Below are 119,519 nucleotides of genomic sequence, written 5' to 3' on the forward strand. Positions count from 1 at the left end.
AAAAGGAGTTGAGATGGCTGCTGAAGGAGGACAAATAACACTTGTCTGTCATTATGAAACAGACGATCCAAGTCCATATCTATTCTGGTACAAACAGGGAGCAAACGACTTCCCCAAGTATATGCTTTTGCGGCAAAAATTTGGAACTGGGGACAATTCTACTGAGTTCAAGGAGAGATTTCATGCTGATCTAGATGCCAACTCCAAATCAGTCCCCTTGACGATCCAGAGCGTGCAGCTGTTTGACTCTGCTGTGTACTACTGTGCTCTGAGGCCCACTGTGACAACAGGATACACAACCCCTTACAAAAAGATACTGAGCTACATAATGACAATACACCTGTCTGTACAGTATACAACATCACTTTTGACACAGTAACCTTCTAACTACCTCCCTGATACTACCAAGACTAGTTGTAGCAGATTATGAAAATCATAGAGATGATGATGATGATTGTAGAGTAAGTCTTTTTTTATAACAATAAAGCTACCTCATAGACTAGACTTAACATAGTAAATGTAAATCCGGGACACTCAAATTATCTTGAAATGTTATGTTTGGTATGGTTACATAAGACAGAAAGTTACTTAAGGCAAATCCTTAACCCTTTTAGCTAACCCTTCCCCTAATCCTAACCTTTAACCTAGCTCCTAACCCTAACCCCTAATCAAGCCAAACGTTAGCCGGCTAGCTAACGTTGGTGTTAGCTACCTAGTCACCTACTGTAGCTAACAACAGCCACAGCAAATTGGAATTCATAACACATCATACATTTAGCAAATTCATAACACATTGTACATTTTGCAAATTAGTAACATATTGTATTTTTTCTTATTCGTAGCATATTATACGAATTGTAAGTATTCTTCAAAATGGATGATTGACATCCACAAATTAGTAAATAGAATACAAACTGTAACATATACTAAATGGAGTGGTTCAGATTTACTTACAGGACATTATGAAATGCTCTGAGACCAGGTTGTAAATGTAGATGTAAGAGACATTAAAATGCCATTACAATATGTCATGGATTAGAAAATAGACCATTGTTTTATTTTTAGAGTTAGCCTTGTAGTGTTACTTAGATTAATTTAGAAAATGCAATATTCAGCACCGTGTACAGAGTAATGGAAAAGCCAGCATCAACCACAAGGAGGCCACATTACCATGTAAGTGTTGCTTTCTAGTCTAAAATTACTTCCCTCTGTGCTGTGCTGCACGGTCTAGGCCTGTGCTGCTACAAAGACAGGAACCAAGAGAACACATCAGTTTCTATATTGTGACATCAGTTTGTCTTGCTCTTTTTATCCTATGATAATTATGGGACATTGGCTGTGGAACTCTGTTGTTCTTGCTGCACTTATCTTTGGTAGGATACGGCTATCATTATATTTTTCTCAATACCCTGATGTTACTGGAATCCTGACATTTTGTGACCATGGGACTTTAAGATTCTTTCTGCACAAAGCAAAGTAATTCTGCACCAACGTTTTCACATTCGAGATCTCGAGAATTCTTCTTTCAAAACAAAATAATATTATCACCTTAAAGGTACCTAAAGTGCCGAGTATAAAAGTCCTGAGACATTTGTAAGTCAGTTTCTTTAGGGTGTTGCAATTACAGATAGAGCCTAACACCTCTGAAATGTCAATCTTGGTTGACACTTCTGAATTACACATGTTCAGTTTTTAAGAAAACTGTAGCATTTGAATACATAAATAATAGAAAAACAAAAAAAGTAAAACCTCGTCAAATACATTAGAAAATATATTATTTAATATATTAACGATGTGTCACGGCCATCTTCCTGGAAAGATGTGGACCAAAGTGCAGCGTTGTGAGCGTACATTTTCGTTTATTATTGTAAATGTCGCCAACAAAACAAGAAACAACCGTGAAGCATACTAGGGCTATAGTGCCACTAACAAAGTCAACTTCCCACAATGACACAAGGGAAAAAGGCTGCCTACGTATGATTCCCAATCAGAGACAACGATAGACAGCTGTCCCTGATTGAGAACCATACCCGGCTAAAACATAGAAATACACAAACCAAGAAAACAGAACATAGAATATCCACCCAAATCACACCCTGACCAAACCAAATAGAGACATAAAAAGGCTCTCTAAGGTCAGGACATGACAGTACCCCTCACCGCCCCACCCAAATGTGCGACTCCGGCCGCAAAACCTGAACCTGTAGGGGAGGGTTCGGGTGTGCATCTATCCACGGTGGCGGCTCTGGTGCGGGACGTAGACCCCACTCCACCTCTGGCTCACCCCACTTTGGTGGCGCCTCTGGTGCGGGGACCCTAGTCGCCGACCCCGGACTGGGACCTTCTCTGCGGGGCCCGGACTGGGGACCCTCGTTGCAGGCCCCGGACTAGAGGCTTCTTGCCATGGATCATCACTGAAGGCTTCGTGCCATGGATCATCACTGGAGGCTTCTTGCCATGGATCATCACTGGAGGCTTTGTGCCATGGATCATCACTGGAGGCTTCTTGCCATGGATCATCACTGGAGGCTTTGTGCCATGGATCATCACTGGAGGCTTCTTGCCATGGATCACAACTGGAGGCTTCATTCTGGGCACAGGCACAGGACTAACCAGGCTGGGGAAACATACAGGAGGCATGGTGCGTGGGCCCAGTACAGGTGGCACCGGGCTGGTGACACGCACCTCAGGGCGAGTACAGGGAGGAGGCACAGGACGTACTGGACTGGGGACACGTACTCCAGGGCGAGTATGATGAGGAGACAAAGGACGTAAGCTGCATTTCTGTCTTGCTAGTACAGATTGGAATATGTTCTGGGATTCCTCTGATGGCATTGAGGAGTACACCACATCAGTCATTGGCTTCATGAAAAAGTGCATCGATGAAGTCGTCACCACAGTGACCGTACGTACATACCCCAACCAGAAGTCATGGATTACAGGCAACATCCCTACTGAGCTCAAGGCCTGAGTTGCCACTTTCAGGGATCAGGAGCTTATATGAAATCCTGCTACGCCCTCCGACAAACCATCAAACAGGCAAAGCATCAATACAGGACTTAGATCGAATCGTACTACAAAGGCTCTGATGCTCGTCGGATGTGGCAGGGCTTGAAAACCGCTACAGACTACGAAAGGGAATCACAGCCGAGAGCTGCCTCCCAGACTTGCTTCGAGGCAAATAACACTGAAACATGCATGAGAGCACCAGCTATTCTGGAAGACTGTGTGATCACGCTCTACACAGCCGATGTTAGTAAGACCTTTAAACAGGTCAACATTCACAAGGCCGCAGGGCCAGACGGAATACCAGGACGTGTACTGCGAGCATGCGCTGACCAACTGGCAAGTGTTTTCACTGTCATTTTCAACCTCTCCCTGTCTGAGTCTGTAATACCAACATATTTTAAGCAGACCACAATAGTCCCTGTGCAGGTAACCTGCCTAAATGACGACTGAACCGTAGCACTGACGTCTGTAGCCATGAAGTGCTTTGAAAGGCTGGTCATGGCTCACATCAACACCATTATTCCAGAAACCCTAGACCCACTCCAGTTTGCATACCGCCCTTACAGATTCATAGATGATGCAATCTGTATTTTACTCCACACCGCCCTTTTCCACCTGGACAAAAGGAACACCTATGTGAGAATGATATTCATTGACTACAGCTCAGTGTTCAACACCATAGTGGTCTCAAAACTCATCACTAAGCTAAGGACCCTGGGACTAAACACCTCCTGCAACTGGATCCTGGACCTTCAAACGGGCCACCCCTAGGTAAGGGTAGGTAACAACACATCCACAACGCTGATTCTCAACATAGGGGCCCCCTCAGGGATGTGTGCTGAGTACCCTCCTGTACTCCCTGTTCACTCATGACTGCACGGCCAGGCATGACTCCAACACCATCATTAAGTTTGCAGATGACACAACAGTGGTAGGCCTGATCACAGACAACAACGAGACAGCCTATAGGGAGGAGGTCAGAGACCTGGCTGTGTGGTGCCAGGACAACAACCTCTCCCTCAATGTGACCAAGACAAAGGAGATGATTGTGGACTACAGGAAAAAGAGGACCGAGCACGCCCCCATTCTCATCGACAGGGCTGTACTGGAGCAGGTTGAGAGCTTCAAGTTCCTTGGTGTCCACATCACCAAAACACTAACATGGTCCAAGCACACCAAGACAGTCATGAAGAGGGCACGACAAAACCTATTCCCCCTCAGGAGACTGAAAAGATTTGGCATGGGTCCTCAGATCCTCAAAAGGTTCTACAGCTGCAACATCGAGAGCACTGGTTGCATCACTGCCTGGTATGGCAACTGCTCAGCCTCCGACCGCAAGGCGCTACAGATAGTAGTGCGAACGACCCAGTACATCACATAAAGAGTGAATGCACGCAAACATCAGTCTGAAGATGGAGAAATCAATCAGTGTTTTGATCGTTCTGATTATGACTACAGGTAAACAACACCTCAACATTTTTACTCCTTGCATGCTCATATTCAGATTATTACATTATGGTATTGGTATTAAAACAACTTTTGATGAAGTAAAGTCATTTAAATGTGTTTTTAAATCAGCTTTATTATGTATTTTTCCTCTGCAGTAATGGTATGTGGAGATGGTGTGACTTCTGACAAGGAGGAGTACACCCCCCTGAGGGATCATCAGTGTCTCTGAGATGTATATATAAAACAAGCAGCAGTAACATCTACCTTTACTGGTACCAAAAATACCCTAACCAGGCACCTTAGTGCCTACTGTATAAAGGTGCCAGAGCAAATAGAGTTGACCATATCTCTAGTCATCTGTATGAATCTACAACGTCCCAAACGTAAACTACACTCAAGATAAAACAAGTGACTCTGGCAGACACGGCTCTCTGCTACTGTTCCCTGAAGGACGCCCAGTGATACAGAGTTTCTGAGAGGATGTACAAAAAGTAATAGAGTGATAAATGACTTGTCAACAGAGGGTCTGTAGATGTGATTATTGTGGTAACACGTGCTGTTAGAGTAAGTAAAAACACATTTAGCATAGAGAAACGTATATTACTAAAAATAGAGAATGTTATAAAGATGGATAACAAAGCATTTGAAAATGCATTTTTAGTCCTATTATTCATTCACTTCAGAAGATCCTCTGAAAAAATGAGTTGTGTTTAGAGGAGGAGCTAATATGAGAATGAAAAGGAGACACTCAAAATGGCATGAAGGTCTTTCCTCAACTGTCAGTTAACATTGACAAAGTAGCCAAAACGTGTGGATCTGGAGATCTTCTCTGCTGATGTGACAGACTCTGCTCTGTACTACTGTGCTCTGCAGCCCAGAGTGACAGGAAACCCATAAACACTGTACAAAAACATAAGACACTGCATATAGACATTTAATTATTTATGTCATATACAACAACATTTCCTGTCTGGGTAAGGTACATCCCCTTTCTCTCTGCAGAAAACTATCCGCATCAAGCAATGCAGCAACAGAATCCAGAAACCAAGGCTGAGATCTGATCTGGTATTTCTATGTTCCACATGGAGAACTCTCTGATACTGGTTCTCATTCTAGCCTCAGGTAAACAATATGTAATATCATGTTTTATATCATGTGGGAATGTGTAATATGTTCTGTCCCTTTTACTTTGTTAATAATATATATTTACTGTTAATACATTTCCACCCCAATTTCTACAGCACATATCTTTTACACTTTGTTACAATTTCACTATTCTTTCTTTACAGGACAGATTGCTGGGGATCACATTAATCCTGTAAATAATGAAGTGATCAGTACAGAGGGAGAACTTGTGACTCTGAGCTGTTCATATGACACAAGCAGTGAATATCCTCTGCTTTACTGGTACCGACATTATTCTAACCAGGCTCCTCAGTTTCTGCTGTATAAAGGTGCCAGATCATGGAGCTCTGAAGAACATATCCCTGATAAGAGATATACATCCACAACATCCCGGACATCAACTGAACTGGTGATAACAAGCCTAACCCTGGCAGACACAGCTCTCTACTACTGTGCTGTTGACACAGTGATACAAAATGTATAATACATCATACAAAAACCTGCAGACCAAAATGCTTTGATGAAGTGGAAATCATAATTAACCATCAACCACATTTGATGTCATAATGGCAGAAGTTGAGATCAGAGAAATGTGGTCACACCTGTGCTGTGTTCAATCACCAGGCGGTCTAGTTTGTCTCTGTCTTCATATTCAATGCACTGTGAGAAATATGTATTCTTCACTCTTCAATCAGTAGTCTTCAATTTCACTTACCGTAGGCAGTTTTTTTTATATATTGGTTGGATAATCACTTTGGAATATTGTTATTTATTGATGGCCTTATTCACAATTCACACAGCTTGGTGGTGTAGTAGGAAAGTCAACCTGCAGGGTGCAACCTAACAAAGCACACACACTCCTGAATCAGAGGATGTCATACAGACAGACACCTCCCCATGGTCTACTACTTCATGTAATACAGAACATGAAGCATCAACAGTAGGACAGAGTGTGTCAAAGCTCTGTGATAGAGAGATCAGCATTGTTCTGCTCCTTACCTTTTCCACTTCATACTGACTGACTAGTCATGAGAAATTGGCTGATCCTGCATATTCTGGCTGCATGCTGTTTTGGAATAACATCACTCTGTTCATCTGTCTCTTTCTGCACATTTGTTAATTTAATTTGAAGTGATGTAATTTGTAATGATGTAATGGTCGTAGAAGGACAACCAACAACACTCACTTATCTGTTTGATACAACTTCTCAATCACCATATCTCTTCTGGTACAAACAACTAGCAAATATCAACTGCATGTTTATGCTGAGAAGAAATGTTCACATGCAGACAGTACTACTGAGTTCAAGGAGAGATTTGATGCCCATCTGAATGTCACAGCAAAATCATTCCCCTTGAAGATCCAGAGGTTACAGCTGTCTGACTCTGCTGTGTATGACTGTGCTCTGAGGCCCACTGTGACAACAGGATATACTGCCCCTTTACAAAAACGTGTGTTTGTGTGTGTGTAAAGTATTTTGTGTTGTGTGATGTTTTTTAAGGGGAGGTGTTACATAATTGAGGCGGAGGAAGAGAAATGCATGTTAGACTGTAGCTGGCAGTGAGAAACCAGGGGAGTCATTTTGTCATAATTATACTTGTGTTCACTCTTTTCACTGTGTCAAGTAACACTTACCAGCATGTTACTAGGATACATTTTAATATATGCACTAGTGGGTGAGTATGATACTATTCTTCGTATCTAATTACATATCCAATGTAATTACTGGAGCCTGGAGTAATATTACTGTGAAGGATCTTTTATACATTTTTAAGACACTTCATTGAATTAAGAGTTGAATTTTATGATCATTTCCAAATAAAAAATATTGTTTTCATAAATGTTTTACAGGTGGCTGTCAAGGGAAGGACATTACTCCAACAACAGATAAGGTGTTTGGGTTGGAGGGTGATGTCATAAATCTGTCCTGTAACTACTCCTCTGCTAGTACTCTCCAGTGGTATCAACAGTACCCTGGATCATCTCCCAAATTCCTTCTCCTCACTACAGTCTCCTCAAACCCCTCTGTAGTGAACGCTACTCCTCCATACCCACATCTGTCTATTAAACTGAATAAGGAGAGAACCCGTGTGGATCTGGAGATCTCCTCTGCTGATGAAACAGACTCTGCTCTGTACTACTGCGCCCTGGAGCCCACAGTGACAGGAAATCCTGAAACACTGTACAAAAATCTGACAGCTCATGATAAACACGTCTTGTGCATATTTTAGTGCAGAGGTGGGGCATCCTACTGTATGTTCAAGAAAATGTATTATCTTTTATTAAAAAACTGTGTTGGGACTTCACTCCAGCATATAACCTCAGCAACAATGGCTCTCTACGGAGTTATTTTACTTTCTGCTCTGACAGGTTAGTAAATTAATGTATTACTGTCATTATTTTTACAACATATATTATTTCCTCATTTCAAATACATTTCTCTTGTAATTGATCTGTCACCTATTCATATTTGTCGATGGCAGTTTTCAGCAGACCTTCCAGACAAACCAACATGAAGTGTATGAAGAGGAGGGCAGTAATGTTCAGCTTTCCTGCTACTACACTCAGCATACAGTGTTTTGTGGTATAAACAGTATCCAGGAGCCCACAGTGACAGGAAACTGAGAAACACTGTACAACAACCATACAACACTCTGCACTATACTGCTGTGCTGTGACGTCCACAGTGACGCAAAATTTACTGACTCAGCAGTGAGCTGAATTTTATGGATTTACAAGCATCTGCTGTAGTCTGTTAGACAACAGTGCCATCAATCGGAGTCTCTAGTGAAAAAAATCAAATGTATATGAAACATCTTTGATTCTACATTGTCAGTAGGAGGAGCTAGAGTAAAAAAACTCAGGATTAGATTATGAATCCTCAAGATAAAACATGATACTACCATGTAGATTATAGCCAGTTGATGCTGTGCTTTTCATCATCAGTTGGTGCTTCTTCTACACATCCTGCCATCTACAATGTTGTTCTGTTCACTATTACTCTTCTTTGACTTGAAAGGTAAGTAATTACATTTTCATTCAAACTGAGTGTGATTATGTTGAGGTATTTATTTTTCAAATCGAAGATCATGAAGCACTACATGAAGATACATGTTTTTACTTTGAATACTTCTTATTGTTACACTGCGTTTGGAATTAATTCAATCTTCCATGTGGGTTTAAGTTATGTGACAGATCTTCTTTGTGTGTCCTCCTCCTATAGACTGCCCTCCACAGTTATGAAGTCCAGTGACAAGGTTTTTCTATGTATAATAATGATACAATAGTTCCATACAGTGTTCAACATTCTGCCCAACAAGGTGAAACCTTGACATTGCTTGTATTTTCAAGGGCAAGTTACTAGTGAGAGTCAATAGGTGTCAGTAGAGTCTCATAGGTTGCTTCTATTCCTTTCAGCTAGCGATATAAGGTTTTTCATGGGCTGTGTCTCAATGCACCGCATCAGCCTATGGCGGTCTTCTGCATCGGCAGGGGAAGATGGCCAAGCTGCAGCGGTGTTTGTCAGACCATGAGACATCGTGAAAATCGATCTTCTCACAAATATGTCTGTAGCATCCGAACGGTTTGGCCTAAAAAATGTATGTGACCACTCTACCGAAAGACGAGACTCTCACTGTCCATGTGCCAACTTCTGTTTGTGGCGTACCACTAATGTGACCCCGCTGGGGAAAGGGTAAATTCTCACGAACACGATGGCGAATTTAAGGGGTTAAATATGTGTAAAAAAAACAATATATACATATATATATATATTTCCTGAGCTTTCTTATATCTCAGAGTTAAAGGACAGACACTTCATTTTTTGCCATTTATGAACGTGTTAAATCCTTTTCTATGGGATTTTGGTAGTATAGGGCAAATTCTATATTTTATCAAATCATCTTGTTATATATTTTATACCTAAAGGTGTCCTAAAATTTCAAATCAAGTAGCTTAATGATCCATTCAGTATGTCCTGAGAAGAGATAGTTATGCAGAAGGGAGCAATGTTGATGAGTTTAAGAAGAGGTTTGATTTCAAGGCTAAATTTCACTTCTAGCTCTGTCCCCTTGACAATCCAGAGGTCGCAGTTGTTTGACTCTGCTGTGTACAACTCTGCTCTGAGGCCCACTGTGACAACAAGATGTACAGCCCCCCACAAAAACGAGTATATCCTTGGCACCGGTGTAGAAAAAATGCAAGACTTACATCTGTGGTGGGTGTGACATTAGCAGGGCTGTACACCTCACACAGTGACACACAGAAGGATATTTCAGAGGAGAGTGAATGAATGCAAACATTCGTCTGAAGATGGAGAAATCAATCAGTGTATTGATCATTCTGATTATGACTACAGGTAAACAACACCTCAACATTTGAACTCCTTGCATCCTTATAATCAGATTATTACATTATGGTATTGGTAGTAAAACATTGTTTGATGAAGTAAAGTCATTTAATTGAGAATAACTAAGTTGATTTCTAAAAAGTCTTTAAAAAAGCATGTTATCAATCAGCTTAATTATGCATTTTTCCTCTGCAGGAATGGTATGTGGAGATAGTGTGACTCCTGACAAGGAGGAGTATACCCCCACTGAGGGATCATCAGTGACTCTGAGATGTACATATGAAACAATCAGCGATTATACTTCCCTTTACTGGTACAGGCATTATCCTAACCAGGCTCCTCAGTTTCTACTGTATAAAGGTGCCAGATCAAGGAGCAGGGAACACATCCCTGATAAGAGATATAAATCCACAACATCCCAGACATCAACTGAACTGGTGATAACAAGCCTAACCCTGGCAGACACAGCTCTCTACTACTGTGCTCTTGACACAGTGATACAAAGTGTATAATACACTGTACAAAAACCTGCAGACCAAAAAGCTTTGATGAAGTGGAAATCATAATTAACCATCAACCACATTTGATGTCATAATGGCAGAAGTTGAGATCAGAGAAATGTGGTCACACCTGTGCTGTGTTCAATCACCAGGTGGTCTGGTGTTTCTCTGTCGTCATATTCAATGCACTGTGAGAAATATGTATTCTTCACTCTTCAATCAGTAGTCTTCAATTTCACTTACCGTAGGCAGTTTTTTTGAAACATTTTGGCTGGATAATCACTTGGGAATACGATTAAATGCAACAATATGGCTTGGTGGTGTAGTATGAAAGTCAACCTGAAGGAGGAAATCTAACAAAGCACACACCACTGAATTAGAGGATGCCATACAGACAGACACCTCCCCATGGTCTACTACTGCATGTAATACAGAACAACATGAAGCATCAACAGTAGGAGCTCTGTCAAAGCTCTGTGATAGATAGATCAGCATTGTTCTGCTCCTATTCCACTTAAAACTGACTGACTAGTCATGAGAAATTGGCTGATCCTGTATGTTCTGGATGCATGCTGCTTTGCTATAACATCACTCTGTTCATCTGTCTCTTTCTGTGCATTTGTTCATTTGAATTATATACATTATCATTACATGTTGTGAATATATATTTATCTTTCTTTTCAGGGTGCAGAGCAGAAGAGAATGTAGCACAGTCAACAGAAGAGGTAATGGCCGTAGAAGGACACCCAACAACACTCACTTGTCTATTTGATACTTCTCAATTACCATATCTCTTCTGGTACAAACAAATAGCAAATGGCAAGCCCATCTTTATGCTGAGAAGGGATACGTTTTCACCTGGGGAAACTGCTACTGAGTTCAAGGACAGATTTGATGACTGAATTTCACAGCAAATGTCACGCTGTAGATTGCTTTGTATGTTTCTATTTTTAGTTTGGTCAGGGTATGATGTGGGTGGGTAACCTATGTTGTAGGCACCTGTCTATCGTTGTCTCTGATTGAGAGCCATACTTAGGTAGCCTGTTTTCCCATTTTGAGTTGTGGGTGATTATTTTCTGGTTAGTGTTTGTTGCACCTGTCAGTACTGTTCGTTGGTCGTTTTATTGTTTTTCTTTAAGTATTATGGATACGTACCACGCTGCACTTTGGTCCTCCTCTCCTTCTACCGTCGAAAATCGTTACAGAATCACCCACCACAAAAGGACCAAGCAGCGTGGTAACGAGAGGCAGCGAGATCTGGACTATGTGACAAATTGGGAAGAGGTAGAAAGGTTGTCGGTCGACCCAGGGAGAGTGCCGGAGCCCGCCTGGGATTCTCTGTAACAGTGCGAGGAGGGTTACAGGAGAATGGAGTTGGCGACATGAACACGGCAGCGCAACAGGCACGAGAGACAGCCCCGAAAAACATTTAGGTGGGGGCAAACGGGGAGATTGGCGGAGTTAGGTAGGAGACCTGAGCCAACTCCTTGTGCTTACCGGAAGAAGCGCAGTACTGGTCAGGCACCGTGTTATGCGGTCAAGCGCACGGTGTCGCCAGTACCCGCTCATAGCTCGGAGCTCTATAGGCCAGCCCCCCGCAAGTGTCATGCAAGAGTGGGCATCCAGCCAGGGCGTATTGTGCCGGCTCAGCGTGTCTGGTCTCCGATGCGCCGTTTCGACCGAGGGTATCCTGCGCCGGCTCTGCATGCTGTGTCTCCGGGGCGCAGGGAGGGTGCAGTGCGGCAAGGGTCGCCGCTCCAAAGGCACCACTGAAGTGGGCCAAGACTATGGTGGAGTGGGGTCCACGTCCCGCGCCAGAGCCACCACCGCGGACAGATGCCCACCCAGACCCTCCCTTATGGGTTTAGGTTTTGCGGCCGGAGTCCGTACCTTGGGGGGGGGGGGGTACTGTCACGTCCTGACCGTAGATTGCTTTGAATGTTTCTATTTTTAGTTAGGTCAGGGTGTGATGTGGGTGGGTATTCTCTGTTGTAGGTCTAGGTTTTCTTTTTCTATGTGTTTGGCCTGGTATGGTTCTCAATCGGAGGCAGCTGTCTTTCGTTGTCTCTGATTGAGAGCCATACTTAGGTAGCCTGTTTTCCCATTTTGAGTTGTGGGTGATTATTTTCTGGTTAGTGTTTGTTGCACCTGTCAGTACTGTTCGTTGGTCGTTTTGTTGTTTTTGTTCGTGTATTCATCTTGATTTAAAGTATTATGGATACGTACGACGCTGCACTTTGGTCCTCCTCTCCTTCTCCCGACGACAATCGTTACAGCAAAGTCAGTCCCCTTGACGATCCAGAGGTAGCAGCTGTCTGACTATGCTGAGTACTACTGTGCTCTGAAGTCCACTGTGACAACAGGATATACAGGCTCCTTACAAAAACTATAGGTTTCACATGTGTCCATAAAATGTACAGAACCACTGAAAAATTGGGACCAAAGCACAATATTTATTTCAGATTACTTTAAGTACATTAGCAGTGTAACGGCTGTTTGAAGAAGAGGAACCAGGTGCTGCGTGGTACGTGTTCATGATTTTTAATAACACTGAACACTAGAACAAAAAATAACAAAGCGGAACACACAAAACAGTTCTGTATGGTGCAGACACACAAAACAGAAAATAACTACCCACAAAACACAGGTGTGAAAAGGCTACCTAAGTATGGTTCTCAATCAGAGACAACGATTGACAGCTGCCTCTGATTGAGAACCACAGCCGGCCAAACACACAGAAATAGAAAACATAGCACACAAAACATAGAATGCCCACCCCAACTCACGCCCTGACCAAACCAAAACAGAGACATAAAGAGGATCTCTAAGGTCATGGCGTGACAAGTAGACCTGAATTATAATACAATATGAGTACTTTTTCACCTAAAAAAAATATACGTTTATCATACTCACTTCATGGAACATTTATGTAATTTTCAATTGCTTTAAGCTACTTTCATTTCATGTGAGCTTTTCACTTTGACTAATGAACTGCAAAGAGTGCTTATATCTAATATTGACGAGGTAATATTGACTCATACATTTCTTTACAATCTTTCCTCTCTCTGAACATGCTCCTCCTTCATGTCTGTCAGTTGATGGTGATATATAGGCTGAGATGGACATGGAAGAGAGAGAGAGGATCTCTACCTCTTACTGTAACCCACAGTCACTCTCAGTGTGTTCTGTATAACCATGGTACTCTGTCTGATCATCTGGCTGGTTCTTCATGTATTCTGCTTCGGTATGATGGAACCTTTTCTCTCATTGGTTATAAAATCATAATCTATGTAATTTCAACTTTCATCATCACTCACTTTATCTTTGTTTGTCTTCCAGAGTGCACAGGAGACCATGTTCAACAGCAACCAGGAGGTGTGATTGCTACCGAAGGAGGACTGGTAACACTGAGTTGTCAATATAACACCAATGCTAATAATGCATATCTAAATTGAAACGAACAAGAAGCAAATGACTTCCCTAAACATATGCTGAGACTATTCTTTTGGATCTGGAGACAATACTGCAGGGTTCAACACAAGTCTTTATGCCAAAACACAATCAGTCCCCTTGACGACTCAGAGGTTGCAACTGTCTGAGTCTGCTGTGTACTACTGTGCTCTGAGGCCCACTGTGACAACAGGGTCTACAGGACCCTTGCAAAACAGTGTGTGTGTGCACATGGGTGCGTGTGTAGAGTACTTGTTGCGTGCCGTTTTTTAAGCCAAGGGGAGGTGTTATTTAACTGAGGTAAAGGAAAGGTTTTGCCTTTTATAGCTGACAGTTGGAGATCTCTCTGTACTACTGTGCCCTGGAGCCCACAATGAAACAAAACCCAGATACACTGTGCAAAAATGTGAACTGAAAATACTGACATCCCCTAAGAGAAACATGTTCATTATTAGGTTACTTTCAATAAACAAGACATATATATATATATACATGTAGGTTGGAAATGAACAGTGAATTATTTGTTGAAACAAATGAACAAATGAAAAAGTGACAGAAACTCATTCGGGTATCTGAATATGTTGCAGATTTAGACTGTAGATTATACCTATAAAGATGAAAACAAAAATATCTGTATTTTTTGTATATTCCAGTTTCAGCCATAATGTCAACCTACATGTCAACCTACATTTGCTTTTAGTAGTTGCATCTAAGTACTCTATAATCTGTCAATTTGTATTGGTGTTATGTTGAATCTAAACTAAGTGTTGATGCGTTCAAATATAAAATAAGAGGTTTTCATGTTAAGTCTCATGCTTGTTTTCTTCTCCTTCACATGTGATACTTTAGAGGATGATAATACTCCAACCAGTCCTGAGGAGTATTATTTAGAGGGTACCAGAGTTAAGATCTCCTGTAACTAACTGTGGTACAGACAGTACTCTGGATCAGGACTCCAATTCCTTTACTTCGTAACAACTAACAATAATCCATATGAAGTGAGAGGTGATCCGCAAGACTTTCTACTGTCTGTTACACTGAACAAGGAGAGAACCTGCATGGATCTCCTCTGGTAAAGTGACGTACTCTGCTCTGTACTACTGTGTCCGAGGCCCACAGTGACAGGAAACCCAGAAACACTACAATAACCTGACTGTAATAAAGTCCTACTAGTAAACACCATGTAATAGGCAAGCATATGTATACAAATAATCAGAGATCATGTTCATGATTATCCATCAATTAAGTCATATTTGTTCATCACAGATTATAATGTTGATGTAATGTGGGTCCATTTACTGACTAGGAGGAGCTAAGATGAGAGGTGGAGAGATGATTCTCCTCTATCTGACTGGAACAGTAGGATGTCTTCAGTTCTCCCTCCTGATAACACACTGTTACACCCATCACCATGTTTCTCTACCCAGTGTTTCTCCTCTCTGCACTTGTTGCTGAGTATTAGTCTGACATTACATATTTTTAGTTGATTTAATGTAACTGTCAAGTGTCATTTGAAAATAGCACTTCCTAGAAGAAATGTAAATGACTGATTATAATTTCACTTGTTTTGAAGATGACACAGAGTATGTAATAATGTCCCGTGAACTGACATTTTTTATCTAAACTTAACTTTATTACAGGTGGCAGTTATGAAAATGACATAAACCCAACTTCAGAGACAGAACATGGCGTGGAGGGAAGCAATGTTAAACTGTCTTGTAGCTACTCTGACTCAGTAGACTATCTTCAATGGTATCGTCAATATCCCAGATCAGCACCGCAATTCCTGCTCTAAACTACAGTCTCCTCAAAGCCCTCTGTATTTAGAGCTGAACCTGATGACCCTCGACTGGCTGTTAATCTGAATAAAGAGAGAACCAGCGTGGATCTGGAGATCTCCTCTGCTGAAGTGACAGACTCTGCTCTGTGCAGGGGGGTGCGTCCTACCGTAGTTTCAAGAAAATCAGTTATCCTGTAAAAAACTGTGTTGGACTTCACTCCAGCATATAACTTCAGCTACAATATAATGGTTCTCTACTGAGTTATTTTACTTTCTGTTCTGTAAATTACTGTATTCCTGTCCTTCTTTTATCTTAATGTTTTGGCTATTGTATAGTTTATCAGTATTTTGGTATTTTAACTACTTTCTTCATAATGACATATAACATGAATGGAGTACCACTGTATCAAATATCCTAGTTTCATACTCCTAATTATCCTTACACCTCTGAAGAATCTAGTCACTTCCATGACAGTCAGAAGATCTACAATATTTTATCTCTGAACACTCAAAAGCAGCTTTATAAAACGAAGTGTACAAGATATCAGTTAAAAGCGTTCACAAACCTTTATAAAAAGAAGTGTAGAAGATATCATAAGACATAAGTTAAAAGTTTTCCCAAACTTCATTTAAAAAAATAATAAGTAACAAAATGTATAAGTAATAAATGTAACAAAATAACACATTTAAATTAAATAAAATACAAAACACAGCAACAATTGCATTGTATTGATTTTCAACGTTTTTTCTTCATAATGTAGTATAACATGAATGAAGTAGCATTGTTAAAAATGAATGAATGCATCAATCCTACGATTAAGGTAAGGATTGCATGGCACACACATAAAGAAATGTGGTTGTTCACCAACCCGTTTTTGGCAGTAGGTGGCGCTACAACATTGTATCCAATCATTAATAGTGAAAGATAGCTAAAGAGAGAGATATTCAACTCTGCCTGTTTTGTGTTAGAAACTTTTGTATACTGTATCTATCTCCATGTTGCTGCTTTAATAATTTATCCTCTTCTCAGTCCTTGTTGGTGAGTGATGTATTTTTGGGTCCGTGATGTATTCACAAGCATTTCGCTACACTCGCATTATCATCTGCTAACCATGTGTATGTGACCAATAACATTTTATTTGATTCAATTTCATCATTTTAATTTAACTCCAGCATATATTTGATTGTTGTCAAAAAAGCAAGCAAAACAGCAGCATGTTTTTCCTTTCTTGACAAGTAGCAGATCTGAAGATGACAAACCCACTAGGCCTATGGTGGGTGGTGTGGAGGGTGATACCATCACACTATCCTGCAGATACACTGGCTCTGTAGACAATCTACAGTGGTATAGTTAGTATCCCAGGTCTAAACCAGAGCTCCTGATTCTCATCACAAAATCATGATATGTCCAGAAACTTGTCCCTCCTCACATGTCAGCTCAGGTTCAAACTGACTGCGTGGATCTCGAGATCTCCTCTGCTGAGGTAACAGGCTCTGCTCTGTACTACTGTGCAATAGAGCCATAGACCCCACAGTGACAGAAAACACTTCCTCCTACAAAAATCTGACAGCCTGACACAAATTTACAGATGGTATATATAGTATAGCATGGTATAGTATTGTGGATCTATTGAAAAAACAAACAAAGATAACAGCAAAAATATGACATTTTCAGATAGAATTTAAGTCTAAAATAATCTAAGGAGGAGGCCAATAGGAACTGAAAACCCTTAACCACCAACCACAGAAGAAGAGTTACATATCTAGTTATCAGAGGAGGGGCCTCATAGTCAAACACTGGTATAGGCTGGGTATACCTGCAACCATGAGGATGTCTCTGTAGAGGATCTACTCAGCTCTCTCCCTTTCTTGTCTCTCAGTTAGTTTATCTAGTCTGTGTCAGGATGTCACTCATATTACTGTTGCTCCTGTCAGCATTTATAGGTGAGTGCTGAATACTCAGTTTAAACCAAATAACATTTTGAATACAGTGACATTGCTTTTTTTCAGTGAATGATTGCATTAAAAACTAAGTGGTATTTTATTGGAAAGTTTAAATTCTTTCTCTTGTCATACTTTATGGGCACCTAATCCACATATTTTTTCTATTTAGAAAATAACATTAACACAATGACAATACTTATGTTGTTGCAGGTGATAGTATGGAGCAGGAAACAATAACTCCAGTGAAGCCTGAAGTCAATGCTCTCCAAGGAACAGACATCACTCTCTCCTGCAACTACAAGGGCAACATTTTCAATTTGCAATGGTACCGTCAATACCCCGGATCCAGACCAGAATGTCTTCTATGGATCCTACCAACCAACAAGTATGCACAGAATACATCCATTACGACTCCACGGCACACTGGTAGACTGAATGAAGAGAAGACCCGTGTTGACTTGATGATCTCCTCTGTTGAATTGGAAGACTCTGCTTTGTACCACTGCGCCTTGCAGCCCACAGTGACAGGAAACCCAGACACACTGTACAAAAACCTGTCAAGACACTTGGTGGTGAACAGTGCATTGTATTCTGATCAATCAGTTACTATTTAGAGTACATTATTACATAATTTTTTTCTCCTGAATATCCACATTAATTGAAAAAGAAGTAAGAAAACACATTTAACTTAAATATTACTGAGGAAATAATACTTTACATTTTCTTCCTGTTAGATAGATACTAGTCTGAATAATTACAGAATGAAGAACATTTGTGGTGTTGTTTTGCTTCCTTTTAGCAGGGGATCCCAAACATTTTAAATCGGCGACCACATTCCAGCATTGTGGAACATCACGTGATGTTTATTCATGTGATATTTGAATGGGCTAAAAAAACATGATAAAAAAAACTTTAGCTGACATGGGCTTGTTGATCTGTTCATTGCTGACAAGTTATAAATAGCTCTCTAAGGTATGCAATGAATAACATGACAAGAGGAACTGATAGTGTCCGAACGGTTTTGCCTAAAATATGTATGTGACCACTCTATGGAAAGATGAGACTCTCACTGTCGATGTGCCAACTTCTGTTTGTAGCGTACCATTTGGGCTATCAAAACATCTTGTTATTTTTGTATACCTAAAGTGGTTAAAAAATTCCAAATCAGATAGCTTAATGATCCATGGTATGACCCAAAGTTAAATGATGCACTCGGCATGCCTTTGCACATTTCGGTGTGGTATCATTTCCCCCAACATTTCCACTAAACAATTGAATATACAATAAGCTCCTCCCACACTGCAGAGCCCCAGAATTATGAGACTTCTCAGCTACAGTGGATGGAACATAAAGTCTATAACAGTCTATTCTTCCTCTATCTTTATATCACAATGCACATTGGCTTAGGAATACTTTACTTATCCTGGCTGCATGCTATTTTGGTACAGTATACTGCTTCTCCTTCCTATTCTCTTTGTCAGAATTTTAGCTAATAAGTTATTACATATGATTGATTATTAAACAAAATTATTATAACTTTTTCAGAGTGCAGATGTGATGAGGCTGTTGACCAGCAGAGTGGATATGTTACTGCCCTTATCGGAGGACTAGTAACACCCAGCTGTAACTACACTACCAGTAGTCCATCTCCTGATCTCTTCTGGTACATCCAGTTAATGTCTGCAAAACACCAGAGTTTACTCTGGAACATGATAAAAAGGCCAAACTTGTGTATCTGGAGATCTCCTCTGCTGAAGTGACAGACTCTGCTTTGTACTACTTTGCACTTAGGACCGACCCACAGTGACAGGAAACTTAGACACACCGTACAAAGATATTTAACATCTGATTAAGGTGAGAAAGTTATCAACAGGCACATTAATGAATATGTCCAAAACACAAAACCCCTCTAGTCATAACCCTAACCTTAACCCTAGCTTCCTGTACACACCCCGGATCAACCCTAACCCTGGCCATAACCCTAAACCTGGCTTCATTTCCAGATCAACTGTCATTGTCTTCATAATGCATTCATAACATGAATGGAGTGTATTTGTAGCATCACTTCTACAATGTAAGGATTGAAAGGGACACACTCCAACACATTTGGTTGTCTACCACCCCCAGGGTTGTGGAGTAACTGATTACAAAAAACTGTAACTGGAAAAAGTTACATTACCAGCAAAAATATTGTAACCAGATTAGATTAAGAAAGAAAATACATTATGACACATTTCTGTTTTCTTAATGACATTCAATTCAGCATTGAAAAATGGCACAAGTTTAAGTTTGTTCTGCCTGAGTGAGTCCGAAAACAAGTCAGAATCAGAGACCACTATGATGACACACCAAATGCACTTGATGGGGCCCATTGTTGTCTTATTCACGTAGAAATGTGAGTTATAGATCTGTCATTCTCATTCAAAGCAGGTCTAAGAAGTTGTAAATTTTTTCTATGTACGCTATTTCTATTCTCCCCGTTCGTTTTTTGCGTATTTTACTTTCGGTTTTGTACACCAGCCTCAAACTCCTGAAAATACAATATTTTTGGTTATATAAAATATATTTCACAGTGATTTAGATGGTACTCTACACAATGATTGCTTGTTTTGTCACATAAACTGAAATTCGGCAAACTATTCTAATTTTAACAACCAGGAAATGGCAGAAAGATTTCTACATATTGCATATTTAACCTTTCTGATCTCCCCATCCCGGATCCGGGATCGTGAATACAGACTCAAGCTCATTACCATAACGCAACGTTAACTATTCATGAAAATCGCAAATGAAATGAAATAAATATGCTAGCTCTCAAGCTTAGCCTTTTGTTAACAACACTGTCATCTCAGATTTTCAAAATATGCTTCTCAACCATTGCAAAACAAGCATTTGTGTAACAGTATTGATGGCTAACGTAGCATTTAGCATTAGCATTCAGCTGGCAACATTTACACAAAAAACAGAAAAGCATTCAAATAAAATAATTTACCTTTGAAGAACTTCAGATGTTTTCAATGAGGAGACTCTCAGATAGCAAATGTTCAGTTTTTCCTGAAAGATTATTTGTTTAGGACAAATCGCTCCGTTTTCTGCGTCACGTTTAGCTATGAAAAAACCCCTGTATCCAGGATTGTGTAAATCTATCAGCAAGCTCATTAGCATAACACAACGTTAACTATTTATGAAAATCGCAAATGAAATGAAATAAATATGCCATCTCTCAAGCTTAGCCTTTTGTAAACAACACTGTCATCTCAGATTTTCAAAATATGCTTCTCAACCATAGGAAAACAATCATTTGTGTAAAAGTAGCTAGCTAGCGTTAGCATTTCGCGTTAGCATTTCGCGTTAGCATTTCGCGTTAGCATTAGCGTTAGCATCCAGCACGCAACATTAACAAAAAAATAAAAGCCTTCAAATAAAATAATTTACCTTTGAAGAACTTCTGATGTTTTCAATGAGGATACTCTCAGTTAGATAGCAGATGCTCAGTTTTTCCAAAAAGATTCCTTGTGTATTAGAAATAGCTCCGTTTTATACATCACATTTGGCTACCAAAAAAAATCCGAAAATTCAGTCCTCAAAACGCGAACTTTTTTCCAAATTAACTCCATAATATCGACTGAAAACATGGCAAACGTTGTTTAGAATCAATCATCAAGGTGTTTTTCACATATCTCTTCATTGATACATCTTTGCAGATTCTGAAACTTCAGAGTGTTTTCTTTCCAAAACTGTCAAGAATATGCATAGTCGAGCATCTTTTCGTGACAAAATATCGCGCTTAAAACGGGAAAGTTTTTTATCCAAAAATGAAATAGCGCCCCTAGAGCTCTAACAGGTTAAGGGGAAATAGAGTGCCGTGAAAAAGTATTTGCCGCTGCTAAAATGTTCTCTACTTTTGCAAAAAAAAAAACATTTATAGTGAATGTTATCTTCTTATGGCTGCAGGGGCAGTATTGAGTAGCTTGGATGAAAGGTGCACAGAGGTGCCCATATTCAATGGCCTGCTCCTCAGTCATACTTGCTAATATTTGCATATTATTAATAGTATTGGATAGAAAACACTCTGAAGTTTCTAAAACTGTTTGAATTATGTCTGTGAGTATAACAGAACTCATATAGCAGGCAAAAACCTGAGAAATTCCACTTTCTGTTTTTTTCCTGGAGGTGGCAGATTTTCAACCAAGCTCTCATTGAAATTATAGCGAGATATGGAGGAGTTTTCACTTCCCACGCCTTCCACTACATGTCAACAGTAAATAGAACTTTGTCTGATGACTCTAATGTGAAGGGGAGTTGAATGAGACAGGAAATAGTCACCACTGCCATGAGTGGACCATGCTTTCACCAGGCGCATTTACAAGGGAAGGACTTGCGTTCCACCGGTCATCTGAAGTAATTCTAATTCTCCGGTTGGAACGTTATTCAAGATACATGTAAACAACATTCCAAAGATTGATTCAGTACATCGTTTGACATGTTTCTACTGACTGTTACGGAACTTTTGGACATTTCGTCATGTTATAGAGGACGCGCTTTGTGACTTTGGAATTGTTCACTAAACGCGCTAACCAAAGTAGCTAATTGTACATAGATAACGGACATTTTCGAACAAATCAATCATTTATTGTGGAACTGGGATTTCTAGGACTGCATTCTGATGAAGTTCATCAAAGGTAAGAAACATTGATCATGTATTTTCTGGTTTCTGTTGACTCTAACATAGAGGCTAATTTGGCTACTGTTCTGAGCGCCATCTCAGATTATTGCATGGGTTGCTTTTTCCATAAACTTTTTTTGAAATCTGACACAGCGGTTGCATTATGGAGAGGTATATCTATAATTCCATGTGTATAACTTGTATTATCATCTACATTTATGATGAGTATTTCTGTTGAAACGTTGTGCCTATGCAAAATCACTTGATGTTTTTGCATTTAGTGAATTTAATATGCCAATGTAAACTCAGATTGTTTTATATAAATATGAACTTTATCAAACAAAACATGCATGTATTGTGTAACATGAAGTCCCAAGAGTGTCATCTGATGAAGATAATTCAAGGTTAGTGATTAATTTGATCTCTATTTCCGCTTTTTGTGAATGCTATATTTTGCTGGAAAATGGCTGTGCTTATTGTGGTTTGGTGGAGACCTAACATAATCGTTGGTAGTGCTTTTGCTGAAAAGCATATTTGAAATCGGACACTTTGGTGGGATTAACAACGAGAATAGCTTTAAAATGGTATGAGACACATGTATGTTTTAGGAATTGTAATTATGAGATTTCTGTGGTTTGAAGTTGGCGCCCTCTATTTTCACTGGTAGTTGTCATATCGATCCCGGTAGTGGGATTGCAGCCATATGAAGTTATGAGATCTTCAACCAAAACCTGAAATTAGATTAAGAGAACTTCAGTGAACAAATAACACAACAACAAAATACTTGTTTCATTTATTTTCATAAACAAATTCATGAAATACCCAATGCGCCAGTGTGAAAAAGTAATTTCCCCCTTACACTCAATAACTAGTTATTAATAATAATTAATTATTAATAATTATAATTATTAATTATTAATTATTAATAATTATTAATAATTACTAATAATTATTAATAACTAGTTGTGCCACCTTTAGCTGAAATGACCCCAACTTCCTGTAGTTGTTGATCAGTCTCTCACGTCGCTGTGGAGGAATTTAGGGTCACTCTTCCATGCATAACTGCTTTAACCCAGCAACATTTGTGGGTTTTCAAGCATGAACTGCTCGTTTCAATTCCTGCCACAAAATCTCAATTGGCATTAGGTCTGGACTTTGACATTCCAAAACTTCAAAAGTGTTGCATTTTTTTGCTATTTTCTTGTAGACTTGATTATATGTTCTGAAACATTGTCTTGCTGCATGACCCAGCTGTGCATCAGCTACAGCTCACAGACAGATGGTCTGACATTCTCCTGTAGAATTATCTGATACAGAGCAGAATTCATGGTTCCTTCTATTGAGGCAAGTCGTCCAGATCCTGAGGCAGCAAAGCATCCCCAAACCATCCACTACCCCCACCATGCTTGACCATTGGGTATAATTTTCTTCCTCTGGAATGTTTGCTTTCCACCAGGTATTTGTTGACAATTTCACCAGACATTTGTTTTGTTGTTTTGATTCTTTAGAGGATTAATGTCTCTAATTAGTAGAAGTGGATAGAAAACACTCCAAAGTTTCCAAAACTGTTAAAATAGTGTCTGTGAGTATAACAGAACTGATTTGGCAGGTGAAAAGCTGAGAAAAATCCATTCAGGAAGTAGGATTTTTTGTTGTTGCAGTTTTCAATTCAATGCCATTACAGTATCCATTGATTTAGGACTCAAATTGCAGTTCCTATGCCTTCCACTAGATGTCACCAGTCTTTAGAAATTGTTTCAGGCTTGTATTCTGAAAAATGAGGGAGTAAGAGCAGTCTGAATGAGTGGATCCTGCCGTGTCACAGAGCTTTTCATGCGCACGACTGAGAGAGTGCCTTTCTTGTTTGCCTTTTATATTGACTACGTTATTATCCGGTTGAAATATGATTAATTATTTAGGCTAAAAACAACCTGACGATTGAATATAAAGATCTTTTGACATGTTTCTATGAACTTCATGGATACAATTAGGATTTTTTTGTCTGGCTGTTGTGACTGCGTTTGAGCCTGTGGATTACTGAAGAAAACGCGTGAACAAAACAGAGGTTTTTGGATATAAAGAGAGACTTTAACAAACAAAAGGAACATTTATTGAATAAATGAATGTCTTCTGAGTGCAACCATATGAAGATCATCAAAGGTAAATGATTAATTTAATCTCTATTTCTGACATGTTTAACTCTTCTACTTGGCTGGTTACTGTTTGTAATGATTTGTCTGCTGGGCTATGTTCTCAAATAATCGTAAAGTATGCTTTCACCGTAAAGCATTTTTGAAATCTGACACCGTGGTTGGATTCACAAGAAGTTAATCTTTAAACCTATGTAAAATAGTAGTATATTTTCTGAATTTTTATAATGAGTATTTCTGTATTTGAATTTGGCTCTGCAATCTCACTGGATGTTGGCCAGGTGGGACGCTAGCATCCCACATACCCTAGAGAGGTTAAGGACAGTACTTGTCTTATTCTTCTCCATTGGTTTTTGTGAAGATGTTGGAGGAAATTATAGTTGAAATGATTAACAATGTATACATTTCAATTAGAACCATTAATCTAATACTATTATGTTATGGTGTGAAATGTATGTGTTATTGGTTAAGCTGTTACTGAAAATGTAAGGAAAACAAATTAATTGTCTGTACTTTGAGGGAAGTTTAAGGGAGAGGGATGACGTATCTTTTCCGACAGATAAGAATGGTCCTTGATGTACCATTTGTGGAGGAGAAGATATCTTTTAGACAGATTGGAATGTCTGGTTTATGAGGGGAGTAGAAGACATCTCCGGACCTGAAAACACTGGGCTATTGTGGGAATCGGAGAGAGTGTGGGAAACTGATGATGTCATTTTCAGTTTATAACCTGTGGAAATATGTGTATGTGGTTAGTACTCTCTTGAATTAAACGCTGTTACCTGACTTTTAAGACCGGGACTCTGTCCATTTCTTATAAAAATATTGGGTCTTACAATCCCTTTAGAATGCATTGACAGAGTAATAATTCTGATTGGGAAATAATACAGAGGAATTTAGAATTCCACTAACAGAATAGCATACATTTTGAGGCAATACCAATAGAGGGCAGTCATTCATTATGTTTTCACCAATTCTTGTCACAATTGCATATTCTGTTTGTGCTACTTTTATTAACAATTTACATTCATTTTATAAATGTATGCGGTTTTCCAAATGCATGCAGTTTGCTGTTTCAGTGTCTTAAGATACTTTTGTCAAATGTTATTATGGAATACTGACATGTAATTTCAACCATTTCATAAGTGTCAAATGCATTTATTGACAATTACATGAAGTTGATGCAATGAGTCAATATTTGCAGTGTTGACCCTTCTTTTTCAAGACCTCTGCAATCTGGCCTGGCATGCTGTCAATTCACTTCTGGGCCACATCCTGACTGATGGCAGCCCATTCTTGCATAATTAATGCTTGGAGTTTGTCAGAATCTGTGGGGTTTTGTTTGTCCACCCGCCTCCTGAGGATTGACCACAAGTTCTCAATGGGATTAAGGTCTGGGGAGTTTCCTGGCCATGGATCCAAAATATCGATGTTTTGTTCCCTGAGCCACTTAGTTATCACTTTTGCCTTATGGCAAGGTGCTCTATCATGCTGGAAAAGGCATTGTTTGTCACCAAACTGTTCCTGGATTGTTGGGAGAAGTTGCTCTCAGAGGATGTGTTGGTACCATTCTTTATTCATGGCTGTGTTCTTAGGCAAAATTGGGAGTGAGCCCACTCCCTTGGCTTTACTGTTGGTATGACACAGGACTGATGGTAGCGCTAACCTTGTCTTCTCCGGACAAGCTTATTTCCAGATGCCCCAAAATATCAGAAAGGGTATTCATCAGAGAAAATGACTTTTCCCCAGTCCTCAGCAGTCCAATCCCTGTACCTTTTGCAGAATATCAGTCTGTCCCTGATGTTTTTTACTGGAGAGAATGGCTTCTTTGCTGCCCTTCTTCACACCAGGTCATACTCCATCAGTCCTCGACTCACTGTGCATGCAGATGCACTCACACCTACTCCTCCATACCCACGACTGTCCTCTTGCGACGAGCAAACCCATATCCGGGAGCGTAGCCATAGCCTCAAATGCATTAGCATAACGCAGCGGACATAAATACCCCTAGAAACTTTTCCTATTCATGAAAATCGCAAATTAAATGAAATAAATATATTCAAACACAAGCTTAGCCTTTTGTTAACAACACTGTCATCTCAGATTTTCGAAATAGGCGTTACAGCCAACGCTAGACAAGCATTTGTGTAAATTTATCATGGCATAATGCTATGCTAGCTCTGCTGGCAGCAGGCAACATTTTTGCGAAAATAAGAAAAGAAACCAAATGAAATCATTTACCTTTGAAGAACTTTGGATGCTTTCACTCAGGAGACTCCAAGTTAGATAGCAAATGTTCCTTTCTTCCAAAAATATTATTTTTGTAGGCGAAATAGCTCCCGTTTCTTCATCATGATTGGCTGAGAAATTGACCGGAAAATGCTGCAACTATAACGCCAAACTTTTTTCTAAATTTACTCCATAATACCGACAGAAACACGGTAAACGTTGTTTAAGATCCATCCTCAAGGTGTTTTTAACATATATATTCGATAATATATCCGTCGAGGCAATTGGTTTCTCACAAGAAGCGATTGGAAAAATGGCTACCTCAGTATTTTACGCGTGATTTTCTGCGGGAGACACCGTGTGACCACATGCTATATATGGTCCCTTACAGCCATTCTTCAATGGAAATGCCTAAAAAGACATCACACTGCTGTTAGACACCTTGGGGAATACGTGGAAAATGTAAGCTCATTCGTAGCTCGTTCACAGCCATATAAGGAGTCATTGGCATGAGGCGGTTTCAAAAAATGCGGCACTTCCTGGTTGGATTTTTATCTGGGTTTCGCCTGTAACATCAGTTCTGTGTCACTCACAGACAATATCTTTGCAGTTTTGGAAACGTCAGTGTTTTATTTCCAAATCTGTTAATTATATTCATAGACAAAATATCTTGTTTAAAACGGGAATGTTTTTCATCCAAAAATGTTAATAGCGCCCCCTAATGCATAACTGGTTAAACTGAAGAAGGATAGACCCTGTGTGGATCTGGAGATCTCCTCTGCTGATGTAAAATACTCTGCTCTGTACTCTTGCGCCTTGCAGTCCACAGTGACAGGACACCCAGAATCATTGTACAAAAACCTGACAGTTCATGATATACTCCTGTTGTGCATGTTTTAGGGCAATGGTGTGTCTTACTACTGTAAGTAATAAAAAAAGCTACACAATCATTTTACTTTGTGTACCGACAGCTTAGTAAATTACTGTATTCCTGTCATCCACTTAAGGATCCGCCCCTTTTTTTTCCAAATATTTGCCTAACCCAAATCTAACTGCCTGTAGCTCTGGAACTGAAGCAAGGATATGCATATTATTGGTACCATTTGAAAGGAAACACTTTGAAGTTTGTGGAAATGTGAAAGGAATGTAGGAGAATATAACACAATAGATCTGGTAAAAAATAATACTAAGAAAAAACCAAACGTTCTTTTGTATTTTTTTGTATCATCATCTTTGAAACTCTTGAGAAAGGTCATAATGTATTATTCCAGTGCAATTTCAATTTTGGCCACTAGATGGTAGCAGTGTAAGTGCAACGTTTTAGACTGGTCCAATAAACTATTGCATTTTTGTTCATAATTTGGTATCAAGTCTGCCCAAATGTGCCTAATTTGTTTATTAATAACTTTCCATGTACAAAGTTGTGCAGTCTCCTCAAACAACAGCATGGTATTCTTTCACTGTAATAGTTACTGTAAATTGGACAGTGCCGTTAGATTAATAAGAATGTAAACTTTCTGCCAATATCAGATATATCTATGTCCTGGGAAATGTTCTTGTTACTTACAACCTCATGCTAATCGCATTAGCCTACGTTAGCTCAACCGTCCCGGGGGAAGGGACACCGATTCCAAAGGTTTAAATTTTTTAGGCTAATGTATTTTTTTTTAATCAGTATTATTGAATTTTAGAGTAAATACTAAGATCTTTCCTGATTTCAAAAACATCATTTCAAATAGACCATCCAGACAAACCCTTCATGAAGTGTATGGAGAGGTGGGTAATTATGTTAAACTTTCCTGCAACTACTCCTCAGCATATAAAGAGTAAGCAGGATCAGTTCCCCAATTCCTCATCTTCGCCCTCCATGCCTCTAGGACTGTAGTGAGAGCTAAATCTCCAAACTCTCACAAAGAGAAGACCCGTGTGAATCTGGAGATCTCCTCTGTTGAAATGAGAGACTGCTCTGTACGACTGTGCTGTAGAACCACAATGACAGGAAACTGAGAAACACTGTACAAATAACATACAACTCTCTGCACTATACTGCTGTGCTGTGACATCCACAGTGACTTATTGACTTAGCAGTGAGCTGAATTTCATGGATTTACAAGCATCTGCTCTCTTCTGTTAGACCACAGTGCCATCAAGTGGATTCTCTAGTGAATAAATAAAATGAATATGAAACCTCTTTAATTCTACATTGTCAGTAGGAGGAGCTAGAATATGAAACTCTGGATTAGATCATAGAATCCTAAAGATAAAACATGATACTACCATGAAGAACATAGCCAGTTGATGCTGTGCTTTTCATCAGCAGTTGGTGCTTATTCTACATATCCTGCCATCTACAATGTTGTTCTGTTCACTATTACTCTTCTTTGACTTGATAGGTAAGTAATTACATTTTGTTCATTTAAAATTAGTGTGATTATGTTTAGGTGTATTTATTTTTCAAATCAAGGAATATAAAGATAATGCACAGCATTTTTTATCTTTACACTGCATTTGGAATTAATTCATTCTGCCATGTGGTTTTAAAGTATTAAATGTAATATGTGTTTTATGTTTTACAGGTCTCAGTTCTGAACAGGTATTATCACCCTACACTGATGTAGAAGTGGCTTCAGAAAGGGACAGAATTACTCTCTCTTGTAATTACTCTTCTGGTGTCACTCATCAATGGTATCGACAATATCCACAATCAGCACCACTGTTACTGGTCATGGAACATATGCTTGCAAAAACACCAGGGTTCTTACTAAATCATGACAAAAAAGCCAAACGTGTGGATCTGGAGATCTCCTCTGCTCAAGTGACAGATTCTGCTCTGTACTACTGCGCCTTGCAGCCCACAGTGACAGGAAACCCAGAAACACTGTACAAAAACCTGACAGCTCACGATAAACTCTTCTCATTCATATTTTAGGGCAGGGGTAGGGCTTAGTCAAGATAATCCATTCTTCGTTAAAAACCTATGTTGGAATTCACCCTAACATCTAACCTCAGATACAGTTTGGCATTTATCCACACAATTATTTTACTTTCTGCACCCTCGCCTCACTGTAAAATTAATAAAGGGAAAACTTGGGCAGATCTGGAGAGCTCCTTTGCTGAAGGGAAAGACTCTGCTCTGTATTGCTGTGTTGTAATGTCCACAGAGACACATAAGTCACTGACTCAGCAATCAGCAGAATACAGACCTGTCAGTTTGTGGATTTACAAACATCTGCTTTCTTTTGTTTGACCACAGTGCCATCAAATGGAGTTTCTTGCATAAATACTTTGTCAACTGCTTTCAAATCTATATAACACCTTATTGTTTGATTCTACATAGTCAGTAGGAGGAGCTAGAGTAGGATTAGATTATGAATCCTCAAGATAAAACATGATACTACCATGATGATTATAGCCAGTTGATGCTGTGCTTTTCATCAACAGCTGGTGCGTATTCTACACATCCTGCCATCTACAATGTTGTTCTGTTCACTATCACTCTTCTTTCACCTGATAGGTAAGTAATAACATTTTTATTGAAACGGAGTGTTATTATGTTAAGGTGTATTTATTTTTCAATTCAAATAATATAGAGATGATGCAAGACATGAGGATACATGTTTTGTTCCTTGAAAATATGTTCTCTTTAATCTGCTTTTGAAATTAATTCAATCATTCATGTGTGTGTAGAGTATTACATCATATATAGTATTATGTTTTACAGGTCTCAGTTCTCCACAGGTAATAACACCCTACACTGATGCAGTGCTGGCTTTGGACGGGGACAGAGTTACTCTCTCTTGTAACTACTCCTCTGGAAACTATATTCAATGGTATCGTCATTATCTGAAATCTGCACCACAGTTTCTGGTTATGGGGTATGTGGATATTACACCAGGGTTCACTCTAAATCATGACAAAGAAGCCAAACGTGTGGATCTGGAGATCTCCTCTGCTGAAGTGATAGACTGCTCTGTACTACTGTGCTCTGAGGCCCACAGTGACAGGAAACCCAGAAACACTGTTAATTAATATGTCCAGAACACTATTGTAGCCAAACCCTGACACTATCGTAATATCCACATCCCAGACCAATCCTAACCCGAGCCATAGCTCAATCCCTAAATCCAGCTTAATTTCTACATTTGTTTTTGTATTTGTATTTATTATGGATCCCCAATAGATGCTGCCATTAGTTCACGTTTTCTTGATAATGCAGTATAAAATGAATGGTCTGGATTCATTCAAAATAAATACATTAGTTTAATGTATATTTAGTACATTAAACAATGATTGCATTGCACACACAGAAAAAAGTTGGTTGCTCACCACCCCCTGTATTTGGGAATATATGGAGCTACAACATTTTCTCCAATCAGCACGACTGAAAGATTGCTATAGAGAGAGGTATTCAACTCTGCCTGTAAGTCCTTGTTTGTGAGTGCTGTATTCAATTTGACCATTTTAATTCCAAATCCAGAGTTGTCAAAAAAAGCTACCAAAAATAGCCACGTTTTTCCTTTTCTGGCAGATGGTAGTTTTGAAGATGACATTAAAACTTCTTAGGGCTGAAATCCCGTTAACGGGATTGATATGACAACAGCCAGTGAAAGTGCAGGTCTCCAAATTCAAAACAACAGAAATCTCATAACTAAAATTCCTCAAACATACAAGTATTTTATAGCATTTTAAAGGTAATCTTGTTGTTAATCCCATCACAGTGTCCGATTTCAAATAAGCTTTACAGCGAAAGCACCACAAATGATTATGTTAGGTCACCGCCAAGTCACAGAAAAACAGCCATTTTTCCAGACAAAGAGTGGAGTCACAAAAAGCAGAAATAGAGATCAAATGAATCACTAACCTTTGATGATCTTCATCAGATGACACTCATAGGACTTCATGTTACACAATACATGTATACATGTATGTTTTGTTCGGTAAAGTTCATATGTATATAAAAAATTCTCAGTATACATTGGCGCATTATTTTCAGTAGTTCCAAAAACATCTGGTGATATTGCAGAGAGCCACATCAATTTAAGAAATACTCATTATAAATAATGACATGAAAATACATGTGTTATACATGAAAATGTAGATAAACTTCTCCTTAATGAAACCACTGTGTCAGATTTAAAAAAAACTTTACGGAAAAAGCAAACCATGCAATAATCTGAGAACAGTGCTTAGACGACAAATTCATATTTCCGCCATGTTGGAGTCAACAGAAGTCAGAAATAACATTATATATATTAACTTACCTTTGATGATCTTAATCAGAATGCACTCCCAGGAATCCCAGGTCCACAATAAATGTTTGATTTGTTCGATAATGTCCATCATTTATGTCCAAATAGCTACTTTTGTTGGCGCGTTTGGTAAACAAAAGAAAACTCACAAAGCGCGTTCACTAGTTGCAGACAAAATGTCAAAAAGTTCCATTACTGTCTGTAGAAACATTTAAAATGATGTATGGAATCAATCTTTAGGATAATTTTCACATAAAACTTCAATAATATTCCAACCGGAGAATTCCTTTGTCTTTAGAAAAGCAATGGAACGGGAGCTCCCTCTCATGTGAATGCGCTTGACTGTGCGCTTGGCTGCTGGCAGACCTATGACTCATTCCCCTCTCATTCAGCCCGCCTTCTTAGTAGAAGCCTCAAACAAGTTTCTAAAGACGGTTGACATCTAGTGGAAGCCTTAGGAAGTGCAAAATGACCAATATCCCACCGTATCTTCAAAAGGGGCTGAGTTAAAAATCGACCAACCTCAGATTTGCCACTTCCTGGTTGGATTTTTTCTCAGGTTTTTGCCTGCCATATTACTTATGTTATACTCACAGACATCATTCAAACAGTTTTAGAAATTTCAGAGTGTTTTCTATCCAATACTACTAATAATATGCCTATGTTAGCATCTGGGACTGAGGAGCAGGCAGTTTACTCTGGGCACCTCTGGGCACCTTATTCATCCAAGCTACTCAATACTGCCCCCAGCCATAAGAAGTTAATTCTATGGTAGGTGGTTTGAGGGGTGGTACCATCACACTATCCTGCAGCTACACTGGCTCTGAAAACGATCTACAGTGGTATAGTCAGTATCCTAGGTCTAAACCAGAGTTTCATCACCAAATCAGGGTATGTCCAGAAAACTGTCCCTAAGGTCCATACCGACCGTGTGGATCTGGGGATCTCCTCTGCTGAAGTGACAGACTCTGCTCGTCCTCACTCTACTACTTTCATTTAACTTTTTCACCCCGGAAGGATAATCTGGACATAATGTTACTACTTAGCTTTTTGTCTTTTGGAGGTCCTGTAGAACTAACTTTATGCCCTCTACTTGAAGTCGCTGTACTCATAAAATGCAGCAGAACAATCATCTTAAGTATTGCCGAGTTGCAATCTCAGCTTCAGAAGAAATCATTAGGCAAGGGCAGTTTCAGTGTACGAAAGGATGAAACAGCATATGTGCCACAAGTAAGTGCATATAGTTGTGTTAAAATGTCTTATGGCTGGGGGGCAGTATTGAGTAGCTTGGATGAATAAGGTGCCCAGAGTAAACTGCCTGCTACTCAGGCCCAGAAGCTAAGATATGCATATTATTAGTAGATTTAGATAGAAAACACTCTAAAACTGTTTCAATGATGTCTGTGAGTATAACATAACTCATATGGAAGGTAAAAACCTGAGAAAACATCCAACCAGGAAGTGGGAAATCTGAGGTTTGTAGTTTTTCAAGTCATTGCCTTTCGAATATACAGTGTCTATGGGTCATATTGCACTTCCTAAGGCTTCCACTAGATGTTAACAGTCTTTAGAAGCTTGTTTGAGTCTTCTACTCTGAAGTGGGGGCGAATGAGAGCTGTTTCAACCAGAGTAGCATGAGCTGATCACGCACGCTCCCGTGAGACCGACCTGCGATCCATTGCATTTCTAAAGACAAAGGAATTCTCCGGTTGGAACATTATTGAAGATTTATGTTAACTTCTTGCAGATCAGTGGGACGGTAGCATCCCACCTGGCCATCATCCGGTGAAGTTGCAGAGCGCCAAATTCAAATTGAAATACTATAAATATTAAACTTTCAGGAAATCACAAGTGCAATACGTCAAAATAAAGCTTAACTTGTTAATCCAGCCAAGGTGTCAAATTCCAACAAGGCTTTATGGCGAAAGCAAAGCCTGCGATTTTCTAAGGACAGTGTCCAGCACGCAAATGCATAATAAATCATTTTCAAACAGGGAATAACGACACGAAAGTCAGAAATAGCCATATAATAAATGCCTTACCTTTGAAGATCTTTTTCTGTTGGCACTCCAAAATGTCCCAGAAGCATCACAAATGGTCCTTTTGTTCAATAATGTTCTTCTTTATGTCCCAAAAATGTCAATTTATTTGGCATGTTTGATTTAGAAATACACCGGTTTCAACTCGCCCAACATGCCTACAAAGTATCTAATAAGTTACCTATAAACTTGGTCCAAACATTTCAAACAACGTTCCTAATCCTTTGTCAGGTATCCTAAAATGTAAATAATCTATCAAATTTAAGACAGGATAATCTGTTTCCATTACCGAAGAAAAATACCACGAAGCACGCTCCTGTGTACGTGCAATTAAAGAATTCAGCCCTTCACAGTGAAACGAACAATTTACAATTTACAACAAAACCACACCAAACGATTGTTAGGTCATCACCTAGTCACAGACAAACACAGCCATTTGTCCAGCCAAAGAGAGGAGTCACAAAAAGCAGAAATCGAGATGAAATTATTCACTATCCTTTGATGATCTTCATCAGATGACACTCATAGGACTTCATGTTACACAATACATGTATGTTTTGTTTGATAAAGTTCATATTTACATCCCAAAATTTGAGTTTCCACTGGCAAGTTATGTTCAGTAGTTCCAAAACATCCGGTGATTTTGCAGAGAGCCACATCAATTTACAGAAATACTCATCATAAACATTGCTGAAAGATACAAGTGTTATGCATGGAATTTTAGATCCACTTCTCCTTTAATTTCTTGATGCTACCTATCCCGTTAGCGGGATAATTGTCATCAACAACCGCTGAATTGCAGAGCGCCACATTCAAAAATATTACTAAAAATATTTATATTCATGAAATCACAAGTGCAATATAGCAAAACACAGTTTAGCATTTTGTTAATCCACCTGTCGTGTCAGATTTTGAAAATATGCTTTACAGCGAAAGCAATCCAAGTGTTTGTGTAAGTTTATCGATCACTAGACAAAGCATTATGAACACCTAGCATCAAAGTAGCTTGGTCACGAAAATCAGAAAAGCACTAAAATGAATCGCTTACCTTTGATGATCTTCATATGTTTTCACTCACGAGACTTTCAGTTATACAATAAATGTTCCCTTTGTTCCATAAAGACAATTTTTATATCCAAAATTCCTCCGTTTGTTTGGCGCGTTATGTTCAGAAATCCACAGCTCGAGCGGTCACGACAATGCAGACGAAGATTCCAAATAGTATCCGTAATGTCCACAGAAACATGTCAAAAGTTTTTTATAGTCAATCCTCAGGTTGTTTTTAAAATATATAATCGATAATATATCACCGGCAATGTCGCTTTTTCAGTAGGAGAGGGAGAGTCAATGGCTGCCCCACTGTGTTGCGCAAGCAAAACTCATAGGAACACCCAGCTATCCACCGACGCGATGTTTTCGTTCTCGCTAATTTTTCAAATTAAAGCCTGAAACTATGTATTAAGACTGTTGACAACTTGAGGAAGCGATAGGAAAAGGAATCTGGTTGATATCCCTTTAAATGGAGCAAAGGCAGGCTATGGAACATGGAGCTTTCAAAATAGAAGCCACTTCCTGGTTTGATTTTCCTCAGGTTTCGCCTGCAATATCAGTTCTGTTATACTCACAGACAATATTTTGACAGTTTAGGAAACTTTAGAGTGTTTTCTATCCTAATCTGTCAATTATATGCATATTCTGGCATATGGGCCTGAGAAATATGCTGTTTACATTGGGAACGTTATTTTTCTAAACATAAAAATAGTGGCACCTAGCTGAAAGAGGTTAACCAATAAAGCAGTTAACCCGCCTCTGGTGTTTAAAGTAGCTCCCAGACCCAACCCATCTGTATGTCTACAGTGGAATCTAGTCTTTCTCTCTCTCATTAGCTCCGCTTCATCTGTCAGTCATGGCGTCTTCAAGTTCACCCATTATGCAGCTGGACCTCACGCGGGAGAACTGTGAACCCACCAAGAAGAGACATGACAATCTTTATCGCTACAGGTGCTGTAAGGAGTACTGTGTGTGGACCAGACCAACGCTGGCTTCAACACCCCCGTTTGGTGTATCTTGATGTACACTCAATTTCCAGAATTGAGCCCATTCCCTCCGTTATCTCCTGCTGCTCATGTGCTGCTTTCACCTGAGGATATACATACTGCAATGCATGGGTCATTTCCTGAAAACATAGACTCTCCCATTATGGCAAGATCACAAATTTTACACCTGAATAACAGCCCCTGGTATTTTCATCGGAGTCCCAGTTACCAGCTACCAAGCCATTTGACCTTAATTTATGAGCCCCCACAGATCTCCATCCCACTTAGCAGCCCTATGTAAACATTCTGTCTCAAACACAGGCCTCATGTGTACCTCGCCTCCTGCTACAGATACATTTGCGCATATATCATTCCATCTAACCCATGACACAATAGTCACTACTCCTAATGCACTTCTAAAGTTATAAACATACTAAATCATTCCCACATCCATTAGTCAATATAGATCAGTCCCTCCTTTGTAACAATGATCACTCTTATGTTCCACGAAACCTAAAAACATTTTTACTTAAACAGGAAATAGAAAATGTACATATTTAATAATTTCACACCACCCTTGATGCGACTAAAACTGGGGAAAGAATCATCCATCCGTTACATTCTATGCCCATGTGATACTGGTTTCCATACCCGTCTCCTTTATTTTCATGTGAGTTAACGCAAAACACAGACTCTGCCTTGTATGCAATTAATTGTGCCGTATCATCCAGCAATCTCTGTGTTGATGCGTTTTGAAATTAAAATTCTGATGACATGGTAAAAAAAATACAACAAAATACAAAAACTTAATGTTTCTACCAAGCTGTCATCCAGTGAGTTCTCAAATAACCTCCCTGTCAGAGGACACCTACATATAATGTTTCTAGAGCCTCCCTAGGCCTAATAAACCTGAGCAGTAACCCCACCCCTCACCGTTAAATAGCAACTCTCATTCGCTGTATCCAAAACATTTTATACATTATCCAACTCAAATTTAGAATGACAGTCCTTTGTGCTTTTCTTTGAGTATGACTTTAATTCAAGCTTCTCAACCTAGCACACATCATCCTGGTTAGAATGTAAATGTATAAACAGGACCTTTTATTCTCGTGACAACACCCCTTTGTCCCTGTTTTCCTGTTGTGAGTGGCATGGTAATGAAAGATTGGTATTTCAATGCATTCTCAGTCTAAATTGTTTGCAGTGTGTAGTTCTTCCTCGATACCACCACCCCTCCTCCTGGCACTTCCTCCTTCCCAACGGCACATTTCTATGTAAGACTTGCCTGTCACATTTGATGGCCCTTGGTAATGTCTTGATTTTAATATCAAGTAATCAGTTTTTCCCACATACACGAGTCTCACCTGAGCCACTACCACCATTCTGTCTGGTTCATTTCTCCCACAATGTTATCTCTTTCCATGCTCACTCCACATGTGAGGTCTCAGGACTCAGATTGGATTGTTAACTTCTTTGGGACTGGGGGGCAGTATTAAGTAGCTTGGATGAATAAGGTGCCCAGAGTAAACTGCTTGCTACTCAGGCCCAGTTGCTAATATATGCATATTATTAGTATATCTGTATAGAAAACACTCTGAAGTTTCTAAAACTGTTTGAATGATGTCTGCGAGTATAACAGAACTCATATGGCAGCTAAAAACCTGAGAAAAAAATTCAACCAGGAAGTGGGAAATCTGAGGTGTGTAGTTTTTCAAGTCATTGCCTATCGAATATACAGTGTAGACATATGGGGTCATATTGCACTTCCTAAGGCTTCCACTAGATGTCACCCTTCTTTAGAACCTTGTTTGATGCTTCTACTGTGAAGGAGGGGGGAATAAGAGCTGAATGAGTCAGGGCTCTGCCAGAGTGCCATGAGCTATTCATGCGCGCTCACGTGAGAGCGACCTGCGTTCCATCGCATTTCTACAGACAAAGGAATTCTCAGATGGGAACATTATTGAAGAGTTATGTTAAAAACATCCTAAAGATTGATTCTGTTCATCGTTTGACATGTTTATACGAACTGTAATATGACTTTTCGTCTGAACTTTCGCCTGGACTTTCCTGCGCCTCGTGAGTTTGGATTGTGTACTAAACGCGTGAACAAAGAGGAGGTATATGGACATAAATTGTGGACTTTATCGAACAAATCAAACATTTATTGTGGAACTGGGATTCCTGGGAGTGCATTCTGATGAAGATCATCAGAGGTAAGTGAATATTTATAATGCTATTTCTGACTTCTGTTGACTCCACAACATGGCGGATATCTGTATGGCTTGTTTTGTTGTCTGAGCGCTTTACTCAGATTATTGCATGGTGTGATTTTTCAGTAAAGTTTTGTTGAAATCTGACACAGCGGTTGCATTAATGCATCATATGAAAGGATAGATGTTGGGGTAATTGTACTCTGCCAATCAGGTGATGTGCCTATCAGGTGGCAATGGAGGAGATGGGGAACAAAGTGAAAATGACATGGCTTGGGAACACCTCTCGGATCTTGGGGCCGGAAAGGGGAAGACTGGGCGAAACCTTAAGGAGGCTTTTTAGGGCTTTCATTTTTGTGGAATGCAGCAGAAAAGTATCCTGGAGGCATTGAGTCAGGTGAAGAGAGAGTGGGAATTGTCATGGTCTCAGACTTTGGGTTTTCATGCATAAATCATTATGCATAGCTTACCACATTGTTAATACTGTTATGTTTTGTGTTTATTTTTGCTTTTCAAGTCTTGTGCTATCATTCTCTTAGGAACCAGAAGAGAAACACTGAACTGGAAGAAGTCAACAGATCCATTGGACACGTTATTAGTTATTAGTCTGGTACCAGTCCCCATGACAGCCTTGAGTTGGGGAGGAGTGGGCACTTTGGGGCAGAAGTCAGGTCAGATGAAGTAAGGAAGAACAGATATCACTAAGGTTATTTATAGCAACAGAGATGCATTGGTTGTTTAGAGGTGTAGGAGGAGACTCAGCAAAGGAGATATAATTAAATATCAATGCTTGTGTGAAATGTCGTCATCTACTGCAGCTGTATTAACCCTCTGGGAAGAATAAACTTGGTTTGAGCTTTCATAGTGTCCGTTGAGTTTTTATTCTGAGAATTAAAACAACAGTAACAACTGCAACAACATTAAATGTTAATTATCTCCAGTGATACAGAAAGTACACTGGATGAGCATCCCAATTCCTCCTCCTCAGAGACACTGTAAATCTGCTTGTAGTGGGAGCTACTCATCCATACCCAAGAATGGCTGCTAAACTGAACGATGTGAGAACCTGTGTGGACCTAGAGCTCCACACAGGTTGCTGTAGTGATAGACACCACTGTGCCCTGGAGCCCACAGCAACAGGAAACCTGCCAACATTGTTCAGAAACTGCTATCTATTCAAGAGGAGAAGCTAAGCAGACCACATGGGGATATCATTTAGTTTGTTACAGGGGAGAGGTACCTCAGTGTTACTGAGAGAGCTGCTGAACTTCCACCATCATGTTCCTCTATCCACTTTTATTCATGTCTGCACTTGTTGGTGAGTTTTCTCAATGTTCATTATAGCCACTGTTTAATCAAGGTTCCAAATTAAAAGAGTAACGCTGATAGTGTGCTGCAGTTTGAAACGTTAGTAAATAATGATGGTGGAGATGTATTTTTTCAAATGCCTTAAGCATGAACAGAGTCCAGCACTCAGATTCAATCTCTTTTTCAGGTGTCAGTTACCAGGATGAAATTCAACCAACAGCAAAGATAATGCATGGTGACAAAGGAGGTTTTGTTACACTGTCTTGCAACTACTCTGGTTCACCATACAACCTCCAATGGTATCGTCAGTATCCCAGATCAGCTCCCAAATTCCTTCTCCTCACTACAGTCTCCTCAATCCCCTCTATAGTGAACGCTACTCCTCCATACCCACATCTGTCTATTAAACTGAATAAGGAGAGAACCCACCTGGATCTGGAGATCTCCTCTGCTAATGTAACAGACTCTTCTCTGTACTATTGCGCCTTGCAGCCCACATTGATAGGAAATTGAGAAACACTGTACAAAAACCTGACAGCTCATGATAAGCTTACTACTGCAGGTTAAAAAAAATCTCCAGCAAAAAAATGATTTTCCTTTGTGTACCGACATATTAGTAAATTACTGTATTCTTGTAATTCTTTTAACTACATTTTTTTAGGCTAATGTATAGTTTATTTGTATTATTGGATTTTAGAGTAAATACCAAGATCATTCCTTATTTCAAATACATCTACCTTGTGATTTATCCAACACCTCCTCACATTTGTAGGTGACAGTTTTCTCCAGACCATCCAGCCAAACCAACATGAAGTGTATGGAGAGGAGGGTACTAATGTTCAACTTTCCTGCAACTGCTCCTCTGCATACAGTGTACTGTGGTATAAACAGTATCCAGGATCAGTTCCCCAATACCTTCTGCTCATCCACCATGCCACTAGGACTGTAGTGAGAGCTAAACCTCCATACCCTCGCATCCCTGTTAAACTGAACAAAGAGAAGAACTGTACAGATCTGGAGATCTCCTCTGTTGAAGTGAAATACTCTGCTCTGTGCTACTGTGTTGTGACGTCCACAGTGACAAATAACTTATTGACTCAGCAGTGAGCGGAAATGGATGGATTTACAAGCATTTGCTGTCTTCTGTTACACCACAGTGTTATCAAGTGGAGTCTCTAGTGAATAAATCAAATGTACATATCTTTGTTTCTACATAGTCAGTAGGAGGAGCTAGAGTATACAACTCAGGATTAGATTATGAATCCTCAAGATAAAACATGATACTACCATGATGATTATAGCCAGTTGATGCTGTGCTTTTTGTCAGCAGCTGGTGCTTATTCCACACATCCTGCCATCTACAATGTTGTTCTGTTCACTATTACTCTTTTTTGACTTGATAGGTAAGTAATTACGTTTCCATTGAAACTGAGTGTGATTATGTTATCCTTTTGCGTGTAGGGGGCAGTATTTATGTTTTGGGCTAAAACACATACCCATTTGAAACTGCCTATGTCTCAGTCCCAGAAACTAGAATATGCATATAATTGTCAGATTAGGATAGAAAACACTCTAACGTTTCAAAAACTGTAAAAATATTATCTGTGAGTATAACAGAACTGATATTGCAGGCGAAAACCTGAGGAAAATCCAATCAGGAAGTTCCTCTTATTTTGAAACCTCTCTGTTCCTATGCATGCCTATCCTCCATTTAAAGGAATATCAACCAGATTCATTTTTCTATGGCTTCCCTAAGGTGTCAACAGTCTTTAGACATAGTTTCAGGCTTTTATTTTGAAAAATTAGTGTGAAAGACCACATTGCGTAAGTGGATAGGTGGGGGCTCTCAGAGTGAGTTTTGCGCTACAGATTAAAGTGGCCATTGTTTCTCCCGGTGTTTTTTAAAAAACCTACACACCAGGCTGATATATAATCAAATATATATTTTAAAAACAACCTGAGGATTGATTATAAAACACATTTGACATGTTTCTGTGGACATTATGGATATTATTTGAAATATATGTCTGCGTTGTCATGACCGCTCTTTCCTGTGGATTTCTGAACATAACGCGACAAACAAACTGAGCTTTTTTGGGTATAAAAATCATCTTTATGGAACAAAAGGAACATTTGTTGTATAACTGGGAGTCTCGTGAGTAAACACATCCGAAGATCATCAAAGGTAAACGATTAATTTGTTTGCTTTTCTGATTTTCGTGACCTAGCTACCTAATGCTTAGTGAACATAATGATATGTTATGCTATCGATAAATTTACACAAACGCTTGAATTGCTTTCGCTGTAAAGCATAATTTCAAAATCTGAGACAACAGGTGGATTAACAAAAGGCTAAGCTGTGTTTTGCAATATTTCACTTGTGATTTCATGAATATGAATATTTTTTTGTAATATTATTTGACTGTGGCGCTATGCTATTCAGCGGTTGCTGCCGAAAATGATCCTACTAATGGGATGGGTAGCGTCAAGAAGTTAAGGTGTATTTATTTTTCAAATCAATTATTACAAAGCCAATACATGATATATGTACGAATGTCTTTAACTTTGAAAAGGTTTTCTCTTAAACTGCATTTGATTTTCATTTAATCTATCATTTGCTTTAAAAAAAAGTGTTAGATTATATATAGTATTATGTTTTACAGGTGTCAGTTCTGAACAGGTATTAACACCCTACACTGATGTAGAAGTGTCTTCAGAAAGGGACAGTTTCTCTCTCTTGTAACTACACCTCTTCTGATAACTTTCTTCTATGATATCGACAATATCCCAAATCAGCACCACAGTTACTGGTTAAGGAGTATGAAGATATTACACCAGGGTTCACTCTAAATCATGACAAAAAAGCCAAACGTGTGGATCTGGAGATCTCCTCTGCTGAAGTGACAGACTCTGCTCTCTACTACTGTGCCCTGATGGCCAATGTGACAGGAAACCCAGAAACACTGCACAAATACCTTCATATGTGATTCTCCCCAGTGGAGGGAACGAGAGATGCAGTATCACTGAAGAGAGGACAAATGAGAGGAGAGGAGAGATTGAGTATTTTTAGAGCAACTGTACTTTGGGGTGGAGCTTGTAGCGAAACTAAGCAGGAACGATCAACAGAAAACATTTGCAGATTCATTTGGTTTGGAGTTTTCAGGTTCTGTTGTGCTATTAGTCAGTTTGACATCCAACCATAGCCATGTTGTTCATCTGGTCAATTATTACGTTCTCAGTAATAGGTAAGTTATGGCTTTCAAAGTAGTGTCATGTTTTCTGTTAAGAAAATTACAACAATACAATTTAATTTTAATAAAATAATTTCTCATTTTTCATCTCTTCCCATTTACAGGTGGCAGTTATGAGCAGACTATAGAGCCAAACCAACATGAAGTGTATGCAGAAGTGGGTAGTAATGTTCTTCTTTCCTGCAACTACTCCTCAGCAGAAAGTCTACTATGGTATAAACAGTCTCCAGGATCAGCTCCCCAATACCTTCTGCTCATCCCACACTACAGTGGGGCTGGACAGAGAGCTGATTCTCTTGACTCTCGCTTCTCTGGTAAACTGAACAAAGAGAAGACCCGTGTGGATCTGGAGATCTCCTCTGCTGAAGAGACAGACTCTGCTATGTACTACTGTGCTCTGAAGCCCACAGTGACAGGAAACCCAGAAACACTGTACAAAAACTTAACATCGCCTGAGAGAGTTTCTACACTGTAGTTACAGGTTTCATTTGACAATAGCGCCATCAAGTGGAGTCAATATGCAGCCATTATATTGTGTCAAGAGGAGGAACTTAGTTTTACAAATCATGTGTCATGAGAGGAACTGAGTGAATGTTCCAAGAGAAGATCATTTAACAGAGAAGTCTCTGTCTCACACCCAGTCGCTATGATGCTGCTCTTTTCAGTCTTGTTTTTGTGCACTTATATGTAAGAATTCCCTGTCATTAACTGAATGTGTACAAACAGAATGTACAATGTTCAGCATTCATTACAATATGGTATTATGAATATCAAGAGGTAAAACACTTTGAAACACCAAGTGTGTATATATTGTACGCTGTCTAAATTTACTCAGTGATCCAAATTTTATTTTTTACAGGACATAATTTCTCCAGATTTAGTGGATGTTATGGAGGGTAGTAGTGTTAAACTCTCCTGTAGATACAACAGCTCATTAACCAACAGTCTGTTATGGTACCTCCAGCAACCTGGATCCTCTCTACAGTTCCTCATTCTGGACTTCTCTGGGATCATAACCAACACTGATAGTACAAAATGGACCCTCACACATGAAGAAGAGGAAAACCGTGTGGATCTGGAGATCTCCTCTGCTGAAGTGACAGACTCTGCTCTGTAATACTGTACACTGAAGCCCACAGTGACAGGAAACCCAGATACACAGTAAAAAAACTGATCTTGACCAGTGGTGTAAAGGAATTAAGTTAAAATACTGTAAAGTACTACTTAATGAGTTTTTGGGGTTTACTTTCTTTTTTATATTTTTGACAATACTTGTACTTCACTACATTCAGAATTTTGTATTCTGAATGTAAATCCAAGATACCAAATGTGTGTAGAGGGTAGTTTTGCTGTCCTGCAACTACTCCTCAACATACAGTGTTTTGTGGAGCAAACAGGGTCAGCTCCCCAATTCCTCCTCTTCATCCGCCATGACTCTATATTCTCACCTCACTTTTAAACTGAACAAAGATCTTGAGATCTCCTCTGCTGAAGTGAGACTTTGCTCTGTACGACTGTACTGTAGAGCCCACATTGACATGAAACAGAGAAACACTGTATAAAAACTATACGACAGTCTGCACTGTACTGCTGTGATATGACATCCACAGTGCCTCAAAACTTATTGACTCAGCAGTGAGATCGATTTTATGGATGTACAACATCTGCTGTATTCTGTTAGACCACAGTGTCATCAAGTGGAGTTTCTAGTGAATAAATGAAATGTTTATGAAACATCTATGATTCTACATTGCCAGGAGGAGGAGCTAGAGTATACAACTCAGGATTAGATTATGAATCCTCAAGATAAAACATGATACTACCACGAAGAACATTGCCAGTTGATGCTGTGCTTTTCATCAACAGCTGGTGCTTATTCTACACATCCTGCCATCTACAATGTTGTTCTGTTCACTATTACTCTTCTTTAACTTGAAAGGTAAGTAATTACATTTTCATTCAAACTGAGGGTGATTATGTTTAGGTGTGTTTACTTTTCAAATCAAAGATTACAAAGACAAGGCACAACATGAGGATGCATTTTTTAATATATATATATATATTATTATTATTTTTTTACTGCATTTGAAATTAATTACATTTTCAATATGGGTTTTACAGGTCTCAGTTCTGAACAGGTTTTAACACCATACAGTGATGTAGAAGTAGCTTCAGAAAGGGACAGAGTTACTCTCTCTTGTAACTACTCCTCTGGTGACACTCTTCAATGGTATCGACAATATCCCAATTCAGCACCAAAGTTACTGGTTAACGAGTACGTGGATATTACACCAGGGTTCACTCTAAATCATGACAAAAAAGCCAAACGTGTGGATCTGGAGATCTCCTCTGCTGAAGTGACAGACTCTGCTCTGTACTACTGTGCCCTGGTGCCCACAGTGACAGGAGACCTGCCAACACCGTTCAAAAACTGCTATCTATTCAAGAGGAGGAGCTAAACTAAGCAGACCACATGGGGATATCATTTAGTCTGTCACAGAGGAGTGGTACCTCAGTGTTACTGAGAGAGCTGCTGAACTTCAACCATCATGTTCCTCTATCCACTTTTATTCATTTCTGCACTTGTTGGTGAGTTTTCTCAATGTTCATTATAGCCACTGTTCAAACAAGGTTCAAAATTAAAGAGTAACACCGATATTGAGCTGCAGTTCGAAACGTCAAAATCCATTGACAATGGTTGTAATGGCATGGTCTCAGAGAATTTTGTATTCTGAATGTAAATCCGAGATACCAAATTTGTATGATATGTTATGAATAACAATTTGTATTTTAACCATCTGTCTTCTGTAACCATACCAAACATAACATCTTACTTGTTTCACTGTCCCGGACTAACATTTACTATGTTACGTCTAGTCTATGAGACCAGGCTGTGTATAAAGCTGTCATATCACAGAGCAGTAGTGAACCTATTCCCGATAAGAAATAATCATCCACAACGTCCCGGCCATCAACTGAACTGATCATAACAAGCCTAACCCTGACAGGTTCACCTCTCTACTACTGTGCTCTCAGGGATTGTTATAACCAGTGTTGTTATACCAAGTAATATAAATAAGAACGTGTACAAAAACCTGCAGAACAAAATGCTTTGTTGCTGTGTGGATCATCATTAAACATCAAACCACAACTTGATATAATAATGGCAGATGCTGAGATCAGATAATTGTTATCACACCTGTGCTGTGGTCACACCTGTGCTGTGCTGTGTGCAATCACCAGGTGGTGATATGGAATATGACAAAGTGCAACAATATTAATGTTTGTAGTTACTCCTCACAATTTATACCACTTTGTGGTGTAGTATGAAAGTCAACCTGAAGGGGGAAACCTATCAAAGCACACAAACCCCTGAATTAGAGGATGCCATACAGACAGACACCTCCCCATGGTCTACTACTGCATGTAATACAGAACAACATGAAGCATCAACAGTAGGACAGAGGGTGTCAAAGCTCTGTGATAGAAAGATCAACATTGTTCTGCTCCTTACCTTTTCCACTTCAAACTGACTGACTAGTCATGAGAAATTGGCTGATCCTGTATGTTCTGGCTGCATGCTGCTTTGGTATAACATCACTTAGTGTATCTTTCTCTTTCTGTGCATTTGTTCATTTTATTTATATACATTATTATTACATGTTGTGAAGATATATTTATCTTTCTTTTCAGGGTCCAGAGCAGAAGAGAATGTAAGACAGCCAACAGAAGATGTAATGGTCGTAGAAGGACACCCAACAACACTCACTTGTCTATTTGATACAACTTCTCCATCACCATATCTCTTCTGGTACAAACTAGCAAATGCCAAGCCCATTTTTATGCTGAGAAGGGATACATTTTCACCTGGGGAAACTACTACTGAGTTCAAGGACAGATTTGATGCACATCTGAATGTCACAGGAAAATCAGTCCCCTTGACGATCCAGAGGTTGCAGCTGTCTGACTCTGCTGTGTACTACTGTGCTCTGAGGCCCACTGTGACAAAAGTATATTCAGGCCCCTTACAAAAACTATAGGTTTCACGTGTCCACACAAACATACAGTACCACTGAAAAGTTGGGATCAACGCATTAAATGTATTTCAATATACTTTGTGTTTAGTAGTAGACCTGAATTAGATACTCTGTAGATTACATTAGTGTTTATACATGAATAATAACAGAATATCTGTAGGTATATTAACATAACAATTCATCATAGTAACTTCATGGAACATTTAAGTCATTGTCAGTTCCTTTAGGCTACTTTCTATATTAAGATAGACGTGTAAGCTTTACACTTTGTCTATTGTACTGGAAAGAGTGCTAATGTAATATTGTCTTATACATTTCTTTACAATCTTACCACTCTCTGAACAGGCTCATCCTTCATGTCTGTCAGTTGATGGTGATATACAGGCTGAGATGGACATGGAAGAGAGAGAGAGGATCTCTACCTCTTACTGTAACTCACAGTCACTCTCAGTGTGTTCTGTATAACCATGGTACTCTGTCTGATCATCTGGCTGGTACTTGATGTATTCTGCTTCGGTATGATAGAACCTTTACTCTCATTGGTTAATAATCGTCATGTATCTTTTATTATCACTCAATGTACCTTTTTTTTATCTTCCAGAGTGCACAGCAGACCAAGTTCAACAGCAACCAGGAGGTGTGATTGCTACAGAAGGAGGATTGGTAACACTGAGTTGATAATATACCAGTGCTAATAATAATGCATATCTATTTTGGAACAAACAAGAAGCTAATGACTTCCCTAAACACATGCTGAGCCGTTATTCATTTGGATCTGGAGACAATGCTGCAGGGTTCAAGGAGAGATTCATTGCAAGTTGCACGTGGGTGCGTGTGTACAGTACTTTGTGTTGTGTGCCGTTTTTTAAGTCAATGGGAGGTGTTATATATCTGAGGCAGAGGAAAGGAAATTACTTTTATAGCTGACAGTGAGAAACCAGGGGAGTCATTCTGTCATAACTATACGTGTGTTCACTCTTTTCACTGTGTTAAATAACAGTTATTAGCATGTTTCTAGGATACATTTTAATATATGCACTAGTGGGTGAATGTGATGCTATTCATCATATCCAATCACTGTGAATATAGTGTTAGGTTTTAATTATCAGAGTAAATAACTCACGGACACTAGAGAAGCTTAATCAAGTTTAATTCTTCCCAAAGGGTCGATACAAATGCATTCAGACAAACAACATTTCATACATGAACTGATATTTACCCCTTTCTCCAAGGCTGAGTCTCCTTCTCCACAACTGAACAGCCAATGCATTGCTGTTGCTTGACAAACCGTTAGTGATATCTGTTCTTCCTCACTTCATCTAACCTAACCTATACCCCAAAGTGCTCACTCCTCCCCAACTCAATGCAGTCATGGTTATTGATACCAGACTGTGTCTCTTCTCCTCCCAGAGGATCCCTGATGGCTAACAATAATAACATATCTTGACATGATGTAAACATTATACATTACCCTTTCTCCCTCAGTGACATTGTTAGTTTCTAAGATCTCCACCCGTCTCCCCTACACATTCCAATGCCATCTGACTTCTACAGATAACCATTAACTGATGTAAAAATGTGTCTCATTCACGGTTGGACACTACCCTTATGAATATAGCAGTGTTCCAAGTTTCACCCAGAATCTAACAGTAGTTACTGGTGACTGGAGTCACATTCCTGTGAAGGATCGTCTGTCCATTTTTAATGCACTTGACTGAATAATGATTAGAATTTTATAATAATTTCCTGGTAACAATTCCTGTTTTCATACATGTTTTCCTGGTGACTGTCAAGGTAATGACTCCAACATCAGATAAGATGTTTGGGTTGGAGGGTGATGTCATAAATCTGTCCTGTAACTACTCCTCTGCTAGTACTCTCCTGTGGTATCAACAGTACCCTGGATCATCTCCCATCTTCCTCCTCCTCACTACAGTCTCCTCAAACCCCTCTGTAGTGAACGCTACTCCTCCATACCCACGACTGTCTGTTGAACTGAATAAGGAGAGAACCCCTGTGGATCTGGAGATCTCCTCTGCTGATGAAACAGACTCTTCTCTGTACCACTGTGCCCTGGACCCCACAGTGACAGGAAATGCTGTACTACTGTAGGTTCAAGAAAATGTTTTATCTTTTAAAAAACTGTTGGACTTCACTCCATCATATATCCTCAGCTACAATATGATATTTCTCTGCACAGTAATTTTACTTTCTGTTCTGACAGGTTAGTAAATGACTGTATTCCTGTCATTATTTTTACTACATTGTATAGGCTAATTTATAGTTTATCTGCGCTATTTGATTTTACAGTAAATGCGAAGATATTTCCTAATTTTAAATAAATCAATCTTGTAATTGATCTGTCACCTATTCATATTTGTCGGTGGCAGTTTTCAGCAGATCATCCAGACAAACCAACATGAAGTGTGTGTAGAGGGTAGTTTTGCTGTCCTGCAACTACTCCTCAACATACAGTGTTTTGTGGTATAAACAGGGTCAGCTCCCCAATTCCTCCTCTTCATCCGCCATGACTCCATATTCTCACCTCACTTTTAAACTGAACAAAGATCTTGAGATCTCCTCTGCTGAAGTGAGACTTTGCTCTGTACGACTGTACTGTAGCGCCCACATTGACATGAAACAGAGAAACACTGTATAAAAACTATACGACAGTTTGCACTGTACTGCTGTGATATGACATCCACAGTGCTTCAAAACTTATTGACTCACAGAGCAGTAGTGAACCTATTCCTGATAAGAAATAATCATCCACAACGTCCCGGCCCTCAACTGAACTGATCATAACAAGCCTAACCCTGACAGGTTCATCTCTCTACTACTTTGCTCTCAGGGATTGTTATAACCAGAGTATTTCTACTCTGTAGGTTTTATTTGACAATATTGCCATCAAGTGGAGTCAACACGCATCCATTCTATTGTGTAAAGAGGAGGAGCTTAGTTTTACACATGACATGTAATGTTCACCCAGAGAGGGAATGTTCCAAGACAAGATAATTCTACAGATAAGTCTCTGTCTAACACACAGTGGCTATGATGCTGCTCTATTCAGTCTTGTTTTAGTGCACTTGTAGGTAGGAATTCACTCTCCATTAACTGAATGTGTACTAACAGAACGTTGACTGTTCAGTATGCAGTACAATATGGTATTATCAACATCAAGTGGTAATATACTTTGAAACACCAAGTGTGGATATACTGTACACTGTCTATATTGACTCAGTAATACATGTTGTTATTTTTTACAGGTACAAGTGTTGAAGACATAATTACTCCAGACAGAGATGTAGTGGACGTTACGGAGGGTAGTAGCATTAAACTCTCCTGTAGATACAACAGCTCATTAACCAACAGTCTGTTATGGTACCTCCAGCAACCTGGATCCTCTCCACAGTTCCTCATACTGGACTACTCTGGGAACATAACCAACACTGATAGTACAAAATGGTCCCTCATACATGAAATAGAGAACAACCGTGTGGATCTGGATATCTCCTCTGCTGAAGTGACAGTCTCTGCTCTGTACTACTAAGTAGCAATTCTGAAGATGACAATTCCACTAGGCCTATGGTGGGTGGTGTGGAGGGTGATTCCATCACATCATCCTGCAGCTACACTGGCTCTGTAAACAATCTACATTGGAATCATTAGTATCCAAGGTCTAAACCAGAGTTACTGATCCTCGCCTTCCAGCTCAGGTTCATACAGACCGCATGGATCTGAAGATCTCCTCTACTGAAGTGACAGATTCTGTTCTGTAAACCTGTGCCATGGAGCCCACAGTGACAGGAAAAACTTCCTCATACAAAAAGCTGACAGCCTGACACAAATATGCAGATGGTACATATTGTATAGCATAGTATAGTATTGTGGATCTATTGAAAAAACAAACCAAGACTACATCAAAAACGAGACCAATAGGAACTGAAAACCCTTAAACACAAACCACAGAAGAAGAGTTACATATCCAGTTATCAGAGGAGGGGCCTCATAGTCAAACACTGGTATAGGCTGGGTGTCCCTACAACCATGAGGATGTCTCTTTAGAGGATCTACTCAGCTCTCTCACTGTCTTGTCTCTCAGTTGGTTTATCTAGTCTGTGTCAGGATGTCACTCATATTACTATTGCTCCTCTCAGCGTTTGTAGGTGAGTGCTGAATACTCAGTTTAAACCAAATAACATTTTGAATACAGTGACATTGCTTTTTTTCAGTGAATGATTGCATTAAAAACTAAGTGGTATTTTACTGGGAAGATTCAATTATTTCTCTTGTCTTATTGTTCTTATTTTGGTGAACAGCATACATTTTAAGACAATACCAATAGAGGGTAGTCATGAGCTGACATTCTTCCATTCAGAACTAGAGCAAAATCATGAAGATGACATTTAGCAGCAATCCAACCCAGAAAGACAATTGAACTAAAATACCTGACTCTCTTTAGTGTAGAGAGGTAGAGCTACATAGTCAATGAGTGCTTTGACATTACAGTATGTAGTCTACAATATGTAGTCTACAATTGAAGAGAGGATAGTGATACACTCTTACTTGACAGCGCATGAAGCCAGCCATTCAGACCCCCTGAAGATGATTTTCGCAATTCTGCTTTTTTCAATGTTCATTGGTAAGTGCATAGGTTTTGCATTGCATTTTTGTATTGCAGACATATGTCTATATGTGAATCTGGAGATCTCCTCTTCTGAAGTGACAGACTCTGCTCTGTACTACTAAGTAGCAGTTCTGAAGATGACAAACCCACTAGGCCTATGGTGGGTGGTGTGGAGGGTGATACCATCACACTATCCTGCATCTACACTGGCTCTGTAGACAATCTACAGTGGTATAGTTAGTATCCCAGGTCTAAACCAGAGCTCCTGATTCTCATCACAAAATCATGATATGTCCAGAAAAATGTCCCTCCTCACATGTCAGCTCAGGTTCAAACTGACTGCGTGGATCTCGAGAACTCCTCTCCTGAGGTAACAGACTCTGCTCTGTACTACTGTGCAATAGAGCCATAGAGCCCACAGTGACAGGAAACACTTCCTCCTACAAAACTCTGACAGCCTGACACAAATTTGCAGATATATATAGTATAGGTATATATATATATAGGTATATATAGTATAGCATTGTATAGTTTTGTGGATCTATTGAAAAAACAAACAAAGATAACAGCAAAAATATGACATTTTCAGATAGGATTTAAGTCTAAAATAATCTAAGGAGGAGGCCAATAGGAACTGAAAACCCTTAACCACCAACCACAGAAGAAGAGTTACATATCTAGTTATCAGAGGAGGGGCCTCATAGTCAAACACTGGTATAGCCTGGGTATACCTGCAACCATGAGGATGTCTCTGTAGAGGATCTACTCAGCTTTCTCACTGTCTTATCTCTCAGTTAGTTTATCTAGTCTGTGTCAGGATGCCACTCATATTACTGTTGCTCCTGTCAGCATTTATAGGTGAGTGCTGAATACTCAGGTTAAACCAAATAACATTTTGAATACAGTGACATTGCTTTTTTTCAGTGAATGATTGCATTAAAAACTAAGTGGTATTTTACTGGGAAGATTCAATTCTTTCTCTTGTCATACTTTATGGGCACCTAATCCATGTATTTTTTATCTTTAGAAATAAACATTAACACAATGACAATACTTATGTTGTTACAGATGATAGTATGGAGCAGGAAACAATAACTCCAGTGAAGCCTGAAGTCAATGCTCTCCAAGGAACAGACATCACTCTCTCCTGCAACTACAAGGGCAACATTATCAATCTACAATGGTACCGTCAGTACCCCGGATCCAGACCAGAATGTCTTCTATGGATCCTACCAACCAACAAGTATGCACAGAATACATCCATTACGACTCCACGACACACTGGTAGACTGAATGAAGAGAAGACCCGTGTTGACTTGATGATCTCCTCTGTTGAATTGGAAGACTCTGCTCTGTACCACTGCGCCTTGCAGCCCACAGTGACAGGAAACCCAGACACACTGTACAAAAACCTGTCAAGACCCTTGGTGGTGAACAGTGCATTGTATTCTGATCAATCAGTTATTATTTAGAGTACATTACATTACACATTATATATATAATACATATATTTTTTTCCTGCATCTCCACAATAAAACACATTTAATATAAATATTATTCAGGAACTACTAAATAATATTGTCTGCATTTTCCTGTTCTGATATAACATGATCCAAGGTACCAGTCTGAATAAATACAGAGTGAAAAGCATTTGTGGTGTTGTTTCTCTTCCTTTTAGCAAAGGTTCCCAAACCTTTTCACCCCATTCCAGCATTGTGGAACATCCTGCCATGTTAATTCATGTGATATTTGAGTGATACATTTTTTTACAATATTTATGGGATAAAAAACATAAAAAAACTTTAGCTGACATGGGCTTGTTGATCTGTACATTGCTGACAAGTTATAAATAGCTCTCTAAGGTATGCAATGAATAAAATGACAAGAGGAACTGATGATGCACTACCCAATTTCAAAATTGCAGCTTGTGCATTCTACTTTTACAACTTTCTAGAATGAGTTTAAAGCCGGACTGGCTGACCCCTCGCCTCACGGTTTGGGAACCACTGTTCAGAGGATGAAGAGCAGTAATTGTCTTATTGTTCTTATTTTGGTGAACAGCATACATTTTAAGACAATACCAATAGAGGGCAGTCATGAGCTGACATTCTTCCATTCAGAACTAGAGCAAAATCATGAAGATGACATTTAGCAGCAATCCAACCCAGAAAGACAATTTAACTAAAATACCTGACTCTCTTTAGTGTAGAGAGGTAGAGCTACATAGTCAATGAGTGCTTTGACATTACAGTATGTAGTCTACAATATGTAGTCTACAATTGAAGAGAGGATAGTGATACACTCTTACTTGACAGCGCATGAAGCCAGCCATTCAGACCCCCTGAAGATGATTTTCGCAATTCTGCTTTTTTCAATGTTCATTGGTAAGTGCATAGGTTTTGCATTGCATTTTTGTATTGCAGACACATGTCTATATGTGAATCTGGAGATCTCCTCTGCTGAAGTGACAGACTCTGCTCTGTACTACTAAGTAGCAGTTCTGAAGATGACAAACCCACTAGGCCTATGGTGGGTGGTGTGGAGGGTGATACCATCACACTATCCTGCATCTACACTGGCTCTGTAGACAATCTACAGTGGTATAGTTAGTATCCCAGGTCTAAACCAGAGCTCCTGATTCTCATCACAAAATCATGATATGTCCAGAAAAATGTCCCTCCTCACATGTCAGCTCAGGTTCAAACTGACTGCGTGGATCTCGAGAACTCCTCTGCTGAGGTAACAGACTCTGCTCTGTACTACTGTGCAATAGAGCCATAGAGCCCACAGTGACAGGAAACACTTCCTCCTACAAAACTCTGACAGCCTGACACAAATTTGCAGATATATATAGTATAGGTATATATATATATATAGGTATATATAGTATAGCATTGTATAGTTTTGTGGATCTATTGAAAAAACAAACAAAGATAACAGCAAAAATATGACATTTTCAGATAGGATTTAAGTCTAAAATAATCTAAGGAGGAGGCCAATAGGAACTGAAAACCCTTAACCACCAACCACAGAAGAAGAGTTACATATCTAGTTATCAGAGGAGGGGCCTCATAGTCAAACACTGGTATAGCCTGGGTATACCTGCAACCATGAGGATGTCTCTGTAGAGGATCTACTCAGCTTTCTCACTGTCTTATCTCTCAGTTAGTTTATCTAGTCTGTGTCAGGATGCCACTCATATTACTGTTGCTCCTGTCAGCATTTATAGGTGAGTGCTGAATACTCAGGTTAAACCAAATAACATTTTGAATACAGTGACATTGCTTTTTCAATGAATGATTGCATTGCAAACTAAGTGGTATTTTATTGGAAAGTTTAAATTCTTTCTCTTGTTATACTTTATGGGCACCTAATCCACATTTTTTTCTCTTTAGAAATTAACATTAACACAATGACAATACTTATGTTGTTGCAGATGATAGTATGGAGCAGGAAACAATAACTCCATTGAAGCCTGAAGTCAATGCTCTCCAAGGAACAGACATCACTCTCGCCTGCAACTACAAGGGCAACATTTTCAATTTGCAATGGTACCGTCAATACCCCGGATCCAGACCAGAATGTCTACTTTTGATCCAACAAAGCAGCATGTATGTACAGAATACATCCATTACGACTCCACGACACACTGGTAGACTGAATGAAGAGAAGACCCGTGTTGACTTGATGATCTCCTCTGTTGAATTGGAAGACTCTGCTTTGTACCACTGCGCCTTGCAGCCCACAGTGACAGGAAACCCAGACACACTGTACAAAAACCTGTCAAGACCCTTGGAGGTGAACAGTGCATTGTATTCTGATCAATCAGTTACTATTTAGAGTACATTAATACATACATTTTTTTCCTGAATATACACATTAATTGAAAAAGAAGCAAGAAAACACATTTAACTTAAATATTACTGAGGAAATAATACTTTACATTTTCTTCCTGTTAGATAGATACTAGTCTGAATAATTACAGAATGAAGAACATTTGTGGTGTTGTTTTGCTTCCTTTTAGCAGGGGATCCCAAACATTTTCAATCGGCGACCACATTCCAGCATTGTGGAACATCACGTGATGTTTATTCATGTGATATTTGAGTGACAAAAAAATGAATGGGCTAAAAAAACATTTAAAAAAAACTTTAGCTGACATGGGCTTGTTGATCTGTTCATTGCTGACAAGTTATAAATAGCTCTCTAAGGTATGCAATGAATAACATGACAAGAGGAACTGATAGTGTCCGAACGGTTTTGCCTAAAATATGTATGTGACCACTCTATGGAAAGATGATACTGTCACTGTCGATGTGCCAACTTCTATTTGTAGCGTACCATTTGGGCTTTCAAAACATCTTGTTATTTTTGTGTACCTAAAGGGGTTCAAAAATTCCAAATCAGATAGCTTAATGATCCATGGTATGACCCAAAGTTAAATGATGCACTCGGCATGCCTTTGCACATTTCGGTGTGGTATCATTTCCCCCAACAATCCAACTAAACAATTTAATATACAATAAGCTCCTCCCATAATGTAGAGCCCCAGAATTATGAGACTTCTCAGCTACAGTGGATGGAACATAAAGTCTATTAACAGTCCATTCTTCCTCTATCCTTATATCACAATGCACATTGTCTTAGGAATACTTTACTTTCCTGGCTGCATGCTATTTTGGTACAGTATACTGCTTCTCCTTCCTATTCTCTTTGCCAGAATTTTAGCTAATAAGTTATTACATATGATTGATTATTAAACAAAATTATTATAACTTTTTCAGAGTGCAGATGTGATGAGGCTGTTGACCAGCAGAGTGGATATGTTACTGCCCTTATCGGAGGACTAGTAACACCCAGCTGTAACTACACTACCAGTAGTCCATCTCCTGTTCTCTTCTGGTACATCCAGTTAATGTCTGCAAAACACCAGAGTTTACTCTGGAACATGATAAAAAGGCCAAACTTGTGTATCTGGAGATCTCCTCTGCTGAAGTGACAGACTCTGCTTTGTACTACTTTGCACTTAGGACCGACCCACAGTGACAGGAAACTTAGACACACCGTACAAAGATATTTAACATCTGATTAAGGTGAGAAAGTTATCAACAGGCACATTAATGAATATGTCCAAAACACAAAACCCCTCTAGTCATAACACTAACCTTAACCCTAGCTTCCTGTACACACCCCGGATCAACCCTAACCCTGGCCATAACCCTAACCCTGGCTTCATTTCCAGATCAACTGTCCTTGTCTTCATAATGCATTTATAACATGAATGGAGTGTATTTGTAGCATCTACAATGTAAGGATTGAAAGGGACACACTCCAACATATTTGGTTGTCTACCATCCCCAGGGTTGTGGAGTAACTGATTACAAAAAGCAGTAACTGTAATAAGTTACATTACCAGCAAAAATATTGTAACCAGATTAGATTAAGAAAGAAAATACATGACACCTTTCTGTTTTCTTAATGACATTCAATTCAGCATTGAAAAATGGCGCAAGTTTAAGTTTGTTCTGCCTGAGTGAGTCCGAACACAAGTCAGAATCAGAGACCACTATGATGACACACCAAATGCACTTGATGGGGCCGATTGTTGTCTTATTCACATAGAAATGTGAGTTATAGATCTGTCATTCTCATTCAAAGCAGGTCTAAGAAGTGGTAAATATTTTCTATGTACGCTATTTCTATTCTCCCCGTTCATTTTTGCATCTTTTACTTTCGGTTTTGTACACCAGCCTCAAACTCCTGAAAATACAATATTTTTGGTTATATAAAATATATTTCACAGTGATTTAGATGGTACTCTACTCAATGATTGCTTGTTTTGTCACATAAACTGAAATTTGGCAAACTATTCTAATTTTAGCAACCAGGAAATGGCAGAAAGATTTACATATGGCATATTTAAGGGGAAATACAGTGCCGTGAAAAAGTATTTGCCGCTGCTAAAATGTTCTCTACTTTTGCAAAAAAAAAACATTTATAGTGAATGTTATCTTCTTATGGCTGCAGGGGCAGTATTGAGTAGCTTGGATGAAAGGTGCACAGAGGTGCCCATATTCAATGGCCTGCTCCTCAGTCATACTTGCTAATATTTGCATATTATTATTAGTATTGGATAGAAAACACTGTGAAGTTTCTAAAACTGTTTGAACTATGTCTGTGAGTATAACAGAACACATATAGCAGGCAAAAACCTGAGAAATTCCACTTTCTGCTTTTTTCCTGGAGGTGGGAGATTTTCAACCAAGCTCTCATTGAAATTACAGCGAGATATGGAGGAGTTTTCACTTCCCACGCCTTCCACTAGATGTCAACAGTCAATAGAACTTTGTCTGATGTCTCTAATGTGAAGGGGGGTCGAATGAGACAGGAAATAGTCACCACTGCCATGAGTGGACTATGCTTTCACCAGGCGCGTTCACAGGGGAAGGACTTGCGTTCCACCGGTCATCTGAAGTAATTCTAATTCTCCGGTTGGAACGTTGTTCAAGATATATGTAAACAACATTCTAAAGATTGATTCAGTACTTCGTTTGACATGTTTCTACTGACTGTTACGGAACTTTTACACATTTCGTCATGATATAGAGGACGCGCTTTGTGACTTTGGAATTGTTTACCAAACGCGCTAACCAAAGTAGCTAATTGTACATAGATAACGGAGCATTTATTGTGGACCTGGGATTTCTAGGACTGCATTCTGATGAAGTTCATCAAAGGTAAGTAAACACTTATCATGTATTTTCTGGTTTCTGTTGACTCTAACATAGAGGCTAATTTGGCTACTGTTCTGAGTGCCATCTCAGATTATTGCATGGGTTATTTTTTCCGTATACTTTTTTTGAAATCTGAAACAGCGGTTGCATTAAGGAGAGGTATATCCATAATTCCATGTATATAACTTGTATTATCATCTACATTTATGATGAGTATTTCTGTTGAAACCTTATGGCTATGCAAAATCACTTGATGTTTTTGCATTTAGTGAATCTAATATGCCAATGTAAACTCAGATTGTTTTATATAAATATGAACTTTATCAAACAAAACATGCATGTATTGTGTAACATGAAGTCCTATGAGTGTCATCTGATGAAGATAATTCAAGGTTAGTGATTAATTTGATCTCTATTTCCGCTTTTTGTGAATACTATATTTTGCTGGAAAATGGCTGTGCTTATTGTGGTTTGGTGGAGACCTAACATAATCGTTGGTAGTGCTTTTGCTGAAAAGCATATTTGAAATCGGACACTTTGGTGGGATTAACAACGAGCATAGCTTTAAAATGGTATGAGACACATGTATGTTTTAGGAATTGTAATTATGAGATTTCTGTGGTTTGAAGTTGGCGTCCTCTATTTTCTCTGGTAATTGTCATATCGATCCCGGTAGTGGGATTGCAGCCATAGGAAGTTATGAGATCTTCAACCAAAACCTGAAATTAGATTAAGAGAACTTCAGTGAACAAATAACACAACAACAAAATACTTGTTTCATTTATTTTCATAAACAAAGTCATGCAATAACCAATGCGCCAGTGTGAAAAATTAATTTCCCCCTTACACTCAATAACTAGTTGTGCCACCTTTAGCTGAAATGACCCCAGCTTCCTGTAGTTGTTGATCCATCTCTCCATGCATAACTGCTTTAACCCAGCAACATTTGTGGGTTTTCAAGCATGAACTGCTCGTTTCAATTCCCACCACAAAATCTCAATTGGCATTAGGTCTGGACTTTGACATTCCAAAACTTTAAAAGTGTTGCATTTTTTTGCCATTTTCTTGTAGACTTGATTATACGTTCTGAAACATTGTCTTGCTGCATGACCCAGCTGTGCATCAGCTTCAGCTCACAGAAAGATGGTCTGACATTCTCCTGTAGAATTATCTGATACAGAGCAGAATTCATGGTTCCTTCTATTGAGGCAAGTCGTCCAGGTCCTGAGGCAGCAAAGCATCCCCAAACCATCACACTACCCCCACCATGCTTGACCATTGGGTATAATTTTCTTCCTCTGGAATGTTTGCTTTTCACCAGGTATTTGTTGACAATTTCACCAGACATTTGTTTTGTTGTTTTGATTCCTTAGAGGATTAATGTCTCTAGGGTAGGGGGCAGCATTTGGAATTTTGGATGAAAAGCGTGCCAAAATTAACTGCCTTCTACTCAGGCCCAGAAGATAGGATATGTATATAATTAGTAGATGTGGATAGAAAGCACTTCAAAGTTTCCAAAACTGTTAAAATAGTGTCTGTGAGTATAACAGAACTGATTTGGCAGGTGAAAAGCTGAGAAAAATCCATTCAAGAAGTAGGATTTTTTGTTGTTGTTGTAGTTTTCTATTCAATGCCATTACAGTATCCATTGACTTAGGACTCAAATTGCAGTTCCCAAGCCTTCGACTAGATGTCACCAGTCTTTAGAAATTGTTTCAGGCTTGTATTCTGAAAAATTAGGGAGTAAGAGCAGTCTGAATGAGTGGATCCTGCCGTGTCACAAAGCTTTTTCATGAGCACGACCGAGAGAGTGCCTTTCTTGTTTGCCTTTTATATTGACTACGTTTTTGTCTGGTTGAAATATTATTGATTATTTAGGCTAAAAACAACCTGAGGATTGAATATAAAGATCGTTTGACATGTTTCTATGAACTTTATGGATACAATTAGGATTTTTTTGTCTGGCTGTTGTGACTGCGTTTGAGCCTGTGGATTACTGAAGAAAACGCGCAAACAAAACAGAGGTTTTTGGATATAAAGAGAGACTTTATCAAACAAAAGGAACATTTATTGAATAAATGAATGTCTTCTGAGTGCCACCATATGAAGATAATCAAAGGTAAGTGATTAATTGTATCTCTATTTCTGTTTACCTCTTCTACTTGGCTGGTTACTGTTTGTAATGATTTGTCTGCTGGGCTATGTTCTCAAATAATCGTAAGGTATGCTTTCACCGTAAAGCATTTTTTAAATCTGACACCGTGGTTGTATTCACAAGAAGTTAATCTTTAAACCTGTAAAATATGTAAAATAGTAGTATCTTTTCTGAATTTTTATAATGAGTATTTCTGAATTTGAATTTGGCTCTGCAATCTCACTGGATGTTCGCCAGGTGGGACGCTAGCATCCCACATACCCTAAAGAGGTTAAGGGCAGTACTTGTCTTATTCTTCTCCATTGGTTTTTGTGAAGAGCATACATTTTGAGGCAATACCAATAGAGGGCAGTCATTCATTATGTTTTCACCAATTCTTGTCACAATTGCATATTCTGTTTGTGCTACTTTTATTAACAATTTACATTTATTTTATAAATGTCTGCGGTTTTCCAAATGCATGCAGTTTGCTGTTTCAGTGTCTTAAGATATTTTTGTCAGATGTTATTATGGAATACTGACATGTAATTACAAGCATTTCATAAGTGTCAAATGCATTTATTGACAATTACATGAAATTGATGCAATGAGTCAATATTTGCAGTGTTGACCCTTCTTTTTCAAGACCTCTGCAATCTGCCCTGGCATGCTGTCAATTAACTTCTGGGCCTGACTAAAGGCAGCCCATTTGTTATGGTGAGTGAATGAGGACCCAAAAGCGAACTAACTTAAACAGAGCTTCTTTAATAACCAAACATAGGTAGGCTCAGATAGACCGGCAGATTCCGACAGGACAGGACAAGGTTACAGCAAACATGACGATAGTCTGGCTCAGGCATGAAACACAACAAACAAGAATCCGACAAGGACAGGAACAGAAACAGAGAGAGATATAGGGACCTAATCAGAGGGAAAAAGGGAACAGGTGGGAAACGGGGTGAATGGGTAGTCAGAGGAGACAAGGAACAGCTGGGGGAAAGCGGGGGAGAAAAGGTAACCTAACAACGACCAGCAGAGGGAGACAGGGTGAAGGGAAAGGACAGAGACAAGACACAACATGACAGTACATGACAGTACCCCCCCACTCACCGAGCGCCTCCTGGCGCACTCGAGGAGGAAACCTGGCGGCAACGGAGGAAATCCTCGATCAGCGCACGGTCCAGCACGTCCCGAGAGGGAACCCAACTCCTCTCCTCAGGACCGTACCCCTCCCAATCTACGAGGTACTGGTGACCACGGCCCCGAGGACGCATGTCCAAAATTCTACGGACCCTGTAGATGGGTGCGCCCTCGACAAGGATGGGGGGGGGGGGGGGAAGACGAGCGGGGGCGCGAAGGACGGGCTTGATGCAGGAGACATGGAAGACCGGGTGGACGCGACGAAGGTATCGCGGAAGAAGAAGTCGAACTGCGACAGGATTAATGACCCGAGAAATACGGAACGGACCAATGAACCGCGGGGTCAACTTGCGAGAAGCCGTCTTAAGGGGAAGGTTCTGAGTGGAGAGCCAAACTCTCTGACCGCGACAATATCTAGGACTCTTAGTTCTACGCTTATTAGCAGCCCTCACAGTCTGCGTCCTATAACGGCAAAGTGCAGACCTGACCCTCTTCCAGGTGCGCTCGCAACGTTGGACAAAAGCCTGAGCGGAGGGGACGCTGGACTCGGCGAACTGAGATGAGAACAGCGGAGGCTGGTACCCGAGGCTACTCTGAAAAGGAGATAGCCCGGTCGCAGACGAAGGAAGCGAGTTGTGGGCGTATTCTGCCCAGGGGAGCTGTTCTGACCAAGACGCAGGGTTACGAAAAGAAAGACTGCGTAAGATGCGACCAATAGTCTGATTGGCCCGTTCTGCTTGACCGTTAGACTGGGGGTGAAAGCCGGAAGAGAGACTGACGGAAGCCCCAATCAAACGGCAAAACTCCCTCCAAAATTGAGACGTGAATTGCGGACCTCTGTCCGAAACGACGTCTGACGGAAGGCCATGAATTCTGAAAACATTCTCGATGATGATTTGTGCCGTCTCTTTAGCAGAAGGAAGCTTAGCAAGGGGAATGAAATGAGCCGCCTTAGAGAACCTATCGACAACCGTAAGAATAAAAGTCTTCCCCGCTGACGAAGGCAGTCCGGTGACAAAATCTAAGGCGATGTGAGACCACGGTCGAGAGGGAATAGGAAGCGGCCTGAGACGGCCGGCAGGAGGAGAGTTACCGGACTTAGTCTGCGCGCAGACCGAACAAGCAGCCACGAAACGACGCGTGTCATGCTCCCGGGTGGGCCACCAAAAACGCTGGCGAATGGAAGCAAGCGTACCCCGAACGCCAGGGTGGCCGGCTAACTTGGCAGAGTGAGCCCACTGAAGAACGGCCAGACGAGTAGGAACGGGAACGAAAAGAAGGTTCCTAGGACAAGCGCGCGGCGACGGAGTGTGAGTGAGCGCTTGTTTTACCTGCCTCTCAATTCCCCAGACAGTCAACCCGACAACACGCCCCTCAGGGAGAATCCCCTCGGGGTCAGTGGAGGCTACTGAAGAACTGAAGAGACGAGACAAAGCATCAGGCTTGGTGTTCTTAGAGCCCGGACGATAAGAAATCACGAACTCGAAACGAGCGAAAAACAGCGCCCAACGCGCCTGACGCGCATTAAGTCGTTTGGCAGAACGGATGTACTCAAGGTTCCTATGGTCAGTCCAAACGACAAAAGGAACGGTCGCCCCCTCCAACCACTGTCGCCATTCGCCTAGGGCTAACCGGATGGCGAGCAGTTCGCGGTTACCCACATCATAGTTACGTTCCGACGGCGACAGGCGATGAGAAAAATACGCGCATGGGTGGACCTTGTCGTCAGAGAGGGAGCGCTGAGAAAGGATGGCTCCCACGCCCACCTCTGACGCGTCAACCTCGACAACGAACTGTCTAGAGACGTCAGGTGTAACAAGGATAGGAGCGGATGTAAAACGATTCTTGAGGAGATCAAAAGCTCCCTGGGCGGAAACGGACCACTTAAAGCACGTCTTGACAGAAGTAAGGGCTGTGAGAGGAGCTGCCACCTGACCGAAATTACGGATGAAACGACGATAGAAGTTCGCGAAGCCGAGAAAGCGCTGCAGCTCGACGCGTGACTTAGGGACGGGCCAATCAATGACAGCTTGGACCTTAGCGGGATCCATCTTAATGCCTTCAGCGGAAATAACAGAACCGAGAAATGTGACGGAGGAGGCATGAAAAGTGCACTTCTCAGCCTTCACAAAAAGACAATTCTCTAAAAGGCGCTGGAGGACACGTCGAACGTGCTGAACATGAATCTGGAGTGACGGTGAAAAAATCAGGATATCGTCAAGGTAAACGAAAACAAAGATGTTCAGCATGTCTCTCAGGACATCATTGACTAATGCCTGAAAGACAGCTGGAGCGTTAGCGAGGCCGAAAGGAAGAACCCGGTATTCAAAGTGCCCTAACGGAGTGTTAAACGCCGTCTTCCACTCGTCCCCCTCCCTGATGCGCACGAGATGGTAAGCGTTACGAAGGTCCAACTTAGTGAAAAACCTGGCTCCCTGCAGGATCTCGAAGGCTGAAGACATAAGAGGAAGCGGATAACGATTCTTCACTGTTATGTCATTCAGCCCTCGATAATCTATGCAGGGGCGCAGAGACCCGTCCTTCTTCTTGACAAAAAAAAACCCCGCTCCGGCGGGAGAGGAGGAGGGGACTATGGTACCGGCGTCAAGAGCTACAGACAAATAATCTTCGAGAGCCTTACGTTCGGGAGCCGACAGAGAGTATAGTCTACCCCGGGGGGGGGGTGGTTCCCGGAAGGAGATCAATACTACAATCATACGACCGGTGTGGAGGAAGAGAGGTGGCCCTGGACCGACTGAACACCGTGCGCAGATCGTGATATTCCTCCGGCACCCCTGTCAAATCACCAGGCTCCTCCTGTGAAGAAGAGACAGAGGAAACAGGAGGGATAGCAGACATTAAACATTTCACATGACAAGAGACGTTCCAGGAGAGGATAGAATTACTAGACCAATTAATGGAAGGATTATGACAAACTAGCCAGGGATGGCCCAAAACAACAGGTGTAAAAGGTGAACGAAAAATTAAAAAAGAAATGGTTTCACTATGATTACCAGAAACAGTGAGGGTTAAAGGTAGCGTCTCACGCTGAATCCTGGGGAAAGGACTACCATCCAGGGCGAACAAGGCCGTGGGCTCCTTTAACTGTCTGAGAGGAATGTCATGTTCCCGAGCCCAGGTCTCGTCCATAAAACAGCCCTCCGCCCCAGAGTCTATTAAGGCACTGCAGGAAGCTGACGAACCGGTCCAGCGTAGATGGACCGACAAGGTAGTGCAGGATCTTGGAGAGACAGGAGTAGTAGCGCTCACCAGTAGCCCTCCGCTTACTGACGAGCTCTGGCCTTTTACTGGACATGAAGTGACAAAATGACCAGCGGAACCGCAATAGAGACAGAGGCGGTTGGTGATTCTCCGTTCCCTCTCCTTAGTCGAGATGCGGATACCTCCCAGCTGCATGGGCTCAGCACCCGAGCCGGCAGAGGAAGATGGTAGTGATGCGGAGAGGGAGGCGACGGAGAGCGCGAGCTCCTTTCCACGAGCTCGGTGACGAAGATCAACCCGTCGCTCAATGCGAATAGCGAGTTCAATCAAGGAATCCACGCTGGAAGGAACCTCCCGGGAGAGAATCTCATCCTTTACCTCTGCGCGGAAACCCTCCAGAAGACGAGCGAGCAAGGCCGGCTCGTTCCAGCCACTGGAGACAGCAAGAGTGCGAAACTCAATAGAGTAGTCTGTTATGGATCGATTGCCTTGACATAGGGAAGACAGGGCCCTGGAAGCCTCCTCCCCAAAAACAGATCGATCAAAAACCCGTATCATCTCCTCCTTAAAGTCCTGATACTGGTTAGTACACTGAGCCCTTGCCTCCCAGATTGCCGTGCCCCACTCACGAGCCCGTCCAATAAGGAGAGATATGACGTAGGCGACACGAGCAGTGCTCCTGGAGTAAGTGTTGGGCTGGAGAGAAAACACAATATCACACTGGGTGAGGAACGAGCGGCATTCAGTGGGCTCCCCAGAGTAACACGGCGGGTTATTGATTCTGGGCTCCGGAGATTCGAAAGCCCTGGAAGTGGCCGGTGGATCGAGGCGGAGATGGTGAACCTGTTCTGTGAGGTTGGAGACTTGGGTGGCCAGGGTCTCAACGGCATGTCGAGCAGCAGACACTTCCTGCTCGTGTCTGCCTAGCATCGCTCCCTGGATCCCGACGGCTGAGTGGAGAGGATCCGAAGTCGCTGGGTCCATTCTTGTCTGATAGTCTGGCTCAGGCATGAAACACAACAAACAAGAATCCGACAAGGACAGGAACAGAAACAGAGAGAGATATAGGGACCTAATCAGAGGGAAAAAGGGAACAGGTGGGAAACGGGGTGAATGGGTAGTCAGAGGAGACAAGGAACAGCTGGGGGAAAGCGGGGGAGAAAAGGTAACCTAACAACGACCAGCAGAGGGAGACAGGGTGAAGGGAAAGGACAGAGACAAGACACAACATGACAGTACATGACACCATTCTTGCATAATTAATGCTTGGAGTTTGTCAAAATTTGTGGGGTTTTGTTTGTCCACCCGCCTCTTGAGGATTGACCACAAGTTCTCAATGGGATTAAGGTCTGGGGAGTTTCCTGGCCATGGATCCAAAATATCGATGTTTTGTTCCCTGAGCCACTTAGTTATCACTTTTGCCTTATGGCAAGGTGCTCCATCATGCTGGAAAAGGCATTGTTTGTCATCAAACTGTTCCCGGATTGTTGGGAGAAGTTGCTCTCAGAGGATGTGTTGGTACCATTCTTTATTCATGGCTGTGTTCTTAGGCAAAATTGGGAGTGAGCCCACTCCCTTGGCTGAGAAGCAACCCAAACATGAATGGTCCCAGAATGCTTTACTGTTGGTATGAGACAGGACTGATGGTAGCGCTAACCTTGTCTTCTCCGGACAAGCTTATTTCCAGATGCCCCAAACAATCGGAAAGGGGATTCATCAGAGAAAATGACTTTTCCCCAGTCCTCAGCAGTCCAATCCCTGTACCTTTTGCAGAATATCAGTCTGTCCCTGATGTTTTTTTACTGGAGAGAATGGCTTCTTTGCTGCCCTTCTTTACACCAGGTCATACTCCATCAGTCTTCGCCTCACTGTGCATGCAGATGCACTCACACCTACTCCTCCAAACCCACGACTGTCTATTAAACTGAAGAAGGATAGAACCTGTGTGGATCTGAAGATCTCCTCTGCTGATGTAAAGTACTCTTCTCTGCACTCTTGTGCCTTGCAGTCCACAGTGACAGGACACCTGGAAACATTGTACAAAAACCTGACAGTTCATGATATACTCCTGTTGTGCATGTTTTAGGGCAATGGTGTGTCTTACTACTGTAAGTAATAAAAAAAGCTACACAATCATTTTACTTTGTGTACCGACAGCTTAGTAAATTACTGTATTCCTGTCATCCTCTTAAGGATCGGACCCTTTTTTTCAAATTTTTGCCTAACATGACACACCCAAATCTAACTGCCTGTAGCTCTGGAACTGAAGCAAGGATATGCATATTCTTGGTACCATTTGAAAGGAAACACTTTGAAGTTTGTGGACATGTGAAATGAATGTAGGAGAATATAACACAATAGATCTGGTAAAAAATAATACTTAGAAAAAACCAAACGTTGTTTTGTATTTTTTTGTATCATCATCTTTGAAACTTATGAGAAAGGTCATAATGTATTATTCCATCCCAGGTACAATTTCAATTTTGGCCACTAGATGGCAGCAGTGTAAGTGCAACGTTTTAGACTGGTCCAATAAACTATTGCATTTCTGTTCATAATTTGGTATCAAGTCTGCCCAAATGTGCCTAATTTGTTTATTAATAACTTTCCATGTACAAAGTTGTGCAGTCTCCTCAAACAACAGCATGGTATTCTTTCACTGTAATAGTTACTGTAAATTGGACAGTGCCGTTAGATTAATAAGAATGTAAACTTTCTGCCAATATCAGATATATCTATGTCCTGGGAAATGTTCTTGTTACTTACAACCTCATGCTAATCGCATTAGCCTACGTTAGCTCAACCGTCCCGGGGAAGGGACACCGATTCCAAAGGTTTACATTTTTTAGGCTAATGTATTTTTTATCAGTATTATTGAATTTTAGAGTAAATACTAAGATCTTTCCTGATTTCAAAAACATCATTTCAAATAGACCATCCAGACAAACCGACATGAAGTGTATGGAGAGGTGGGTAATTATGTTAAACTTTCCTGCAACTACTCCTCAGCATATAAAGAGTAACAGGAACAGTTCCCCAATTCCTCCTCTTCGCCCTCCATGCCTCTAGGACTGTAGTGAGAGCTACATCTCTATACTCTCACAAAGAGAAGACCCGTGTGGATCTGGAGATCTCCTCTGTTGAAATGAGAGACTGCTCTGTACGACTGTGCTGTAGAACCCACAATGACAGGAAACTGAGAAACACTGTACAAAAAACATAAATGCACTATACTGCTGTGCTGTGACGTCCACAGTGACGCATAACTTATTGACTTAGCAGTGAGCTGAATTTCATGGATTTACAAGCATCTGCTCTCTTCTGTTAGACATCAGTGCCATCAAGTGGATTCTCTAGTGAATAAATAAAATGAATATGAAACATCTATGATTCTACATTGTCAGTAGGAGGAGCTAGAATATGAAACTCAGAATTAGATCACAGACTCCTCAAGATAAAACATGATACTACCACGAAGATCATAGCCAGTTGATGCTGTGCTTTTCATCAGCAGTTGGTGCTTATTCTACATATCCTGCCATCTACAATGTTGTTCTGTTCACTATTACTCTTCTTTGACTTGATAGGTAAGTAATTACATTTTGTTCATTTAAAATTAGTGTGATTATGTTTAGGTGTATTTATTTTTCAAATCAAGGAATATAAAGATAATGCACAGCATTTTTTATCTTTACACTGCATTTGGAATTAATTCATTCTGCCATGTGGTTTTAAAGTATTAAATGTAATATGTGTTTTATGTTTTACAGGTCTCAGTTGTGAACAGGTTTTAACACCCTACACTGATGTAGAAGTGGCTTCAGAAAGGGAAAGAGTTACTCTCTCTTGTAATTACTCTTCTGGTGTTTCTTCTGGTGTCACTCTTCAATGGTATCGACAATATCCACAATCAGCACCACTGTTGCTGGTAATGGAACATATGCTTGCAAAAACACCAGGGTTCTTACTAAATCATGACAAAAAAGCCAAACGTGTGGATCTGGAGATCTCCTCTGCTCAAGTGACAGATTCTGCTCTGTACTACTGCGCCTTGCAGCCCACAGTGACAGGAAACCCAGAAACACTGTACAAAAACCTGACAGCTCACGATAAACTCTTCTCATTCATATTTTAGGGCAGGGGTAGGGCTTAGTCAAGATACTACATTCTCCTTTAAAAAACTATGCTGGGATTCAACCTAACATCTAACCTCAGATACAGTATGGCATTTATCCACACAATTATTTTACTTTCTGCACCCTCGCCTCACTGTAAAATGAATAAAGGGAAAACTTGGGCAGATCTGGAGAGCTCCTTTGCTGAAGGGAAATACTCTGCTCTGTATTGCTGTGTTGTAATGTCCACAGAGACGCATAAGTCACTGACTCAGCAATCAGCAGAATACAGACCTGTCAGTTTGTGGTTTTACAAACATCTGCTTTCTTTTGTTTGACCACAGCGCCATCAAATGGAGTTTCTTGCATAAATACTTTGTCAACTGCTTTCAAATCTATATAACACCTTATTGTTTGATTCTACATAGTCAGTAGGAGGAGCTAGATTAGGATTAGATTATGAATCCTCAAGATAAAACATGATACTACCATGATGATTATAGCCAGTTGATGCTGCACTTTTCATCCGCAGCTGGTGCTTATTCTACACATTCTGCCATCTACAATGTTGTTCTGTTCACTATCACTCTTCTTTCACCTGATAGGTAAGTAATAACATTTTTATTGAAACGGAGTGTTATTATGTTAAGGTGTATTTATTTTTCAACTCAAATAATATGGAGATGATGCAAGACATGAGGATACATGTTTTGTTCCTTGAAAATATGTTCTCTTTAATCTGCTTAATTCAATCATTCATGTGTGTGTAGAGTATTACATCATATATAGTATTATGTTTTACAGGTCTCAGTTCTCCACAGGTAATAACACCCTACACTGATGCAGTGCTGGCTTTGGACGGGGACAGAGTTACTCTCTCTTGTAACTACTCCTCTGGAAACTATATTCAATGGTATCGTCATTATCTGAAATCTGCACCACAGTTTCTGGTTATGGGGTATGTGGATATTACACCAGGGTTCACTCTAAACCATGACACAAAGGCCAAACGTGGATCTGGAGATCTCCTATGCTGAAGTGATAGACTGCTCTGTACTACTGTGCTCTGAGGCCCACAGTGACAGGAAACCCAGAAACACTGTTAATTAATATGTCCATAACACTATTGTAGCCAAACCCTGACACTATCGTATTATCCACATCCCAGACCAATCCTAACCCGAGCCATAACTCAATCCCTAAATCCAGCTTAATTTCTACATTTGTTTTTGTATTTATTATGGATCCCCAATAGATGCTGCCATTAGTTCACGTTTTCTTGATAATGCAGTATAAAATGAATGGTCTGGATTCATTCAAAATAAATACATTAGCTTAATGTATATTAAGTACATTAAACAATGATTGCATTGCACACACAGAAAAAAGTTGGTTGTTCACCACCCCCTGTATTTGGGAATATATGGAGCTACAACATTTTCTCCAATCAGCACGACTGAAAGATTGCTATAGAGAGAGATATTCAACTCTGCCTGTAAGTCCTTGTTTGTGAGTGCTGTATTCAGTTTGACAATTTTAATTCCAAATCCAGACTACATTTGATAGTTGTCAAAAAAAGCTACCAAAAATAGCCACGTTTTTCCTTTTCTGGCAGATGGTAGTTTTGAAGATGACATTAAAACTTCTTAGGGCTGAAATCCCGTTAACGGGATTGATATGACAATAGCCAGTGAAAGTGCAGGTCTCCAAATTCAAAACAACAGAAATCTCATAATTAAAATTCCTCAAACATACAAGTATTTTATAGCATTTTAAAGGTAATCTTGTTGCTAATCCCATCACAGTGTCCGATTTCAAATAAGCTTTACAGCGAAAGCACCACAAAAGATTATGTTAGGTCACCGCCAAGTCACAGAAAAACAGCAATTTTTCCAGCCAAAGAGTGGAGTCACAAAAAGCAGAAATAGAGATCAAATTAATCACTAACCTTTGATGATCTTCATTAGATGACACTCATAGGACTTCATGTTACACAATACATGTATGTTTTGTTCAGTAAAGTTCATATGTATATAAAAAATTCTTAGTATACATTGGCACATTATGTTCAGCAGTTCCAAAAACATCTGGTGATATTGCAGAGAGCCACATCAATTTACAGAAATACTCATTATAAATGTTGATGAAAATACATGTGTTATACATGGAAATGTAGATACATTTCTCCTTAATGTAACCACTGTGTCAGATTTAAAAAAAACTTTACGGAAAAAGCAAACCATGCAATAATCTGAAAACGGTGCTCAGACGACAAATACATATTTCCGCCATGTTGGAGTCAACAGAAGTCAGAAATAACATTATAAATATTCACTTACCTTTGATGATCTTAATCAGAATGCACTCCCAGGAATCCCAGGTCCACAATAAATGTTTGATTTGTTCGATAATGTCCATCATTTATGTCCAAATAGCTACTTTTGTTGGCGCGTTTGGTAAACAAAAGAAAACTCACAAAGCGCGTTCACTAGTTGCAGACAAAATGTCAAAAAGTTCCATTACTGTCTGTAGAAACATTTCAAATGATGTATGGAATCAATCTTTAGGATGATTTTAACATAAAACGTCAATAATATTCCAACCGGAGAATTCCTTTGTCTTTAGAAAAGCAAAGGAACGGGAGCTACCTCTCATGTGAATGCGCATGTTTGAGCGCGTGGCTGCTGGCAGACCTCTGACTCATTCCCCTCTCATTCAGCCCGCCTTCTTAGTAGAAGCCTCAAACAAGTTTCTAAAGACGGTTGACATCTAGTGGAAGCCTTAGGAAGTGCAAAATGACCAATATCTCACCGTATCTTCAAAAGGGGCTGAGTTGAAAATCGACCAACCTCAGATTTGCCACTTCCTGGTTGGATTTTTTCTCAGGTTTTTGCCTGCCATATGAATTATGTTATTCTCACAGAAATCATTCAAACAGTTTTAGAAATTTCAGAGTGTTTTCTATCCAATACTACTAATAATATGCCTATATAAGCATCTGGGACTGAGGAGCAGGCAGTTTACTCTGGGCACCTCTGGGCACCTTATTCATCCAAGCTACTCAATACTGCCCCCAGCCATAAGAAGTTAATTCTATGGTAGGTGGTGTGAGGGGTGGTACCATCACACTATCCTGCAGCTACACTGGCTCTGAAAACGATCTACAGTGGTATAGTCAGTATCCTAGGTCTAAACCAGAGTTTCATCACCAAATCAGGGTATGTCCAGAAAACTGTCCCTAAGGTCCATACCAAACGTGTGGATCTGGGGATCTCCTCTGCTGAAGTGACAGACTCTGCTCATCCTCACTCTACTACTTTCATTTAACTTTTTCACCCCGGAAGGATAATCTGGACATAATGTTACTACTTAGCTTTTTGTCTTTTGGAGGTCCTGTAGAACTAACTTTATGCCCTCTACTTGCAGTCGCTGTACTCATAAAATGCAGCAGAACAATCATCTTAAGGATTGCCGAGTTGCAATCTCAGCTTCAGAGGCAATCATTAGGCAAGGGCAGTTTCAGTGTACGAAAGGATGAAACAGCATATGTGCCACAAGTAAGTGCATATAGTTGTGTTAAAATGTCTTATGGCTGGGGGGCAGTATTGAGTAGCTTGGATGAATAAGGTGCCCAGAGTAAACTGCCTGCTACTCAGGCCCAGAAGCTAAGATATGCATATTATTAGTAGATTTAGATAGAAAACACTCTAAAACTGTTTCAATGATGTCTGTGAGTATAACAGAACTCATATGGAAGGTAAAAACCTGAGAAAAAATCCAACCAGGAAGTGAGAAATCTGAGGTTTGTAGTTTTTCAAGTCATTGCCTTTCGAATATACAGTGTCTATGGGTCATATTGCACTTCCTAAGGCTTCCACTAGATGTTAACAGTCTTTAGAACCTTGTTTGAGTCTTCTACTCTGAAGTGGGGGTGAATGAGAGCTGTTTCAACCAGAGGTCTGCCAGAGTAGCATGAGCTGATCACGCACGCTCCCGTGAGAGCGTGCATTTCTAAAGACAAAGGAATTCTCCGGTTGGAACATTATTGAAGATTTATGTTAAAACTTCTTGCAGATCAGTGGGACGGTAGCATCCCACCTGGCCATCATCCGGTGAAATTGCAGAGCGCCAAATTCAAATTGAAATACTATAAATATTAAACTTTCAGGAAATCACAAGTGCAATACATCAAAATAAAGCTTAACTTGTTGTTAATCCAGCCAAGGTGTCAAATTCCAACAAGGCTGTCACGCCCTGGTCGAAGTATTTTGTGTTTATCTTCATGTATTGGGTCAGGCCAGGGTGTGGCATGGGGTTTTTGTATTGTGGTGTGTTTTGTCTTGGGGTTTTGGTGTGTATTGGGATTGTAGCTAGTGGGGTGATCTAGCAAAGTCTATGGCTGTCTGGAGTGGTTCTCAATCAGAGGCAGGTGTTTATCGTTGTCTCTGATTGGGAACCATATTTAGGCAGCCATATTCTTTGAGTGTTTTTTTGGGTGATTGTCCTATGTGTCGTTGTTCTTGTCTCAGTGTTAGTTTACACAAGTATAGGCTGTTTTCGTTAAAACCTGTTAAGTCTACCCTCTCCTTTTTCGAACATTCTGTTAAAAATCGCGCAACATTTCAGCGTCCTGCTACTCATGCCAGGAATATAGTATATGCATATGATTAGTATGTGTGGATAGAAAACACTCTGAAGTTTCTAAAACTGGTTAAATCACGGCTGTGACTATAACAGATCGTGTGTTTCATCGAAAAGCGCAAGAAAAACTGGTCACTGAAAACTGAAATATATCCATGCGCCACTTGCATGTATTGTTTAACTTCTTTCTCCTACTTGAGACGCAGATGTCTCAAGTAGACACCTGGAAATGCAAATGCGCTACGCTAAATGCTAAATGTACTCGTTAAAACTCAAACGTTCATCAAAATTCACATGCAGGGTATTGAATTAAAGCTACACTCGTTGTGAACCTAGCCAACAAGTCAGATTTTTAAAATGCTTTTCGGCGAAAGCACGAGAAGCTATTATCTGATAGCATGCAACACCCCAAAATGCCTGAATGCGACGTAAACAAAGATTTAGCTTAGCCGGCGCTACACAAAACGCAGAAATAAAATATAAAACATTCATTACCTTTGACGAGCTTCTTTCTTGGCACTCCTATATACCCCATAAACATCACTATTGGGTCTTTTTTTCGTTTAAATCGGTCCATATATACCCAAAATAGCTTTCTATGGAAGCTGTGTGATTCAGAAAAAACAGTTTTAAAACGCTGCGTCATTTTTTAAAATTAAAAAAGTTGACGATAAACTTTCACAAAACAAATCGAAATACTTTTGTAATCCAACTTTAGGTATTAGTAAACGTTTATAATCTATCAAAATGATTACAGGGCGATGTATATTCAATAGCTCCTAGTCTTCAAATCAATGGCTGCCAATGTGCACATTCAAAACATCCTGGTGGAGACCGGAAGAAATTGAATCCAGTTAGTTGGATTTACCAAGAAAAAACTCCATTGAAAATGACGACAATGGCGACATCGTGTGGAATCTGTAGGAATTGCATGCAGGTCCATAATTAATTTTGTGCCCTTTTAACAACCCATGAAAGTGACGTATGGAAATAATTTTTAGCTTTCAGAGAGCAGTTTTTCTTGCGCTTTTCGATGAAACACACGATCTGTTAGTCACAGCCGTGATTTAACCAGTTTTAGAAACTTCAGAGTGTTTTCTATCCACACATACTAATCATATGCATATACTATATTCCTGGCATGAGTAGCAGGACGCTGAAAAGTTGCGCGATTTTTGACAGAATGTTCGAAAAAGGAAGGGGTAGACTTAAGAGGTTTTAAGGGGCACCAAAATTAATAGGGCCAAGGATGCAATTCCTACAGCTTCCACACGATGTAGCCAAAAACGTAATTTTCATTGACAAAAATCCTTTGTGTCATGACAAATAGAGCCTTCATTCCATCCAACCTACAGCAATCGATTTTGGAAGAGAGAAAAATGGACATTGTTTTCTTGAGTAGCTGCTATTGAATCCAGATCGCCCAGTGATCAATTTGATCGCTTATTAACGTTTACAAATACCTAAAGTTGGGTTACAAAAGTAGGTTGAAGTGTTTTGTCAAAGAATATAGGTAACTTATATAATTTTTAAAAATGACGTTGCGTGTTGGAAGAGAGCTTTTTTCCTGAACCAGACAGGCTATACAAATGGATATTTTGGGCATACATGGACGGATTTAATCGGGAAAAAGACCCAATTGTGATGTTTATGGAACATATAGGAGTGCCAACAAAGAATATCATCAAAGGTAATTAATGTTTTATATTTTATTTCTGCGTTTTGTGTAGCGCCGGCTACGCTAATTCTTTTGTTTACGTCCCCTTCAGGTATTTTGGGGTGTTGCATGCTATCAGATAATAACTTCTCATTCTTTCGCCGAAAAGCATTTTAAAAATCTGACTTGTTGGCTAGATTCACAACGAGTGTAGCTTTAATTCAATACCCTGTATGTGTGTTTTAATGAACGTTTGAGTATTAACGAGTACAGACGTCTGCGTCTCAAGTAGGATCAACAGGTTAAGTTCTTTGTTTTGTAGTGTTTGTTATTGATTTGTGTTTTACGTTCGTTCATTAAACATGGATCGCAATCTACACGCTGCATTTTGGTCCGACTCTCCTTCACACCTAGAAAACCGTTACAAATGCTTTATGGCGAAAGCAAAGCATGCGATTATCTGAGGTCAGTGTCCAGCACACAAATGCATAATAAATCATTTTCAAACAGGGAATAACGAAACGAAAGTCAGAATTAGCCATATAATATATGCCTTACCTTTGAAGATCTTTTTCTGTTGGCACTCCAAAATGTCCCAGAAGCATCACAAATGGTCCTTTTGTTCGATAATGTTCTTCTTTATGTCCCAAAAATGTCAATTTATTTGGCATGTTTGATTTAGAAATACACCGGTTTCAACTCGCCCAACATGCCTACAAAGTATCTAATAAGTTACCTATAAACTTGGTCCAAACATTTCAAACAACGTTCCTAATCCTTTGTCAGGTATTCTAAAACGTAAATAATCTATCAAATTTAAGACAGGATAATCTGTTTCCATTACCAAAGAAAAAAATACCACGAAGCACGCTCCTGTGTACGTGCAATTAAAGACTTCAGCCCTTCACAGTGAAACGAACAATTTACAATTTACAACAAAACCACACCAAACGATAAAGGATAGATGTTGGGGTAATTGTACTCTGCCAATCAGGTGATGTGCCTATCAGGTGGCAATGGAGGAGATGGGGAACAAAGTGAAAATGACATGGCTTGGGAACACCTCTCGGATCCTGGGGCCGGAAAGGGGAAGACTGGGCGAAAGCTTAAGGAGGCTTTTTAGGGCTTTCATTTTTGTGGAATGCAGCAGAAAAGTATCCTGGAGGCATTGAGTCAGGTGAAGAGAGAGTGGGAATTGTCATGGTCTCAGACTTTGGGTTTTCATGCATGAATCATTATGCATAGCTTACCACATTGTTAATACTGTTATGTTTTGTGTTTATTTTTGCTTTTCAAGTCTTGTGCTATCATTCTCTTAGGAGCCAGAAGAGGAACACTGAACTGGAAGAACTCAACAGATCCATTGGACACGTTATTATCAGTGTACAATGAGAAATGGAAATAAGAGTGTGCATGGTGTGACTATAGAACAGAGGCCTTAAGTCTCTGAGTTTGTAAACCTCAATGTTAATCATGTTTTATCCTTTGTTCATGTTTTGTTATCCTACTGTAAGTTGAACAGTAGGAAGCTATTGTTCAAGAGGTGGGACTGTTGGGTTCTGAGAATATAAATATACTTTTTCATGTCACTGGGGGAGAGAGGGTAATGTATAACATTTACATTATGTCAGGATATGTTATTGTTAGCTATCAGGCATCTTATGGTAGGGATCCTCTGGGACGAGAAGAGACACAGTCTGGTACCAGTTCCCATGACAGCCTTGAGTTGGGGAGGAGTGGGCACTTTGGGGCAGAAGTCAGGTCAGATGAAGTAAGGAAGAACATATCACTAAGGTTATTTATAGCAACAGATATGCATTGATTGTTTAGAGGTGTAGGAGGAGACTCAGCAAAGGAGATAGAATTAAATATCAATGCTTGTGTGAAATGTCGTCGTCTACCGCAGCTGTATTAACCCTCTGGGAAGAATAAACTTGGTTTGAGCTTTCATAGTGTCCGTTGAGTTTTTATTCTGAGAATTAAAACAACAGTAACAACAGTAACAACAGCAACAACAGTAAATGTTAATTATCTCCAGTGATACAGAAAGTACACTGGATGAGCATCCCAATTCCTCCTCCTCAGAGACACTGTAAATCTGCTTGTAGTGGGAGCTACTCATCCATACCCAAGAATGGCTGCTAAACTGAACGATGTGAGAACCTGTGTGGACCTGGAGCTCCACACAGGTTGCTGTAGTGATAGACACCACTGTGCCCTGGAGCCCACAGCAACAGGAAACCTGCCAACACTGTTCAGAAACTGCTATCTATTCAAGAGGAGGAGCTAAGCAGACCACATGGGGATATCATTTAGTTTGTTACAGGGGAGAGGTACCTCAGTGTTACTGAGAGAGCTGCTGAACTTCCACCATCATGTTTCTCTATCCACTTTTATTCATTTCTGCACTTGTTGGTGAGTTTTCTCAATGTTCATTATAGCCACTGTTTAATCAAGGTTCCAAATTAAAAGAGTAACGCTGATAGTGTGCTGCAGTTTGAAACGTTAGTAAATAATGATGGTGGAGATGGATTTTTTCACATGCCTTAAAACTTCTTAAGTCTACCCCTTCCTTTTTCGAACATTCTGTTAAAAATCGCGCAACTTTTCAGCGTCCTGCTACTCAGGCCAGGAATATAGTATATGCAAATGATTAGTATGTGTAGATAGAAAACACTCTGAAGTTTCTAAAACTGGTTAAATATAACAGATCGTGTGTTTCATTGAAAAGCGCAAGAAAAACTGCTCTCTGAAAGCTAAAAATTATTTCCATGCGTCACTTTCATGAGTTGTTAAAAGGGCACAACATTTATTATCGACCTGCATGCAATTCCTACAGATTCCACACGATGTCGCCATTGTCGTCATTTTCAATGCAGTTTTTTCTTGGTAAATCCAACTAACTGGATTCCGTTTCTTCCGGTCTCCACCAGGATGTTTTGAATGTGCACATTGGCAGCCATTGATTTGATTTGCAGCCCACATTGATAGGAAATTGAGAAACACTGTACAAAAACCTGACAGCTCATGATAAGCTTACTACTGCAGGTAAAAAAAAATCTCCAGCAAAACAATTATTATCCTTTGTGTACCGACATATTAGTAAATTACTGTATTCTTGTAACTCTTTTAACTACATATTTTTTTAGGCTAATGTATAGTTTATTTGTATTATTGGATTTTAGAGTAAATACCAAGATCATTCCTTATTTCAAATATATCTACCTTGTGATTTATCCAACACCTCCTCACATTTGTAGGTGACAGTTTTCTCCAGACCATCCAGCCAAACCAACATGAAGTGTATGGAGAGGATGGTAGCAATGTTAAACTTTCCTGCATCTGCTCCTCTGCATACAGTGTACTGTGGTATAAACAGTATCCAGGATCAGTTCCCCAATACCTTCTGCTCATCCACCATGCCTCTAGGACTGTAGTGAGAGCTAAACCTCTATACCCTCGCATCCCTGTTAAACTGAACAAAGAGAAGAACTGTACAGATCTGGAGATCTCCTCTGTTGAAGTGAAATACTCTGCTCTGTTCTACTGTGTTGTGACGTCCACAGTGACGAATAACTTATTGACTCAGCAGTGAGCGGAAATGAATGAATTTACAAGCATTTGCTGTCTTCTGTTACACCACAGTGTTATCAAGTGGAGTCTCTAGTGAATAAATCAAATGTACATATCTTTGTTTCTACATTGTCAGTAGGAGGTGCTAGAGTATACAACTCAGGATTAGATTATGAATCCTCAAGATAAAACATGATCATAGACAGTTGATGCTGTGCTTTTCATCAGCAGCTGGTGCTTATTCTACACATCCTGCCATCTACAATGTTGTCCTGTTCACTATTACTCTTCTTTGACTTGATAGGTAAGTAATTACATTTCCATTGAAACTGAGTGTGATTATGTTAACCTTTTGCGTGTAGGGGGCAGTATTTTTGTTTTGGGCTAAAAAACATACCCATTTGAAACTGCCTATGTCTCAGTCCCAGAAACTAGAATATGCATATAATTGTCAGATTAGGATAGAAAACACTCTAACGTTTCAAAAACTGTAAAAATATTATCTGTGAGTATAACAGAACTGATATTGCAGGCGAAAACCTGAGGAAAATCCAATCAGGAAGTTCCTCTTATTTTGAAACCTCTCTGTTCCTATGCATGCCTATCCTCCATTTAAAGGAATATCAACCAGATTCATTTTTCTATGGCTTCCCTAAGATGTCAACAGTCTTTAGACATAGTTTCAGGCTTTTATTTTGAAAAATTTGTGTGAAAGACCACATTGCGTAAGTGGATAGGTGGGGGCTCTCAGAGTGAGTTTTGCGCTACAGAGTAAAGTGGCCATTGTTTCTCCCGGTGTTTTTGAAAAACCTACACATCAGGCTGATATATAATCAAATATATATTTTAAAAACAACCTGAGGATTGATTATAAAAAATTTTTTGACATGTTTCTGTGGACATTATGGATATTATTTGAAATATACGTCTGCGTTGTCGTGACCGCTCTTTCCTGTGGATTTCTGAACATAACGCGACAAACAAACTGAGCTATTTTGGGTATAAAAATCATCTTTATGGAACAAAAGGAACATTTGTTGTATCCAAATCAGCACCACAGTTACTGGTTAAGGAGTATGAAGATATTACACCAGGGTTCACTCTAAATCATGACAAAAAAAGCCAAACGTGTGGATCTGGAGATCTCCTCTGCTGAAGTGACAGACTCTGCTCTCTACTACTGTGCCCTGATGGCCAATGTGACAGGAAACCTAGAAACACTGCACAAAAACCTTCATTTGTGATTCTCCCCAGTGGAGGGAACGAGAGATGCAGTATCACTGAAGAGAGGACAAATGAGAGGAGAGGAGAGATTGAGTATTTTTCGAGCAACTGTACTTTGGGGTGGAGCTTGTAGCGAAACTAAGCAGGAACGATCAACAGAAAACATTTGCAGATTCATTTGGTTTGGAGTTTTCAGGTTCTGTTGTGCTATTAGTCAGTTTGACATCCAACCATAGCCATGTTGTTCATCTGGTCAATTATTACCTTCTCAGTAATAGGTAAGTTATGGCTTTCAAAGTAGTGTCATGTTTTCTGTTAAGAAAATTACAACAATACAATTTAATTTTAATAAAATAATTTCTCATTGTTCATCTCTTCCCATTTACAGGTGGCAGTTATGAGCAGACTATAGAGCCAAACCAACATGAAGTGTATGCAGAAGTGGGTAGTAATGTTCTTCTTTCCTGCAACTACTCCTCAGCAGACAGTCTACTATGGTATAAACAGTCTCCAGGATCAGCTCCCCAATACCTTCTGCTCATCCCACACTACAGTGGGATTGAACAGAGAGCTGATTCTCTTGACTCTCGCTTTTCTGGTAAACTGAAAAAAGAGAAGACCCGTGTGGATCTGGAGATCTCCTCTGCTGAAGAGACAGACTCTGCTATGTACTACTGTGCTCTGAAGCCCACAGTGACAGGAAACCCAGAAACACTGTACAAAAACTTAACATTGCCTGAGAGAGTTTCTACACTGTAGTTACAGGTTTCATTTGACAATAGCTCCATCAAGTGGAGTCAATATGCAGCCATTATATTGTGTCAAGAGGAGGAACTTAGTTTTACAAATCATGTGTCATGAGAGGAACTGAGTTAATGTTCCAAGAGAAGATCATTTAACAGAGAAGTCTCTGTCTCACACCCAGTCGCTATGATGCTGCTCTTTTCAGTCTTGTTTTTGTGCACTTATAGGTAAGAATTCCCTGTCATTAACTGAATGTGTACAAACAGAATGCACAATGTTCAGCATTCATTACAATATGGTATTATAAATATCAAGTGGTAAAACGTGATCCATATTTTCTTTTTTACAGGACATAATTTCTCCAGATTTAGTGGATGTTATGGAGGGTAGTAGTGTTAAACTCTCCTGTAGATACAACAGCTCATTAACCAACAGTCTGTTATGGTACCTCCAGCAACCTGGATCCTCTCTACAGATCCTCATTCTGGACTTCTCTGGGATCATAACCAACACTGATAGTACAAAATGGACCCTCATACATGAAGAAGAGGAAAACCGTGTGGATCTGGAGATCTCCTCTGCTGAAGTGACAGACTCTGCTCTGTAATACTGTGCACTGAAGCCCACAGTGACAGGAAACCCAGATACACAGTAGAAAAACTGATATTGACCAGTGGTGTAAAGGAATTAAGTTAAAATACTGTAAAGTACTACTTAATGAGTTTTTGGGGTTTGTATTCTGAATGTAAATCCGAGATACCAAATGTGTGTAGAGGGTAGGTTTGCTGTCCTGCAACTACTCCTCAACATACAGTGTTTTGTGGTGTAAACAGGGTCAGCTCCCCAATTCCTCCTCTTCATCCGCCATGACTCTATATTCTCACCTCACTTTTAAACTGAACAAAGATCTTGAGATCTCCTCTGCTGAAGTGAGACTTTGATCTGTACGACTGTACTGTAGAGCCCACATTGACATGAAACAGAGAAACACTGTATAAAAACTATACGACAGTCTGCACTGTACTGCTGTGATATGACATCCACAGTGCTTCAAAACTTATTGACTCAGCAGTGAGATCAATTTTATGGATGTACAACATCTGCTTTATTCTGTTAGACCACAGTGTCATCAAGTGGAGTTTCTAGTGAATAAATCAAATGTTTATGAAACATCTTTGATTCTACATTGCCAGGAGGAGGAGCTAGAGTATACAACTCAGGATTAGATTATGAATCCTCAAGATAAAACATGAAACTACCATGAAGAACATAGACAGTTGATGCTGTGCTTTTCATCAGCAGTTGGTGCTTATTCTACATATCCTGCCATCTACAATGTTGTTCTGTTCACTATTACTCTTCTTTGACTTGATATGTAAGTAATTACATTCATTCATTCAAATCAAAGATTATAAAGACAAGGCACAACATGAGGATCCATGTTTATATATTTATATATATATATATATATATATATTTTACTGCATTTGAAATTAATTACATTTTCAATGTGGGTTTTACAGGTCTCAGTTCTGAACAGGTTTTAACACCCTACAGTGATGTAGAAGTAGCTTCAGAAAGGGACAGAGTTACTCTCTCTTGTAACTACTCCTCTGGTGACACTCTTCAATGGTATCGACAATATCCCAATTCAGCACCACAGTTACTGGTTAAGGAGTATGTGGATATTACACCAGGGTTCACTCTAAATCATGACAAAAAAGCCAAACGTGTGGATCTGGAGATCTCCTCTGCTGAAGTGACAGACTCTGCTCTGTACTACTGTGCCCTGGAGCCCACAGTGACAGGAGACCTGCCAACACCGTTCAAAAACTGCTATCTATTTAAGAGGAGGAGCTGAACTAAGCAGACCACATGGGGATATCATTTAGTCTGTCACAGAGGAGTGGTACCTCAGTGTTACTGAGAGAGCTGCTGAACTTCCAACATCATGTTCCTCTATCCACTTTTATTCATTTCTGCACTTGTTGGTGAGTTTTCTCAATGTTCATTATAGCCACTGTTCAAACAAGGTTCAAAATTAAAGAGTAACACCGATATTGAGCTGCAGTTCGAAACGTCAAAATCCATTGACAATGTTTGTAATGACATGGTCTCAGAGAATTTTATATTCTGAATGTAAATCCGAGATACCAAATTTGTAAGATATGTTATGAATTACAATTTGTATTTTAACCATCTGTCTTCTGTAACCATACCAAACAGAACATCTTACTTTTTTCACTGTCCTGGACTAACATTTACTAAGTTACGTCTAGTCTATGAGACCAGGCTGTGTATAAAGCTGTCATATCACAGAGCAGTAGTGAACCTATTCCTGATAAGAAATAATCATCCACAACGTCCCGGCCCTCAACTGAACTGATCATAACAAGCCTAACCCTGACAGGTTCATCTCCCTACTACTTTGCTCTCAGGGATTGTTATAACCAGAGTATTTCTACTCTGTAGGTTTTATTTGACAATAATGCCATCAAGTGTAGTCAACAAGCATCCATTCTATTGTGTAAAGAGGAGGAGCTTAGTTTTACACATGACATGTAATGTTCACCCAGAGAGTGAATGTTCCAAGACAAGATAATTCTACAGATAAGTCTCTGTCTAACACACAGTGGCTATGATGCTGCTCTATTCAGTCTTGTTTTAGTGCACTTGTAGGTAGGAATTCACTCTCCATTAACTGAATGTGTACTAACAGAACGTTCACTGTTCAGTATGCAGTACAATATGGTATTATCAATATCAAGTGGTAATACACTTTGAAACACCAAGTGTGGATATACTGTACACTGTCTATATTGACTCAGTAATACATGTTGTTATTTTTTACAGGTACAAGTGTTGAAGACATAATTACTCCAGACAGAGATGTAGTGGACGTTACGGAGGGTAGTAGCATTAAACTCTCCTGTAGATACAACAGCTCATTAACCAACAGTCTGTTATGGTACCTCCAGCAACCTGGATCCTCTCCACAGTTCCTCATACTGGACTACTCTGGGGTCATAATCAACACTGATAGTACAAAATAGACCCTCATACATGAAATGGATCTGGACATCTCCTCTGCTGAAGTGACAGTCTCTGCTCTGTACTACTAAGTAGCAATTCTGAAGATGACAATTCCACTAGGCCTATGGTGGGTGGTGTGGATGTTGATACCATCACATCATCCTGCAGCTACACTGGCTCTGTAAACAATCTACATTGGTATCATTAGTGTCCCAGGTCAAAACCAGAGTTCCTGAATCTCGCCTTCCAGCTCAGGTTCATACAGACCGCGTGGATCTGGAGATCTCCTCTACCATGGAGCACACAGTGACAGGAAACACTTCCTCATACAAAAAGCTGACAGTCTGACGCAAATATGCAGATGGTATATATAGTATAGCGGATCTATTGAAAAAACAAACCAAGACTACAGCAAAAACTAGACCAAAAGGAACTGAAAACCCTTAAACACAAACCACAGAAGAAGAGTTACATATCAAAATATCGGAGGAGGGGCCTCATAGTTAAACACTGGTAAAGGCTGGGTATACCTGCAACCATGAGGATGTCTCTGTAGAGGATCTACTCAGCTCTCTCCCTGTCTTGTCTCTCAGTTAGTTTATCTAGTCTGTGTCAGGATGTCACTCATATTACTGTTGCTCCTCTCTGCATTTGTAGGTGAGTGCTGAGTTCTCAGTTTAAACAAAATAACATTTTGAATACAGTGACATTGCTTTTTTTCAGTGAATGATTGCATTAAAAACTAAGTGGTATTTTACTGGAAAGATTCAATTATTTCTCTGGTCATACTTTATCGCCACCTAATCCATGTCTTTTTTATCTTTAGAAATAAACATTAACACAATGACAATACTTATGTTGTTGCAGCTGATAGTATGGAGCAGGAAACAATAACTCCAGTGAAGGCTGAAGTTAATGTTCTCCAAGGAACAGACATCACTCTCTCCTGCAACTACAGGGGCATCGTTAACAATCTACAATGGTACCGTCAATACCCCGGATCCAGACCAGAATGTCTTCTATGGATCCTACCAACCAACAAGTATGCACAGAATACATCCATAACGACTCCACGACACACTGGTAGACTGAATGAGGAGAAGACCCGTGTTGACTTGATGATCTCCTCTGTTGAATTGGAAGACTCTGCTCTGTACCACTGTGCCTTGCAGCCCACAGTGACAGGAAACCCAGACACACTGTACAAAAACCTGTCAAGACACTTGGTGGTGAACAGTGCATTGTGTTCTGATCAATCAGTTATTATTTAGAGTACATTACATTACACATTATATATATAATACATATATTTTTTTCCTGCATCTCCACAATAAAACACATTTAATAAAAATATTATTCAGGAACTACTAAATAATATTGTCTGCATCTTCCTGTTCTGATATAACCTGATCCAAGGTACCAGTCTGAATAAATACAGAGTGAAAAGCATTCGTGGTGTTGTTTCTCTTCCTTTTAGCAAAGGTTCCCAACCTTTTTCACTCGGTGACCCCATTCCAGCATTGTGGAACATCACGCCATGTTAATTCATGTGATATTTGAGTGATACATTTTTTTACAATATTTATGGGATAAAAAACATAAAAAAACTTTAGCTGACATGGGCTTGTTGATCTGTACATTGCTGACAAGTTATAAATAGCTCTCTAAGGTATGCAATGAATAAAATGACAAGAGGAACTGATGATAAACTACCCAATTTCAAAATTGCAGCTTGTGCATTCTACTTTTACAACTTTCTAGAATGAGTTTAAAGCCGGACTGGCTGACCCCTCGCCTCACGGTTTGGGAACCACTGTTCAGAAGATGAAGAGCAGTAATTGTTTTATTGTTCTTATTTTGGTGAACAGCATACATTTTAAGACAATACCAATAGAGGGCAGTCATGAGCTGAAATGCCTCCATTCAGAACTAGAGCAAAATCATGAAGATGACATTTAGCAGCAATCCAACCCAGAAATACTGTTGAACTCAAATACCAGACTACCTTGAGTGTTGAGAGGTAGAGCTACATAGTCAATGAGTGCTTTGACGTTACAGTGTGTAGTCTACAATATGTAGTCTACAATTGAAGAGAGGATAGTGATACACTCTTACTTGACAGCGCATGAAGCCAGCCATTCAGACCCCCTGAAGATGATTTTCGCAATTCTGCTTTTTTCAATGTTCATTGGTAAGTGCATAGGTTTTGCATTGCAGTTTTGTATTGCAGACATATGTCTATATAGCATTTACGGTACATGAACTGCAATATGATTTATTCAAAACATGTTTAACATTATTTATTTCAGGTTGCAGTTATGAGGAGGAAAAAATATCAGCCACAACTGAAGAGCGTGTTTTTGAGGGTGTTGGGGATACTTTATCCTGCAACTACACTGGCTCTTACAGTACTGATACTTTACTGTGGTAGCAGCAATACCCCAGAACAAAACCAGAATTCCTGCTCCTCATCACTGAAGGAGGGATAAAGACACATAATGAATCGACCCATCCTCGGGTGTCTGTTAAACTGAATGAAGATGAGACCCATGTGGCTCTGGAGATCACCTCTGCTGAAGTGACAGACTCTGCTCTGTACAACTGTTCCTTGCAGTCCACGGTGGCAGGAAACTGATAAACACAATGCAAAAACCTGACAACATTTTCTGAAAAAATAAAGCCATAACAGAAAACATTTCATGTTGGTGTCAAGAGGAGGGGCTGAATAATCAAAGATCCACATGTAGCTTATGTTATTGTTGAGGAAGTAGCTAGTTAGTCAGGTCTCTCAGTGCTGTCTATCGGTTTCTCAAAGGTCTAGCAAGATTTTTTTCTTCTCATTTGTTCTCTTTTCAGCTTTTTTAGGTGAGTTATTATATGGATTTAAATATTTTAATTTAATCTTACAGTGAATTAACAGCACAAAAACATGGTAATTCCACATTCATAATTTTTAAATGTCAGTTATAACTGCACAGTTGTACAGTTACAGAAGTTATTTGACCAAACATTTTTGTAGGAAACAGTTTTGGGGATAAAATAAACCCTTTGACTCCAGAAGAGCTTGTTCAGGAGGGAAGGAATGTTCATCTCTCCTGCAAATATGATGGCATTGTCTACAATCTACAGTGGTACCGCCAATATCCCAGATCCCAACCAGATTTCCTCTTGTACATCACACCAAAGTGGTCTCGTCTGACACAAAGTGGACAAACGTGTAGATCTCTTCTGCTGATCTTACAGACTCTGCTCTTTACTACTATACCATGAAGACCACAGTGACAGGAAACTGTGACACTGTACAAAAACCATGGGAGGAAACAGACATCCTGCATGACATACTTACGTAACATAACTATTGTATGTGATCTTCTGTTTCTGTTATCCTCCTATAGACTGCCCTCCACAGTTATGAAGTCCAGTGACAAGGTTTTTCTATGTATAATAATGATACAATAGTTCCATACAGTGTTCAACATTCTGCCCAACAAGGTGAAACCTTGATAGAATTTTCCCTATACCACCAAAATTCCATAGAAACTGATTTAATAACACGTTCCTAAATGAAGTGTCTGTCCTATATCTATCTATCTATATCTGTCTATTAATTACTTAAAAATCATACAATGTGATTTTCTGGATTTTTATTTTAGATTCCGTCTCTCACAGTTGAAGTGTACCTATGATAAAAAATGACAGACCTCTACATGCTTTGTAAGGAGGAAAACCTGCAAAATCGGCAGTGTATCAAATACTTGTTCTCCCCACTGTATATATATATATATATATTTATTATTATTATTATTTATTTTTTCTTATATCTTATATCTTATATATTTCTTATATCTCATAGATAGATCTCATAGATATAGGACAGACACTTAATTTATGAACGTGTTATTAAATCCTTTTCTATGGGATTTTGGTAGTATAGGGCAAATTCTATATTTTATCAAATCATCTTGTTATGTATGTTTTATACCTAAAGGTGTTCTAAAATTCCAAATCAAGTAGCTGAATGATCCATTCAGTATGTCCTGAGAAGAGATAGTCATGCAGAAGGGAGCAATATTGATGAGCTTAAGAAGAGGTTTGATTCCAGGCTGAATTTCACTTCTAGCTCTGTCCCCTTGACAATCCAGAGGTCGCAGTTGTTTGACTCTGCTGTGTTCAACTCTGCTCTGAGGCCCACTGTGACAACAGGATGTACAGCCCCCCTACAAAAACGAGTGTATCCTTGGCACCAGTGTAGAAAAAATGCAAGACTTACATCTGTGGTATGTGTGACATTAGCAGGGCTGTACACCTCACACAGTGACACACATAAGGACATTTCAGAGGAGAGTGAATGAATGCAAACATCAGTCTGAAGATGGAGAAATCAATCAGTGTATTGATCATTCTGATTATGTCTACAGGTAAACAACACCTCAACATTTGAACTCCTTGCATCCTTTATCACATTATTAAATTATGGTATTGGTAGTAAAACATCTTTGTTGATGTAAAGTCATTTAAATGTGAATAACTTAGTCGATTTCGAAAAAGTCTTTAAAAAAGCATGTGTTATCAATCAGCTTTATTATATATTGTTCCTCTGCAGGAATGGTATGTGGAGATAGTGTGACTCCTGACAAGGAGGAGTACACCCCCACTGAGAGATCATCAGTATCTCTGAGATGTACATATGAAACAAGCAGTGAATATGTTCACCTTTACTGGTACCGGCATTATTGTAACCAGGCTCCTCAGTTTCTACTGTATAAAGGTGCCAGATCATGGAGCTCTGAAGAACACATCCCTGATAAGAGATATAAATCCACAACATCCCGGACATCATCTGAACTGGTCATATCAAGCCTAACCCTGGCAGACACAGCTCTCTACTACTGTGCTCTCAGGGAATATACACAGTGATACAAAGTGCATAGTACACCATACAGAAACCTGCAGACCAAAATGCTTTGATGAACTGTAAATCATAGTTAAACAGCAACCACATTTGATGTCATGATAGCAGAAGTTGAGATCAGAGAACTGTGGTCACAACTGTGCTGTGTGCAATCATCAAGTGGTCTAGTTTTTCTCTGTCTTAATTTTCAATGAACTGTGAGAAATATGTATTCTTCACTCTTCAATCAGTAGTCTTCAATTTCACTTACCGTAGGCATTTAAAAAAATATTGGTTAGATAATCACTTTGGAATATGACAATGTGCAAAAATATTATTATTTATCGTTGGCCCTATTCACAATTCACACAGCTTGGTGGTGTAGTATGAAAGTCAACCTGAAGGGGGCAACCTAACAAAGCACAAACACCCCATGGTCTACTACTGCATGTAATACAGAACAACAATAAGCATCAGCAGTAGGACAGAGGGTGTCAAAGCTCTGTGAAAGATAGATCAGCATTGTTCTGCTCCTTACCTTTTCCACTTCAAACTGACTGACTAGTCATGAGAAATTGTCTGATCCTTCACATTCTGGCTGCATGCTGCTTTGGTAAAACATCACTCTGTTCATCTGTCTCTTTCTGTGCATTTGTTCATTTTATTTATATACATTTTTATGATACAGTGCCTTGCGAAAGTATTCGGCCCCCTTGAACTTTGCGACCTTTTGCCACATTTCAGGCTTCAAACATAAAGATATAAAACTGTATTTTTTTGTGAAGAATCAACAACAAGTGGGACACAATCATGAAGTGGAACGACATTTATTGGATATTTAAAACTTTTTTAACAAATCAAAAACTGAAAAATTGGGCGTGCAAAATTATTCAGCCCCCTTAAGTTAATACTTTGTAGCGCCACCTTTTGCTGCGATTACAGCTGTAAGTCGCTTGGGGTATGTCTCTATCAGTTTTGCACATCGAGAGACTGACATTTTTTCCCATTCCTCCTTGCAAAACAGCTCGAGCTCAGTGAGGTTGGATGGAGAGCATTTGTGAACAGCAGTTTTCAGTTCTTTCCACAGATTCTCGATTGGATTCAGGTCTGGACTTTGACTTGGCCATTCTAACACCTGGATATGTTTATGTTTGAACCATTCCATTGTAGATTTTGCTTTATGTTTTGGATCATTGTCTTGTTGGAAGACAAATCTCTGTCTCAGTCTCAGGTCTTTTGCAGACTCCATCAGGTTTTCTTCCAGAATGGTCCTGTATTTGGCTCCATCCATCTTCCCATCAATTTTAACCATCTTCCCTGTCCCTGCTGAAGAAAAGCAGGCCCAAACCATGATGCTGCCACCACCATGTTTGACAGTGGGGATGGTGTGTTCAGCTGTGTTGCTTTTACGGCAAACATAACGTTTTGCATTGTTGCCAAAAAGTTCAATTTTGGTTTAATCTGACCAGAGCACCTTCTTCCACATGTTTGGTGTGTCTCCCAGGTGGCTTGTGGCAAACTTTAAACAACACTTTTTATGGATATCTTTAAGAAATGGCTTTCTTCTTGCCACTCTTCCATAAAGGCCAGATTTGTGCAATATACGACTGATTGTTGTCCTATGGACAGAGTCTCCCACCTCAGCTGTAGATCTCTGCAGTTCATCCAGAGTGATCATGGGCCTCTTGGCTGCATCTCTGATCAGTCTTCTCCTTGTATGAGCTGAAAGTTTAGAGGGACGGCCAGGTCTTGGTAGATTTGCAGTGGTCTGATACTCCTTCCATTTCAATATTATCGCTTACACAGTGCTCCTTGGGATGTTTAAATCTTGGGAAAAATTTTAGTATCCAAATCCGGCTTTAAACTTCTTCACAACAGTATCTCGGACCTGCCTGGTGTGTTCCTTGTTCTTCATGATGCTCTCTGCGCTTTTAACGGACCTCTGAGACTATCACAGTGCAGGTGCATTTATACGGAGACTTGATTACACACAGGTGGATTGTATTTATCATCATTAGTCATTTAGGTGAACATTGGATCATTCAGAGATCCTCACTGAACTTCTGGAGAGAGTTTGCTGCACTGAAAGTAAAGGGGCTGAATAATTTTGCACGCCCAATTTTTCAGTTTTTGATTTGTTAAAAAAGTTTGAAATATCCAATAAATGTAGTTCCACTTCATGATTGTGTCCCACTTGTTGTTGATTCTTCACAAAAAAATACAGTTTTATATCTTTATGTTTGAAGCCTGAAATGTGGCAAAAGGTCGCAAAGTTCAAGGGGGCCGAATACTTTCGCAAGGCACTGTATACAGAGAAAAGAGTCGGCCGGAGAATTGAACCCTGTGGCACCCCCATTGATACTATTCTTCATGTTCAATTACATATCCAATGTAATTACTGGAGCCTGGATTGATATTCCTGTGAAGGAAATTGTATTACTTTTTCATACAATTGACTCATTCTTGTTTTCATGAATGTTTTCCAGGTGGCTGTCATGGGAATGATATTACTCCAACATCACATAAAGTGTTTGGGTTGGATGGTGATGTCATAAATCTGTCCTGTAACTACTCCTCTGCTAGTACTCTCCTGTGGTATCAACAGTACCCTGGATCATCTCCCATCTTCCTCCTCCTCACTACAGTCTCCTCAAACCCCTCTGTAGTGAACGCTACTCCTCCATACCCACGACTGTCTGTTGAACTGAATAAGGAGAGAACCCGTGTGGATCTGGAGATCTCCTCTGCTGTTGGAACAGACTCTGCTCTGTACTACTGCGCCCTAGAGCCCACAGTGACAGGAAACCCAGAACCGCTGTAAAAAACCTGACAGCTCATGATAAACACCTCTTGTGCATCTTTTAAGGCAGGGGTGGGGCATCCTACTGTAGGTTCATGAAAATAAATTATCCTTTAAAAAACTGTTGTACTTTACTCCAGCAAATAAACTTATCTACAATATGATGGTTCTCTACACAGTAATTTGACTTTCTTAGGTTAGTAAATTAATGTATTCCTGTCATTATTTTTACTACATTGTTTAAGCTAATTTATAGTTTATCTGCGCTATTGGATTTGAGATTAAATTCAAAGATATTTCCTAATTTCAAATTCATCAATCTTGTAATTGATCTGTCACCTATTCATATTTGTCGGTGGCAGTTTTCAGCAGACCATCCAGACAAACAAACATTAAGTTTACGAAGAGGAAGGTCGTTTTGCTATCCTGCAACTACTCCCCAGCATATAATGTAAATAATATAAACAGTATCCAGGATCCTTCTCTTCATCCTCCATGCCTCTAGGACTGTAGTGAGAGCTAAACCTCCATACTCTCACCTCCCTGTTAAACTGAACAAAGAGAAGACCTGTGTAGATCTGGAGATCTCCTCTGTTGAAGTGAGAGACTGCTCTGTACGACTGTGCTGTAGAGCCCACATTGACATGAAACAGAGAAACACTGTACAAAAACCATACAACACTGCACTGTACTGCTGTGCTGTGACGTCCACAGTGACACATAACTTATTGACTCAGCAGTGACTCAGCAGCTGTCTTCTGTTAGACCACAGTGCCATCAAGTGGATTCTCTAGTGAATAAATCAAACGTATATGAAACATCTTTGATTCTACATTGTCAGTAGGAGGAGCTAGAGTATAAAACTCAGGATTAGATGATGATTCCTCAAGATAAAACATGATACTACCATGAAGATCATAGCCAGTTGATGCCGCACTTTTCATCAGCAGCTGTTGCGTATTCTACACATCCTGCCATCTACAATGTTGTTCTGTTCACTATAACTCTTCTTTGACTTGATAGGTAAGTAATGACATTTTCATTCAAACTGAGTGTGATTATGTGGAGATGTATTTATTTTTCAAATCAAAGATCATGAAAAACAACATGAGGATAGATGTTTTAACTTTGAAAACTTCTTATCTTTACACTGCGTTTGGAATTAATTCAATTTTCCATGTGGGTTTAAGTATTAAATATAATATGTTTTATAGATCTCAGTTATGAACAGGTAATAACAACTCAAACTGCTGTAGAAGTGGCTTCAGAAAGGGACAGAGTTACTCTCTCTTGTAACAACACCTCCTCTGGTAACACTTTTCTATGGAATTGACAACATCCCAAATCAGCACCACAGTTCCTGGTTATGGAGTATGTGGATATTACACCAGGGTCACTCTAAATCATGACAAAAATGCCAAATGTATGGATCTGGAGATCTCCTCTTCTGAAGTAGCAGACTCTGCTCTGTAACACTGTGCCAGAAACACTGTAGAAAAATCTGACAACAGACAGTATACTGTCGAAATAAATCCATAACAGAAAACATTTCACGTTAGTGTCAAGAGGAGGGGCAGTATAATGAAATATCCACACGAAGCTTATGAATGTTATTGTTCTGGAAGTAGTTACAGCAGTCTGTACTCTCTGTCTGTCTGTCTGTGTCTCAAAGGTCTAGCAAGATGTTGCTCTTCTCATTTGTTCTCTTGTCAGCTTTTTTTAGGTCATTTATTGCATGAATAAATCCTTGTCATATTTGAAATTAAATCTTAGTGAATGAACACCACATTTTTATATACATATTGTAGTAAAACATGGTAATTGCACATTAATCAATCAATTGTAAATATCAGTTTCAACTGCACAATGTTCGAATTACAGAAGTTACTTGACCAACTCTTCCAGCAGGAAAATGTTTTGGGGATTCAATAACCTCTTCAACTACAGAAAAGCTTGTTCAGGAGGGAAGGAATGTCCATCTCTCTTACAAAACCAGAAATCCTTCTGTACATCAAACCAGAGGGGTTAATAATTAAAGCTACTCACCACATCTTCATCTGACAGTTTCCATTGACAAAGTGGACAAACGTGTGGATCTGAAGATATCCTCTGCTGAAGTGACTGTGTGTCTCAGTTCATCAAAGATAGAGTTACTTGCTGTATTCAGTGTTGTTCCTGAACATATTTGTACAAAAACCTCAGCAGGGACCACATCATAAATATACGTTGTGTTTTTGCTGTAAAACATTTTATAAATTGGACACGATGGGTAGATTAACAAGATGTTTATCTTTCATTTTCTGTATTGGACTTGTTATTGTGTGAAAGTGAAATATTTCTACAAAATATTTTTGAATTTCCCGTGCTGCATTTTCAGCGGAATGTTGGGGGGAGGGTTCCGTTAGAGGAACCTGTGTCCTATACAGGTTAACTGTTAAGGATATGGCAGACATACGCCCCCTTTGGAGAGATTGGGTACCCCTAGTAAACTGGAAAAAAAATCTGTCAAAAATTGCTAATATATGCAAATAAAAATTATTATTGGATAGAAAACACTCTAAAGATTCTAAAACCGTTGGAATTATGTCTGTAAGTATAGCAGAACTCACAGGGCAGGCATTCTTCCAAACTAGTTTTTGTGGCCATGAAAGTTGGAGCAACTTTGACGTCATGGCCCCCACCCTTCCCAACCAGCTATGATTCTGGGGACACTTTCTATCTCTTCCGCTAGATGTCCTCTTTCATTAGAGCTTCAAATCGTTCAAATTAGTGCGTGCCACGAGAGAATAGGCTGTGCGTATGGGCGCGAATTGGTCCCAGCCATTCCTTTGTTTCCAGCACTCAAGAGAAGGGCAGACGATGGCCGATTGAATTGAAGTTTGTTTTGCATGTCTAAAACATCATAAAGCTTGCTTCTGCACTTAGTTTGACCTGTTTAGTCGACATATAATGTGTAATTTTGAAGTTTTGATGCGCAACTTATCTGGACCAGAGGACGTTTTGGGTGCATTTCAGCTGATGTTATTAGCAGTAGCTAATACAAAGACGCAAGACTTGAAACCAAACGATGTATTGGGTAAGTATGAAGCCTTCCAGAACATTCTGAACGAAGACCATCGAAGGTAAGGGAATATTTATGCTTAAATCTGTGTTTCTGTTGACTCCAACATTACGTGGAAATGTAGCTTGGACCTGAGCGCTGTCTCAGCATATGGAATAGTGTGCGATTTCTGTAATGTTAAAAATAAATCTAACACAGCGGTTGCATAAAGAAGCAGTGTATCTTTCTAACTATATGTAGAACATGTATATTTAGTCAAAGTTTATGATGTCTATTTACGTTATCTTGCCGCGCTACATAGATTTCCTGCGGGCATTTTTGAGTAATTTCTGAAGGTGAACTCACTGTAAATGGACATTTATGGATATAAATGGCATATTATTGAAAAAAAAAAATATGTACTGTGTAATATGTCATATTACTGTCATATGATGAAGATTTTCAAAAGGTTAGTGAGCGATTTATTTTTTAATCCTGCGTTTGTTGATTGCATGTTTTGGCTATTGAAATGAGCTGTGTCTGGTGGTGGTTTTACATATATATGTGCTATGTTTTCGCCGTAAAACATTTTAGAAATCTGACTAGCTGGCTAGATGAACAAGGTGTTTATCTTTCATTTGAGCTATTGGACTTGTTAATGTGTGAAGGTTAAATATTTTTAAGAATATTTTTGCGTTCCATGCGCCACCGTTTCAGCTGAACGTGGGAGGGTTGATCCCCAATTGGGAACCAGTATCGTAGACAGGTTAATCAACATCAATGAGAAATTCTTACTTCCTATGACTTCCTATGATCATATATGGCAAATGGACATAACATGCTGATTTGGTACTTTCAATACTTATATATGCCATTTGGACATTTCTTATGCCATTTGGACATGGTTCACTGACTTTTGGGTTCGGAAGCCGACTTCCTATGATCATATGAGGCAAATGGACAAAACCTAGGCCTTATAGACAAACTCAATAAAATAAACAAAGTATGTCCATACGGTTACTACATATGATAACTGACAAAAAAGTCCAAAACGCACTCTTTATGAGGTTTTAAAATCTTTACTTTTTTTTAGATTTTGAAAAATTCTCCCTTGGGACCTGACTTTGACCATTTCCTATATGAAAATCTACAGTGGAGTGCACTCACCTCCTATGGGATTTTTGGTTTATTACACTTGGCATTTGTAATGTTTAGGTTGCTATATGGTTTTGATGAACTGCCGTCCATTTGAGTGGTATTTGCAATTGTGTAAATTGTTTGCCCAATGCCAATAAGTTGCCATTCCTTTTTTGTCCATTTCATTGGGGTCTTCCCTTACCAGCAGGAGACACATGACAGGAGTCGACGTCAATATCAGTCAAACCTAAGTCACGTAAGCACCCAGGAATGCTTGAATTGTCAAGTCCGTCAGTATCATCAAGTCAGCTGGAACTGTCATCAGTCAGAGTCAAGTCATCTTGGCAGTCAGTGAGTATGTCAGCCGTTCTCTGCACTTGCTGCTGTAAAGCTGCTGATGAATCATCCTTCACACACGAACAGTCAAAGTCCTCTAGAGCCATGCAAGGAAAGACATTGGCTAGAGTTGGGATTCGTCACTGTCTTCTGAGAAGGGTTTATCACTCTAACAGGGAGCCACCCATCCCCCCACAACAGAGCTACTGTCCTCCCTACCAGGATTGATCTAGGTGTTGATCTTGAACTGCTGGGCTCAATGAGAACAGCACTGCCAGCTGATAGATTCTGAGTGTTTCGTAGTCTACCACAGACTAAGTATTACTGCATAGGCTCTAGAGCCACAGCCCCTTCCAGTCTTCCAGTTCCAAATTTGTCAGGTTACTATCTCTCCATCAATCCACATTAGCCATCATGTTGATTAGCTTGCTTTCCCCACCCCCATCTCACACAGGAGTATAAACCCTCTTCCAGAGATCTCCATTAGTCTTCGGATGGCGAATTAAGTGCTTTAGGAGATTGCTGCCTACTACCAGTGTAGGCACGGCAACTCTACAGCCGTACACCTCCATCTACAGCTCACATACTCCCAAAGGTCCCGTCTTCAACCCACCACAACCAACCAAGGCTACCTCTGTAGGACTCAATGATGGACTTTTCAACACTCCTGCATGCAACAGTTCAGGTAAGACCTTAGAGCTCAAAGTACAAGCCACAGACCCACTGTCAAGCATAGCTCTCACTTCTACTTCTCACCTATTAACACCTTGGCATGGAAAAAAATCATCATATGGGGAAGACCTCTGTGTGTTTTGCATTATGATACTTTTCTCAGTCTCCATTTTGTCACAAACACTTTTATATACAGACTCAAAATCAACAGCTCTCACTTATTGGGACTCTACAAAAGGCCCAAACCTCTCCCCTTCTACATGCAGGCCTACTATTTTTCCAGGAGCTGAGCAGTGATTACTGTAGGGACTCCAGCAGCTCTTGTCAGAGCTGAGGCCTTGAGGCTCTGAGAGCATTTTTTTTTATTTTTTTTATTTTACCTTTATTTAACCAGGTAGGCAAGTTGAGAACAAGTTCTCATTTACAATTGCGACCTGGCCAAGATAAAGCAAAGCAGTTTGACAGATACAACAACACAGAGTTACACATGGAGTAAAACAAACATACAGTCAATAATAAAGTATAAACAAGTCTATATACAATGTGAGCAAATGAGGTGAGAAGGGAGGTAAAGGCAAAAAAGGCCTTGGTGGCAAGGTAAATACAATATAGCAAGTAAAACACTGGAATGGTAGTTTTGCAATGGAAGAATGTGCAAAGTAGAAATAAAAAAATAATGGGGTGCAAAGGAGCAAAATAAATAAATAAATTAAATACAGTTGGGAAAGAGGTAGTTGATAGGGCTAAATTATAGGTGGGCTATGTACAGGTGCAGTAATCTGTGAGCTGCTCTGACAGTTGGTGCTTAAAGCTAGTGAGGGAGATAAGTGTTTCCAGTTTCAGAGATTTTTGTAGTTCGTTCCAGTCATTGGCAGCAGAGAACTGGAAAGAGAGACGGCCAAAGAAAGAATTGGTTTTGGGGGTGACTAGAGAGATATACCTGCTGGAGCGTGTGCTACAGGTGGGAGATGCTATGGTGACCAGCGAGCTGAGATAAGGGGGGACTTTACCTAGCAGGGTCTTGTAGATGACATGGAGCCAGTGGGTTTGGCGACGAGTATGAAGCGAGGGCCAGCCAACGAGAGCGTACAGGTCGCAATGGTGGGTAGTATATGGGGCTTTGGTGACAAAACGGATTGCACTGTGATACACTGCATCCAATTTGTTGAGTAGGGTATTGGAGGCTATTTTGTAAATTACATCGCCAAAGTCGAGGATTGGTAGGATGGTCAGTTTTACAAGGGTATGTTTGGCAGCATGAGTGAAGGATGCTTTGTTGCGAAATAGGAAGCCAATTCTAGATTTAACTTTGGATTGGAGATGTTTGATATGGGTCTGGAAGGAGAGTTTACAGTCTAACCAGACACCTAAGTATTTGTAGTTGTCCACGTATTCTAAGTCAGAGCCGTCCAGAGTAGTGATGTTGGACAGGCGGGTAGGTGCAGGTAGTGATCGGTTGAAGAGCATGCATTTAGTTTTACTTGTATTTAAGAGCAATTGGAGGCCACGGAAGGAGAGTTGTATGGCATTGAAGCTTGCCTGGAGGGTTGTTAACACAGTGTCCAAAGAAGGGCCGGAAGTATACAGAATGGTGTCGTCTGCGTAGAGGTGGATCAGAGACTCACCAGCAGCAAGAGCGACCTCATTGATGTATACAGAGAAGAGAGTCGGTCCAAGAATTGAACCCTGTGGCACCCCCATAGAGACTGCCAGAGGTCCGGACAACAGACCCTCAGATTTGACACACTGAACTCTATCAGAGAAGTAGTTGGTGAACCAGGCGAGGCAATCATTTGAGCATGCGTGGCCACTTACATGACAAAGAAAGCAGAGGAGATTGGCCCTGCAGTGAAAGTAAGTATCATGTCCAGCATCCCCGCACACTTCACATGGCCCTTTAGACCTCAACTTGCTCCTATTCCCTTTTTGGAAGTGACAGTTAGACTGTTATGGCCTCTGCTTCAGCACACGCTCCAGCATTGCAAGGATATGTTCCATCGGCTTAGCTGAGCCCTGAATCGTCTGGGCTGGGGAAGGCAACGCATTAGGTGATTCCATGTGGGGCCTCACAGCAGGCATGGAGAGTGACATCACAGCACCAACGTCCTGCTTTATTGTTGCGATGGCTGGGGTCACCTTAGACAAGTGAGAGTACTTCTGCTCCCTTCTGTATTAATCCTACCTCTCATGAACATCTGCAGCAGATTTTCTCCGGTAGACACCATGTGACCACTCGCCAAATATGGTCCCTTACAGCCATTCTCCAATGGAAATGCCTAAAACGACGTCACAATGCTGTAGACACCTTGGGGAATGCGTGGAAAACGTAAGCTCATTTGTTGCTCATTCACAGCCATATAAGGAGTCATTGGCATGAGGCGGTTTAAAAAAATGCGTCACTTCCTGATTGGATTTTTATCGGGGTTTCGCCTGTAACATCAGTTCTGTGGCACTCACAGACAATATCTTTGCAGTTTTGGAAACGTCAGAGTGTTTTCTTTCCAAAGCTGTCAATTATATGCATTGTCGAGCATCTTTTCGTGACAAAATATCTTGTTTAAAACGGGAACGTCCAACTGGATAACAGAACTCGTATGGCAGGAAGCTAAGATATGCATATTATAGTAGTAGATTTGGATGGACAACACTCTGAAGTTTCTAAAACTGTTTAAATGATGTCTGTGAGTATAACAGAACTAATATGGCAGGCAAAAACCTGAGAAAAATTCCAACCAGGAAGTGGGAAATCTGTGGTTTGTAGATTTTCAAGTATATGCCTTTCCAAGATACAGTGTAAATTTGGTCCGATTGCACTTCCTAATTCTTCCACTAGATATCAACAGTCTTAAGAACCTTGTTCCAGTCTTCTGCTGTGAAGGGGGAGAGAATAAGAGCTGTTTGACTAAGGGGTCTGGCAGAATGCCATGAGCTAAGTCACGCGCACGGCCGTGAGAGCGAGCTGCGTTCCCTTTCATTTCTAAAGACAAAGGAATTGTCCGGTTGGAATATTATTAAACATTTCTGATAAAAACATCCTAAAGGTTGATTCTATATATCGTTTAACATGTTTCTATGAACTGTAATGGAACTGTTTTGACTTTTCGTCTGGACTAAGTGCCTGCACCTTGTGAATTTGGATTTGTGAATTAAACGCGTGAACAAAATGGAGGTATTTGGACATAAATTATGGACTTTATCAAACAAAACAAACATTTATTGTGGAACTGGGATTCCTGGGAGTGCATTCCGATGAAGATCATCAAAGGTAAGTGAATATTTATAATGCTTTTTCTGACTTCTGTTGACTCCACAACATGGCGGGTATCTGTAAGGCTTGTTTTGGTGGCTGAGCGCTGTACTCAGATTATTCCATGGTGTGCTTTCGATGTAAATATGACACAGTGTCACGCCCTGACCTTATATATCTGTTTTTCTATATATTTTGGTTAGGTCAGGGTGTGACTAGGGTGGGTACTCTAGTTTTTTGTATGTCTAGGGGTTTTTGTATGTCTAGCGTTTTGTAGGTCTAGGTGTATTTCTATGTTGGCCTGATATGGTTCCCAATCAGAGACAGCTGTTTATCGTTGTCTCTGATTGGGGATCATATTTAGGCAGCCCTGTTTCCCACTTTCTGGTGTGGGATCTTGTCTATGTGTAGTTGTCAGTTCAGCACTAGTTTGTATAGCTTCATGTTTCGTTTTGTTATTTTTTTTTATGGTTTATTCGGTGTTCATTCTGTTAATAAGAATGCACGCATACCACGCTGTGCCTTGGTCCAATCATTATAACGAATGTGACACACAGCCGTTGCATTAAGGAGAAGTATATCTTTAAATCCATGCATAACACTTGTATTTTCAGCAACATTTGTGATGAGTATTTCTGGCTCTCTGTGGCTCTCTGCAAAATTACCAGATGTTTTGGAAGCAAAACATTACTGAACATAACGCGCCAAAGTAAACTGAGAAATTTGGATATAAATATGAACTTTTTTGAACAAAACATACATCTATTGTGTAACATGAAGTCCTATGAGTGCCATCTGATGAAGATCATCAAAGATTAGTGGTGAATTGTATCTCTATTTCTGCTTTTTGTGACACCTCTCTTTGGCTGGAAAAATGGCTGTGTTTTTTTGTGACTAGGCACTGACCTAACATAATCGCATGGTATGCTTTCATTGTAAAGCCTTTTTGAAATCGGACACTGTGGAAGGATTAACAACAAGTTTATCTTTAAAATGGTGTATGATACTTGTATGTTTGAGGAATTTTAACAATGAGATTTCTGTTTGAATTTGGCGCCCTGCACTTTCACTGGCTGTTGTCAAATCGATCCCATTGGGTTCTGGCCATAAGAAGATTAAACACGTCTGTAAAACCGCAATGAGGACATCAACCTACCAAGCAAGTTCTCATAAATCATTGGTTTCAGTGTTAGAAAAACATCAGAGTAATCTGAAATAGGGGCATTATTCATGTTCAATTTATCAACACAACATACATAGGCATTTCCTCATTAAGACCTTTAGGAAATAATGTCTGGAGGGTGAAAATCCCAAAACATTCTCTTTTACTCAGAGTATTATTCATATCACCTCCCCTGTCTTATATCTTAACTCTCTCTATGCCACAAAATCTAAAAGTAGAAATGTCATGTTTTAGGTCATTAAAATGTACTGCAACTGGATAACCCTGTCGTTTCTCCTAATGAACGTTTGTGTTCACTGATTTTCTGTTTCAGAGAATGAGAGGTTTTATCTACAGAGCACAGCTCACATGGACATTTAATAATGGAACACATAATAATGTAATGGAACACATAATAATGTAATATATTTGGAACCGTTTTCCTGTATGTGGGTGGCAGAAATATTCAAACTCGTCATATTGTTGCACTGTGTGTAACCTCTGCATTTATAGCCTGGCTGATTTTCTATGGTGGCTGGCAATTGGCATGGACCAATTTATTGCGTCAATTGCGACCTCTCCTATATACAATAAGTGGTGGATTCCTAAATTCAGCAGGCAAAGCTGGGTCAGATGACAAAACATGCCAGTGTTTCTTGATGTAGTTGTGAACATTACAGAGTGTTCTTTAGCTTTAGCGGGTCTTTATTGTAGCGGTTCATCTCGTGTTTTCTTCAATGGCAAATTAAGAGCTTCATCCACACATTGTGGAGAAACCTGTTGTGCATCTCCGCTGCTTATTACAGATAGTCCTGAAAATGATTTGTTGCAAGGTGGGGAGGAGGGAGGGGGTTCACACCTAGCTCAAGTTGGGGAGGGGAGGGTGTGTTCACACCTAGCTCAGCTATTAGACAATTATTTAGTAATGGTTGAAAAGTCTATTGTTCAGCTAATAGCCCATCCTGCTACGCTTGTGTAAAACTAAAAATAGTACTTTTTCCCCTTTCCAAATGTTAAAGATTCCAATGTATAAAGTGTTTTTTTGCCACAATTGGCCCCAACCCCAATTAATACATTTTGGCACAGTCGATAGCGTGCTGGACTTCAGGCTAGAATGTTGAGGGTTCGAAAACCTGCTCCCTGCTTGTTATAATGAATGATTTTGATACACCTGGTATTGGATATGGCTTAAAAATAACTGCTAAATAGCGATTTTTGTAAATTAACTTTATGACAAAAAAATATGCACAATTGTTTATCTCTACATTAACTAACATATTCCTCTCAATTCTAATGTTTTGCTTGATTTGTTATGACATTATAACATCATACATTTGCTTCACAGTAATGTTTTGTCAGCTATCTTTGCTGAAGAAAGTCACTGGGGACGGGGGGCCCGCGTCAAAATTCATCATAGGATCCACTTGATATGATTGGTCAATTAAAAACCTTGGGACCCAAATGCATAATGAGTGCTCTAACTCCCCCTTGTGGTGGTCTGGAGCAATGAAGCCGTGATGCTGGGTACCTCTAAGTCTCACGGTGCAAGCTCACAACTTTTAAAGGAACCCCTGTACACTGCATATCACATACAGTGCCTTGCGAAAGTATAAGGCCCCCTTGAACTTTGCGACCTTTTGCCACATTTCAGGCTTCATACATAAAGATATAAAACTGTATTTTTTTTGTGAAGAATCAACAACAAGTGGGACACAATCATGAAGTGGAACGACATTTATTGGATTATTCAAACTTTTTTAACAAATCAAAAACTGAAAAATTGGGCATGCAAAATTATTCAGCCCCTTTACTTTCAGTGCAGCAAACTCTCTCCAGAAGTTCAGTGAGGATCTCTGAATGATCCAATGTTGACCTAAATGACTAATGATGATAAATACAATCCACCTGTGTGTAATCAAGTCTCCGTATAAATGCACCTGCACTGTAATAGTCTCAGAGGTCCGTTAAAAGCGCAGAGAGCATCATGAAGAACAAGGAACACACCAGGCAGGTCCGAGATACTGTTGTGAAGAAGTTTAAAGCCGGATTTGGATACAAAAAGATTTCCCAAGCTTTAAACATCCCAAGGAGCACTGTGCAAGTGATAATATTGAAATGGGAGGAGTATCAGACCACTGCAAATCTACCGAGACCTGGCCGTCCCTCTAAACTTTCAGCTCATACAAGGAGAAGACTGATCAGAGATGCAGCCAAGAGGCCCATGATCACTCTGGATGAACTGCTAGAGATCTACAGCTGAGGTGGGAGACTCTGTCCATAGGACAACAATCAGTTGTATATTGCACAAATCTGGCCTTTATGGAAGAGTGGCAAGAAGAAAGCCATTTCTTAAAGATATCCATAAAAAGTGTTGTTTAAAGTTTGCCACAAGCCACCAAACGTGGAAGAAGGTGCTCTGGTCAGATGAAACCAAAATTGAACTTTTTGACAACAATGCAAAACGTTATGTTTGGCGTAAAAGCAACACAGCTCATCACCCTGAACACACCATCCCCACTGTCAAACATGGTGGTGGCAGCATCATGGTTTGGGCCTGCTTTTCTTCAGCAGGGACAGGGAAGATGGTTAACCTGTCTACGATACTGGTTCCCAATTGGGAATCAACCCTCCCACGTTCAGCTGAAACGGTGGCGCATGGAACGCAAAAATATTCTTAAAAATATTTAACCTCCACACATTAACAAGTCCAATAGCTCAAATGAAAGATAAACATCTTGTTCATCTAGCCAGCAAGTCAGATTTCTAAAATGTTTTACGGCGAAAACATAGCACATATATATGTAAAACCACCACCAGACACAGCTCATTTCAATAGCCAAAACATGCAATCAACAAACGCAGGATTAAAAAATAAATCGCTCACTAACCTTTTGAAAATCTTCATCAGATGACAGTAATATGACATATTACACAGTACATATTTTTTTTTTCAATAATATGCCATTTATATCCATAAATGTCCATTACAGTGAGTTCACCTTCAGAAATTACTCAAAAATGCCCGCAGGAAATCTATGTAGCGCGGCAAGATAACGTAAATAGACATCATAAACTTTGACTAAATATACATGTTCTACATATAGTTAGAAAGATACACTGCTTCTTTATGCAACCGCTGTGTTAGATTTATTTTTAACGTTACAGAAATCGCACACTATTCCATATGCTGAGACAGCGCTCAGTTCCAAGCTACATTTCCACGTAATGTTGGAGTCAACAGAAACACAGATTTAAGCATAAATATTCCCTTACCTTCGATGGTCTTCGTTCAGAATGTTCTGGAAGGCTTCATACTTACCCAATACATCATTTGGTTTCAAGTCTTGCGTCTTTGTATTAGCTACTGCTAATAACATCAGCTGAAATGCACCCAAAACGTCCTCTGGTCCGGATAAGTTGCGCAACAAAACTTCAAAATTACACATTATATGTCGACTAAACAGGTCAAACTAAGTGCAGAAGCAAGCTTTATGATGTTTTAGACATGCAAAACAAACTTCAATTCAATCGGCCATCGTCTGCCCTTCTCTTGAGTGCTGGAAACAAAGGAATGGCTGGGACCAATTCGCGCCCATACGCACAGCCTATTCTCTCGTGGCACGCACTAATTCCACTCCCATAGGGTCAATTCTCGCGGGATTTGAACGATTTGAAGCTCTAATGAAAGAGGACATCTAGCGGAAGAGATAGAAAGTGTCCCCAGAATCATAGCTGGTTGGGAAGGGTGGGGGCCATGACGTCAAAGTTGCTCCAACTTTCATGGCCACAAAAACTAGTTTGGAAGAATGCCTGCCCTGTGAGTTCTGCTATACTTACAGACATAATTCCAACGGTTTTAGAATCTTTAGAGTGTTTTCTATCCAATTTGCATATATTAGCAATTTTTGACATATTTTTTTTCCAGTTTACTAGGGGTACCCAATCTCTCCAAAGGGGGCGTATGTCTGCCATATCCTTAACAGGTTTTAAAATTGATGGGAAGATGGATGGAGCCAAATACAGGACCATTCTGGAAGAAAACCTGATGGAGTCTGCAAAAGACCTGAGACTGGGACGGAGATTTGTCTTCCAACAAGACAATGATCCAAAACATAAAGCAAAATCTACAATGGAATGGTTCAAAAATAAACATATCCAGGTGTTAGAATGGCCAAGTCAAAGTCCAGACCTGAATCCAATCGAGAATCTGTGGAAAGAACTGAAAACTGCTGTTCACAAATGCTCTCCATCCAACCTCACTGAGCTCGAGCTGTTTTGCAAGGAGGAATGGGAAAAAATGTCAGTCTCTCAATGTGCAAAACTGATAGAGACATACCCCAAGCGACTTACAGCTGTAATCGCAGCAAAAGGTGGCGCTACAAAGTATTAACTTAAGGGGGCTAAATAATTTTGCACGCCCAATTTTTCAGTTTTTGATTTGTTAAAAAAGTTTGAAATATCCAATAAATGTCGTTCCACTTCATGATTGTGTCCCACTTGTTGTTGATTCTTCACAAAAAAATACAGTTTTATATCTTTATGTTTGAAGCCTGAAATGTGGCAAAAGGTCGCAAAGTTCAAGGGGGCCGAATACTTTCGCAAGGCACTGTATCACAATACACTGCATATCAGACAGTTGACTTAACCCCGGTGCTGTAGCTGCATTTTCTGTCTCACAATCCAACTGTTTTCAGTAAGTAAGGTTTTATGCAATGTCATTTCCACATTTCCATAGTAACAACTAACAATAATCCATATAAGGTAAGATGTGATCCACAAGACTTTTGACTGTTTGTTAATCTGAATGAAGAGAGAAACCGTGTGGATCCCCTCTGCTGAAAGGACAGACTCTGCTCTGTACTACTGTGCACTGACGGCCACAGCGACAGGAAACCGAGAAACACGGTACAAAAACCTTTCAAATTTGATTCACACAATTAAATGGAGAGAATCTACACCACCCAGTGGAGGGAATGAGAGATGCAGTATCACTGAAAAGAGGACAAATGAGAAGAGAGGAGAGGGAAGGGAAGGAGAGGCCAGGAGAGGTGAGGAGAGGAGAGATTGAGAATCTTTATAGCAACTGTACTTTGGGGTGGAGTTTGTAGGTAAACTAAACAGAAATTATCAACTGAAAACCTTGCAGATGAAGATAGTTTGGAGTATTCAGATTCTGTTGTACTATTAGCCATTTTGACTTCCAACCCCAGCCATGTTGTTCATCTGGTCATTTATTATGTTCTCAGTAATAGGTAAGTTATGGCTTTCAAAGTAGTGTCATGTTTTCTGCTTAGAAAAGTACAACAATAAATGTTTATTACAATAAAAAAATTACTCCTCAGCAGAAAGTCTACTATGGTATAAACAGTCTCCAGGATCAGCTTGTTACGGTGCGTGAATGAGGACCCAAAAGCGAATTAACGTAAACAGAGCTTCTTTAATAACAAAACAAAACGTAGGCTCAGATGGACCGGCAGGTTCCGACAGGACAGGACAAGGTTGCAGCAAACATGACGATAGTCTGGTTCAGGCATGAACAACACAAACAAGAATCCGACAAAGACAGGAACAGGAACAGAGAGAGATATAGAGACCTAATCAGAGGGAAAAAGGGAACAGGTGGGAAAAGGGGTGACGAGGTAGTTAGGAGGAGACAAGGCACAGCTGGGGGAAAGAGGGGGAGAAAAGGTAACCTAACAACGACCAGCAGAGGGAGACAGGGTGAAGGGAAAGGACAGAAACAAGACACAACATGACAGTACATGACAGTACCCCCCCACTCACCGAGCGCCTCCTGGCGCACCAGCACGTCCCGAGAGGGAACCCAACTCCTCTCCTCAGGACCGTACCCCTCCCAATCTACTAGGTACTGATGACCACGGCCCCGAGGACGCATGTCCAAAATCCTACGGACCCTGTAGATGGGTGCGCCCTCGACAAGGATGGGGGGGGGGGGGGAAGACGAGCGGGGGCGCGAAGAACGGGCTTGACACAGGAGACATGGAAGACCGGGTGGACGCGACGAAGATATCGCGGAAGAAGAAGTCGAACTGCGACAGGATTAATGATCCGAGAAATACGGAACGGACCAATGAACCGCGGGGTCAACTTGCGAGAAGTGGTCTTAAGGGGAAGGTTCTGAGTGGAGAGCCAAACTCTCTGACCGCGACAATATCTAGGACTCTTAGTTCTACGCTTATTAGCAGCCCTCACAGTCTGCGCCCTATAACGGCAAAGTGCAGACCTGACCCTCTTCCAGGTGCGCTCGCAACGTTGGACAAAAGCCTGAGCGGAGGGGACGCTGGACTCGGCGAACTGAGATGAGAACAGCGGCGGCTGGTACCCGAGGCTACTCTGAAAAGGAGATAGCCCGGTCGCAGACGAAGGAAGCGAGTTGTGGGCGTATTCTGCCCAGGGGAGCTGTTCTGACCAAGACGCAGGGTTGCGAAAAGAAAGACTGCGTAAGATGCGACCAATAGTCTGATTGGCCCGTTCTGCTTGACCGTTAGACTGGGGGTGAAAGCCGGAAGAGAGACTGACGGAAGCCCCAATCAAACGGCAAAACTCCCTCCAAAATTGAGACGTGAATTGCGGACCTCTGTCCGAAACGACGTCTGACGGAAGGCCATGAATTCTGAAAACATTCTCGATGATGATTTGTGCCGTCTCTTTAGCAGAAGGAAGCTTAGCAAGGGGAATAAAATGAGCCGCCTTAGAGAACCTGTCGACAACCGTAAGAATAACAGTCTTCCCCGCTGACGAAGGCAGTCCGGTGACAAAATCTAAGGCGATGTGAGACCACGGTCGAGAGGGAATGGGAAGCGGCCTGAGACGGCCGGCAGGAGGAGAGTTACCGGACTTAGTCTGCGCGCAGACCGAACAAGCAGCCACGAAGCGACGCGTGTCATGCTCCCGGGTGGGCCACCAAAAGCGCTGGCGAATGGAAGCAAGCGTACCCCGAACGCCAGGGTGGCCGGCTAACTTGGCAGAGTGAGCCCACTGAAGAACGGCCAGACGAGTAGGAACGGGAACGAAAAGAAGGTTCCTGGGACAAGCGCGCGGCGACGGAGTTTGAGTGAGTGCTTGCTTTACCTGCCTCTCAATTCCCCAGACAGTCAACCCGACAACACGCCCCTCAGGGAGAATCCCCTCGGGGTCAGTGGAGGCTACTGAAGAACTGAAGAGACGAGATAAAGCATCAGGCTTGGTGTTCTTAGAGCCCGGACGATAAGAAATCACGAACTCGAAACGAGCGAAAAACAGCGCCCAGCGCGCCTGACGCGCATTAAGTCGTTTGGCAGAACGGATGTACTCAAGGTTCCTATGGTCAGTCCAAACGACAAAAGGAACGGTCTCCCCCTCCAACCACTGTCGCCATTCGCCTAGGGCTAAGCGGATGGCGAGCAGTTCGCGGTTTCCCACATCATAGTTACGTTCCGACGGCGACAGGCGATGAGAAAAATACGCGCAAGGGTGGACCTTGTCGTCAGAGAAGGAGCGCTGAGAAAGAATGGCTCCCACGCCCACCTCTGACGCGTCAACCTCGACAATGAACTGTCTAGAGACGTCAGGTGTAACAAGGATAGGTGCGGATGTAAAACGATTCTTGAGGAGATCAAAAGCTCCCTGGGCGGAAACGGACCACTTAAAGCACGTCTTGACAGAAGTAAGGGCTGTGAGAGGGGCTGCCACCTGACCAAAATTACGGATGAAACGACGATAGAAGTTCGCGAAGCCGAGAAAGCGCTGCAACTCGACGCGTGACTTAGGGACGGGCCAATCAATGACAGCTTGGACCTTAGCGGGATCCATCTTAATGCCTTCAGCGGAAATAACAGAACCGAGAAATGTGACGGAGGAGGCATGAAAAGAGCACTTCTCAGCCTTCACAAAAAGACAATTCTCTAAAAGGCGCTGGAGGACACGTCGAACGTGCTGAACATGAATCTGGAGTGACGGTGAAAAAATCAGGATATCGTCAAGGTAAACGAAAACAAAGATGTTCAGCATGTCTCTCAGGACATCATTGACTAATGCCTGAAAGACAGCTGGAGCGTTAGCGAGGCCGAAAGGAAGAACCCGGTATTCAAAGTGCCCTAACGGAGTGTTAAACGCCGTCTTCCACTCGTCCCCCTCCCTGATGCGCACGAGATGGTAAGCGTTACGAAGGTCCAACTTAGTGAAAAACCTGGCTCCCTGCAGGATCTCGAAGGCTGAAGACATAAGAGGAAGCGGATAACGATTCTTCACTGTTATGTCATTCAGCCCTCGATAATCTATGCAGGGGCGCAGGGACCCGTCCTTCTTCTTAACAAAAAAAAAACCCCGCTCCGGCGGGAGAGGAGGAGGGGACTATGGTACCGGCGGCAAGCGCTACAGACAAATAATCTTCGAGAGCCTTACGTTCGGGAGCCGACAGAGAGTATAGTCTACCCCGGGGGGGAGTGGTTCCCGGAAGGAGATCAATACTACAATCATACGACCGGTGTGGAGGAAGAGAGGTGGCCCTGGACCGACTGAACACCGTGCGCAGATTGTGATATTCCTCCGGCACCCCTGTCAAATCACCAGGCTCCTCCTGTGAAGAAGAGACAGAGGAAACAGGAGGGATAGCAGACATTAAACATTTCACATGACAAGAGACGTTCCAGGAGAGGATAGAATTACTAGACCAATTAATGGAAGGATTATGACAAACTAGCCAGGGATGGCCCAAAACAACAGGTGTAAAAGGTGAACGAAAAATTAAAAAAGAAATGGTTTCGCTATGATTACCAGAAACAGTGAGGGTTAAAGGTAGCGTCTCACGCTGAATCCTGGGGAGAGGACTACCATCCAGGGCGAACAAGGCCGTGGACTCCCTTAACTGTCTGAGAGGAATGTCATGTTCCCGAGCCCAGGTCTCGTCCATAAAACAGCCCTCCGCCCCAGAGTCTATTAAGGCACTGCAGGAAGCTGACGAACCGGTCCAGCGTAGATGGACCGACAAGGTAGTGCAGGATCTTGAAGGAGAGACAGGAGTAGTAGCGCTCACCAGTAGCCCTCCGCTTACTGATGAGCTCTGGCTTTTACTGGACATGAAGTGACAAAATGACCAGCAGAACCGCAATAGAGACAGAGGCGGTTGGTGATTCTCCGTTCCCTCTCCTTAGTCGAGATGCGGATACCTCCCAGCTGCATAGGCTCAGCACCCGAGCCGGCAGAAGAAGATGGTAGTGATGCGGAGAGGGGGGCAACGGAGAACGCGAGCTCCTTTCCACGAGCTCGGTGACGAAGATCAACCCGTCGCTCAATGCGAATAGCGAGTTCAATCAAGGAATCCACGCTGGAAGGAACCTCCCGGGAGAGAATCTCATCCTTTACCTCTGCGCGGAGACCCTCCAGAAAACGAGCGAGCAAAGCCGGCTCGTTCCAGCCACTGGAGGCAGCAAGAGTGCGAAACTCAATAGAGTAGTCTGTTATGGATCGATTACCCTGACATAGGGAAGACAGGGCCCTGGAAGCCTCCTCCCCAAAAACAGATCGATCAAAAACCCGTATAATATCCTCCTTAAAGTCCTGATACTGGTTAGTACACTCAGCCCTTGCCTCCCAGATTGCCGTGCCCCACTCACGAGCCCGTCCAGTAAGGAGAGATATGACGTAGGCGACACGAGCAGTGCTCCTGGAGTAAGTGTTGGGCTGGAGAGAAAACACAATATCACACTGGGTGAGGAACGAGCGGCATTCAGTGGGCTCCCCAGAGTAACACGGCGGGTTATTGATTCTGGGCTCCGGAGATTCGAAAGCCCTGGAAGTGGCCGGTGGATCGAGGCGGAGATGGTGAACCTGTTCTGTGAGGTTGGAGACTTGGGTGGCCAGGGTCTCAACGGCATGTCGAGCAGCAGACAATTCCTGCTTGTGTCTGCCTAGCATCGCTCCCTGGATCTCAACGGCTGAGTGGAGAGGATCCGAAGTCGCTGGGTCCATTCTTGGTCGGATTCTTCTGTTACGGTGCGTGAATGAGGACCCAAAAGCGAATTAACGTAAACAGAGCTTCTTTAATAACAAAACAAAACGTAGGCTCAGATGGACCGGCAGGTTCCGACAGGACAGGACAAGGTTGCAGCAAACATGACGATAGTCTGGTTCAGGCATGAACAACACAAACAAGAATCCGACAAAGACAGGAACAGGAACAGAGAGAGATATAGAGACCTAATCAGAGGGAAAAAGGGAACAGGTGGGAAAAGGGGTGACGAGGTAGTTAGGAGGAGACAAGGCACAGCTGGGGGAAAGAGGGGGAGAAAAGGTAACCTAACAACGACCAGCAGAGGGAGACAGGGTGAAGGGAAAGGACAGAAACAAGACACAACATGACAGTACATGACACAGCTCCCCAATACCTTCTGCTCATCCAGCACTCCACTGGGATTGAACAGAGAGCTGATTCTCTTGACTCTCGCTTCTCTGGTAAACTGAACGAAGAGAAGACCCATGTGGATCTGGAGATCTCCTCTGTTGAAGAGACAGACTCTGCTCTGTACTACTGTGCTCTGAGGCCCACACTGACAAGAAACCCAGAAACACTTTACAACAACCTAAAATCATCTGAGAGTGTATTTCTACTCTGTAGTCCCAAGTTTCATTTGACAACAGTTCCATCAAGTGGAGTCAACATGCACCCATTATATTATGTCAAGAGGAAGAGCTTAGTGTTACACATAACATGTAATGAGTGGAACTGATTCACCCAGAGAGTGAATGTTCCAAGAGAAGATCATTAGAGAAGTCTATGTCTATCACCCAGTGACTATGATGCTTCTCTATTCATTATTGTTAACCTCTTGGAAATAGGGGGCACTATTTTTATGTTTGGAAAAATAACGTTCCCAAAGTAAACGGCCTATTTCTCAGGACCAGATGCTAGAAAATGCATATAATTGACAGATTGGGATAGAAAACACTCTAAAGTTTCCAAAACTGTCAAAAAATTGTCTGTGAGTATAACAGAACTGATTTTGCAGGCGAAACCCTGAGAAAAATCAAACAAGGAAGTGGCTTCTTTAAATGGAGGCTCCCTTTGCTCCATTTAAAGGGATATCAACCAGAGTAGCGTCAAGAAGTTAATGTGCACTTATAGGTAAGAATTCCCTCTCATTAACTGAATGTGTACTAACAGAATATACACTTAAGTTTTCATTACAATATGGTATTATCAATATCAAGTGGTAATACACTTTGAAACACCAAGTGTGGATATACTGTACACTGTCTATATTGACTCAGTAATACATGTTATTATTATTTACAGGTACACGTGTTGAAGATATAATACGTCCAGACAGAGATGTAGTGGATGTTATGGAGGGTAGTAGTGTTAATCTCTCCTGTAGATTCAACAGCTCATTAACCAACAGTCTGTTATGGTATCACCAACACCCTGGATCCTCTCCACAGTTCCTCATACAGGACTACTCTAGGATCATAACCAACACTGATAGTTAAAATTGGACCCTCATACATGAAAAAGAGAACAACTGTGAGTATCTGGAGATCTCCTCTGCTGAAGTGACAGACTCTGCTCTGTACTACTGTGCTCTGTATTATATGTTACGAATTTTCAAACGTATGATTTGTTACGAATTTCCAAAACATACAATATGGTGCAGATTCACAAAATGTATGATATTTTACAAATTCTATTTAGGTGGCTAGCTGGGTTCGGGGTTAGGGTTAAGTTTAGGAGTAAGGGTATAGGGTTAATAAGGTACGTTTTAAGGGAAGGGTTAGCTAAGTCGTTGCAAAGTACCGAAAAAGTAGTAAGTAGTTAGACGTTTATGTTATACACACCAACCATCCAACCAAAATGTGTTTTTGCCATAAGTAACCAAACCAAATGTAATAACATATCATACTTATTTGACTGTCCCGGACAAACATTTACTATGTTACGTCTAGCCTATGAGATCAGGCTGTGTATTAAGCTGTCATATCACAGAGCGGTAGTGAACATGTCCCTGTTAAGAAATTAACATCCGCAACGTCCCTGTCGTCAACTGAACTGATCATAACAAGCCTAACCCTGACAGACTCATCTCTCTACTACTGGCATCTCAGGGATATAACCAGTATTGTTATACCAAGTGATACATACAAGAACCTGTACAACATGCTTTGTTGCTGTGTGGATCATCATTGAACATCAATTACAACTTGATATAATAATGGCAGACATTGAGATCAGAGAATTGCTATCACACCTGTGCTGTGGTCACACCTGTGCTGTGCTGTGTGCAATCACCAGGTGGTGATATGGAATATGACAAAGTGCAACAATATTGTTGTTTGTAGTTACTCCATACAATTTATACCACTTGGTGGTGTAGTATGAAAGTCAACCTGAAGGGGGCAACCTAACAAAGCACACACACCACTGAATCAGAGGATGCCATACAGACAGACACTTCCCCATGGTCTACTACTGCATGTAATACAGAACAACATGAAGCATCAACAGTAGGACTGAGGGTGTCAAAGCTCTGTGATAGATAGATCAGCATTGTTCTACTCCTTACCTTTTCCACTTCAAACTGACTGACTAGTCATGAGAAATTTGCTGATCCTGCATGTTCTGGCTGCATGCTGCTTTGGTATAACATCACTAAGTTTATCTTTCTCTTTCTGTGCATTTGTTCATTTTATTTATATACATTATTATTATGTTGTGAAGATATATTTATCTTTCTTTTCAGGGTGCAGAGGAGAAGAGAATGTAAGACAGCCAACAGAAGACGTAATGGTCGTAGAAGGACACCCAACAACACTCACTTGTCTATTTGATACTTCTCAATCACCATATCTCTTCTGGTACAAACAACTAGCAAATGGCAAGCCCATTTTTATGCTGAGAAGGGATGCATTTTCACCCGGGGAATCTTCTACTGAATTCAAGGACAGATTTGATGCCCATCTGAATGTCTCAGGAAAATCAGTCCCCTTGACGATCCAGAGGGTGCAGCTGTCTGACTCTGCTGTGTACTACTGTGCTCTGAGGCCCACTGTGGCAGGAAACCTGAGAAACACAAAACAAAAAACTGATCCTGGCAATAGAAACACAGAGAACCTGAATCTGAGACCCCTAGAACCCCTAGAAACTGAGTCTGAATAGATCTTATCTTCCATGCATTATATTCCCTTCTTTTGACATGAAAGTAATTTGCTTATTCAACTACCAGTGACAAGATTTTATATTTGGAAATTAAATGAATACGTCAAGAATATTATAATATTTTCATATGTCTAAACATTCTTAACATTCTCTCATAGAAATACCATTGATTCCATCTTTACAGTGATTTAGTAAAGCAAACCTTCATCACCACCATCATTGAATGGGTTTTATGTCATAGGGAGGAGATACAAATAATCCTGTTCAAACTGTACATATGATGACAAGTGACATATTTCAAATAGTTAGTTGGTCCAGCATATAGTAGATGAATGGTGATGTTACTTGGTTTGATCTGGAAGTTCTCTACAATTTGAACAGGTGAACCTTACAACATTTTGTAAGTGAGCTTGTAATTGTCATGTATTGTCATGTTGTGTCTTGTTTCTGTCCTTTCTCTTCACCCTGTCTCCCTCTGCTGGTCGTTTTAGGTTACCTTTTCTCCCCCTCTTTCCCCCAGCTGTTCCTTGTCTCCTCCTAACTACCTCGTCACCCCTTTTCCCACCTGTTCCCTTTTTCCCTCTGATTAGTCCTCTATATCTCTCTCTGTTTTTGTTTCTGTCTTTGTCGGATTCTTGTTTGTGTTATTCATGCCTGAACCAGACTATCGTCATGTTTGCTGCAACCTTGTCCTGTCCTGTCGGAATCTGCCGGTCCATCTGAGCCTACGGTTGTTTTGTTATTAAAGAAGCTATGTTTACGTTAATTCGCTTTTGGGTCCTCATTCACGCACCTTAACAGTAATGTTGGTAGTTACTTTTTTTACTTCTGTCAATTGATTTAGTTTCAATATTCTCTTCACAGGACAGATTGCTGGGGATCACATTCCTCCTGCAAATAATGAATCATCAGTACAGATGGAATACCTGTGACTCAGAACTGCTTATTTGATATATGAAGAAAAAATACATTTACCTTTACTGGTACCGGCATTATTCTAACCAGGCTCCTCAGTTTCTACTGTATAACAACCTGGTCTCAGAGAATTTCGTATTATTCTGAATGTATATCGGAGATACCAATTTCGTATGATATGTTATGAATTACAATTTGTATTATATGTTACAAATTTACCAAACGTATGATATGTTACGAATTTGCAAAACATACTATATGGTGAAGATTCACAGAACGTATGATATTTTACAAAAAATGTAGGTGGCCAGCTCTGTTAGGGGTTAGGGTTAAGTTTAGGAGTTAGGTTATCGGGTTAGCTAAGTCGTTGCAAAGAACCGAAAAAGTAGTAAGTAGTTAAAAATGTGTTAACTGGATCAAATGCTAAAGTTGTCCCTGATGTTATTCGAACTCACAACTTTTGGGTTGTTAGGCGTTCATGTTATACGCCCAACCATCCACCCAACATTCGTTTTTGCCTTAAGTAACGAAACCAAATTTAATAACATATACTTATTTGACTGTCCCGGACTAACATTTACTATGTTACGTCTAGTCTATGAGATCAGGCTGTGTAAAAAGCTGTCATATCACAGAGCGGTAGTGAACATGTCCCTGATATGAAATGAACATCTGCAACGTCCCGGCCATCAACTGAACTGATCATAACAAGCCTAACCCTGACAGATTCATCTCTCTACTACTGTGCTCTCAGGGATTGTTATAACCAGTATTGTTATACCAAGTGATACATAAGAGAACGTGTACAAAAACCTGCAGAACAAAATGCTTTGTTGCTGTGAGGATCATCATTAAACATCAAACCACAACTTGATATAATAATGGCAGACATTGAGATCGGAGAATTGCTGTGCTATGTGCAATCACCAGGTGGTGATATGGAATATGACAAAGTGCAACAATATTAATGTTTGTAGTTACTACTCACAATTTATACCACTTGGTGATGTAGTATGAAAGTCAACCTGAAGGAGGCAACCTAACAAAGCACACAAACCCCTGAATCAGAGGATGCCATACAGACAGACACCTCCCCATGGTTTACTACTGCATGTAATACAGAAGAACAACGTCAAGCATCAACAGTAGGACAGAGGGTGTCAAAGCTCTGTGATAGATAGATCAGCATTGTTCTGCTCCTTTTCCACTTCAAACTGACTGACTAGTCATGAGAAATTGGCTGATCCTGCATGTCCTGGCTGCATGCTGCTTTGGTATAACATCATGGCGATCATTTGTCTCTTTCTGTGCATTTGTTCATTTTATTTATATACATTATAATTACATGTTGTGAATATATATTTATCTTTCTTTTCAGGGTGCAGAGCAGAAGAGAATGTAAGACAGCCAAAAGAAGACTTAATGGTCGTAGAAGGACACCCAACAACACTCACTTGTCTATTTGATACAACTTCTTCATCACCATATCTCTTCTGGTACAAACAACTAGCAAATGGCAAGCCCATTTTTATGCTGAGAAGGGATCCATTTTCACCTGGGGAATCTGCTTCTGAATTTAAGGACAGATTTGATGCCCATCTGAATGTCACAGCAAAATCAGTCCCCTTGACGATCCAGAGGGTGCAGCTGTCTGACTCTGCTGTGTACTACTGTGCTCTGAGGCCCACTGTGACAGCAGGATATACAGCCCCCTTACAAAAACACTGTGTGTGCAGTACTTTGTGTTGTGTGCCATTTAAGGGTGTGCCATTTAAGGGAATGTTTTACATAATTGAGGCAGAGGAAAGGAAATTCATTTTATAGGTAACAGTGAGAAAGCAGGGAAGTCATTCAGTCATAACTCTACTTGTGGTCACTCTTTTTACTGTGTTAAATAACACTTACCAGCATGTTACTGGGATCAATTTAAGCATATACACTAGTGGGTGAGATTGAAGCTATTCTTCATATCCAATCACATAGCCAATGTAATTACTGGAAACTTGAGTATTATTACTGTGAAGGATCTTCTGTCAATTTTTAATACCCTGAATAATTATTTTAATTGTATGATCATTTTCTGATAATAATTCCTATTTTCATAAATGTTTTCCAGGTGGCAGTCATGGGAATGACATTACTCCAACATCAGATAAGGTGTTTGGGTTGTAGGGTGATGTCATAAATCTGTCCTGTAACTACTCCTCTGCTAGTACTCTCCAGTGGTATCATCAGTACCCTGGATCACCTCCCATCTTCCTCCTCCTCACTGGAGTGTCCTCAAACCCCTCTGTAGTGAACGCTACTACGACAGTCATTTGTTCTGAATGAGAGAACCCTTGTGGCTCTGGAGATCCTCTCTGCTGAAGTGTTTTACTCTACTCTGTGCCACTGTGCCCTGGAGCCCACAGTAAAAGGAAACCCAGACACACAGTACAAAACTCTAAACTGAAAACACCAACATCCCCTAAGATAAACATTGTCATTATTGGGTTTCCTTCAGTAGACAAGAAATATACAAGCAGGCTGGAAATGTACAGTGAAATATTTTCAATAAACAATTATAAATGTTGTAACAAATGGAAAAGTGACAGAAACTCATTCGGAATTCTGAATTTGTTGCAGATGTATACTGTAGATTCTAGATATAAAGATGAAAACAAAAATACCTGTGAATGAATGAATTGCCTCATGTTGATAGATTAATTATCTTACAGATATGCCCTTCAAGCAATGTTTCCCACTGTGACATCACAGTAGACAGGTCAGGTCCTTCTGCCAACTCCGTGCCCTAAAATCAAGAAAACACATGGAGATAAATAACAATATCCAATGAAAAGGTGGAGACTAAGGTAATAATATTTCAGTGCTGCCCTGCATTTTGAGGATGTGACAGTGGCATCAAGCAGCAGCAAGAAGTCTGTTGTTACTTCAGCTCATCTGACAACTCTCTGTATTTTGGGATGGGGCTTCAAAGGTTTGAGAATATACACTTTTTTTGTATGCACAAATATTGCTGTGCGGTGTGTTATCATTTTAACTTCCAGTTTCAGCTACAATGTCAATCCCCACATTTATTTTGCTTTTAGTAGTTGCATGTAAGTAATCTACTATTATTAGTGTTATGTAGAATTTAAAAAGAGTTGATGTGTTGAAAATAGATCTATAACAGAGTAATAATAGAAGAATAACATATTTTGTATCTCTTGCAGGTGACAGTAATGGTCAGACCATTGAGCGAATCAGAGAGGAGGTGTTTGCTCCAGCAGGTAGAAATATTACACTTTCATGCACCTACTCATCTGCAGCCTCTCTTCAATGGTATCTCCAGGACCCTGGATCAGCTCCTCAGTATATCCTGCTTATCCTGCATGGTGTCGGGTCTCCATCACAAGCTCCAGGTCTGGATCCTCGACTGTCAGTCAAACTGAATGATGAGAATAACCGTTCTGATCTGGACATCTCTGCTAAAGAGGAAGATTCTGTTATGTACTACTGTGTCCTGATGCCCACAGTGAAAGGAAACCTACAAACGCAGTACAACAACCTAACCTGACACATTCTATACATTAATAACTTGACCTACAGGAGATGGTGCATCTCAAGTTTTTTCTTTTTGATAGGAAACCTGGTGGGTGTGTTTAAGAACTTATGTAAAGAGGAGGAGCAACATTGTATATGCCTACTTATCATTTCAGAGTCATAGCAGTGTCTTGGCTTTGCTGTTTTCTAAAGAACATATTCATGTTTGATCTGTAACATAGACCATGATGCTACCCTGTTATATTCTACTGATTTCAGCCCTTGTAGGTGATACTTTAGAGGATGATATTACTCCAACCAGTCCTGAGGAGTATTATTTAGAGGGTAGCAGAGTTAAGATCTCCTGTAACTATACAGTAAAATCAGATAGTCTGCTGTGGTACAGACAGTACCCTGGATCAGGTCTCCAATTCCTCGTAACAACAACCAATGTTCCTAATGAAGTGAGCAATGATGCACAAGATCTTCAACTGTCTGTTACACTGAACAAGGGTCCATTTACTGAATAGGAGGAGCTAAGATGAGAGGTAGAGAGATGATTCTCCTCTAACTGACTGGAACAGTGGGACGTCTTCAGATCTGCCTCCTGATAACACACTGTTACACCCATCACCATGTTTCTCTACCCAGAGTTTCTCCTCTCTGCACTTGTTGGTGAGTATTAGTCTGACATTACATACTTTTAACTGTCAAGTGTCATTTGAACATAGCACTTCCTAGAAGAAATGTAAATGTCTGATTCTGACTTCTCACTTTTTCACACAGAATATGTAATAATTTCCCATGAAGTGATAATGTTTATCTAAACTTAACTTTATTACAGTAGGCAGTTATGAAAATGACATAAATTCAATTTAAGAGACAGAACATGGCATGGAGGGAAGCAGTGTTACACTGTCTTGTAACTACTCTGGACCAGTAGACTATCTTCAATGGTATTGTCAATATCCCAGATCAGCACCACAATTCCTTCTCTAAACTACAGTCTCCTCAAAGCCCTCT

At 40.4% G+C, this 119,519-nt stretch overlaps 5 gene segments (V, D, J or C); all 5 read left to right on the forward strand.

Annotated features, from left to right (window-relative positions):
• Positions 1–8,439: 8,439 nt before the first annotated feature.
• On the forward strand, positions 8,440–45,325 carry LOC110530958. The segment is given in 2 exon segments: positions 8,440–8,602; positions 44,865–45,325. Coding segments are annotated over 2 exon segments (378 nt in total).
• On the forward strand, positions 17,474–18,298 carry LOC110529125. The segment is given in 2 exon segments: positions 17,474–17,605; positions 17,816–18,298. Coding segments are annotated over 2 exon segments (444 nt in total).
• Positions 42,497–43,972, forward strand: LOC110530289. The segment is given in 2 exon segments: positions 42,497–42,737; positions 42,848–43,972. Coding segments are annotated over 2 exon segments (411 nt in total).
• Positions 45,326–50,816: 5,491 nt separating the features above from the next.
• LOC110530288 lies at positions 50,817–52,923 on the forward strand. The segment is given in 2 exon segments: positions 50,817–50,946; positions 52,476–52,923. Coding segments are annotated over 2 exon segments (444 nt in total).
• A 1,581-nt stretch (positions 52,924–54,504) lies between these two features.
• On the forward strand, positions 54,505–55,293 carry LOC110530287. The segment is given in 2 exon segments: positions 54,505–54,636; positions 54,844–55,293. Coding segments are annotated over 2 exon segments (444 nt in total).
• Positions 55,294–119,519: the final 64,226 nt, after the last annotated feature.

Source organism: Oncorhynchus mykiss, chromosome 8, assembly GCF_013265735.2.
Source record: "Oncorhynchus mykiss isolate Arlee chromosome 8, USDA_OmykA_1.1, whole genome shotgun sequence".
Lineage (NCBI taxonomy): Eukaryota > Metazoa > Chordata > Actinopteri > Salmoniformes > Salmonidae > Oncorhynchus > Oncorhynchus mykiss.